The sequence below is a fragment of the Meriones unguiculatus genome, chromosome 18 (genome assembly GCF_030254825.1).
Source record: "Meriones unguiculatus strain TT.TT164.6M chromosome 18, Bangor_MerUng_6.1, whole genome shotgun sequence".
Taxonomy (NCBI): Eukaryota; Metazoa; Chordata; class Mammalia; order Rodentia; family Muridae; genus Meriones; species Meriones unguiculatus.
Window position 1 is genome coordinate 65,053,333 of NC_083365.1, and position 144,179 is coordinate 65,197,511.

Sequence of the window (144,179 nt, forward strand, 5' to 3'; positions counted from 1 at the left end):
AAATCAAAAATATAAGTGACAAAGCATGCTGGAGAAGTTTGTGGAGAATGGAAAACACTCACTCCTCCATTGCTAGTCAGAGTAAAAACTTATACAACCACTTTAGAAATCAGTCTGGTACTTTCTCTGAAAATTAATAATAGCTCTACCTCAAGACCTAGCTATACCACTCCTGGACATAGACCCAAAAGATGCTCTACCATACAACAAGAACATTTGCTCAACTATTTTTATAGCAGCTTTATTTATAATAGCCAGAATCTGGAAACAATCTAGAGGTCCCTCAACTGAAGAATGGATAAAGAAAATGTGGTGCATTTACACAATGGAATAGTACTCAACCATTAAAAACAAGGAAATCCTGAGATTTGCAGGCAAATGGATGGAACTCAAAAAGATCATCCTGAATGAGGTAACAGAGACTCAGAAAGACAGACATGGTATGTACTCACTTATAAAGCTTATTTTAGCCATATAGTACAGGATAGACATTTTATAATGCACAGACTCCACAGAGATAAGTAACAAGAAGGACCCAAGGGTGGATGCTTAATTCTCACTCTAAAGGGGAAATAGAATGGACAAAGGTAGTAGTTGAAGAGTGGCAACAAAGCAGAAGAGGTAGCACAGAGAGAAATAAGAGACCAGACCTGTGGAGAAAGGGGGCAGGAGGACAGAAGGCCTGTAGAAAAGAGAAACAGTGGGTGAGGCATCTCTGAGACAATCTGGAGACCTAAGGTCAGAATAGACCTCTGGGAGGATACAAGGGGTACTCTAGCTAAGACTCCCAGTAGCAGGGGCCATGGAGACTGAAGAGGACACCCTCTAACTAGACAAGACTCCTAGCAGAGGGAGGAAAACACCAAACCCGGCACAGAAACTTCAATCCAAAACTTGCTCTGCAGAGATAAAGATAGTACAGATAGAGCAGAAATTGAGGGAATATCCAACCAGTGGCTGGCCCAAGCCAAGACCAAGCCATGCAAGAGAGCCAACCCCTGACACTATTAACAATTCTCCGCTATGCAGCCAGAGTTGTCCTCTGAGAGGCTCCATCCATCAACAGTTCAAAACAGATGCTGAGACTCACAGTTAAACATTGGGCAAAGCATAGAGAGTTTAGTGAAAAAGTGGGGGTGGGGGAGATAAAAGGACCCAGAAGACCAACAGAGACAACTAATCAGGGCCCAGAGGGGCCTTTGGAGTTGAAGGACCAACCAAGGACCATGCATGGACTGGACGTAGGTCCCCTACATATATGCAGCCAATGGGAAGCTCAGGCTTCATGTGGATCTACTAGTAAGGGGAACAAGGGATATCTCTGATATGGACTCAGTTGCCTTCTTTTTGATCACCTCCCTTTGATGGAACTGCCTTACCAGACCACAGGGGAAGAGCATGAACTCAGTCCTCATGGCACTAGATGAGCTGAGGTGGATTAAAAAGGGGGCTCCTCAATTCTTTGGAATAGGAGAGGGGGTGATTCAGAAAGGAGGGTGGGACTGGGAAGAGAGGGGGGTCTATGATCAGGATGTAAATTGAATAAATAAGTTAATTAAATTTTAAAAAGAATAAACATTCTGAATCTGTGGAACTTCAGTTTGGATTTTACACTTTTATTATTGATTATACTTTCATGCATTTGTCCACCACAAGGGAAAAAAATGACAAGAGTTAAAACTAGAAACACAATTAGCTTTATATCATCTTTATACTTGTGGGTCTTTTTACCTGCATTCCTGTTCTTTCTAAGCATTATGTGGCTGTGCATACATTGCTTATTTATATACATGTGTACATTATAAGCTGGATCTAAATATGAGGGGAAATGCGATCACTATTTTTTTATTTCTGAGACTGTATTTCCTCCCTTAATATCCTGCATTCTAAATCCACCCATTTTCCTGCAAATTTTATGATTTCATTTTTCCTTAGGGCTGAATAGTAGTCTATTTTACATATATGCCATATTTTCATTATTTCTTCATCTATGGGCTTTAAAGGGAAACATCTCTTTTCCTTTAGAGCCCTGTTATGCTGTTTCTGATATGTTGTTCTGTACCTTTTTAATAGTCTTGAGGCCCTTTCTCCTAAAAAAGCTCATCTTTAAGGGGGAATTATATGTCAGCCCATTTCAGGACCAAGCAAGATGCTATTGTTTTTCTTTATGTAGAAATAAGGTTTTAAGTAAGTGCACAGTTTTGTGTTGGGTCACATTCAGAGACATCCTTGGCTGAAGGCTCAGTTTGGCTGCATGCACAAGTGTAACTGAGGAGAATAAAAAGAAAAAAGCTTTACTGATTTTATGTATCAAGTGTATATATATATATATATATATATATATATATATAGAGAGAGAGAGAGAGAGAGAGAGAGAGAAAGAGAGAGAGAGTACATAAACAGATGTGTAACATACTTGTGGTTTTACATTTTCACTGGGCTGGAGGACAATTAGAAGAAATACAGCCAAAGGACTTCCTGTAAAGAATAATAGTGAGAACACCGTTGAGAAGCATTGTCTAAGCTATGAGACCAGAGAGATGACTTGCTGCTCTTGGAATGGCCAGCCCCATAGAAAGCACAGAAATAAATTCACTGAGTCTCAGCAGTTTCCTCAGAAACCTCCTCATCCCCCTGAGTCCACTTGAGATAATTCTGACTCTGAATTGTATTATCAGAAGGAAGCAATTGTATTATCAGAAGGAAGCAATGAAGGGTAACCCAAGAGGTGATTTGTATCAACAACTAATAGCGCCCTGCTGCAGGAGACTCCGGCCTGGACCATTCCCACCTCAGCCACAGTACCCACAGGTCCATTCATGCCAAATCTTAGGAGAATACTAGACAGGAAAAGAGGGTCTCTGCAATCTCTTCAAGAATTGTGTGCAACCCCATCCTAACAATACCCAAGACTACTGGAATCCAAAGGTTCCAAATCAGAAAAAAACTGAAACACAAATGCAGACGCTCGATCCTGATTTGCTGAATCTTCTCCTAAAATGAGTAAAGAGAACATCATCTGCTGCAGGTAGAAAACCCAAAAAGTGGCATTTAGGGCATCTTCTAAAATTCATTACAGGGGGTTTTTTTTGGGGGGTGAGGGGGTTTTAGAGGTTTTCTTTTAATAGCATTAGGGAAGATGGCTATTTGAGGAAGACTCATGTTTTGTGTCCTAAATCATTACATCATCGTACACAGCTAGGCTACTGAATCGAGTTCCACCTCTATGGTCGTTTGAATGAGAAATGTCCCCCATAGGTTCAGGCACTTGATCTCTCAATCCCCAGTTGGTGGCACTATTGTAAGAGGTTTAGGAAGTGCTGCCTGGCTGGAGGAAGTACATCACTGGGGATTGGCTTTAAGAGTATAAAGCCAGATTCGGGACAAGATGGCGCCACCAGGAGAACACTGCGTCTGAGGAGCAGGACAACATTTTCTGTACAGCAACCAAGAGACTGAACTCTGGGCCTAAAACAACAGCGATCGTGTTTCCCAGGTGAGAGGAAACCCCCACGGCGTGGGAATCAGTCGGGTCCACGCTAAGGTCACCCTGCCAGAACCCAGAAGAGATCCCGGGTCCCGCAGGCACTAGGTCGCCAGACCAGAGCCACATGCCTGCGTGTCCTGATCACCTTCCCAGGCTGAACGGTGGACACAAAAAACACCGGAGACTGGGAGTCTCAGTCGCGAGAAAAACCCACAGGTTTTCTCCAGCATAATTGAAATTCAAGAAGATGACCTAACATCTATGATCATGAAGAGGATAACAGAGGAAACAAATAAAATGCATAAAGAAATAGAGGAAGATAAAAACAAACAGATTATGGCCATCTGTAAAGAAATACAGGAAGATGCAGCCAAACAGTTTGTGGCCTTTAGAAAGGAAATGCTTAAATCACTGAAAGAAATAAAAGAAACAGAGGACTGTTCAAACAAACAGCTGAAGGAATTGAAGGAAAATACAGTCAGACAGGTGAAGGAAATCAACAAAATGGCTCAAGATCTGAAGATAGAATTGGAAAAATTAAAGAAAACACAAATGGAGGAAATTGTGGAGAGAAAGAACTTAGGGAAGAAAACAGGAACTAAAGAGGTTAGCATAACCAATAGACTACAAGAGATGGAAGAAAGAATCTCAGGTGTGGAAGATACAATGGAAGAAATAGATATATCTGTCAAAGAAAATGTTAAATCTAAAAAATTCCTGACACAGACCATCCTAGATAGAGCAGACCAAATTAAGAATAACACAAAAGTCTGACTTAGGGGAACTTAGTGAAGCAATGGACAACTCAAAGGCAAATGCTTCACTGAAAGCCTGCCTCCGTATGGCTGATGACTCATGAAAATGATAACCCTGGAAATCGCTGCCTGACTTACAGATCAGAAAGCTTTCTTGGCTCAGCAGTCTCACTGCCTGTATTACCTCAGAAGGAAGGAACTTAATGCACCTGGTAAGTTTCAGGGACTACCTGAGACTTCATTATTGGTTATTTTCATGAATCTCGACCAGCCTCTCTTTAGAATTTTCTGAGACTTAATTAGATTCTCATTAATTAAAACATTCAGGATGGAATATTTCAATTGAGAAGAAACTGTTACACAGCAGCTGGTGAGAATACAAGTCTAGGACTCAAAATCAAATAATTCAGAGCTCCAAGGCCCCATAAAGAAATGATTCTCTGAGATCATTGGCAGAGCGCAAGAGTTTAAGCAGGTAGTCTCTTGTGCTCTGACCCTGTGCTCTCTCTATCTTTAAAAGTAAATATAAGACAAACTGCCTTGCTCAGTTAATGTGTACAAGCCAAAAAGGCCATTTTCTGAAGTGATCAGCTGCTCCCAGCGTGTAAGTACAAGCTCAGGGTTTAAAAAGGACTTCCCTGTTGTATTTCCAATACTGCAAGGAATAAGACACATTCATCATTTCTTTTCCTTCCCCCAGCATTCCTCCCTTGCCCAGACTGTGAATTGGAGAATAGAAAGAAGGATGCAGAAAAGGAAAGAAAACTGCAGTTTACCGGAGTCAAGTTACTCCCTCCCTACTTAGAAAATGTCTTTCATCAGAGCTATTTAAGGTAACTGAACACACAGCTCAGCTCTGCCAGCCCACAGCTTTGTTGCTATGGTCAAACCATCCCTCAGCAACGTGTTTGCCCATCCTGAGTGGCCTGGGAGTGAGCCCAACTTGAGATCAAGAGTTGAGGGAAGGCTAGGAAAGATAGTCCATAAAGACCTTCCTGTGTAAGATTCAGGACCCAAGTGGAGTCCTGGAAAAGTCGAGAGGCTCAATGAATGATTCCAGGTCACAAGGGTCATAGCATCATATGGGTCATTTACATAGCACCCACCTTCTCCAATATGTGTATGTCACAGGTTTTTTCTCACACATGTTCTGTCTCTTACATGAAACCCTGATAGGGACTGGTCCGCAGCCTTTCTAACAAATGGACACTTTCATATGCCAAACTTGATGCTTCTCTCTTCATCTACGCTCCAGCCACAATTGAGGGAAGAGAGGAGGAATAGGTGGACTAAGGTTCTCTTTATCTCCCTCTCTTATCTTCTGGGAAGTGAAAATAAGGACATCTCAGTGGAAAAGAAGAAAAATGAAAATGTTAATACCTAGGGTGACCATATCAGTTAGTATGAAGCCTGGGACTCTGGAGGATGCCAGGATCCCCTATTAATGATTATTTCAGAACAGGCACAGGGTGGAACTACCCTGAGCAGGACAGGATGAATGGTCTTATTATTTTTTAAAAATTTAAAACTTTCAAACAAATATGAGAATAGCAAAAGGTGTCTAGCTACTATCATTTTTAAACATTTAAGTACCTGCCTAGTTCAACTGATCATTGCATTTTCTCTTCTGTCCTTGGTGAAGGGCCTCTTCAACTCTCAAGGAAAAAAATACATTATTTTCTCCCATCAATGGTATGAATATTTTAAGTAGACAGAGTAAAAAAATATCTTTCAAGCTTCAATAAAAGAGCTACTCAACTAACCAGGCTCCCTTTGTATCCTGTTCATCATTAAAAATTAATCTACTAATATCACCTTGCAAATAATATTAGAGAAAGCACTACCCTTCTTCACAAATATATATATGGAAAGTATATATAAATATAGCAGATATTTATATTTAGCATAAAGCCTGGGCCTCTGGAGGGTGCCAGGAGACAGTATTAATGATTATTTCAGAACAGGCACAGGCTTGAACTATCTTGGGCAGGACAGAATGCCCAGGAAAAAAAAATGTGTGTGTATATATATATATATGTGTGTGTGTGTGTGCGTGTGTGTGTGTGTGTGTTTTCATATATATTTGTAAAAGCAAGATTTAATTGGACCAGGACTTCTAAATTAAAATAATATAAAGTGATAAGCCTTATTGAAATGTGTGAAATGAGCAAGTGCAAGACAAGTTAAAGTATATAAATGCAGATTTGTTTGGAGCAACTCTCAGCTGCCATGCAGAGGGCAGGGTAGAGAGAGGGGGGCAGAAAGAAAGGCCCATGTAGAGAAAGAGAGCTGAGAAGAAGAGAGAGGAAATGCAGAAAGAAGGAAGAGAAGAGAAGAGATTGAGAAAAGAGAGCAAGAGAAACCAAATGTCTGGATTACATGGTGAAGTGGGGGAAGCTCCTGTATCTGTGCTGGGGAGCTCAGGGTAGAGGTCAGAGTCTGGTCCTACATCAGGTAGGGACCAAGAGAAGCTGGGAGAACCTGGAGTCCAGATCCACATTGGTTAAAAAGGCGTTTCAGCTGCTTGTCCGGGTGTGAAGTCCAGCACTGGGAAGATAAATCAGTAGGTAAAGTACTTGCTTGCCACTCAAACATGTGAACCTAAATTCAGTTATCTGCACTTAAACGACTCCAGAATGATATGTGCTTAAAACTCCAGAGCTGGAGAAACAGAGACATGGCAATTCCTGGAGCTTGCAAACCAGACAGCCTAGCTTAATTAGCAAGCTCTTGGTCACAGGGAGAAACCTTGCCTCAAAAACAACTCTGAAAAAAAAAGGAAAAAAAAAAAGCAATTCTGAGACTGCTACTCCAACCAAGGACCATTCATGGAGAAGATAACCTAGAACCCCTGCACAGATGTAGCCCATGGCAGCTCAGCATCCAAGTGGATTCCCTAGTAATAGGAACAGGGGCTGTCTCTGACATGAACTCAGTGGCTGGCTCTTTGATCACCTCCCCCTAAGGGGGGAGCAGCCTAACCAGGCTACAGAGGAAGACTATGAAAGACAGTCCTAATAAGACCTGATAGGTGAGGGTCAGATGGAAAGGGAGGAGGACTAGGGAAGGAGCATGGAAGGAGATGAGGGAGGGAGGGCAGGATTGGGAAGGAATAAAGGTGGGGCTACAACTGGAATACAAAGTGAATAAACTATAATAAATAAAAAATTAGATAAAAAAACAAATGGGGCAGGGAGAGAAAAGGTAGATGGTGACAGGGAACAACACTTGAGATTGATTTATAGCTTTGCACAACTCCCCACACACATACATATACACAGATACATATATGTACACACAGTTTTGCTTTCTATCCAACTCAAAAAGTCTTTTATCTCTGCTTTCTTTGCACTCAAATCTCAAAATAATATAATATATATTAAGATTAAGCTATGAACTCTTATGTAAGGATTTATAATTTGCTTGTTGGGTATGATTTTTAAAATCTAAGTTCAACTCCTGCTTAGGACATATATATGTATATGTGCCTATATGTTTAGAATGCCAGTTCAATTCCATGTGTATATGTGTGTAACTTAAATGCAACTCACTTAAAGATAAGCCAACACAGAGGTTTTTAAAAACCTGCCATGTAATACCACCATCTTAAGAGGACCATGTGGTATGAGGTAACATTTATAAAACGTCTTAATCATAATTAACTCTGTTGATTGTATCATCTCCTTTTTAGGCTAACAAATCAACAGGCCTCATTTTAAATTGGTATGGTCTTTTCAGATTTAAAATATATGTCTAACCACTTATGCCTTTGCTAGTTCTTGGATGCAAAACTGAGAGTTGTTTCTTCTGCCGACAGTTACCTGTGCTCTGGGTTCACCTCTAAGTTTTCCGGCCAATGGATTTGGTATAATACAAAATCAAGTGTAATTTTAAAATTGTTTTGTACTATTCCACTGCATTGTTGACTCTGAAAATATACTATTAACTCTAGAGACATTCTATTATTTACAATGTTAGAACTTGGTTACCATGCTACCCTCACTCTCAACAAGGTTAAAATCACTGCTTTAGAAATATGTTTAGTCTTGTTTGCCGAATATGGTAATGATATTAATCTATTAATACAGCCTTAGACTTTTATAACCTGCGGATTTTTTGTAAAGTAAATCATTCAGGAAACTGTTTGGACTGTTTATGATTTTAAGGCTTCAGCTTGTCAGGGAGCAGCAGCGGCCCTTGATGGTTGTGTTTTTAAATCGCCCACCAAGCCCTCTAACAGCATGTGGCTAGCCACCATGTTGATTTGGGCATAAAAAGAGTGGAGCCGTAGCTTCACCGCCGTCTTGACTAATGGCAGTCACATGACTGGCAGCCAAAAAGTAACTAAAAGCAAATTTGTCTATTCAGATCTACTTGAGATAGACAGAGTCTCGCTGCCATCAGAGCTAAGGATAGTCCTTGAACCTCCATACACGTGTTGGTAAAAACAGTTTTTTAAAGTCTTTAAAGCCTGAGAGAATCCTTCCTGATTCAGCTACAGCAGAAAACTAGGCTTCGGGGCCAGATCTTGGCAGCTGCTCTGGGGCTATCAGCATTTCCGCAAAGAAAACAAGAAGTCTGTGATGCCCTATCCCCCATGGGTCCATCCTAAGTTGGATCCAGCCTAAGTCAACTCCCCCAGAGACCTGTTTCAAATGCAGCCAGGAACGACACTGGCCCTGTAGCTGCCTCAAGAAGCCATGCCCTGCCTGCCACCAGACTGGCCTCTGGAAGTCGAAATGATTTCACACAGGCTAGCCCTCTGTTCCCAGACACAGAGGCTTCAGTGCAAGTATCACACTTCACTTTCCATGTGATCGTGGTTTGAGCATTTCATCAGGCAACAGGCACCCCAAAAGCTTGGTGTTATTTAAAAGACAGCTTTGTAAAATACTCTGCTGTGACTGCCAGGTCTCCCTGGCCTTTCACGGTGTCCCCTGATGGCCCACTGTGGCTGTGAGCCACTGTATGGCCTCTACAATGTTAGCCCTGAAGCGAGTCACACAGCGGGGGAGGGGAGATAAGATTATGGGTAAAAGAAAAAAGTCTGAAAATAAACCCAACTTTTTTAGTAGATTTGTCTGGGTTGGGACCAAAGATTTTGTACTTTCTAAATAGAACCAAGAGTTGGCTGGAAGTTGAAGTCTGAAGAATCATGGAAGCATGGTCCCTCATCTTGCTCTCAGTAGCAGGATGAGTTAGTGTCAGGTCACAAAGACCTCAGGTGCACGGTGAATGATGAAGAACCCTGCTTTGCAGGGTTGCTGTGGTTCTTTTGAAATGTAATGTCTATGAGCGATGACTCTAAGAGAGCTCTTGCTATTATCTAGCACAGGATAATGACTAAGAAGACAAGCCGTACGGGAAAGATTGCTTAGTGGCTAAAGGAACTGGCTGCTCTTCCAGAGGACCTGGGTTTAAATCCCAGCAACCACATGGCAGCTTACAGCTGTCTGCAGCTCCAGTTCCAGGGAATCTGACATCCTCACACAGACATACATGCAGGCAAAACACCAATGCACAGAAAATAAAAATTAATGAATTAATTTAAATGGGGGAGGGGTGCTGGGGAGATGGTTCAGAGGTTAAGAGCACTGCCAGTTCATTCAAAGGTCCCCTGAGTTCAATTCCCAGCAACTACATGGGAACTTAAAACCATCTATGATGAGATCTGGTGCCCTCTTCTGGCTTGCAGGCATACATGCAGGCAGAATACTGCATGAGTAATAATTTATAAAAATATTTTTTTTAAAAAACTAGCCCCGGAGACAGATTTGGGGACTTGAATCTTACTGAGTGACTTAATGAAGCCTTTTATTCTTCTCAAATCTGAGAAATGTGGACAGTCACGGTACTTTGCTCATGGACTTGCTAGGTATGTTAGATGAGGTAATATGTAAGTCAGCCAACACAGAGACTATTATGTAGTAAACAACAGAAAAATGTTAGAGGGATGTAAGTATAGCTCAGCTGGTTGAGTACTTCCCTAAATACCACAAGACAAAAAAGTTTCAAGCCACAACATTGCATGAACTAGGTATAGTGCAACATGCATGTAATCAGGGTGGAGACAGAAGGATCAGAAGTTCAAGGTCTGGAGATGAGGGAGGGAGGGAGGGACTGGGAGGGAATGAGGGATCGGGACACGGCTGGGATACAGAGTTAATAAAATGTAACTGATAAAAAAAATAAAAAATAAAAAATAAAAATAAAAATAAAAAAGAAGTTCAAGGTCATCCTTGAGCACATGAGCTTGAGTCCAGCCTGAGCTTCATGAGAACCTGCCTCTAAAATGAAAATAAATGCTAGCTAATAACAATCTTCAATGCCTATGTATAAATTAATCTATTTGCTCTGGCCAGAGAACGATAAAATTTTAATTTGGTTATCTTCTATTTAAACTTGATTTCAGCTTCTTCTAATTGCTGCCTGCCTTCTCTCTGCTATTACTCACACTGAAGTTGATGTCAATTTCCCTTACATCAAGGACAGCAGTAGTGGATACTTCACTGTCACCCCTCTCCTCCACTTCCTGGAATGTCTGCATCCACACACACACACACACACACACAGCGAACAGGTTTTGCTTGGCTCTAACTATCACTGAGGACCTGCCCTTACTTTTGACTAGAAACTGACCATAAGAAGTTGCTGAAAAGGACAGTCTCCCCAAGCATGGTTGGCTACCATAAAAAGCTAAAATGTTACACTCAGGATGCGAGGCTAAGCACTGCACTCAGGGTCAGCCGCTTTCGACCCAGAGAAGAGCAAGTCTGATTGCATGCGGGTTGATGCCCCAGGTCCCCAGGTCTGAGAAAAAGGTATCGGACGGGTCTGATGACACCTAAATGAACATCGGTACAAAGTCCCAATTTATTTCTAATATCAGAGATCAGACCTCTACTCTTGCCTGATGCATCTAAAACAAAAAGGGGGAACTGTAGAGAGCTGCGGAATGCTATGCCTTAAAGATGGAGCTGGTTTCCGCCTTCCACCTTCCCGATGGTGAGTGCTCTCTGTCACGAACAATTCCACATTTGGCAAAGGCTGAGAATCTGGCTTGCTTCCATGTATGTGGACCTATCTGCATTGCCCACGTGGCATGCCTGGGTTGGCTACCCAGAGGCTATTTAAGCTGTGGGCTGGCTTTCCCCAGGGTCCGAGGATTGTTCAAGGTTCCTGAATAAACTGCATTGAAAAAAAAAAAAAAAGTTGCTGAAAACCTAAGCCCAGGGCACAATGAATAGAGCTGAAAGCCTGCCCCTTTCTAGTGGCTGTAATTTTGATATAATAAAAAAAGAAAGGAAAAAAAAAAAAAGAAGTGGTTAAAGATTTAATAGAAGCCTGTCTCCAGCGTGGAAAAAAGAAGAGTAAAAAGAGAGAGCTTATTGGCATTTTTACTGCCTCTCAGGAGATGCATGTCTGGCCCAAGGGAGTGAATTGGGGAATCTATCAGCACTGGAAAATGGATGGGGTTCAGATCAGCCTCTTTCCCTGGAAAGTAGAGCGGGAAGCCACCCCCTCAAGATGCTTGCAAGCGAAAGCCAGGCTTGCTCCAGGATCTACAGAGCCAATAAGGCCACAGCTGGGCTGGCACTTGATTGAAAATCTATAAAAAGCACAAGCTTTTTATAGTCCACCCTTTCAGATATGGTCAGCTTTGTGGACTTGAGGGCAAGCATCCCTCCCACAGGGTGAATGGCAGCTACTCAGCAGATTGTCAAAAAGAGCAGGACAGAAAAGATGCTTCCTCCATCATCAAACAATAGTTGTTTGAGTTCTCTTCAGGCTGTCCACTTTCCAATTTTTTTTAAACTTTAAATATGGTGAAAGTGATAACTAAAAAGAAATTATATCAGACATGATTGGCATGGGATCAAATGGCTTCTTCATCCACCTTAGGGTGAATGAAAAGTGTGTGCTCAGGCTGAGGAGCTGGATTTACAAAAACACTTGATTCTCAAGAATGAGAACCTGAGTTTGAACCCCCATAACCCATGTAAAGTAGCGTTTGGTAGCACATATCCATAATTCCAGGGTTCCTTCCATGAGATGGGAGAAAAGACAAGAAAATCCCAAAAGCTCATGGGACAGCTAAGCTGCTGTGCAGCAGCAAACAGCAAAGAGACTGTTTCAAAAAATGTAAAAAGTAAGAAATGACATCCAAACTTGTCCTCTGACTTCTATACACCATGTCATCATGTACATGTCCACACACATATATATGAATGTTTGCACACACAAACACACACATACATCCAAATATATCATAAACACAGACAATAAAAGCTTTTTAATTAAAAACTGATTTTGAAGAAGAGATTCGGTATTAAATAGATTGGAGAGATGGTCAGAGTCCATGCTCCCACCTACAATGTCAAGTTGTGGCTGAGGGGTCAGACAGAGACTACATTTCCCAGCCTTCCTTGCTTTTGGGTAGCGTTCTGCATTTTGCCAGCAGAATGTGGGTAAAGGTGGTATATACTGCTTCTACTTTCACACGGTAAATTATTAGGTGCATGCACACACACACACACACACACACACACACACACACACACTGTCCCCACCTCCCTCTGGTTGGCACGACATTGATCTTGTATAACAAGCTGGCACTGCCATGGGATGAAAGCCTCCTGGGAAACTTGGAAGAGAACTTCCTCAAGGGGTGTGGACTGGGAGGGCAAATCTGGAGGTCGTTGTGCAGCAACTGTGTCCCTCTCCAAGGAGAAGTCACTGATCTGCAATGTGTTGTCCCAGCTGTAAAGAGTAAGGGCTCGAGTCAAAAATTCTCAGACTGGGGCTTGGGGAGGTGGTTCAGTAAAATGCTTCCTTTACTAAAACAAGGAGCAATTTGTTTGTTTGTTTGTTTGTTTGATCCCCAGAACCCACCATGTCAAAAGCCAGGTCATGGTGGTGCACACTTGTAATCTCAGCAGTGGTGAGGCCGGAGGATTCCACGGGCTTAAAGCCCACCCAGTCTAATTAGCAAGCTCCAAGCCAATGAGAGATCTAGTCTCAAAGAAGGTGAGCAGCATTCCTGAGGATGACACCCAAGGTTGTCCTGCAGCGCCCACATGTATGTATACACGTGTGTATCACCATCATGGAGAAATGGAACCCCCATTCTCCTCCTGGAAGCCGAACTCCAGAACCCCAGCCAGAATCCAACCCCCTGCAAATGGAGAATGACAGACCTCAATATCAACACATGCTCAAACACATCAGCCTGGGGCAGGGGGACAGGATTTCTCATGTAAACCAGGACACTTTCTTTTCCTGAAGTATGTTATTTGAAGACTAATCAGCCACAATCAGTGTTGCAGCAGCAATCCATCCCTTTGTCTATCAGCATTTCCTCACGAGTTTGTAACTGCTCCTCTACAACTAGCATTTAAAATGCAGGGAACGATTCACAATGCAAGGCGCTCATACTATACTAGCTGCTCTATCCATCTCAGAAGCTAAGGCTTTAGACAGAATCACAGCACTTCTGATTCCCTAGCCATCTTGATATTCACACTATACATAACAAATTATAAGACAGCCAATGTAAACCGTGTAGACAATAAAAGAAGAAAGAGAGAAAGGAAGGAAACTCATCAAAATATATCAATGTAGGGCATAATGGCACACACACCAGAAATCAGGAGGCAGAGGCAGGGGAACTCCATGATTTACACAGGAGAGATAAGGCTACATAAGGAGACTTTGTCTCAATAAACAAACAAACAAACAACTGAGTAAAGGAAGCAGAGAGAGCATAGCTGACAAGCTTCTGAGAAGATAGTCACTGTTTCCCAGTCAGTGTGCACATGTGTGTGAGAAGACAGCCTCAGGTGCCATGCCTCAGGTGCTATCCACACATTTTTGAGGCAGAGTCTTTCAGTGACCTAGAGCTCACCAAGCAGGTTAGGCTAACTGGCCAGTGAACCCTAGAGATCCACTCTGCCTCCCATGCACTGGGAGAAGACATGCATGTCTCCAAGCCTAGATTTTGTTATTAATTAATTGATTCAATTTACATCTTGGTCACAGGTCCCTACCTCTTCCCCTCCTAGTTCCACAATCATCCTCCCTCCCCTATTTCCCCAGAATAGGGGACACCTATCCAGACACCTCAGCTTATCTATTTGTATGAGGATTGATTGAGTTTGTCTTCCACCCCTGAGGCCTGGTAGAGCAGGTGCATCAGGGGAAAGTGATCAAAAAGAGACATCCCCCACTCCTGTGATTTTTGGGTCCACATGAAGCCTAAGATTCCCAACGGGTATTTACAAGTAGAGGACATAGGTCAAGACCATGCATTGTCCTTGGTTGGTGCTTCAGACTCGAAAGGCCCCTTGGGGCCCGAGTTGATTCCAAGCCTAGATTTTTTTTCTTTCATTTTTTTATTCAAGGATAATGTTTTAACTTTAATTCTTTGAAAAATTATTTACATATTTACTTAATATAATTTATTCACTTTATATGCCACTGCAACCCCCTCTCTTGCCTCTTCCAGTCCCACTGACCCTCCCTTTTCTCCCCATATGCCCTTTCCCTCTTCCCCTGATAGAGGAGGACCTCCTCCACTTCTATATGACCTGTGCTTATCAGGTCTCATAAAGGCTGACTGCATCATCATCCTCTGTGACCTGGCAAGCCAAGCCTAGATTTTTAACATGGAAAAGAAATCTGGGTTCTCATGATTGCACAGTAAGAACTTCTGTGACGGTGCTTTCTGCCAACCATTTCTTTACTGCTGTTGGTCTTAGTTTACCTTCTGCTGCTGTGATAAAACATTGAGCAAAACAACTTGGGAAGGAAAGGGTTTATTTTACCGTCTACTGTTCATCATGAAGAGAAGTCATCGTGCAACCCAAGGCAGGTCCTGAAGCAGAGGTCATAGAGGAAGGCTAGTTACCGGCTTGCCCTTCATGATTTGCCCATTTTGTTTTCTTATACACTCTAAGACCACTTGCCCAGTGATGGCACCACCCAAAGTGAGCTGGGCCCTTCCACATCAATCATTAATTAAGAAAATGCCTCACAGGCTTGCCTATAGGCCAATCTAATGGAGGTACTTCTCAACTGAGGCCCCCTCTTCTCAGCTTATGTCAAATTGACAAAAAAATTAACCAGTGCACTTTTCCATATTCTCATAAAGAACCTCTATGCAGCTATTGACCTGAAAAAAAAGTTTTCATCTAATTAAAATCATTAGAAAATCAAAATAAATCAAAGTTTTAAAACCTGAGGCAGGCTGCTTTTCCTTGATGGGAACAACAAGACATCTTCCCTAATTTTCTAGAAAGATGTATTTTAGTGTCTGCCCTCTGCCATGCTTCAGCCCCAGGGGACACTTTCTATATCACAACCATGAAGGGTATTTGTTATTTTTTTACCCACATCAGCAGGTGAAATAGGGAAACAAGAACACATATGCCTGCACCTACATACACTCACACACACATACAGAAACTGAGAAAAGGCACTAGGCTTCTGGGTTCAACGCAAGCCTCAGGAGACAGAAGGCTGGTCAGGGTCTCTGTGGACAGTTCCTCAGGCTGCACTGGCCAAGCGTGTCACACCTAAGAGCACCATGGTTGTCAGAGGAACCACAGACTTACAACTTTATCCTGACAATTAGGAAAAGTAGAAATCAAGCTTCCTACCACAATAAGTTAGAAAATAATGAGTTTTCTAATGACTACAATGCAGGTGTCTCAAGTTTGATTTGTGTGAGAGTATCCCCCTGCACTGGTGAGGCTGGGCGTGTAGGCTGGGACAATTGGTGAGGAAGGGGCTTGAGGGTAGCTGGGCTCACAAGTGCTTTCTGGGCTCATTACTGGCACACCCTATTCTTGACTTCTGGTGCAACCCCATAAGCCTCTGCCTCTACATCACTTAGCATGGCAAGACCATGACTTTCATCAGTGCCCGAGGTTCCTTCCTCATGAGAACCCACAGATAGGAGGGAACAAGGCAAAAGAGGAATATCCTTGGCAGCTGTATTAGCTACTTTTGTTGCTATGACCAAATACCTTTGGCCAACTGTGCTCACGTACTGAGCTGTGTAGGAATTCAAGACAAAGCCAAAAGATATCCTCTTGGACCAGATAAGCTAGGATCAGATGGAAGGAGAAAAGGACCTCCCTTATCCATGGACTTGGAGAGAAGCATAGGAGGAGATGAGAGAAGGAAGGTGGGCCTGGGATGGGAGGAGAGTGGAGGCTAAAGCTGGGATACAAAGTGAATAAACTGTAATTAATATAAAAATAAAAACAAAAAGGTATCCTCTTGGCTTTCTAGGACATCTTGGCTCTGAATATCTTTCTGTCTAGATTTATAGCTGGGAGGCTGGGATTGGAGGGTGTGGTCAGCCAAGCCAAGACAGTGTGAGTGTTCTAAGGGGAGCTTGTTGAAGGATATTTGATCACATTGTGAACCGTGAGATCGTATCATTTACTGGAAATACCTGTTTTTAGTTGTGTTGTGACTCAGCCTTAACACACAACTTTAATCAAGAGCTTTCTGCTTGAATATGGTAAACATGATTAAATAAAGTCAACCATAGGTCAACAGGCAGAGCAAGCAACCAGCTGACAGGAAGTGAACATAAGATTATTAAGAAAAAACATGGAAGGGCTGGAGAGATGGCTCAGAGGTTAAGAGCACTGCTTGTTCTTCCAGAGGTCCTGAGTTCAATTCCCAGCAACCACATGGTGGCTCACAACCATCTATAACAAAATCTGATGCCCTCTTCTGGCATTCAGGTGTACAGGCAGGCAGAACACTGTATATACAAGGCTCTACCTAGCAGTGTATCAAAGCAGCTACTAAGACTCATAACCAAACCTTCGGCAGAGGGCAGGGAATCATATGAAAGAAGGGGGAGTTAGTGTGATGTGAAGAGGATAGGAGCTCCACAAGGACCAAATACATCTGGGCACATGGGTCTTATATGAGACTGTTTCTCCAACCAAGGACCATGTATGGATATAACATAGAATCTCTGGTCAGATGTAGCCTGTGGTAGCTCAGTAACCAACTGGTTTCCCATAGTAAGGGGAACAGGGACTATTTCTGACAGGAACTCAATGGCAGTCTCTTTGACCTTCCCACCCCCCAAGGGAGGAACAGCCCTGCTAGGCCACAGAGGAGGGCTTTGCAGCCAGTCCTGAAGATACCTGATAAAACAGGGTCAGATGAAAGGGGAGGAGGTCCTCCCCAATCAGTGGACTTGGAAAGGGGCAGGGAGGAGATGAGGGAGGGAGAATGGGATTGGAAAGGAATGAGGGAGCAGGTACAGCTGGGATACAGAGTTAATAAAAATGTAACTCATAATAAAAATAGTAAAAGAAAAAACATGGAGAGTGAGAAGAAGTCAGAATGATGGAAAGAGAGATGCAGAGGAATTAAAGAGGAACATTCAGTTTGAGGGAGGTTTTTTGAGACTGCGTGAGAGACTGGCATTCCTTCTGGGACATCAGCTGAGAAGGAAGGTCAGCTGGGTGCTTTCTCTGCCTCTCTGAGCTAGCAGGCTTTCACACCCCAGCACCTGCCTCCCAAGTCTTTATTGGAAAAAATCAAATAATTGAGATTTTGTTAAAAAAAAAAAAACAGGAGCTGTGTGTGTCCAGGGAGGATCTGTAGCAAACGGGTATCCTCCTTGGAGCCAACCTTCAGCTGAGCTGGGCTCCTCCTCTGGGTGGACTCACTCTCAGGCATACCCTCAGCTTTTTGTGGAAACCAACCCACCTCGGTGACTCTGATATTCCTCAGACATCTATTTCTAGCCATCAGTTAGTTTCCATGGCTTCAACCCAAGTCCAGTGGGATCGCAGGTCAAGAGAAAAGGTCACCTTAGTGATATCTTACAAAGTTTGCGTTCTTGCAAAGTTTGGGCCCAGTTTTGCTTTGGTCTCTTATCTCTGACAATAGGCAGGTTCTGTATCTGGCTCTCACTCATCTCCAAACGGGTAAAGCATTGCCTACATAGAACTGCTTCTTTGTGTGTTTATTTACAGATGAAATCCCAGAATAAAAGGTCAGGCAGTGGGAGAAAATGAAGAAAACCCCTATGGGAGGGGTATGACCCCAAATAGTTCTTAAATGACCCGTTGCTCAAGAGTCACTTGATAAAATCTGAGGGGAACATTTGCAGTATTTTCCATTGGGTTAATAATTTATTGATGTTTAATATTTCACAAGAGTAAAACAGAACATCAGATGAAATTTTCATACAGCTATTATAAGCAAAATGGAATGTGAGACAGGTTGGGCATTACTGGGTACCAGAGGCTACCCCACACATCCCAGATCAGGAGGCAAAACCAAACTTTTCTGTCTGTCAGTTCCCCCTAGACTCCTTGAGCTCTGGAGAGGAGAAGCCAGGGGTGGTATGAGTTTGGTTGGCCAGCAAGACTTGCTGATGGAGCGATCTAGCCAAGGCCATGCATCTCTGTCCTCTAGACTCTTTCATTTATGGATGCCTGAAATGTTGTCATTAAAACAGGTTGTGTTCTCTGCTGGAGAACCTGTGGCTCTTAGATAGCAATAGCAAATTTGATTCAAGGTTCTTCTCCTCTGTCCCTGTCCCTGTCCCTGTCTCTGTCTCTGTCTCTGTCTCTGCATTATGTGTGTGCAGGCATGTGTGTGCTTGGGTATGTGGAAGCCAGAGTCTGACACTGGGTGTCTTTCTTCGGGTATCACCTTATCCACCAGTTTCGGGAACAGTCAGTGCCTCTCACTGGCCTGGAACCAGGTAAATAGGTCAAGCTGACTGGCCAGTGAGCCCAGTGATCTGCTCCTCTGCCTCCAGCAATTAGATTGCATGTATGCACCGCCATGCCCAGCTTTTTTCTTTTAGCGGGGGTTCTAGGGGATGTAACTCAAGTCGCCATGCTTGAAAGGCAAGCACTTTACCAAATGAACTTTCTTCCCAGCTTTATGCTGTACAAATGTATTCTATACACAATTCACTAATGTCTCACAACAACCAATGAGGGGGGAGTGCTTTTCAATTTTTATTTATTTATTTATCACTGAGTGTAAGTGCACATGCATACAAAATGTGAGCGTGTATGGTAGGTGTGTGTGCATGGTATGTGTGTTTGTGTGTTTGTGTATGCAGATGCACATGCACTGATACATGTGTGGAGATGGAGTCAAGTCTCTCATTCCATCTTTACATGGGGTCCAGGGTTCTAACTCAAGTCTCCAGGCTTGCTTAGCAGGCACCTCACACTGAGACATTTGCTAGCTCTGTTTAACTCGAGGTTACATGTGGGAAACTCACAGAGATCAGACATAATCATTGGAGGGTCATGTAGGAGCAGTGAGCAGCCTTTGAGTTTGAGTAGCACTGCTCTAGATGGAGCCCAAGACTGTGCCCACACACTGTGTTCGTTCCCTCTAAACCAGTACAGTTTATTTCATCCCACCATAGGTAGATCTTGGGCTAACCACCACATGAGAACACCCGCTTGAATTCTTCCAAGGACAGTTCTTCTCAACAATGAGCTTTTCCAATGATCACACTTGAAAGCCTAGTTTTCTAGCGTTCATATTTTTTTTATTATTTGCAAGGCTTATGGAGTTGCACCAGGAGCCAAGAATAGAGTGTGCCGGTAATGAGCCCAGAAAGCACTGTGAGCCCAGAAAGCACTTGTGAGCCCAGCTACCCTCAAGCTCCTTCTTCACCAATTGTCCCAGCCTACATGCCTAGCCTCACCAGTGCAGGAGGATAATCTCACACAAATCAAACTTGAGACACCTGCATTGTATTCATTAGAAAACTCATCATTTTCTAACTTATTGTGATAAGAAACTTGATTTCTACTTTTCATGATTGTCAGAATAAAGTTTTAAGTCTGTGGTTCCTCTGACAACTATAGTGTGACATCCTTGAGCATTGCAGCCTGAGTAACTGTCCACAGAGACCCTGCCCAGCCTCTGTCTCCTAAGCCTTGTTGCACCCAGAATCCTAGTGTCTTTTCTCAGTTTCCATGTGTGCATGCAGGTGGAGATCAGAGATCAAACTCAGATGTCACTCCTCAGGAGTCATCCTCCCAACAGGCTGGACAAACTAACCAGAAAGCCTCAGAGACCCTCCTGTCTCTGCCACCCCAGAACTAGGTTAAAGGTGTTTTTCTAATCATTGCAAGAGTAGAGAGGGAGGGAGGAATGGATGGAGAAAGAGAGGGAGAGGAAGAGAGAGAGAGAGAGAGAGAGAGAGAGAGAGAGAGAGCTGAATTCCAGAGACATTTACTTAGCTAACCAGCCCCAGAAGCTCAGGATTACACCAAGTCTGCCAAAGCTGACCCTGAAATAGATAGCTTGTCAGATAACAAAAATGCTTGTCTTGCCATGTGTGCAATTGGCGTAGCACACAGTGAACCCACAACAGGAGAAGAAAAGTCACAAATAAGATTTTTCTTTTCCAATGCATAGGGAGCCAAAGGTGCATGAAAGGATCTCAGTCCTGGGGACTATTTTAAACATGGTGGTATTTGGAGAGAGATCTCTGGTTCTCTGTGTCTTTTATGGACCGCTTTGCTAAGGAAAGTGACTCAGTTTATCAGCACCCCCTACTGAGCAGGGCTTGCATCTGTCCAGGTTTTGTTATTCCTCTTGGCTCTGTCTACAAGGATTAAGGAAAGCATCTTTCTTCCCTAGGGAGCAGAAGCTAATGGATGTCTAATTCAATACCTCTCACATTGTAAAGTGCTGGCTAATAAAAAGCAATTATAGAAGATTCAGTGGAAACCCTTCCATCCACACTCCCCTCATAAAAGCTCAATCCATCCCAAATGCTACACACTCACGTGGGTCTATGGGTCTGTGGGTCAGAGTGGCACGCTGGGCTCTGTTCCAGAATCAGTACCCAGAGCACCCACAGTCCATCAACTGTCGTTCCGCAAGCACCAGTCTGGCTGGTTTCTTCCTCTCAAGCCCTTGACCTTAAGCCATCCACCATGTCCTGGCACACCCTCAATGGCAGACACTGCATGTTGCATTTTGTTTCTGGTCTCTGTTCAGGGCATATCCCTGCTGCTTCAGGTCAGGCTGTGCTTAGACCTGCGTAGTCAAGTACACAGCTTATCTGTAATGGCTAATCTTGACCACCCACATGACAGGATGTAGAAGCAGCTAGGAGATAAACCTCTGGGCAAGTCAGGAAAGGGGCTTCTAGAGTGGGTGAATTGAGGTAGGGGCACAACCTAAATGCAGATAGCATGATCCCACAGGCTGGGGTTCTGAGCTGAACTAAAAGCAGTAAGAAAAGCATCAGTCTTCATGTCCCTCTACTTCCTACTTTGGATGCAGCATGACCAGCCGATTCATGTTCCTGTTGCCATGAAATCCCACCATGATGAATAGAAACACGGAACTGTGAGCCAAAGTAAGCAAGCTGCTCTTGTCAGGTATTTGTTACAGTAACGATAAGCATAACTAAGACAATAAGTTATTCAGTATTCTGCTTCATCTTGTGGGGTGATTTCTATTGCCCTAATCTGAACTAAAGCTTTTGTTGCTAAGACGACCTGTCCAAAATTCCACAGATCCCGGCTTCAAAGTCTGTGCCTGAACAATGTTATTATTTCCAATGTGTGATCTGTTCTGACTTAGTCACTTGCCTCAGCTCTATCTCCTTCAAGGCAGTCACACCCCAACACCCTCTGCTTACCCATCACACAGAAGTTTAACAGAGTCCATCCAATTATTTCCCCAACACTTAGCACTGAGATGCCCAAGCCAAAGCACCTTGAGTCCCATTCTAGATCACCTGGCAAAAGAAAGTACTTTGGTTGCATGTCCCTCAGAGAGCCCCCGCAGCCTTAGGACACTCCAGGAATGCACAGGGTGGCATGTCAGCCACTTTCAGACTCATCCAGGAGCAGGATAGACCACTATCCACTCCATCACTCAAGCCTCCACTTCTGCCCTAGACACCCAAGATGGAGAGCAGTCACCTTCCCAAGCTCCCAGAAAGAGCTCAGCACCAGGGAAGCAGACCTGGAGGAAGAGTTGGGGGAGAAAAATCAGAAAATTGTGGTTCAAAGGCTGGTTTTGATTTTCCTAAAGCTTCAGAATTACTGTGGACAGATTTCCCCAGTTGGTTATTATTTTTCTTAGCACTTCAAGCAAATACCTGGCAAGGAGCAAGAACAACCCAGAGGAAGAAAGGCTTACTTTAGATCATAGAGAGTCAGGTGTAGCAGTTTGTCAATTTGCCATCACCTGTGGAGATCTCAATTGAGGAACTGTCAAGATCAGGTTAGCCCATGCCCTGTCTATTGGGTAATTAATAATAGTCTTATTACTTGCGATTAGAATGTGGGCACCACCATTCATGGATGGGACTCTGGTTGTATAAGAGTGAAGAGAGCCAGCTGAGCAGCAAGCGAGCAAGGATCCACACACACATTTCTTCCCTTTCTGCTCTTGGCTGTGAGTGCGTGGCCTGAGTTCCTGCTTTGACTTCCCCTCAGTCGTGGACTGTAACTGGAAGATGAATGAGCCCTTTCTCCCCGGAGGTGGCTTTTGCCGAGGTGTTTCCTCACAGTAACAAATGAAACTAAGACAGCAAGGAAGGCAAAGCAAGAGCACAGCAGATCAGTTCTTCTTGGGAAGATCAGGAAGCAGAGAGCGGCACAAGAAGTAGGACCCAGCTATGAACCTCCAGGACAGGGTCCTGGTGGTGCCTCTGTGCCTCTTTATCTAACCTCAGTGTTGTGTTTAAAGTTTACTGCTGGTTGAATGAAGTACCTTCCAGCACATGGCAGGCCCTTGTTTCTTCGTAGTTAAATGACTCAGGGAGGGAAGATCCATGTTTCTTTCTATGGTTTCATGTTGTCACATGTAGATGGGTGTTTGGAAGCCCCTCGAGCTGCACTTGGGGTTTGTCTGTATTGTCCCAATTGTATCTGTGGATACCTAACCCACAGCATGATGGTTGCAGGGGTTGAGGCCTGTGGGATATGATGAGGCAGCAGATAGGACCTTCTCTTCCTCTCCTCTCCTCTCCTCCGCCTCCAATTCTTCTCTCTCCTCATCCCCCTCTCATTCTCTCTCCTCTCCTCTTCCTTTCTTTTCTTCTCTTTTCTTCTCCTCTCTATTTTTTTCCTCCCTTCTTCTTCCTCTCTCTCCTCCTCCTCTGTCTATACCTTCTCATTTTCTCTGGGCTCCCTCTCCCCATCAGCTCGTGGAAGGTCTGGGAGGCATATGTCTCTGAGGCGTTTGTAAGCTTGCAGCCTGGCTCCCCTCAGGCTCTGTGGATGAAGGCCTCTACAGGGTTTGATTTTTGATTAGATGAAGCCAGCGAGGTGAAGACAAGCCTTGCCTCTTCCAATAAGCCCCTCAGAGGCATTGCCTTCAGCAAACAACCTAGGTGAAGTAACTTTGTTTGTGTTTAATCCACGCTGGAAAGGCCTTGTCTGAATCTGTCTTATCCAATTAAGAAGAAGCGCTTTGTGGCAATGTTTTCCAGCCAGGCTCTCAGGAGGCAGATGGGACACCAGCTTTGTGTGAAGAAAAGTTGATGGTGCTGACATTTCAATTAGCTTAGTTTTACTTGGGGGAATTTATATCTTTCTGTGGTCACATAATTACATCCTCAGTTGAGCTTGTCTTGTCCCTCAAGTCCTCTGGCCCTTGAAAGTCACTCGCTGGCCTTACTCCCTCCTACACTGGCAGGCTTGTCCAATCCACAGCATGCAAGCCACATTGAGGATAGAGAGCTGGAAGTGCAGCCCTCAATAGCACTGTAAAGTTGCGATGCAGAATTTTAATATCAGATGAGCACCTCTGGGCTGCCTTCCCCAGGCTCCTCATCCAGCATCTCCAAGGAATCCTCTCTCCACTTCATGTGTTTTTCTTATGGAAACCACCTTTGGGAGCCTCTGGGGCAAAGCAGCTCTCTACTCATGTTTCACATGGAGCTTTGGGCAGAAGCAGTCCAAGCACCTGTCTGCAGTGTACAGGGAAAGGTCTCAAAGGCAGCAGGACATCACCTCAGAGCAGACAATGATGGTTTCCACCACGGCAGCCTCAGCTCAGACTTCCCATCCCCATCGAGAGGAAGACGGTTCAGGAGTGAACTTGTGGCCCTGCACCTTGTTACCTATCCACCTCACCACATTAGCCAGCCCGAGAGTAGTAAGTAAAGTGAGGCTGACCACCGCCTCGAGACCCAGCCCCTTCCTATGAGAAAGTATCTCTGTGAGAAACTGAATGAATTCTTTCACCCCAAAACCATAACAACTCAGCCCCCCTCATCAGAGCTCCACATGCAATCTTTAGACAAGGGCACTATTTGGATATCACTTTTTCTTTGAAATAAAAAGGAAACAAATGACATTCATAACTATGTTAATGCAACATTGAGATGAAAACTAAATTATTCATAAGCATAAAAATAACATGAAGGTGCTAATGCTTTAATCACAGGCAATAGTGCTTCCTTTTGCATTGATGAAACATCTGTGGGGGACTTAAAATGCCAGAGAAGGAGCCTAGTGCAGCTATGCAAATATTTCTTCTTGGGAGAAGGAATACAGTCTCTGGGCTCCAAAGCCCCATCTGTAGTTGCTGAGTGAGAGTCCAGCAGTTTGCTTTTTCTTCCTTGGCTGCGCACTGGTCTCCTGAGGTTTTCTTAACTACAAGTGCCCAAATGCCATCCTGGAAGGTTCTGTTGCCCATCTCCTTCTCTTCATCCTCTGAAAACCTCTAATGCTCCTTCCCCATTTCTCTTACTAGCCAGTTCCCACCATTCTTCCTTTTCTGCTTCCTCTATGCCTCACATTCCCTTGACTGCCACTTATGCAATGGGAGATGTTGCCATTAAAATTTATGTTAAGGTTAAAACAATGAGGGCGTGGGGCCTGGAGAGATGGCTCAGAGGTTAAAAGTTCCTATTTCTCTTACAGAAAGCTCAGCCTCCATGATGGTTGGACCTGGAGCAACTCCAGCTCCAGGGGATAGGATGCCACCTTCTGGCCTCCAAGGGCACCTGTGTGCTCATGAATACACACACACACACACACACACACACACACACACACACACATTAAAATATAAAAGATTTTTTAAGTGAGGTTGGGAACACCGGGGAAGATAAACATGAGGGCTCCAAGCTGACTAGAGGGAACGTGGGATTGTGAGAAAACAACAAAGCAACCTCCGTCTGGCTCCCTGAGCCCCATTGCTCCTATTCAATCTCGTGGGAAGTTTCACGTTTATACACATTTCTGCATCTAATATTCTTATACACATTCATGCATCGACATGTGACAGGCTGAATTGTGAGTAAGGACAGTTTCTGTCTATTCAAGGAAGAACACACCAGGGGTTTAAAGAAGAGGAGAAACAGTAGACCAAAATTTGTAAGTCCAGATACTAGAGGCAGCCCCTTGCATGGCTGCTCTTCTGGGTCCACACTGCACTCGGTACAGTGTACTTTCCACTTCACTGTCTTCTCTCTGCTGAAAACTAATCCTGGCTGCTTGCTCACTCTGCCTGAGCCCTGGTGTGAACTGTTCTCCTTCAGAAGCAAAGGAAACCGATACCTTTTCTTTTTTTTTTGGGGGGGGGGGAGGAAATCAGAGGAAACTTAAGGGGAGATACAACCCATCCATCACAGGAGAGAGCTGGAGAACTACACTAAAGAAAGAACGGGGTTAAGGAGAGAATCACCTCCCTGGGGTCCCACAGCCGGCCGTGAGCAAGCTGACAGAATGGCCCAGTGATGAAGTGCGTTTCTTGAATACAGGCATTACACAGCTCCATATTCTGGCCCAGTCCTATGCTACACAGAGAGACAGTGCTATCAAGGAAGAAAGACCATTCAACAGAGGAATCTCAAATGGCCGCGAAGCACTTAAAGAAATGCTCAACTTCCTTAGTCATCAAGGAAACGTGAATCAAAACAACTCTGAGATTCCATCTCACATGTGTCAAGGGACAGTGCATGTTGGCAAGGATGTAGAGAAAAGGGGAACACTCCTTCCATTGCTGGTGGGAGTGCAAACTTGTACAATTGCTTTGGAAACCTACCTGGCACTTTCTCAGAAAATTGGGAATAGCTTTACCTCAAGACTAAGCTATACCATTCCTGGGTATATACCCAAAAGATGTTCCACCATACAACAAAGACACTTGTTCAACTAAGTTCATAGCAGCTTTTTTCATAATAGCTAAAATCTAGAAACAACCCAGATGTCCCTCAACTGAAGAATGGATAAAGAAACTGTGGTACACTTACACAATGGAATACTACTCAGCTATTTTATTTTTTTATATTAATCACAGGCTATTTACTTTGTAGCCCAGCCATAGCCCCCTCCCTCAGTCCCTCCCAATCTCACTCTCCCTCCCTCATCTCCTCGCTGCCCCTTTCCAAGTCCACTGACACAGGAGGACCTCCTACCCTTCCATCTGACCCTAGCTTATCAGGTCTCTTCAGGACTGGCTGCAATGTCCTCTTCTGTGTCCTAGCAAGGCTTCTCCTCCCTCAGGAGACAGGGGGAGGTTGAAGAGCTCACCATTGAGTTCATGTCAGAATAGTCCCTGTTCCCCTTACTAGAGAACCCACTTGGATACTGAACTACCATGGGCTATATCCAAGCAGGGGTTCTAGGTTATATCCATACATGGTCCTTGTTTGGAGAAACAGCCTCATGAAAGACCCCTGTGCCCTGATATATTTGGTCCTTGTGGAGCTCTGTCCTCTCCAGGTACTCAGCTATTAAAAACAAGGACATCATAAAATTTGCAGGCAAATAGATGAAACTAGAAAGATCATCCTGAGTGAGGTCACCCAGACCCAGAAAGACATACATGGTATGTACTCACTTATAAGGGAATTTTAGCTATATAGTACAGGATAAGCATACTACGAGGCACAGACCCAAAGAAGATAAATAAAAAGGATCCAAGGGAGGATGCATAAATCTCACTTGGAAGGGGAGATAGAATAGACAGAGGTAGTGGCTAAAGAAAGGAAACAAGGCAGAAGAGGGGGCACAGAGAACTAAGAGGGTGGAGAACAGACCTGGGAAGAGCAAGGGTGAAAGGACAGAAGGCCTGTAGGAAAAGAAAGAAAGAAAGAAAGAAAGAAAGAAAGAAAGAAAGAAAGAAAGAAAGAAAGAAAGAAAGAAAGAAAGAAAGGAGGCTGGAGAGATGGCTCAGTGGTTAAGAGCACTGTCTGCTCTTTCAAAAGACCTGGGTTCTATTCCCAGCACCCATATGGCAGCACACAACCGTTTGTAATGCCAATTCCAAGCATCCAACACCTTAACACTAATGCACACAAAAAAAATTAAATGAATTCTAGAAAAAAAAAGAAAAAACTAAATGAAGGGTAGCGTTATCTCTGTAACAAGCTGGAGATTTAAGTCAGGGTAGGCCCCTGGGAGGAAGTGCGGGAGATTCAAGCAGTGATTCCTAGTAGCAGAGGCCATAGAGACTGAAGAGGATACCCATTAACTAGACTAGCTTCCTAGTAGAGGGAGAGGACCTCCAAACTACCCACAAAAACATCAACCCCAAATGTACTGTGCCTACAAGATGTGCAGGAATAAAGATAGAGCAGAGACTGAGGGAATGCCCAACCAATGCCTGGCCCAACCTATGGGAGATGCCAACCCCTGATACTTTGAACGATACTCTGCTAAGCTTGCAGACAGGAGCCTGACAGAGTTGTCCCTGAGAGACTCTACCCAGAAGTTCCTCAAAACAGATACTGAAACTCACAGCCAAACATTAAGCAATGCTTAGGGAGTCATGTAGAAAAATGGGAGGAAATAGAAAAGGACCTGGAGGTAACAGGAGCTCCACAAGAAGACCAACAGGGCCAACTAACCAGGGCCCAGAAGAGCTTAGTGACAGTGAAGTATCAACCAAGGACCATGCATGAACTAGACCTAGGCCTCCTACAAAGATGGAGCAGATGGGCAGCTTAGGCCTTCACGTGGGTCCTCTAGTCAGGGATGTGGGGACTGCTTTGGACAAGGACTCACTTGCCAGCTTTTCGATCACTTCCCCCTGGCAGGATTGCCTTACTGGGCCACAGGGAAGAGGACATGCTCAGTCCTGATGCAACTTGATGAGCTGGGCTGGAAGGGAAAGGAAGCTCCCCTTTTCTGAGGAATAGGCAAGGGGGGAGAGGAAGTGAAGGAAGGTAGGGCAGGAGGGGAGGAGGGATGGAGCTACAACCAGGATGTAAAGTTTTTTAAAAGAGAAATTAAGGAAGAAAGAAAGAAGGACCAGCTCCACTAGTGGCTGTGCCTGTGGCCATTTCTCCCCATAGACTGTACAAAAACTGCTGGAGCACAGAGAGGGCATGTGCCTCTCAGGCGTGTCAAATATACTACTAATAATAAGGGAAACAGCTTTCTGAAAACGCGCCTACCTGAGTGCTGCCTTGTGGATCTGTCTGTCCCTGGCTCTGTGTCTGTATATCTGAGTGTGTCGCTAACAAAAGGCTTTGTTCTCTGTTTTACTAAACAGTACAGAAAGCATCAAATGGGGAAGAAATAAGAGATAGCTTACAGAAATCTTTAACAGAGTTTTACAAGGAATGAAATCACTGACTCCAACTGACCCAGATAACAAACAAACCAATGCTACCAAGCAAACGTTCCATGTTTCATCCAACATTTATGGTGGATATTCATTACAAAGAGTAGACTTCCAGACGACTATCATAACACACACACTAACACACATTTGTTACACTTAGGTCAGGGGCATGGGAAATGTACATAACTTAAGATCCCAGCACACATTAGCTTAGGTTAATAAAAGCTGATTGCATGGGAAAGCCAACGCAAGTAAGGTTGGTTGTTACACTGTTCTCCCAAAAGCAGATTAAACAGCAGGGTGAGGGCACAGAAGGATCGCAGTCTTCAGTTTTAAGTGGCCCCAGGCTATGTTGCCAGTTCTTCCTGTGCGACCCCGCAGATACTCCAGTCTCTTAGTGTGCAGTGTGTCACTGCCTTGGTGCTTCTCTGCAGCATCTCAATTCTGACGCCAAGGGTTCAGGGTGGAAACAGCTTTGCCGCGTGAGCCAGAAATTACAAGCCAGGACTCTTCTAAAGTCCAGCTTGCTCTCTGTGCATACCTGTTCTAAGTGTGAAAGTGAAGAAAGTATGCAAACTTGGAAATCACACACACTGTGATTTCATATCCATCATGAAATAATTTTTTTAGGAAATCCCTTTGAAAAAGAACCTCTTATTGTGTCTTGAGGTTCCATGTTTCCAAGATTTTACTTACTTGTCAAAATAAAAGCCAGGAAGGTGAAGAATCTGAAAATTAAATAAATAAATTAAAACAGTAAATATTTAAGAAGTTAAATAGTAAAGTGAAAATAGAAGCAGATGTGTATAAACATACAAAGGCAGAAAATTCTAAGTGCAGAAAAGAAAACTATCACAGCCTCCTGAAAATGAACTGTGGTAAATATGAAGTATGTACAGCTAAGTGCTTAAATCTAAAATTGATAGAACCTGATAAAAATACCAGAAATATTGGAGCAGTGTGGAAAGGAGAATTATAATCAATGCATTTAGGAAAGTATTTAACTCTGCTGAAAGTGAAATAATTACAAATTAAACAGAAAGAGAACACATATGTTTAGCTTCAGTATTAGAAGACTGTGGATCTTTTATGACCATAATTTTTTAATTCCTCACTTTTTTACTTTTCAAACTCTTTTTCTTCTTTTTATCAATTACAGTTTATTCACTTTGTATCCCCCCTGTGGCTCCCTCCCTCCTTCTCTTCCAACCTCACTCTCCCTCCCTCTTCTCCACCCATACCCCTCCCACAGTCCACTGTTAGGGGAGGTCCTCCTCCCCTTCCATCTGATCCTAGTCTGTTAGGTCTCATCAGGAGTGGCTGCATTGTCTTCCTCTGTGGCCTGGTAAGGCTGCACCCCCCTGAGGGGGAGGTGATCAAAGATCAGGCCAATCAGTTTATGTCAGAGACAGTCTCTGTTCCCATTACTATGGAACCCACTTGGACACTGAACTGCCATGGGCTACCTCTGTGTAGGGATTCTAGGTTATCTCCATGCATGGTACTTGGTTGGAGTATTAGTCTCAGAAAAGACTCCAGTGTCCAGATTTTTTTGGTTCTGTTGCTCTCCTTGTGGGGCTCCTGTCCTCTCCAGGTCTTACTATTTCCCATTTCTTTCATAAGATTTCCTGTACTCTGCTCAAAGTTTGGCTATGAGTCAGTGTATGTCTTGATACCCTGCTGGGTATCTTTCAGAGGCCCTCTGTGGCAGGCTCCTGTCCTGTTCCCTATTTTCTCCCTCTTCTGATGTCCATCCTCTTTGCCTTTCTAAATGAGGATTGAACATCTTACCCAGGGTCCTTCTTCTTGCTTAGCTTCCTTAGGTGTACAGATTGTAGTATGTTTATCCTATATTATATGTCTAATATCCAAAACACTGTATTCATAATAAACAAATCTAAAAAATAAAATGAAATATTCTTAATTAGAAAAAAAAATCCTCACTTTTTAAAGATAGGAAGACGTCATTCAAGAAAAGACTGCTGCAGTTTCTCTATGGGGAGGAAGACCTGGGCTCCCCTGCAAACACGGTAAGAGCAAACAGGGATTTGCAGTAGCTAGCGGGGCAGGGGCTGTGGCACAGCACCACGAAGAGGAAATGTCGGGGCAGCAGGAACTCTGGCCAAAGCAACTGCAAGAATTCCTGCTGAAGACAAGCTAGAGAGGTCAGATAGCCATGGTAGAGGCTTCTCAAATAACGCCTCCAGCAATGTCCTTGCTAAAACCTGACTAGGCAGGCCAAGGACAAAGGCCAGTGTCAGGGCTAGTTGAAACAGGATCCTAACTGAAAGTTAGTCAAGGAGAGTCTTTATCTAAGCACATATAATAACTCTATGCTGCACAAATACATCCACACCATACATACAGGTCTATATAATAACTATGGTATAAAAATAAGAACATATACAGGTCTATATAATAACTCTATGCTGCACACTTACATGATGCATAGCATACATATAGGCCTACATAATTCCTCTATGCTCCATACATATCTTCACAACATATATACAAATTTATATAATAACTCTATACTTCACACATACGTGCATAGCACACATACAGGTCTACGTAATAACTATGACACACATGTATATCTACAGCATACATACAGATCTACATAATAACTAAACACATACATCCACAGCACATATACGGGTCAATATAATAACTCTATGCCTCACATCTACATCTACATCGTATACACAGGTCTGTATAACAACCTTATGTGTACACACACATACAAGTCTCTATAAAAACTCTGCTGCACACATATGTACATATATACCTATTCTTGCTGTGTTCATCACTTTTCTCACTGCTATGATCAAATACCTTACAATAACAATATAAGGTCTATTTTGGCTGAAGGGTCAGGGGTGCAGTGTATCACAGTGTAATCATGGAGGCAGGCGCTGAGGGCATTGGGTCACATGGCACCTACAGTCAGTAAAGGGTCTCTGCAGGTGTCATATAGGGAAGCGAACCATGCAAAGATATAAGAGTGAAAACCCAGTGCAGATTGACTTTGGGACATCTAGTAACAGTCAGTTACTAGATGTATTTTAAGCTCAGTACAATTTGGAGGGGGAAAAAAGTTTTCTGGTGTAACACAATCCCAAGTGAGCAAAGAAGCATAATTACATTGAAACTCAACTCAGGGTTCATGTCATTTCTTCTAGCTGTACTAGCTTAAGGGCCTACAGTTCTGGCATGGTCTGGGTCAAACAGACAGCAAAGAGGTCATTTGGGCTATTAGCCACCTCTGGTCATGGTTGTGGAAGCTTGATATGGCCTGGCTCAAAAGATAACACATGTCACCAAGCAGTTAATCGTTTCCAATTCATAGCCAGAGGCTGTGGCTATAAGGGTCATTTAGGTTACTAGCCACCTCTGGTCCTGGTTGTAGCAGCTTGATATGGCCTGGCTCAAAAGATAACACATGTCACCAAGCAGTTAATTGTTTCCAATTCTCAGCTTTCTGTGTGGAAAAATGGGTTTTTCATCTTTTCCATTGGAAAGACAATCCTGTGTAACCAACATTTCTAGTTTCTCTAGAGATCTGTGGGCACAAGGACTCTCATGCTATGTTCCCATCAAGTCAGAAAGTAGAAACAGACAAATGCTGTTTCTCAACATATTTTCATTCAGCCTGGGACCCCAGCCCACAGAATGGTGCTATGGACAGTTAAAGTGTGTCTTTCCACTGCAGTTAGACACACCCAGAGGCTTGTCCTCCAGTGACTCTAGGTCCTTCCATACTGAAAACGACTATTAGCCATCACACCTGCATATATGTGTATATGAATGTGTGTACCAGTGTCACTATAATATGTAATTGTATTGTATGTTATTATAACATATGATACACTATGTTAAATGACTTCACCATGTATAAAATACAGATAGATGTACCATAGAGTGAGAGATTTACCAAAGACAAGAGCTTCTCCTCCACACTGATTCACCGACATCTCACCTCAGTGACGTTTCACATGACAGAGGAAGAAAGAGCAGCTGCCTGGTCTTCTACCCTCTGTTTCTCTGGCCAAATCTGAAGGTGACTCTTCACCTCACACTTTGGGAGCCTGCACCAGAATCAGCTGAAACACTGGTCCAGACACATCTGTAAGCCCTGACTCCAGAGTTCCTGCTTGGACAGGTCTGCACTTAGTGAATGTTCCTGGGGAGATGTGAACAAATGTGTTTTCAAACGAAGCAAGGCACCAACAACAGACTAAAGAAACAATTCTACCCAAGTCTAGCTTAACGAGCCGATGTTTGCCAGGGACACAGGACTACAGCAAGGGGTTACATACAAGAGCATGGGCATCTCAAAGGCAGCTGCATCAGTGAACAGCCCAGCCTAGCATGGATGACAACTCACAAGAGCTGCATCCCTGGAGCTCCCTGCACCACTTACAGGCAGCTCAGCTGGACAGAACATCTCTTTGCTCTAGCAACTGCTACTTCTTAGATAGCCATGTGAATCCTCTTTTGGGGGCTTTCTGAGATTTTCAGTTTTACAGATTTCCTGAGCTTTGTAAGTTTCATTTACTTCCTGAGTCTTAAATGACCTCCTTCCACAAGTGTGAGAAAGTGTATGTATGTATGAATGTATGTATGTATATGTCTGAATGTACTTTGTATTTATTTAACAGCCTTAAGCTGTTAAGATCTCCCTGTGTGCCAGCCATTCACTAAAGTGTTTGAAACTTGGTCTTTCGGAGGTTCATAAACACTAAGATGCTATTATAAACTACATATTTGCTGAGAATCACAGTGATTCTTCATCTTGCAGTGATAACTAGATTCATGGTAATGATAATGGACTGAGACCTAGTGAGGGACTCCTTGATACCTGTGACTCTGAAGACAGAAGTAAGGCTGTCCCTCAGGCTAGATGGCAGCAGATAGCATGGTTACCAGGATCTGAAGATGTGATATTCAAGCATGAAGTGGTTGTGTGATTCTTTTTTATTGGGTTTTTAAATTGACACATAAAGTAATACATAGGTGTCTTTGTTAGGGTTTGCTGTGATAAAACACCATGACCAAAATAACTTGGAGAGGAGAGAATTCACTTCATTTTACAATTCTCAGGTCACACTCCATGTCTGAGGAAGCCAGAGGCAGGAGCTCAAGGCAGGAACCTGAAGGCAGGAGCTGGTGCAGAGGCCATTGAGGGGTGCTGCTTACAGGCCTGCTCCTCGTGGCTTGCTTGGCTTGCTTTCTTAAAGAACTCAGGATTACCAGGCCAGGGGTGACACTGTCTATAGTGAGCTAGGCCCTCCTGCATTAATCTTCAATCAAGAAAAGGCACCATAGGCTTGTCTAAATGCCCATCTGATGGGAGCATTTTTTCAATTGAGGCTTCCTCTTCCAAAATGGCTGTAGCTGTGTCAAGTTGACATAAAACTAGCCAGTATAACATGTATACACTGTATTGCACTGATTTTTCTTGGGTAACAAGACCAAGTATCTGTTTATCCCAGATAAGGCACTGATGACAGACCTAAGTAACCATTTCACCAAAATCCAGCTTGCAAATTTCATTACCCCAGGACCTGCATATTGGGCCAACTTCTAGAAATTTCTATGTAAAGGTCTCTGTAGCACAGGCCCTCTTAAGTGCAGCATGGCTAGACCCAGTGGAGAAAGTGAGGAGTAGACCAGGAAAGAAGATAATGTCTCAGTGGTTCTCATCCCTGACTGTGCATCAGAATCCTCCAAGTCAGTGTGTGTGTGTGTGTGTGTGTGTGTGTGTGTGTGTGTGTGTTGTATGCATGTGTACATATTTATGTTCATGTGTGTTTGCAGGTACATATGTACATATTCATGTTTATAAGTGTGTGTTTGTGTATGTGTGTACATGTGTGTGTTCATGTATTTGTGTATATGCATGTGAATATATCATGTTTATAAGCATGTGTACATGTGTACATATTTGTGTTCATGGGTGTGAGGATGCACATGCATGTGGAAAACAAAGGTCAATTTTAAGTCTCCCCCAGCTCTCTTCACTTTGTTTTTTAATAGAGTTTCACTGAACCTGGCACCATCCAAGCTCTTTAAAAGAGCTCTAGGTATCTTCAGAGAAAGTTATGCCTAGAATACAAATGTGTCTGAATCTCATCAACTTGGAAAACTCCCTGGTGATTCTAATGTAGGCAAGGTTTGCGTCCCGCTGAGACTGAACAGAAAAAGCTCCACACCTTTCAGATAACATCATGGAAGCAGGCACCTCCTTTTCCCAGGCCTGGTTGCTCACTTCAGCTTTCCATCAAGCCCAGAGTCTCAGCTGGCAGCAAGCTGGCCAGAATGCAAGCTTTAAACCCTTCAAATGGTAGGCAAAGCTGCCAGTATGGCCAGTAAAGCAGAACTGATATAATCAGCTTCAAATGAATTCAAAACCTTAAGACAAGAAAATCCAAACACTGAACACTTCCACATAATTTTCTTTTGCTGTTTGGGTTTTGGTTGGAAATGTATTTTTCCTTTTCCAAATACACCCATTCCTGTGAAGACAAAGACAGTGCCACCTACTCTGAGAAAATCAATAAAGTTCCTTAAACTCTACTGGCTCAGACTTTTTCTTATCCAAAAATCCTAAGCCACTTGTATCTAATTGACGCTTCCAATGAATCCTCTTGGGCATTTACAGTGGCCCAGGTCGTCCTGTCCTGAGGAGAACAGATGGAGGAATAAACAGCAAACATTTCCCTGTTGGCCTCGAAAGCATTCAGTCAGTAAATTGCTTACATTGCAAGCACAGGCACTGAGTCCAAACCCTAAAAATCGTATTAAAAAGCCAGGCGTAGTGATGCCTTCCTGTGGCAGCATTCTCTGACCGGGACCCTGGGCTGTGTGAGCAGAGAAGGGTCTATGCAGCAATACCATCTCTGTTCCTGGTTGTGGATACAATGTGATCAGCTGCTACAAACACCTACTGCTTTGACTTCTCCCACCATGATAGGCTATACCTTGAACTGAGAAAAACAAAACAAAAAAAAAAACAGAAAAGAAAAAAAATTGTCTGTCCTAAGTCTGGATATTTTTATCACAGCTACACCACAGGATAAAGATATCACCACAGGATGAAGTAGGTTGTGGAGGACAAGTGGTGAAAGCCTTAGGAAAAGTGACAGCCTAGACTGCGAGATCCCAATTGGAAGAATCTGGATGCCAATCAAAGACTCTGAGAAAGAATAAAAAGATGAGTGTGATCACACAGCTCAAGGTAAGAAGGAATCTGGAGGGAGTGAAGTGCCCACTTTAACATTCCAAATATTCAAGCAGTGGGGGTGGCTCAGCTGGTAGATTGCTTGGCTCGCAAGCATTAGCACTATGTTCAATCCCCAGCACCCACATAAAAACATGGGCATAGCGGCAAGCATCTGTGACCCCAGCTCTGGAGAGACAGAAACAGGAGGATTCCTGGGGCTTCTTGGCCAGCCAAATCAGTGATTTCCAGGTTCAGAGAGAAACCTGTCTCAAAAAATAGGGTAGAGCGTGCTAGACAAGACACCCAATATGTCCAACTATGTCCCCCACACATATACATACAAATGTGTACATACACACTTTCTCTCACCTACATACACACACACACTCATACACTCGCATACACACTCTCTCACACATTCACACACACACACACACACACACACACACACATTCTTCCCTGAAAGAGGGAAGACCACTGTCTTGCAGACAAAACATTTTCACAAGGAAGGGTTTGCATGTCAGAAGTCAGAGGTGAATGCCTTCACCAGGGAGACTAAAGGAGAGGCTAAGCTGGGAAATGACAGAAGCAAACAGATGGACAAATAAAGCAGCAGAACTGGCTATTAGGTACAAATTGCATCAGCAGGAATCCTTTGCAGGGATTATGCTACACTTGTTCACAAGAACTGTCTTAATAAGCCACTCAGGATAGAAGCTGTGAGCTGTAGCAAATTGGCCAAAACTTGATTCTGAAAAAGTTAATTCTCCAAAACACAAATTGTGGAATGTTTAATTCACTGAATAACCAATTCACCCAAAACTCTCAGACAAATCCTATAAAACTTGTTCTTCAAAGTTTAGGACAGATATTTCGTAACAACCTACCAAAGTTAAGTGTCAGGAGTGGCCTTGTTCTGACCCTCGTGCAGGAGAACTTCTTGCCACACATACAAATGTTGTGTGATGTTTGTGCCTAGGTGGTTCCTGTCTCCTGGAAGATGGTGTATTTTCACTCTCTCCATTGCCTATTCTCTACCACCAAGGAAGTGTTGAGAGAAACATCAAGCTGGGGTTGGCAGCTCGTGCCTGCAATCCCGGCATCTGGGAGGGAAAGGCAAGACAACAGCCTCTAGTTCACACTCAGCTTGGACCACAGGGTGAGTTCCACAGCCTGGGTTATAGAATGAGACCTTGTCTGAAAAGTTAAGTGCATAAAAAGAGTAACAGAAAGAGGAGGAGGAGAAAGGACAAGCAAGAAAGAGGGCAGGAGGAAAGGGGTGGGAAAGAAGAAGAGGAGGAGAAAGCAGAGGGCAAAGGGAAGTTGAGGATGAGGAGGAGAAGAAAACACCTTAGAGCTACATAAATGACATTTTATTTGTCTGGGAGACAAGCATCTGTGCAGAGGCACAGGACACGTGAGAGTCAGTTCTCTCCTCTTTGGGTGTGTCACAAACTCAGTGTGTCTACCACGTGCACTGTCTGAACCATCTCAACCAATATTATTATAACAACTCACTCTTACAAGAACTGGCTCTAATAGAAGAGAAAGCGCAAATAGTCTTGAAGTTGTTGGCACAGGAAAAGACTTTCTGAACACAATATCATAAGCACAGGAACTAAAGTCAATAATTAATAAATAGGACTTCGTGAAATTGAAAAGCTTCTGCAAGGCAAACACTATCAATAGGACAAAATGGCAGCCTACAAAATGGGTTTTGTAGGATTTTTACCAACTACATATTTTATATAGGGCTAATATCTGAAATATATTAAGAATTCAAAAACTAGACATCAAGAAATTAATTAAAGAGTTCGAGGACAGTCTGGTCTACAAAGTGCGTCTAGGACAGTCAAGACTACACAGAAAACCCTGTCTCAAAAAAAAAAAAGAAAAAGAAAGAAAGAAAGAAGAAATCAATTAAAAATAAGGTACAGACCCAAACAAAGAGTTATAAAAGAGTGAATGAATTATAATAAATTTTAAATTTTTTAATGTAAAAAGAAAAGATGAAAAGCAAATTACTGAAAAATACAAAAATGCTCCACTTCCTTATCATCAGAGAAATGCAAATCAAAACTACTTTGAGATTTCATCTAGCACCAGTCAGAATGGCCAAGATCAATAAAAACAAATGACGACTCGTGCTGGAGAGAGTAGGTAGAATAAGGGAACACTCCTCCATCGCTGGTGGGCCTGTAACTTATACAGCCACTGTAGAGCTCAGTGAGGTGCTCCTCAGGAAGCTGGGAATAGATCTATATCTAGATCAGCTTTACTGCTCTTGAACATATATCCAAAAGATATTTCATCCTACTACAAAAACATTTGCTCAACCATGTTCATTAATGCTCTATTCGTAATAGCCAGAAATTGAAAACAGACCAGATGGCCATCAATGGGTGAATGGATCAAGAAAATGTGGTACATTTATACTCAACCATTTAAAAAATGAAATCATGAAATTCCCAGGTAAATGGATGGAGCTAGAAAAAAAACATCTATCTGGGGAGATAACCCAAACCCAAAAAGACAAATATGGTATGTATTTGCATATATTTATGGTTAGCTGCTAAGTCTTCTATGAAAGTACAATCCATACAACCACCAGTGGTTAGATAAAGAGTAGGAGACTGGAGGGGAGAAGGGGAGATGCCTCTCCCTAGGAAGGGGAAATAGAATAGATAGTTATGGATGGATTGGAGGGGATGGGGCTGTAAGGTGAATATCAAATGGGAGGGTAGAAAGGAGTGAGGGAGGGACAGGTAAAACTAAGGGCCATTTGAGGGGTCGTATGAAAACCTAATACAATAGAAACTTTCTGAAATATACATATCTGAAGGTTAAGTGTAATAACCAAATAACAGGGAAGACAGAGCCCTAACTGGACATCTCTCATCACTAAATGAAGCCTCCTGGTCCAGAAAAGGGTCACATAAATTAACTTAATTAAGACAGTTCTGCACAAATACACCCACAGGCCAACCTAATAGTGGCAATTTTTCTTTGAGACTGTCTTTCCAGGTGATCGTAGGTTGTGTCAAGACTGCAATTAAAGCTAACCATCCTAGTATATTAGGACAGAAAGAAGCCAATGTGGCTGGAAAGGGAGCAGGAGCAAGAAGACATGCAGAAGAAATCAAGTATCAATACAGATTGTATACAAGTATGAAATTTTGTATGAGAATAAAAAGACAATAATTTTTGTTTGTTTGTTGAGACAGGATTTCTCTGTATAGCCTTGGTTGTCCTGGACTCACTTTGTAGACCAGGCTGGCCTCACAGAGATCTGCCTGCCTCTGCTTCCCTAAGTGCTGGGATTCTAGACATGCGCCATCACACACACTGACAATAAAAAAAAAAAAATTAAAAGAAAGACCAGGACAGACAGAAGTTAATGCCTATATGTTTCTTTCCTCAGAAGTATGGAGAACAGTACAAAAAGAACATAGAAAATGGTGGTCAGAGAGAAATAATTGTAGTATTCAAAATTCTCTAGATGAATTGAACCAATAGGATGAATATGTATTATAAAAGGGGATCTATTAGATTGGCTTGCGTGATACAGGCTAGGTAACCCAATGCTCAGCTTCCCCAGAGTGCAAGACAGTAAGCTCAGAAGTTGCTCTGTCCTTGGGGCTAATACCAAGGGCCTGGAGAATTCCTGAAGAGTTTGGGGTCATGGACCCACTGGAGGATTTCTAGAATCAATGGTCATCGGTCCACTGGGGGATTCCTGAAGAATCAGTGGTCATAGGTCCACATTGGAACACTGAAGAAGTTGGGTTTGAGTAGTAGTAAAACATGATGGCCAGAGCAGAAATGATGGCTAGATGTACTCACTACAAGAAGCCAAGGCAGGCAGAGAGCACTGCTTTCTCCTTGGACTTTCTTTCCCCTGGGCCACCAGATGGTGCTTCCTTCTCTGGAAGCATATCTCCCCCACAGTTAATTACTCCTGACAGTGTCCTCAGGAGTGTGCCCAGTGTTGTGTCTCGTAGTTGATTCCCTATCCAGCCAGGCTAACAATGAAGGTTAACCATTAATAAGGATCTCCTCCCCTGTCCTTGAGTGCTCCATTTCTAGTGCTCCCCACAGTCCTTGGATCACAGAGCCACTGCTGAGAAGACAGGGTGTTTCAAATTCAAGCCCCTTTGGGATGTTTAGAGGGTCCTTTGCCACACTGCATCATGTCCTTTTGGGGGCCACAGTGTTGTTCCTTTTTCACTTCAGAGATGGCCTGCTTTTGCTGTCATTTACCAAAGACAAAGGAAATTGCCAGGAAGTAAAAGCAGAGAGTCTCTGCTATCACCTCCCTCACCTGCCTTTCTCTGCTCACTGGCCTGTCCTGGACCAGCGTTCTGGGAGATGTGATAAATGAGCCCATTTTCTTTGGAGGAAATGGATATTCTTTTTTCTTTAAGATTTATTTATTTATTACATATAGAGTGTTCTGCCTGCAGCCCAGAAGAGGACACTAGGTATCATTATGGATGGTTGTGAGCCACCATGTGGTTGCTGAGAACTGAACACAAGACCTCTGGAAGAACAACCAGTGCTCTTAACCTGTGAGCCATCTCTCCAGCCTGACACTGGATTTTCTTAATCAGTAAATTTTCAAGATGTTAACACCCCTGGTGGCTAGTTCTGCCCCACTTAATCATATTAGCTTGAAGGCAGAGAGAGCATGAGAAAGTTGGGCAAAGATTTTGTTTGGGTTTTTTGCTTTGTTTTGTTTTGTTCTTCTCTCTACATGGCCCTGGCTATCCTGGAACTCACTACAGAAGAGGCTGGTCTCAAACATAGAGAGATCCAACTGCCTCTGCCTCCTAAGTGCTGGGATTAATGATAGCATTACCATGCCTAGCTAGGGAAAGACCTTAGGCTTTTGTTTTGTTTTGTTTGTTTTTGTTTGTTTGTTTCAATTGAACTCATGCAGATGCTGACACAAAAATGAAGCTCTCAACTCAAAGAGGTTAAGAGATATTTTATTCTGGAGTCAAACTGAGGGGCCATAGCCTGGGAACACAGATTTAGCTTACCCTAAACACCACGTCCCAACAAGATAACAGTTTCATGAAGTTTCATGCTATGGGAACAAGGAGACATAAGTGGAGGAACTTTTCAAACATGATGAAAAGGAGGGAACCTCTGCTATTGGTTTCAGATGTTAGTTGGTGATATTGGTGGAAGCCAATGGTTTGTTAAGGTTTCATCTGTTAATTACAATGATGTTAGATCAGACACAGGAGTGGACAAGGAGTGGCTATGAAGGGGGCTAAGAATAGCCAAGATGAACTGTATAATTTGTCTCTGGACATACAACACCCCAACCTCTCCACTATCATTGAGGTTCTAACTAGTTATCAATCTTGCTGAAAGTTTCGAGGAAAGAGGCATTCTTTCCAGGGACTTTCATTCACACTGACCAGTAATAGAAAGAAACTAACCAACTGTGTAAAGGCAAAGAAAACACAAGCTCCCTTCAAAACCTTCTTCCCTCTGTCTCATCATTGCCCAGAGTCAAATGCTTGCTGGGACATTTCAGATCCTTCTGACAGGCACCTTCTGAAAAAGCCAGAAGCCTCAGACTGTGACAGGAGAACAGGGCATAAAGGGAAAGGCCTCAGTATTAACGTATGAAAAAAATCCAGTTGACAGGAAGACTAGAGAGCTCCCTCCACCAAGTCTATGTGTAAGAAAATAAAGCATGCTCAAACCTACCTGGCATTCTGGGGAAAGGAGTCAGAGCTACATGAATGCCCTGTACAGGATTCTGGGCTACAATCACCCAAGGTTTTGAGCCCAGTTCTCCATCCGCTTTCACTCTGAGGAGACCTTTTCTCTTTCTCAATAAACTGTCTCTGTTTCTATGTGTCTGTCTCTGTGTGTCTCTGAGCCAGTCATTCCAGGACACAAAAGTCTGCAAATCTCGGCAGTCCCTCTTCAGAAAAAAAGCTAAGGAATGTGAGCACAATCTGGCTGTGATGACTGTCACCCCTTGATAGGGCTGATTCTGCTGATCTGGCTGAGTAGGCAAGTGTCTCCTTCTTCCTTCCCTAGGCTGTGTGCACCCTCCAGAAGCTGCATGCTATGTCATATGTCATAGAAGGTGACTTTCCCCAGTGAGTAGCGATGTCCCTGCTAAAACCTTCAGACAAGCTCCCAAGGGAATAGAGCACCATGGAGCCCTATGCTGTATGGCTCCTTGACTGGCAGGTGGGAAGGTGATCTGCTGGGAAGCATTTGTTGCCCTGAATGAAGGACTCTGTTGCATTCATTTCCTCAAAGCTGAGGGTGGCACTGGAGCCTAAGGAGAAATTGATTCTGTGGGCAGTTAAGAACTCAGATTATTCACAAAGTAGCCACAAGCCCAGAGGAGAGAAGACACTTCCATTCACTTTCAAGCTTGTGAACAGATCAGCAGAGGCTCTCCAGAAGCCCCTTAATTTAAGTTTGGTCTTCATGAACCCAACATTCAGGATTTCCTTGCTGGTGTATCTCCTACTTTCAACTATATATATATTTATTATGGTTATATAATTTTTTAATCTTCATTTTTGTTTTTTTATTTTATTTTTTATTATTAGTTATATTTTATTAACTCTGTATCCCAGCTGTATCCTGCTCCTTCATTTCCTCCCAATCCCACCCTCCTTCCCTCAGCTCCTCCCTGCCCCTTTTCAAGTCCACTGATTGGGAAGGACCTCTGCCCCTTTCATCTGACCCTGTTTTATCAGGCTGCAAAGTCTGTTTTATCAGGACTGGCTGCAAAGTTCTTCTCTGTGGCCTAGCAGGACTGCTCCTCCCTTGGGGGGTGGGGAGGTCAAAGAGCCTGCCATTGAGTTCCTGTCAGAAATAGTCCCTGTTCCCCTTACTATGGGAAACTAATTGATTACTGAGCTACCACGGGCTACATCCAAACAGAGGTTCTAGGTTATATCCATACATGGTCCTTGGTGGAGTGTCAGTCTCAGAAAGGACCCCTGTGCCCAGATATATTTGTTCCTTGTGGAGCTCCTATCCTTTCCACGTCATACTAACTCCCCTTCTTTCATATGATTTCCTGCACTCTGCTGAAGGTTTGGTTATGAGTCTCAGAGGTTGTGGAGAAAGGGGAACCCTCCTCCATTGCTGGTACAACCACTTTGGAAGTCAATCTGGAGCTTTCTCAGACAATTAGGAATAGTGCTTCCTCAAGACCCAGCTATACCACTGCTAGGTATATACCCAAAATATGCTCAAGTACACAGCAAGGACATTTTCTCAACCATGTTTGTAGCAGCTTTATTTGTAATAGCTAGAACCTGGAAACAACCCAGATGTCCATCAACAGAGGAATGGATACAGAAATTGTGGTGTTTTTACACAATGGAATACTACTCAGCAATCAAAAACAAGGAAATCATGAAATTTGCAGGCAAATGGTGAGATCTAGAAAAGATCATTCTGAGTGAAGTATCTCAGAAGGAGAAAGACAAACATGGTATATATACTAGCTTATAAAGACCTATAAGATATGATAAACATAATGACATCTATACATCTAAAGAAGATAAACAAGAAATCAGACATGGGATAAGATGATCAATCCTCACTTAGAAAGATAAATGGGATGTGCATTGGACTTAGGACAGGAGCCTACCACAGAGGGCTCTGAAAGGCTCTACTTAGCAGTGTATCAAAGCAGATACTGAGACTCATAACCAAACCTTAATCTTCATTTTTGAAAGTCACTTTCTAATATGTAACTGTAATTGCAAGTTCCAATCTCTTTAGCTTCTAAACACTTTTTCCCATTAATACAATTATTTTTATAGTGAAGCAGGTCCGTGACCTATTTTCACAGGGATGCTGTAAGAAAAGAGGGAGAACATAGGAAAGTGCAGAGCACACACTAGGTAAATGTTAGTTCTCTTCCCTCCACATGTCCCTGACCTTTTCTGAAAAGTAGCAAATCGTTCTAAGGACGAGTTTATGCCAACAGGATCTTCTTGGCAAGCACCTGCTGGGATTCTTCAGTATTTAGTGGATAAAATAAAGACTTCAGGGACAACCAGTCTCCACAAAGCCTTGACTCTTGTTTTCACTAGCAGTAGGACTCTGAGCGAGGTAGTATATCATACATACCTTAGCTACGGTTTCTATTGCTGTGAAGAGACACCATAAAGGAAAATATTTAATTATGTCTGGTTTAAAGTTTCTCAGGTTTAGTCCATTATTGTCATGGCAGGAAATGTGTTGGTGAACAGGCAGATATGGTGCTAGAGAAGGAACCAAGAGTTCTACATCTGGATAGGCAGGCAACAGCAAGAGAGAGGGACACTGGGCCTGGCTTGAGCATTTGAAACCTCAAAGCCCACCCCCAATGATGTACTTCCTCCAACAAGGCAACCCATATCTCTTAATAGTGTCACTCCCTAGTGAACAAGTGTTCAAATTTATAAGCCTAGAGGGGCATTCCTATTCAAACCTCCACAATACTGAACCAGTTTCCTCATGAGCAAAAGGGGAGGAGTAATTATACATTGAAGAATTTAGTTAACATGGGGCCACATAGAAGAGTGTGTGTGCATGTGTTTATGTGTGTACATGTATGTGTGTGTGTAGGCTTAGTTTTTCACCAAATGTACTTTATTTAGGGTTCTTAAACACCTTTACATCCATTCTAACCCCCTGACCTTAGGTAGGAGATTAGTAGGGAAAGGGGGCTATAGACCACTTTTCTCTACTTCCTGCTGATTAGAGTCGATGGGTCTTTAGGGGATTACCAAACTCAGTCATCAGGATACCAGAAGTCCAGTCCAAAAACCAACACCAAGCAGCAACATGAAGTCAGCAAAAGCCACAAGACTCAGTTGGATTGCCCTCAGAAGTTCTCGGGAACATTTCTATTTTCAAAGTCAAGTGTTGAAGCACAAAGATCAGCTCAGTAATGTCGATCCAAAAAGTAGTTTCTCACTCTGCGTAGGCCTCTATATATCTCCTCTCCTCAGAGTCCTCCCAAAGATGTTCTCAGCTAGCCAAAGTAGCTCACAGTAAAACGTCACATGCTCTCTCAAAAGCCAGCCTCCAGCAAAACACCACATGTCCAGCTAGCAGCAAAACATCATATGACAAAACTGAGCCTTCAAGGAAACCAGTGTATTTTTTTTCCTTTGGCTTTGGTTTTTGAGACAGGGTTTTTCTGTGTAGCCTTGGCTGTCCTGGACTCACTTTGTAGACCAGGAAGGCCTCAAACTCACAGCGGTATGCCTGCCTCTACCTCCCAGAGTCCTGGAATTACAGGTATGCACCAATTGGAGCCAGTTGGAGCCAGTGGGGTCCTTCCCTGTCTCCCCATGTCCTCTATAAATGGATGTTCCTGACCCCTCGAGCAGAATGAGGGTTGCATTTTCAGTACCCTGAGTTCACAACACCATTCCTTCCAGCAAGCTGTGTCTGGGGGAAGTCTGACTCTGTAGACACTAGGACATCAGAATGTAGAATGTCTATCCCAAGGGTCATTTGGCTGGAGATCCCTGCCACAAAGGAGCACAAAACAAAGACATTGCTGCCATGGCCCTTTTGAATTTAGCCCTTTTGAATTTAGCCCTTTGAGTACACCTAGCCCTACTTCCAGAATTAGAGAGAATTTTTTAAAAAAGCATGACAAATCCAAATCCTCTCCTCTCTGAAAAGCCTGATTCCCAGGCAGCAGCTCTCTGTTCCTCTGGTCCTGTCATAATCAATAAGCACTGCTGAGACTGAAAGGATTTCCCTGCAGAGGGTACCCCACCCCACCTTCCCAATTAACATGGGTTCCCTGCATCTAGCTGTGAGTTAATTCTGCCTGGCTGAGCGGTAGGTCATTCAACCTCTTTGATTAAGTTCCATTCAAAAAGTCCTGCCTCTAAAAGGAACAATGGAGGCCTCTCCAAATTATATTCATTTTATAAAATCATCTATTTAGCAAAGAGTAGACTTTAAGGCCCATTCAGTTGGAAAGTGATCCTTAGAATAGTGCTGCCACTTTGGAAAGCAGTTTGACAGCCCCATCAAAAATTCAGTATATGACCTAGCAATTCCACTCCTGGGCATGACTACAAAGAAAATGAAGGGGCTGGAGAGATGGCTCAAAGGTTAAGAACATTCACTGTTCTTCCAAAGGTCCTGAGTTCAATTCCCAGCAACTACACGGTGGCTCAAAACCATCTATAGTAAGATCTGGTGTGAATGCAGAATGTTGTATAAATAATAAATAAATCTTAAAAAAAATGTATTTTTTTAAGAAAATGAAAACAGGTGTTCGAATAGAAGTCTGTAACACGACTAGAGAGATGGACTCATTAGTAAACTGCTTGCTTTGCAAGCATGAGACCCTGAATTTGATCCTCGGGAAGGGAGGAAGAAAACAAAAGAGGAAAAGGAAAAAAAAAGAAAGAGAGAGAGAGAGAAAGAAAGAAAGAGAAAGAAAGAAAGAAAGAAAGAAAGAAAGAAAGAAAGAAAGAAAGAAAGAAAGAAAGAAAGAAAGAAAGAAAGAAAGAAGAGAGAGTGAGTGAGAAAATAATCTGGGCATAGTGGTACACATCTTTAATCCCATCTCTGGAAAGACAGAAATATATGAATTCCTGAGCCTCCCTGGCCAGCTGCTCTAGCTTCATTGAGACCTTGTCTCAAAAGAGAAAAGAAAAGACAAGATCTAAGTTGTCAGTGCCAATAGCACATAGTATCTGATCAGCAGGACAGCAGTGAGAGCAGAATGACGACTGACAGGCTGTTCTTTGGACCCCAAAACCCCAACACTGGTGTTTCCCAGGTGAGAGGAGATCCCGAGATGAGGGAAACAAGCAGGTCCAACATTAGGCCACCCAGCTAATCCCCAGAAAAGTTCCCAGACTCCCACCAATGCGAGAGGCCTCACAACACCCACCGAATCCCACCATCTGTGGATACATTCTGGGTACTGGCAGCTCCTGGCTCCAACCTTGGTAGCCCATTCTTTACGATCCCATGGGATGAATACCTTCTGGTACCAGGGGTACAAGGTTCCAACATTGGGCCTCCTGATCCTCAGGACCCATGGAAGACAGCTGCCGCTGCAAAGCAAAACATAAGTAGATGTGCAAGGTCTCTAAACTCACAGGCTCTCGAAACTGGCTGTAGCTGGTGAGTACAGTGTCTGGACTCATTAATCTAGGAGCAAGAAAGCCAGTAGTGGGGTGGCTGACCCCAGGACTTCCCTCGGCGAAAGAAGGGTTCCTGAGCTCTTGAGAAGACCAGTTGGTCCCCAGGATCATATATCTGAGGAGAGATACGGGAAAGTCCCTGAGAACTACCCCCCAATCTGAGACCATTCTCACCAATCTGAGGAGGGCTCCTGAAGTAACATCCAGCTTCCTGCCCAGGGCTCTTCCCAAATGCATGAGAATTCCAGCAGGCAACAGGAGCAAACAGCCAAAGCCAGAGACAACCAGATGGCTAAAGGCCAGTGTAAAAACACCATCAACAAAAAGGCAGAGGAATAGAGCAGCCCCAGAACCCAAATATCCTACGGCAAGCAACTCTAGATACTCTAACATGCCTGAAACAAAAGAAAAGAAATAAAGAAATAAAGAAATGAAAGAAAGAAAGAAAGAAAGAAAGAAAGAAAGAAAGAAAGAAAGAAAGGAAGGAAGAAAGAAAGAGAGAAAGAGAGAGAGAGGAGGGAAGGAAGGAAGGAAGGAAGAAAAGAAAGAAAGAAAGAGAGAGAGAAAGAGAGAGAGGAGGGAAGGAAGGAAGGAAGAAAGAAAGAAAGAAAGAAAGAAAGAAAGAAAGAAAGAAAGAAAGAAGAAAGAAAGAATATTTGCTTAGGATTAGGAGGGAATGAGGGAGGGGGCTACAGCTTACATACAAAGTAAATAAACTATAATTAATATAAAAAATAAAAAGGTTTAAATATAAAAAATTTAAAAAAACAAGGAAATCATGAAATTTGCAGGCAAATGAAAAGATCATCCTGAGGTAATCCAGAAGCATAAAGACCCACATGGTATATACTCACTTATAAGTGGATGTTAGTCATATAATATAGGATAATCATACTAAAATCTATAGTCCTAAAGAAGCTAAACAACAAGGAGGACTCTAGGGAAAAGGCTTAATCCTCATTCAAAAGGGCAAACAGGACACCAAGGTGGTAGAAGAGAGGGAACAGGACAGAAGCTTACCACAGATGTCCTCTAAAAGACTCCACCTACCAGAGAATTGAAGCAGATGCAGACTCAGCCAAACTTTGGGCAGAGCACAGGGAATCGCATTGAAGAAGGGAGAAATAGAAAAACAGGAAGAGAACAACAGCTCCACAAAGAGACCAACAAAGCCAAAAAGACTGGGCCCAGAGGGTCCTGCATAGACTGATGCTTCAACCAAGGATGCATGGAGACTGATGCATGGAGATAACCTAGAACCTCTGCACAGATGTAGCCCAAGGGCAGCTCAGTCTTCATGTAGGTTCCTAGTAAGGGGAGCAGGGGTAGTCTCTGACATGAACTCGGTTGCCTGTTCTTTGATCAGTTCCCTCAGGCAGGGCAACCTAGCCAGCCCACAGAAGAAGATCCAGGCAGTCCTGATGAGGCCTGTTAGGCCAGGGCCAGATAGTAGAGGAGGAGGACTTCCCCTATCAGTGGAGGGGGGGGGCGGGGAATATGGGACAAGGAAGAGATGAGAAAAGGGACTGCAACTGGGATTCAAAGTCAATAAGTTGTAAATTATTATTATTATTAAATACATGAATGAATGAATGAATGAATGAATGAATGAATGAATGAATAGAAACTCTTCCCTCAGAACATTTTATCATAACAGGAAAATAACTAAGATATGCATATTTCATTTTGGCTGATTTCCTCACCCCCACTTCCACTCTCCCCTCTTTTCCCTACCTTTGTTTTTCCCAACATACCCTTTAGCCCCCCCCAGCATTTCCCCTTCTTCTACATCCCTAATTTCATCTGTTTTCCTAAAATTTTCATAATTTCAATTTTTTTCTTTACCGCTGAATCTTTATTGTACACACCACATTTTCATTATCAATTCACCTGCCGATGAACATCTGTGCTAACTCTATTTCCTCACTATTACAAATGAACACAGATGTGCAAGTACCTCTGTGGTTGGCTATGGCATCCTTTGGGCACATGCTGAGTCATGGTATTTAGAGTTTCATTCTTTTGAAATGCCTCCAAAGTTCAAGGGTGGGCTAGAGAGATGGTTCAGCTATGAAGTAGACTTGCAGCTCTTGGAGTGAATCTGGGTTCAATTTCCAGCACACTGTTGGCTGCTTGAAACCATCTCTAGCTCTAGTTCCAGGGGATCTGACACCCTCTTCTGGCCTCTGCAGGTAATGCACCCATGTGCACCTACACTGTTTTACAAAGTTGTTTACCATAGTTTCACTCTCACCATCATTATATAGGTCTCTTTCCCCACATACTCACCACTATTTGTCATTTTTATTTATTTTTTGCTGTTTTAATTATCTGAATGTGGAGGTGTGGTTTGTACACATGAGCACAGGTACATGTGGAGACCAGAAGATGGTGACAGGTCCCCAGGAGCTGGAACTAAAGGCACCTGTGAGCCATCTGACATGGGTGCTGGGGCACAAGCTCAGAGCAAAAAAGTCCTTTTAACTGCTGAGTCTTCTCTCCAGCCCTATCCTTTATTTTCTTGATAATAGCTATTCTGACAAGGGTAATATAAAATCTCAGAGCAGTTTTACTTTGCATTTTTCTGATGGCTGAAGATGTTGGGCACTTTACGGCCATTTGTGTTTCTCCTTTCAAGAACTATGTTTGGCTCATTGGCCCACTTATTAGTTGGCATTTTGGGGTTGGGAGAGTGTTGTGCAGTTGTGAATATGTGTATGTGTGTGTTTAATTTTTGCTGCTTTTTGTATATTCTAGATATTAACCACTTATCTGAGGTATAGCTGGTGTCAACATTTCTTACCATAGGAGACCTGCCACTGTTGTGTTTGTCCTTAGCAACATCATTCATTCCTCACACATCAATGACAACCTCAAGTCTTTTCTTCCTGAGCCTCTTTTTGGCTGAAAGAAAACAACCACACAACAAGGACCTCTTGTAGGTCATTTTTCACTGACCACCTCTATAGGCCAGGGCATGAAGCAGGGAGATGAATCAGAAACAGTAGTCCTTGCCTTTGAGGATCTCCCAGTCTAGGAGAAAGGACAGAAGGAGCACCTTTAATATTTCATTTTTCTCACTGCTTCATTCTCTGTCTTCCCCCACTGACTGCAAGCTTCATAAGAAAGTAGGCCTGTCATTCACATTATGCGCCAGGTTAAAAATATTCAGATGCCAAGTGATCACCTCCTCCATTTAGAGCCAAACAAGATCCACAACCTCCTATAGATTACATAATTACAAAAGTAATGTAGCTGGGCCCAATGGCACATCTCAGCACCCAGGAGGCCGAAGCAGGAGAGTGGCTACCAGTCTGAGGCTTAGGTTGGCTGCATAGTGGGTCCCAGAAAAGCCTGGGCTACAAATGGAGACCCTGTCTCAAGTAATAAATATGCAGACATACACACATGCAAGCAAGCCAGGCAAAGGTGCCTGGGAGAAAAATTAGGCAGGTAGACTAGATGAGGCCACAATAGTTCCTTCCCAGGATCAACCTGTCACTCATCTTTCCCAAGCCCTCTCTTTAGGCTCACCACAAGCTATCTGAGCTCCACTTCATCCTTCTCTGTCCCTGTGACATAGAAATTGGATGAGACCCACCTGGACATACATAGTGCTAAAATAATTGATGCTAGTTTATGCCAAGTTTGAGAACAGAGTTCCAAAACCATAAATTATCTCCTATCTATTTTTTTGTTATTCACAACAAACACATATAATTCTTCCCAGTTAGGGAAATGACCTTTTTTTCTTCTCTTTTCTCTCATTTAAAATCCCAACTATTTCCTGCTGGATGGTGCCCATCCTGGGCAGACCCCATATCTGGTGATGTCTTCCCCCAATGTCCATGGCCTCCTAACACAGAAGCTGCTTCGTGCTAGCAACCTGAATTCAGCCCACAGGCTAAGACTCTCTTCCTCCCCACCACTTCATTCTGTAGGCTGGATTTTAGAGACATTTTTGATACAGAAATGAAGGCTGCAGTCTGACTCAGTACATCTTCGTCTTTTGTGATCCCAGATCAGCCAAAGCAGCCCATGGGCCAGCTAAGAAGGCCCTGCACTGGACATAGAATTAGGAGTCAATATTAACTAGGTGGTCTGCAAACCCCAGAAGCAAGGATAATAAACGCTGCAGTGCCTCCCTTTTCTTTCAATCTTGCACTTGTTCTATCTTCCTGCCATAATTAGATCACTGGAGACCTGGCCAATAAAATCAAGATTGATTCAGGTTTCCTTAGCCTCCCCAGCTGCTCCTCAGGACTGAGGCTAGCTACTGCATCTTAAATAAGGGCTCCACTCTGGGCTGGCAGAAGAAGGCAGGACCATGAGTTATTTCCTTCCAATGGGAGTTTACCTTGTGAAAGGGAGCCTTTTAGTTTTAAAGGAAAAAGTAACTGGTTTTGATTATTTTTTTTAATCCTGTTGTTGGGACTTGGCTGAATCCCAGTGTAAAGTTGCTTACCAAGCATGCCTGAAGCCTGGATTCCATCCTCAGCACCACATAAACTAGGCATGATGTTGCATACCTGTAATCCCAGCACTCTGGAAGGAGAAAGAGAAACATCAAAAATTCAAGGGTGGGGCTAGAGAGATGGTTCAGCTGTGAAGCAGACTTGCAGCTCTTGCAGTGTATTTGGGTTCAATTTCCAGCACACTGTTGGCTGCTTGAAACCATCTCTAGCCCTAGTTCCAGGGGATCTGGCACCTTCTTCTGGCCTCTGCAGGTAATGCACTCACATGCATCTACACAGATAAACACATATACTTACAAATAAATGTAAAATCTTTTTTAAAGAATGTTTTTCCAGGTGGAAATATGATTGGGAATCAGAATACAGAGAGTAATGAAAGTCAGGTAGATACTGAGAGTCACTGGCAGGCTAACTGCAAAAGTCAACACTCACTTAAAAAGCTGGGGCTGGGACTGTCTCTGACATGAACTGATTGGCCTGCTCTTTGATCACTTCCCCCTGAGTGGGGAGCAGCCTTACAAGACACAGAGGAAGACAATGCAGCCACTCCTGATGAGACCTGATAGGCTAGGATCAGAAGAAGGGGAGGAAAACCTCCCCTATCAGTGGACTGGGGGAGGGGCATGGGTGGAGAAGGGGGAGGGGAAGAGGGAGGGAGCTACAGAGGAGATACAAAGTGAATAAATTGTAATTAATAAAAAAAGAAATGGATATTGAGAACCTATAGGAGAAATAATTAATTAGAGAAAAAGTCTTACAAACATCGGGTTATGAAGACAATCTACAGAATGCAAATCATATATAAGTAGGGTCCAGTGCTCAGAACACCTAAAGAACTCTTAAAACAGCAAGTGAAAATGGGCATTCATGCTAACGGGGGTACACATCACTTGCTTATGTACTTACTAATGAAAAGACTATTAATTCCTTTCAATAAAGCTAATTAACTTGAAAAAAAAAAGCTGGAGCTGGTGGGGTTAACCCAAAAGCTGTGATATCTCTGGAAGATTTGAAAGAGGAGGCAACTCTTCCATGAGTTTGACCTTTGCATCATATTTATACATGCACATATGCATGTGTTCATGTGCTCACACACGTACACATGAATTACTGCTTTCCCTGAAAGCAGAATACTATAAATATGAGAAATATTTCCCAAAGGGAAAGTACAGGGAGGAGCAACAGCCTATGGACCTCCCAGCAGCCCCTGCCTTATCCAGCACACAAGCTGGCCTGGGAGAAGGGCAAGTGGAGGCCAGAGGACCAGCTTTTGCATAACACCAAAATGAACCTGAGTCACAGAGGGAAGGCCTTCATTAGCCCTCTGCTTCTCAGCTCTTGGTTCTCCTCATTTTTACTCCCAGTGTTCTGTAAAGAAGGAGTCAGAATACTCTCTTCCCATGAATAATGCTTAGTAACAAACCAGTTGCATTTTAATTGGGCAATACCCACCCCTCAGGTCCCTTCCAGTTAAACCCCTTCCCTCCCCCACCATGCATTTCTCCCTACCCTTGGTAAAATTATTTTACCACGTCAAGAAGTTACTTTAAAATACAGGTACTTTGACCTCTTTATAGAAAAAGAAGAAGAGGAAGAAGAAGGAAAAGGTTTTCCAGTCATAGAAAAATTCATATTTATAAAGGAAGCAGAAGCTATCCCCAATATTACATGGGTTTTTTGCTGAATGCCTCTAAATGAGATTCACCAGCCAAGAAAATAAAAATCACTATTTCCAAAGAATGGTGTTTCAAATAGAGTACATTTTCTTTTTTTGTCTTTTTGGTTGAATAGTCTCACTATGTAGCCCAGGCTGGCCTCACATTTAAAAACTAACAATCTTCCTGTCTGAGCTGCATGGGCCTTGGGTGTTCATTACAACAAGAATATATTTCTGGCAGATTTTTTTAGATGGTGGTTGCTCGCTCACTGCAGGTACCTTAACAAAGACCATGGTTATCATGATGTTCCTTTCATGCATGTACTCCCTCTTTAGGGTGAAGTGTGCTTGGGTTTGAAGACACTCTGGCTGTACTCTGGCCACTTTTTGGAATGCTTCCTTGTGGGTCTTAGGACATTGCCTCTTGCACCAGCTGATGGGAGCCATCTGGACACCTGATCCACCGTGGGATATCCCCACCACTAACTCGTTTTTAGCTGTGCTCAGCAGGTAATTGGGCTGTGCATTACCTAGGAAGGTAACTTTTTCCAAAACTATGTCACCTGGGTTGAAACGCTTGCGAATTTCAATCTTGTCTTTTTCAGTTGGTCAGATATCTCCCTTGTAGATAGTTCCTTGAAAAGCATTTTTAAGTGGTGTGGATCCCACATACAGGATGTCTACTTTGGCAAAACATGAATTGACCCTACAGACCTTACAGGTGCAAACACCTCCCACATCTGGAAGGACCTGGGACTCAGATACCACGACAAGCACACCATTCTTGCTGGTCTTTGTCAGGCAACCCGCCAGCAATGAAAAGATGCAGCCATGTTGGGTGTAGGTGCTGCTGCCAGGGCTACCTTCCTCCAAGTTACACAGATGTCTGTGGGAGTGCAGCATCTCACATGCTTGCCACTCTAACATCTTTTTTTTTTTTTTCAAGGAAAAACTAAAAACTGGCTATATGCCCAATTTTTGTTTCTTTTTTAAATCAGAAACATATCTTCTGGAGGTGTTTTTTTTAATTAATTATAATTTATTCACTTTGTATCCCAGCTGTAGCCCCTTACCTTGTCCCCTTCCAATCCTGTCCACTCCAGGTCTTTCATCACCCCTTCTTTCATAAGATTCTCTGCACTCTGCCCAAAGTTTGGCTATGAGTCTCAGCATCTGCTTTGATACCCTGCTGGGTAGAGTCTTTCAGGGGCCCTCTGTGGTAGGCTCCTGTCCTGTTACCTGTTTTCTCCCTCTTTCAATATCCATCCCACTTGCCTTTCTAAATGATTGTTGATCTTACCTAGGGTCCTCCTTCTTGCCCAGCTTCCTTAGGTGTACAGATTTTAGTATGTTTATCCTATATTATGTCTAATATCCACTTATAAGTGAATATATACCATGTATGTCTTTCAGCTTCTGGAATACTGGAGGTGATTTTTTTTAATGAAATTGTTTGGCCACCTTTAAAAAGACTCCAGAAGTGAAAATTTCCCCCATTTATTTGTAGGTCATGGGAGGTGAAAGAGAAGAACAAAGAGGGAGAGGTTCTAACCCAGATTGGTCATGGAAAAGATGTTTGATATTATAACCATTGTATTGTGTATGTATAATTATTTTATTTCTCAGTATTATCCCTATAGTTGGTAATGCTAAGCACTTTTTGAATGTCTATTCTTTCTAGATGTTCTGCAGTGCCTGGCATATTTTAGAAGTAGAGGTAGTACTAGCAGTGTATCAAAGCAGATGCTGAGACTCATAACCAAACCTTTGGCAGAGTGCAAGGAATCATATGAAAGAAGGGGGAGTTAGTAAGACCTGGAGAGGACAGGAGGTCCACAAGGACGAAATATATCTGAGCACAGGGATCTTTTCTGAGACCGATTCTCCAACCAAGGACCATGTATGGATATTACCTAGAACCCCTGCTTGAATGTAGCCCATGGCAGCTCAGTATCCAAGTGGGTTCCCTAGTAGGGGGAACAGGGACTCTCTCTGACATGAACTCAGTGGCTGGCTCTTTGACCACCACCACCACCACCACCACCACCACCACCACCACCACCACCCCGAGGGAGGAGCAGCCTTGCCAGGCCACAGAGGAGGACATTGCAGCTAGTCCTGATGAGACTTGATAAGCTAGGGTCAGATGGAAAGGGAGGAGGATCTCCCCTATCAGTGGACTTAGAGAGGGGCATGGGAGGAGTTGAAGGAGACAGGGTGGGACTGGGAGGGAATGAGGAAGGGGCTACAGCTAGGATACAAAGCGAATAAAATGTAATTAATGTAAAAAATAAAACTTTAATTTAAAAAAGTAGACGTAGTAAAAATAATATTAGCTGCCTTTTGTTATTTTTTTTTCATATGAACTGTTATTTTGGTGGGAATGGCCAAACCCCTCTTCAAATGGCCCAAATTGTTTGTGCCGGGTCTGAAGGAAAAGGAAATGCAAAGAGTACTAAGCCAATGTGCTCACAGTGAGGGAGAGGAACCAGGTTGTTGTTTTTAATTTTTGTGTATATAGAGGACAAAGGAGGCATAACTTACAGTATCTGCTCCCCCTACATGTTAGAGAAGTCATCAGATTAAATAATCCATGCTGGAGGCCTATTTATTCATGCATGTGTGTGAGTATATGTGCACATGAACTGAGCAACTATACTGGAGAGAACTGAGACTCTCCAGTGTGCAGACCACCATTGTTGAATGACCTAGGCCACAGCATGTAAGCCATTTTAGTGAGATAGATAGATAGATAGATGATAGATAGATAGATAGATAGATAGATAGATAGATAGATAGATAGATAGATAGATAGACAGACAGATAGTAACAGTTTTTTACAAACTTAGGTCTTCAGGTTTTCAAGGCAAGCTTGTGGCCAAATGAGACACCTCCCCAACCCAATACTGAAATAAATGTTTTTAATCTTCTTTCTGTACTAAGTCTTCCAGATCTGGATTCTATTTTACATATGTGACTCTTCTCACTTTGGATGCTACTTTTCACTGGCAGTGCTTGATCTGTACTTGGATTTTATAAAACTTGCTCTTCAAAAGCATAATCACATACACAGTCACAAGCTGTCCCAAACACACAGAAAAGTTTTCCAAAACAGAACCAAGTAACCAAAAAAAAAAAAAAATTATTTTCTTCAACAAATGCAGTCAAGTGAAAACAGGCTTCTCATTTCAGGAGGATTTACTTTGAAGCAAACAGTCGGCAGTTCTACAGCTTTATCACTTCAACTTAATTAGCTCATATGCTCATCTTTTTATTTCTCCTTCCTTCCTTTCTTCCTGTCTACCTTCCCTCCCTCCTTCCTAACAAGGTCTCACTACTGAGACCAGGCTGGCCTACAACATATGATCCTCCTGCCTCAGCCTCCCCAAACCTCCTCCACATACTCATCTTCACCTCTTTTTAAAGAATATCTATTATTATGTCAGCCCAACTCCCCACACTCTGAGCTGTTTCTGCCCCTCCTGCCACCCTAATGTGGAGATAAGTGATGGGCCCACATCCCATCCTCAGATCACACACCCTTCCCAGCAGGGGCTTCAGCTCACACTGACAATCAAAAACCAGAAAGGAAGGGAGAAGAAGAAAAGGATGTAAAAGTGCTGGTGGCAGGTGACACTCAGAGAGAAAGGATGGTGGAGTTTAGTGAGCTAGGGACCTGAGTCCCAGAAGATGGCAGCAAGTGAGCTGAGTCTGAGCAAGCTGAGAAGGTGAGCAGAGGTCAATGGGGATGCTCACAAGTCTGTGAGGACCAGTAAGGACAAACGTCCACCTCAGAGCATCTCCCACTGCTGAGACCAACACAGGTGCTGGTGTCACATAACCTGATGGGCAGCTTTGCAACACAACGCAAGCTTCTTTAAAATATCTTCATGCTTTGGCCCCGCAATCTCAGTTTCAAGCATTTGCCCAGATACGTAATGCAAGCAAATGCACTATGGAGGCCCTGGTTAACTCCTCCCGCAAATAAACCAGTTGGAAAGGCATTTATGAGATGTTTGCTGGGTTTTAATAATGTTCAGAAATTACTAACAAGATTTTTTCTTTTTTATGTGTGTGTGTCTACCATGTGAAAGTGTGCTCCTGTGTGTGAGAGAGAGGCACACATGCATATATGCATAAGATTGGATACCAATATCTTAGAGAGACATACTAAAATATTTATTAGAAAAACTGGTGTCTTATTTTTACATATAATCCAGTAAGATGGAAGAATACAAAATTAGGTAGCAGGCAAATGGGAGTTCACCAGCATGGTTTCCACTGTTAGATATGGTTTAATTTTTTTATTATTATTTTAAAAGAGTTACAAATAGATCCTAGTAATAGATCCAAAGAGCATATTCATAGTAAAATGAGAAACAAGCTAAACATATAATAATGAGAATTTGTGAAATTATGATATATTTGTATTACAAGATATTTGATGTAGCCTTCCAAAAATGATAAATGTTGCAGGAAAAGATAATTTAATGTTATGTACAATATTAGAAAGAAAGCTACAAAATGGGCCAAGAGATGGAAGGCTCAAAAGTTAAGAAAACTTGCTGCCCTTCCAGAGGACCTGAGTTCAGTTCCCAGGTGGTTCACTCCTGTCTGCAACTCCATCCCAGAGGATCTGACACTCTCTTCTGGCACACATGCAAACAGTCATGCACACACACACACACACACGTGTGTGCAAATAAAATACTTTTAATTAAAAACTAACACATAAGAGCTATTGATATGGCTCAAGTTAAGAGCACTTACTGCCCAATCATAAGGACAGAGTTTGGCTACCAGCACCACCGAACTAGCATGACACCCCCACACACCCGTAACATCAGCTCCAAGGAAGACTACGGGGGCTTGATGGCTTTCCGCCCAGTCAAGAAAATGTGATCCCCAAGTCCAGGAATGAGAGCCTGTTTCAAAGGGATAGGTGGAGCCTAACAGAAGACCCACAACAGACGCACCCTGCTGGCCTCCGTACACATACATGCACATCTACTCACACAGACAAACACAGATAGATAGATAAATAAATTTAAAAACCCGAACAGAAGGAAATGGCCAAAATACCAGATATTTTACAGTAGTGGGATCAAATATAATATTTTTCCACTGGTACTTTCTCTAAATTATCTTTTAAAAAAAAATGTGTTTGGAGCTGGAGAGTTGCCTCAGTGCTTAAGAGCGCTTGTTGCTCTTGAAGTGGAACAATGATGGTTCAATTCCCAACACCCACACAGCAGCTTATAACTGTTTGTAACTCCAGAGGATCTGAAAACCTCTCATGACCTTTGAGGGCACCAGGCACACATGTGGTGCACATGCATACATGCAGGAAAAGTACTAATACACATAAAAATATTTTAAAGACTTTATTTTATTCTTATTTGTGTCTGTGCGTGCATGTTTCTAAGAGGGCAAGTGCACAAGATGGCCAGACACAAGTGCTGTTTCCCCCTTGTCTGCCTCCCAGAGGTGAGGATGCCTGGAACCAAATCAACGTCCTTGGAGAATCAGCAAGCATTCTTAGTTGCTGGGCCATCTCTCCAGCCCCACTTTCAACGTTTTCTACAAAGAATATGAATTATTCATTCACTGAAGAAAACATTTTACTACACACTTGTGTGTGTGTGTGTGTGTGTGTGTGTGTGTGTGTGTGTGTGTGTGTATGCGTGTGTGTACATTCACTGGGTACCTGCACACATACACGCATGGAGATCAGAGGACAACTTGCAGGGGTTGTTTTTTGTTCTGGTTTGTTTTGTTTTGTTTTCCTTCTACCATATAGGTTTTGAGAATTGTGTTTGAAAGGCACCTTTCTCTACTGAGCCATATGGTCTACCCTGAAAAATATTTTTTAAGAGTGTATTACCTGCTGCATTCATGGCCTGAATTGGTTTGAATAGGAATGGCCCCCATAGACACAAATGTTTAAATACTTGGCCCATAGGGAGTGGCACCATTAGAAGGTGTGGCAGAGAAGGCATTGTTAGAGAAGGTGTGTTACCAGGGGGTGGGCTTTGAGGCTTCAGACACTCAAACCAGGCCCCGTGGCTCACTGTCTCTTCCTGCTGCCTGCATCAGACTTGGTCTGCCTGCCTGCGGCCGTGTTTCCTGCCACCCTGATAACGAACTAAACCTCTGAAAGTGTAAGGTAAGCAGCCCCAATTAAATTATTTTTTCTTATAAGAGTTGCTGTGGTCATGGCGTCTCTTCACAGCAATAGAAACCCTAACTAATCATAGCCCCTTGCTCATTACTCTACCTCCCTTTCTATATACATATATGTCCCTGGGTAAGTGCATGTATGTCTGTGTGTATCTGAGTATGTGCCTCTCTAGTCTCCGTATATTGGTCTATCTGTCTGGGTGAGTACATGTATATGTGAAGGTTCCTTAAATGAGTAGCACGTACTAAATGTCAAAAACCAGGAGATAGTGTTTAGAATAACTACATTCTTAATGTAAAGGATTATTCCTTTACCCATAACAAATTTTACTAGTACTGTCAGTAAGTGATGACAATACTCCTGAGGTGGCAGGACAACCATCCTCCGTCTGCAAATCTATGCCGCCCCAGCTGGCTTAATAATTACATGACCAGTCAGTTCATGTCAGAGACAGTCCCTGTCCCCATCACTATGGAGGCCACTTGGACACTGAACTGCCATAGGTTACCTCCATGCAGGGGTTCCAGGCCATCTCCATGAGTGGTCCTTGGCTGGAGTATCAGTTTCAGAAAAGACTTTTTGGATCTGTTGCTGTCCTTGTGGAGCTCCTGTCCTTTAATCACCTCCCCCTGAGGGGGGAGAAGCCCTTACCAGGCCATAGAAGAAGACAATGCAGCCACTCCTGATGAGACCTGACAGACTAGGATCAGAGGGAAGGGGAGCAGGACATCCCGTATCAGTGGACTGGGAGAGGGACACGAATGGGAAGAGGGAGGGTGAGATTGGGATGGGAGGAGGGAGGGAGACACAGGGGGAAAGTGATACAAAGTGAATAAACTGTAATTAATAAAATAAAGATAATTAAATAAAAATAATAATTACATGACAATCACTTTTTAAAATAAATGCTTAGGTAAATGTAAGCGATCCTGATTTAATCATTACACAGTACATGCATATATTAATAGACTATACCTCATAGATCTTGGCAATTAAATTGATGCTTCTAGTGGAGCAGGATTTCAGGACACAGTGAGCCTTGGCTGTCCTGGAACTCACTCTGTAGACCAGGCTCACTTTGAACTCAAAGATCCGCCTGCCTCTGCCTCCCATTTGTAGGGATCAAAGGTGTGGGTCATGACCACCTGGCTAAATTGATACCTTTATTAAAAGCTTTCAGTTCAGGGAGCTCACAGGCAGTTAAATTTCCAGAACCTACATGGTGGAAGGAAAGGACCAACTCCCACAAGTTATCCTCTGACCTTTACACATGCACCATGGCATAAGTGCACCTGCACAAAAATAGATAATGTTCCCCAAATTTTTAGGTATTTAATTTATTTTGGGGTGCCCACCTGGCATTGGATAGTTATAAACTGAATGCTGGCAAAACTCATTTGCTGTCAGAAGTGGAGCTGTTCCGTTTTGTGTGCCTCGAGAAAGGACTCCTTGGGACTCCTCGATGGTCTTCCAACACATGTGCTCTTGAGCCATGGTAAGTGAGAGAAAGCTACCTACTAGTATGGTGGGGGCCAGAGCACGTGTCACACCTGACCCGATGGTACCAGGCCCCAAAGTGTTAGTCAAGGCTCCTCGCCTCTGGGCCTCGTGTGAACAGTAAGGAATTGAGAATTATAATCCCCACGACCTCTCCACATCTAAAATGTACTAGTTCCAGTCTGGGGTTTCATAAGACTTGGAACTCAGGTCATTGTTAATAACACCCTTCACTGCTATTGTATGTGGTGAGTTTGTCTATACACCCTGACTGAAGGGAGAAAGAAAACTGCATTCAATCGATTTATGGTAAAAATCAATTCTAGAAAAAAATTACTAACAGCTTTTAAAGCTGTATAAACTTTCTAAAGACCTGGATCCAACCAGGGCATTTCTTCTTCAAACTAGGCACTGAATCTCCAGTAGGTTTTCTCAATTCCAGGACAGTGCCTCTTGTTTGCTATTCACACATTTCCACAATCCCAAACTGGATGTTTACTTGCCAGTGCCTCTTCCGTGGGTCCATTTGCCTCCCAGCTAAGAATCATTTGTGATTACATGAGGACACCACTGGCCTCTCCATCCTCCATCATTAATAAACTGGTTTAAGAAAGTGCGATTCCACACTGCACAGGGAGGATGTATGACTGTAGGTCTTCACCCTCGGCCTCTATCTCTCTCAGTTACTAAACTACACTCTCCTCCTGCTGCTGGAGCCCGTGGAAACCATCACTTCCCAAGGAATCTTCACCTCCCAGCAGCACCTGCTTCCTCCCCTCATCTGTTTTCACTAGAATTTCCATTTCATGTTCTCATATCTCTCTAACATGTTTTCTCTAACATACTTACGTGTGCAAACACATGTGAGACTCTGGGCAGGGGGCGATCACGCACACACATCTGGAGGCCAGAGCTTGATGCTGGGTGTCTTCCTCAATTGCTATCCACCTTATTTTTTGAGTCAGGGTCTCTCACTGACTTGAGGCTTGCCAATTCAACTCTCCTGGAACATAAACATACAGATCACTGTTGCTGGCTGCCAGTCTTGCCAATTAACTTGGAGTCTAGCAAACTCCAAGTTCCGTGACAGACTCTGTCCTAAGCAAATAAGACAGAATGTGATAGAGAATGAAACCTGCTCTTCTCTCCAGACCTCTGCACATACATGCATGGGCTCAAACACTTTCAAATACATGTATATACATATACCCCATCACACACAGAAAAAGGCAGCTCAACCTATATCAATCTTTACATGAGCTGATATTGCTGACCCTCTGAGCCTCCATTTTCCCAGCTGTGAGATGGGATTGGCATACCATGCTTGCCTTGCAAGGTTGGGAGAAGGCTAAATTTATCAAAGCCTGCAAACTCAGCACCTGCCTATTCTAATTTTTCATGAGCAGTGTTTACGATTGTTACCTTAACTCCATTGTGGAATGCACACCCCTCATCTTCTATTCAACCACCCAACACAGCACAACAGTACACCATCCCCATCTTCCTGATTGGCTACCGAGAAACAAAGAGGCCTCAGACACTCTGAAGGTATGTGGGACTCAAAGCTGCTGGATTCATTAAATCAAAGTAGGATGTAAGCTGAGGCAATGGCTCAGTCAGTAAAATGCTTGCAAGGCAAGCATGAGGTTCTCAATCCTCAGAACCTTGGTTAGGTTCTTAGTTAGGGTTTTTATTCTGTGATGAGACACCAACCAAAAGCAGAGTGGGGGCAAAAGGATGTATTTCCTCTTATAGTTAAACCCATCACCCAGGGAAGTCAGGGCAGGAACCTGGAGGCAGGAACTGAAGCAGAAGCCATGGAGGAATGCTGTTTACTGGCTTGCTTGGCCTGCTTTCTTATACAACCCAGGACCACCTGCCCACAAAGGGATGAGCCTTCCTACCCATTAATCAAGAAAATGCCTGATAGACTTGCCTATAGGCCAGTCTTATGGAGGTATTTTCTCATTTGAGAGACCCTCTTCCCTCTAGCTTTTATCAAGTTGACAAAACCCTATCCAGGGTGTGGGAGAGATGGCTCAGTGGTTAATAGCACTTGTTCTTACAGAGGACCTGTGCTCAGCTCCCAGGACCCACATGGTGACTCACAACCATCTGCAACCCAATTGCATGGGATCCATCATCTTCTTATGATGTCCATGGCCACCAAGCATTTTTGCAATGTGTGTGCGTGCACACAGAGAGAGAGAGACAGACAGACAGACAGACTCCCTCACATAAAATTGAGCATTTATAAGCCAGATGTGTATGTGCTTGTAACTTTAGCACTAGGGAGATGGAGATAGGCAGATCTCTAGGGCTCACTGTCCAACCATTCTAGCATGTTTAGTGAACTCCAGATTCAGTAAGAGATCTTGTCTACAAAAAGGGGGGGGTGGTTAAGCAGCTCAGCACTTGTACTTGGTGGAAACAGAATGAACTCCTGTGCAAGTTGCTCTCTGACCTTCACAATCACTCACATAAACAATTACATAAGCAGACAGTGTTTAAGAAAGTAAAAAAAAATGGATGTTACCTGAGAAACACACACAAGGTGACCTCTGGCCTGCATGCACGTGCACACACACAAACCTGGGAGGCCCAATTGCATTTGAGTCTGCATAGGAAAAACCTGTACTAAGAAACTGTTGAATTTCAATGTAGCATGTCTCCCACCTTTGATCTGGCAGCCCCCATGGTGCGCTCTATGCAATCTGATTTGATATCTGTTGGGTCAATTATGAAGACTCCAACCTGTTCCCCATGGTGAAAGTGTTCTGATAGTCTGGCAAGAGCTTCCCCAACTTCTTTGTAGCTGGCTTGGTGAGCAAGCTAAGCACATTGGGAAAAAATATGAATCTTTCATTTCCCCAGACCTGCCACCAGCCAGCTTCACTCACAACCTTCCTCCCCATCTCCAGCTGGGAGGCTGCTCTCCTAGTGACATCACAGTTGGATCCATACTTCTGTGGTCATTTTTAGCTAATTAAAGCAATTCCATACTAGTTTTAAAGGTTTGATCCTATCCATTTTAGAACTTCAATCTAATTTTTAATTCAAAGTACAGCTCGCTCTCAGCACAGAGCAGGTTCATAAGCTTTGCAGGAAAGCAGACAAGAACTGAGTGCTATGTTCTTTTTCTGTTGCAAGGATAAAATACCATGACCAAAGTGACTCAGGAAAGAAAGATTTTATTTTGACTTATAATTCCAGATGGGAAGAGTCTATTGTGGGGGAGCTGGAGCGATGGCTCAGTGGTGGAGGGCCCTGGCTCCTCTTCCAGGGGACCCAAATTCAATTCCAGTATCAATATGGCAGCTCACAACTGTTTGTAACTCTAGTTATAAGAGATCCAATGCTGCATTCTGGCTCTGCAGGACACTGCACACACATGGTACACAGACATACATGTAGGCAAAGCACACATACATGTAAAACAGTAAGATAAAATTTTAAAAAGGAGTCTATCATGGTGGGAAGACATAACAGCACACAGCAGGCATGGTTGCAGCAGAGGGAAGCTGAGGACTCACCTCTTCAGTACCAAGCAGAAAGCAGAGGAGAACAAACTAGAAAAAGCACAAGGCTTCTAACCTCAAAGCCCCTACCGAGTGGCATGATTCCTGCAGGAAGTCCACCCTGAACTGGGCACCAAGTGTTCATCTATCTGAGCCCAGGACATTTTTCATTCAAACCAAAAGCTCTCCTGACATTCTCAGTGTTTGTCCCTCTAGGGTCGGGAAGGGAGAAAAGGGAGCTGCCACGGTGAAAAGCCTTTCCCGGCCTCATGTTCTAGGATGAATTAGTTGGTACATGTTTATCACACAAATATGAGGGCCTGGGTTTGCTTGCCCAGACTCACATCAAAAGTCTGGGCACAGTGAAACACCTGTGTAATTCCAGTGCTGGGGGTGGGATACAGACAGGAGAATTCCCTCGTGCTTAATGGCAAACCAGTCTAGAAAAAACATTCCAGGCTCAGTGAAGCCCCATCTCAAAAAGAAGGTGGAGGGGCCAGCAGGACAGCTCAGGGAGTAAGTGCTGCGGCAGCATCACAACCTGAGTGCAAATCCAAGAATCAACAGTAGAAGAAGAGTCAAGTCCCCAGAATTGTCTCTGACCTCTTTGTACATCATGGCATGCAAGTACCTGCACGCACATACACTAATAATAAGAAGAAGTAAAAATTTTAAATTAAATAATAATAAGATAGAGATTGAGTAACCTGACATCAGCCTTTAGCCTCTAATGTGTATGTCCACACACACATCATCACACAAACACACATACACACACCAAAACAAAACACAATGAGATATAAATGATGAAGAGTCTTTGACCCAGTTTTGAATTTAAGTAAAATATTTTGGTGGTCGTTTTGGAGATGTTGCTATGAACTCATGTTGGCTACAGTAAATAATGTGTTGGAGATGTGTGCTTAATTATTTAGAGTAGAAATGTCACAATGATTGTAATTTACTCTAAATGCTTCAATAAAGCAGATGAGGCAAACACAAAAGAATGCTAATGATCATTAAGTTGAGGTGATGGATCTCTTCCTACAGTCATTATCGTGTGTGGAAAAATCTACAAATTAATCTAAAATTAATGTTCATCTTTAATTTTTTTAACTTCTGCAGCTAACCCGTCCTCTAAGTCACATCTGTCTTACTCTCTGAATTGCTTGCCCAATCTCCCTTTTCCATTACTACTGACACAGCTTTAGCCAAGCCCTCATCACAGATCTCACAGCCAGAGAGATCAGATTCTAAAGATACTTTATTTTTAATTGCGCTTGCATACATGACTACAGGTGCCCGCCAGGACCCCAAACCTCTGATGTGGGGAAGTTAGTCCCGCCGGCATACTGGAATTTAGAATCACAGCAGAAACACGTTTCTGCGCATGTCTGTGATGGAGTTTCGATTCTGGGTTAACTGAAATGGGAAAACCCACTGTAAATGTAAGTAGTAGCATTCCATAGGCTGGGGCCCTGGACTGAACAAAAAGGAGAGTATATGCCCCCTGGCAAAGCGCAAAGAGACACTTCAGTGGTGGTGTTCGCATATCAGTCAGGGGCAGAGCAGATGGCAGCCCTTTGTTCATCCTAGCTTGATGGCTGGCTTAGCGGCCAAAGCTGTTTAATACCTTGGACACATAAAAATCAAATCAAATCAAATCCAGGCAGTGCAGTGCAGGAGGAAGAAGACAAGAGACCTGCTTTCTGCCTTGCTACGTGGTGCAGCAGGAAAAGACTGCCCTCCCCTCCACGGCACAGACAGACCACGGACATACAGAGCAGACAGGTAGCTGCCACCACACAGCACAGCACAGCAAGGGAGGAGGAACACAAAGAGGCGTGCAGACCGCCATAGTACCCACAGACCTGCCCTCCCACTCACAGCATAGGCGGACAGAGACGCCTCCATGCCCCATGCCATGTAGCACAGCGCAGCTCGGGCAGAGGATGTCAGGCAGAGGATTTCACCGAGGGCCCACCAGCCTGCAGCAGGAGCCGCCACAGTGTGCAAGTATGTGGTGGACAGATGGGAAAGACAAGTGAAGCAGCTTGAGCATTATGAAGAAAGATGGATCTGGAGACCATCGAGTGGCCAGACACACCACCTGGGCCCATGGTGAGGTTCCAGGCTGAGCTGCTGCTGACGGCTGCTCTGGGGTCTGTGGCTATGAAGTGGCAAGGGTCAGTGTCGATGTCCGTGGCTCATGTTACCACTAGAGAACATGGGGACATTTCTGGTCAGGGCAGTCACTGGTGACCATGTGGTTGTCCAAGGGCTGTGCAGAGTACTCAGGGCCTGCACCTGACCAAAGCAGCACAGGTGAGCCAGCCCTGAGGGTGAGAGCACAGGAGAGCTGGCCCCACCATTCATCTGCCTTAAGGTGGCATGGGTGCAGGCGTGATGCCAGACCCCAACCCCTTACCCCCATTACCTTTGGCAGTTAGGACAGCTGGCCTGGGATCATGGGAGTGGGTGAACTGGCCCTGTCCCTTGCCAGCTGCAGTACTCAGGATAGCAGGCCCTGCATCTCTCCTGGGCAGCAGAGTAGAGCTGGATCTGATGGGGAAAGTGCAGGTGATCCAACCCCAAGAGTGTGAGAGTAGGAGAGCTAACCCAGCCCCTCACAGGCTACAGCACTTGGAAGAGTGGGCCTGCGCTTTGACTGGGTAGCACAGTGGAGCTGGCCCTGCCTCCTGCCAATGGCAATGACAGCATTGGGTGGCCTAACTGGAGCAGTGCTGGAGAACTCATCCTGGTGCTGAGGATAAGGGAGAGCTGTTGCACTGACCAGCTCAGCTACGGTTCAGGCCCAGATCCAGGGCTCTGCATTGGCCCACCCCAAAATCTATATCATCTGTGAATGGTTGGTTTGAGAAAGAGCCAGTTCTGGTGATCCAAAGCTGCACTATCACCATGACACAAGGCAACAACAGAATAACCAAGAGGAGTTATGGTGAGGATCCAATACTGATGGAGTCACAAGAGCCAGAGACCTCAAACAAGACCAATAACTCATTGCAATTTTGCAAGTGAAGATGTGTGAGTAGAGGGAAATATTGTGGGACACACTGTGACATACCACAGCTTCCACAATGAAATTATTTTTCTATGCTTTGTGGGTTTTTTGTGTGTTGGTGGGTGTGTGTGTGTGTGTGTGTGTGTGTGTGTGTGTGTTTTATTTTGGGGGAAGGTTGCAAGAGCAAAGGGTGGTATGAGGGGACAGGGAGATGAGCAGGGCTGGAGTACAAGATGTGAAACACACAAAGAGTCAATAAAAAATTGAAGTGACTGAGCACCAATGCTTATCTCTCTCTCTCTGCTTCCTGACTGCAGGCACACATGAGCAGCTGCTTCATGCTGCTGCTACCATGATTCCCTATCGTGAATGCTCAAACTGTGAGCCAAAACAAACCCTTCCCTCAACTATTATGTGATACTGGTTACTTAGGTACAGAACCCCAGAATGAGAAAAGCTGATAATGGGCCACTCAACTATTGCAGGTTAGTCTGGTGCTGCTGTGTATTCAAATCCTAACTATTGGCCCTCAAGATCTGGTTGCTGTCCAGACAAGTACATTCTCATGTACACAGAATGATGTGTAAACTCGGTTCCCTTATTCTCACTGATTAGCTAATATAGAAAGGCTGGCATCTGTAGCTAGGCAGAATAGAGGTAGGTGGGGCCTCTGTTCCCAGGCTTGGGGTCAGAGGCAGGGACTACAAGGAGGAGGAAGGAGCAGAGGAGAGAGAGAAGGAAGAAGATGGAGAAAGAGGAATTGGCTGAGGGAACAGATCTAGTCCAGACAGGATGACTTGTTGGCAAGTAACCTGAGAAAAACATCTGGGAGTTAGCCAGACTAGCTTAGAAAATTAGCTTAAATCACACCTGCCTAGTTATTATGCTAAATCTGCTTTAATAAATCAATAGGTCTCTGTCTCAATTGTTTTGGGAGCTAGCAAGCTGATAGAACAGTTCTTTGGAGTTAAATAAATATTCAACAACACTCAATCAAGTATTCACAAAGATGACACTGAGACGTTTGTTCATATCTACAAGGGACACCAACACACTATCTCCTTAGGAGAGAGATGAACAGCTTAATTTATATGTGACCACTTTCCTTTTTTATTTTGTCTTAATTAAACTGATATATTAGCCAGTATGATGGCCACTCCTGTAGTGAGAAAGCAACACGCTTCCCAGAGCATCAGGGTCATCCAGACAATCTGGAGGTATGGGAGGTTGGTTGGGAGTGGATTATAGGTGGTCCCAAAGTGAATGAGGGCATCCAACATGGCAAGAACAGGGCACGGAGGTGGTGGAAGTGGTGAGCCATTGAATGTTAGGCCTGGCTTTCCTAATCCCAGTCCTAACCCTGACATCAGGAGTGGTGGAAGGAGATCTAGAGGAAGTCTGGCTTTCATTTTCATTTTCCTGAGCACTCGGTTCTGTATTGGTAGCTACTTCACAGGGTGGGGAAAGTAGATCAGACAGATTTTGCTCTGTTCTGTTTCCATATCCAGTATAAACTACAACACAGGTTCCTCTCTCAAAGTCAACTGAAGCAGTGGTTGGTGGGTAAATACAGCTGCCTTCTGACCAAACAGCAGAACATATATCACCAACTTTCCACTATTTTCCAGATAGTTATGGCATTCTTCTCTGGGTTTTTAGTCTTCTTAGCAAGTTTTCTTATAGCTGTGCCTTTCAGTTTATTTGGTTTCACAAATGTCACCATTCTTTCAAGAAGTCTTAAAGAAAGCCACACCTTTTTTTTGTCTTGTTTTGTTTGTTTTTGTTGTTTTGTTTTGTTTTTCAAGACAAGGTTTCTCTGTGTAGCCCTGGCTGTCCTGGACTTGCTTTGTAGACCAGGCTGGCCTTAGACTCACATAAGTCTGCCTGTCTCTGCCTCCTGAGTGCTGAAATTAAAGGCACTTCCAGGCCCAGGAAGCCATAGCTTTGTCATAATCTTTTATCAATGTTGTATCACCCCAAATTTCAGCATCATCTTTCTGGCTGGTGATAAGCTGCAACAGCACCACGTATTCCTGTTAGAAGACCATGGTGCTATTGCCCATCTCCATGGCTCTTAAGTTGCTTCTTGTCAAGTATTTTGTCACAAAAACAAAAAAAAGTGACTAAGAAGAAACTGCTGCTAGTCACTCTTAGTCAGTTCATGGCCATGCCCCTGAGTCAAAGACCTAGATTTTTATCAGCCACTCAAACAATCCATAATCCCCTTGTTTTTAATTGCTGAGTAGTATTCCATTGTGTAAATGTACCACAATTTCTGTATGCATTCCTCAGTTGATGGACATCTGGGTTGATGCCAGATGCTGGCTATTACAAATAAAGCTGCTATGAACACGGTTGAGCAAATCTCCTTGTTGCATACTTGTGCATATTTTGGATATATGCCTAGGAATGGTGTTATGCCAGGATCACAGGACCCTCAGAGACCACCAGGAGACAACTTGATGCAAAAACAAGGGAGCTTTATTACGAGAATGATTAAACTCGGGACCTAAGTCTCACTGATGCAGTAGTAGAGAAGTGGGACCCCGAGCCCTGGGTAAGCAGGATTTTTAAAGGAAAAAACCTCAAGTAGGAGGTTTCCATGACAACAAGCAGGGAGATTTATGCCTTGGCATTACAGGATTGGGTAAAAGTCATAGGGGCGAGGTGACCCTCTACCTGAGGCACATAATCATAATTGCCATTCTTCTAAACTACATCTGGAATGTTGAAGAGAATTTTCCCAACTGTTTTTCATTGATTGCTGCCAAGGAGATTGTCTCTGTTTTCTACCAAGTATTATTCTGTGATATTTCCTGGAGGCTGTTGCTAGGAGAATTAACTTTTTTTTCTGAAAAGTGCACATTCTGTGATATTTCCTGGTACCTGAGTTCAGCTCCTGGTCAAGATGGCTTCTTGACTGTCTCTGACATGAAGTCAGTGGCAGGCTCTTTGACCTTCCCTTCCCCCCACCAAGGGGGGAGTAAAAAAAAAAAAAAAATATATATATATATATATACATTATATAAATACAATATATAAAGTAAATATATATACTTTATATATTGCTAGGCCACAGAGGAGGACATTGCAGCCAGTCCTGATGAGACATGATAAACTAGGGTCAGATGGAAGGGGAGGAGGACCTCCCCTATCGGTGGACTTAGAGAGGGGCAGGAAGATGAGGGAGGGAAGGTAGAATTGGGAGGGAATGAGGGAGGGGGCTACAAGTGGGATACAAAGTAAATAACATGTAATAAATATAAAAAAATTAAAATTATATATAAAAAAGATGGCTTCTCATTTCAAAATGGAGTCACTCTTCAGTGGTATAGATGGATCTTGAGGTAGCACTATTCCTAATTTTCTAAGAAAGTGCCAGATTGATTTCCAAAGTTGTTGTACAAGTTTACATTCCCACCAGCAATGAAGAAGGGTTCCCCTTTCTCCACATCCTCTCCAGTTTTTTATCTTAGCCATTCTTATGGGTCTAAGGTGAAACCTCAGGGTCGTTTCGATTTGCATTTCCCTGATGAGTAATGATGTTGAGCATTTCTTTAAGTGTTTCTCTGCCATTCGATATTTCTCTATTAAGAATTCTCTGATTAGCTCTGTACCCCATTTTTTAATTGGATTACTTGATTTGTTGATGTTTAACTTTTTGAGTACTTTATATATTCCAAATATTAGCCTTCTGTCAGATATGGGGTTAGTGAAGTTCCTTTCCCAATCTGTAAGCTGTTGTTTTGTTCTGATGATAGTGTCCTTTGCTAAGACTCATAGCCAAACTTTGGGCAGAGTGCAGGGAATCTTATGAAAGAAGGGGGATATAGAGAGACCTGGAGGGGACAGGAGCTCCACAAGGAGACCAACAGAACCAAAAAATCTGGGCACAGGGGTCTTTGCAAAGACGGTACTCCAACCAAGGACCATGCATGTCAATAAACTAGACCCCTTGCTCAGATGTAGCCCATGGCAGCTAAGTCTCCACATGGGTTCCCTAGTAAGGGGAGCAGTGGCTGGCTCTTTGATTACTTCCCTCTGAAGGGGGTGCAGCTGTACCAAGCCACAGAAGAAGACAATGCAGCTAGTCCTGATGAGACCTGATAGACTAGGGTCAGATGGATGGGGAGGAGGACCTCCCCTATCAGTGGACTGGAGGAGGGGCATGGGAGTAGATAAGAAAGGGAGGGCAGGATTGGGAGGGGATGAGGGAAGGGACTATAGCTGGGATACAAAGTGAATAAATTGAGATAGATAGATAGATAGATAGATAGATAGATAGATAGATAGATAGATAGATAGATAGATATAGATGGGGGGAAAATAATTCCTGCACAAGACTGGGCCTATTATCAACAGCCAATCATGCATCAAGGAGGAGTTCATGGGGCCCTACCCCTCCCTACTGAACTATTAACAACTGATAGACACTGGTAGAGACAATCATTGCCTCCAGTTAGCCAAACGCTGAGCCCAGCAGGCTCTACTGCGCAGTGCCAAGCCCATGGCCATACAGACCATCCTGGTTAAAATCTGTGGGTCAAAAAACAAAATAAAAAAGCATGAATGCGGAAAGGGAGAAGGATGTATGACACAAGTAGAGGAAGATAAGATAGGGTAGAATGAAAGTAAACAGAATGCACTGTTTTCATGCATGAAATCATTAAAGGACAAATGTGAGCTCAGGAAGGCAGTCAGTTTGGGATCTAAACCACATTGTCCAGGGGAAGCTTGCTTCGTATTTAAAGGATGAAACCGCATTTAGCTCACATGGGGCGGAGGGTACGGGGGGCAGAGTGGAACAGGGTAGTCATCTCTGACTTGTTATTTTTGCTGTCTAGACAAGCAGTTCTAACTGACCTTTTATTTGATTGGTTCCAAGTAAAGTTTGGGGCCAGCTGCTTTTATGGTTGGGGAAGAAAGCAAAAAATTAACTAAATTACAAAATGCCAAGGTAGCCGAGTAGAAGTAGAAGAAAAACAAACACATTCCTCTACACTTCAAAAGTGACCACGGGGCAGCAAAGGGACCCAGCAGGGCACAGAGGCCTAGGCTGACAGCACAGAAAGAACACAGCCTACTGGCAACTGTGCCCCTACCTCCCTAGCCAATGAGATTTATCCCCTTATTTCAGGGAAAAATTAAGCAGGGACATCCTAGAAGATTCAGTCACCACAAACTTAATGTCACTCACCCAATCCTAGACACTAGGCTGCTAGAGCACAGTGATATCCTGAAAAAGTGTTGGAAACAGGACTGCCCCAGAGGACAGCCTTTGCATGTCCTGTCCCTGGAACACAGATATCCCACTACACTATCAAAACCCCCAATTAGGTACTAGGGAGGTGGCCCAGTCTATTCAATTCTTGCTATGCAAGCATGAGGACCTGAGTCAGATTCCTAATACCCATGAAGAGCCAGGTGTGATGGCACACTCCTGTAACCCCAACATTGAAGGGGCAGAAACAGGAGATCCTGGAAACTGGCTGACCAAGAAGTCTAGTCGACCAGTATGCAAATCTACATAGAGACTCCTCATAGAACTAAAAATTGAACTACCATATAATCTATTTGTACCATCGTTGTGTAAATATTTGTGATGACTAGGTTGTTTTGGTTTTGGCATTTTGGGTTGGGTTTTTTTTTTTTTTTGATTGTTGTTGTTTTGGTGTTTTGTTTCATTTTGGTTTGCTTTGTCAACTTGAAGCAAATGAAAGGCACCTGGAAAGAAGGAACTTCAACTGAGGAATTGCTTCCATCATACAAGCCTGTGGGGAATTCTCTTGATTGATGATTGATGTGGGAGGGCCCAGCCCACTATGAATGGTGCCACCCTGGGCAGGTGGTCCTGGGTGTATAAGAAAGGTAGCTAACCCAGACAGGGAAAGCAAGCCAGTAAGCAACATTCTTCTATGGTTTCTCTTTCAGTTGCTTTCCTCAGTGATGGGCTATAAAGTATAAGCTAAAATAAACCCTTTCATGCCCACATTTGTTTTGGTCAGTGTTTTTTCATGGCAACAGGAACCTAACTAGAACAATACCCGAATAAATCTAAGAAGGCAGAAATACTTACACATTTATGCTTATTGATGTATTGTTCACAAAAGCCAAGATATAGAACCAACTTAGGTGTTCATGAGTGAGAGAATGGCTGTATAAAAATAATAATAATAGTAAAATAAAAGTTAAAAAAAAAAACAAATACACACAATGGATTTGTATCCTGCCTGGAAATAATTAAAGTATATTATATGCAGAAAAATGGATGAGACTAGAAATCATCATGTTAAAAGAAATAAGCCAAACTCTGAAAATAACCATAGCATGTTTTCTCTCAGATGGGGAATGTGGATTGAAATATTAGAATATCTGGAAAGTAGAAGGGAAATTTTGCAGAGAAAGGAAGGAGTTCCAAGAGGATAAAGGGGGGAAAAGCTAGTAATGGTAAAGAAAACAGAAATCACAAGTTATCTCTCACTAACAGAAATTTAGATTTAATTAGAAGTCAGAGGGTGGCCAGTGAGATGGCTCAGCAGGCAAAGGTACTTGCTGCCAAGGCTGATGACCTAAATTAATTCCCAGATTCCAGATTTGGGAGGAGGGAACCAATTCCTGTAAGTTGTCCTCTGATCTCCACATGTTCTGAGTGTCCTCTCTCTCTCTCTCTCTCTCTCTCTCTCTCTCTCTCTCTCTCTCTTTCTCTTTCTGTCTCTCTCCTCCCCTTTCACCAATGCTCTAAGAAAAGAGCAGGAGGAGGAAGAGTGTGGATGAACATGAATAAAGTACAATAATGTGTGTATGAAAATATCAGAGCAAAACCTATTTTGGGGTACAATAAATAAAAATATAAAGACAGGGGCTAGCAACATAGCTCAAACAGTAAAGGAACTTGTCATCAAGCCTGATGACCAGAGTGAATTTAATCCCAATGACCCACATAGAGAAAGGAAAGAACTAACTCCTATATGTTATCTTCCAATTGACACACCCCTGAGAAGGCATGCGCATGCATGGGCACATATAAAGACACACACACACACACACACACACACACAAATACAAAAATGTAGTAAAAGAAATCTTAATAGATTTCAAATAAACAATACTACAGTTCAGCAAACTAAAATAATAATAATAACAATAATAATAATGAGTAACTAAAGTTACTCATTTAACTTTTACTCAAAGTTAAAATGAGTAAGCAAAATCATTAAAATGAAAGCAGAAATAAACTAGAAATAAAAGATCAATGAAACAAATAGTTGGGTTTTTCTTTTTTAAATGATGAGCATATTTGCAAATCTTTACACTAGCTAACCAAGAGAGGATGGAAGGAAAAGAAAGAGAGCACAAAAATCCAAATACATGAGTCAATTAAGGACAGTTACCAACAGATATATAGCAGCAAACTGGAAAGCCCAATTCCTGGACATGTGTGATCTACCAAAACTGAACCAAGAAAACACAAAACACTGAAACAGACCAATAGTGAGGCAACCAGATTGAATCAGTAATAAATTCTCCCAGCAAAGAACAGCTCAGGGCCAGATGGCTTCACTACAGAACTCTACAAAACATTTGAAAAAGAAACAATGCCAAGCCTTCTCCAATTGTTCCAAAATTTTCAAAGGGGGGACCTGCCAAAACTGTCTGAAAAAGCTAGTATTACTATAATCACAAAGCTAGAGCATGACATAACAAAAAGGGAAATGTGGGCCTAGAGAGCTGGCTCAGCAGTTAAGAGCACTCTGCCTTTGCAGAGGACCTGAAATCTTTCCAGCACCCATGCTGGAAAAGCTCATTATCACCTGTAACTCCAGTGACAAAGGACCTAATACCATCTTCTGGCTTTCATATGCGTCTGCACACAAACACACATTTTAAACTTAATCTTTAAAACAGAAAAGTGACCAACTAATACCCCTGATAAACATAAATGTAAAAATTCTTAACACAATATTAGCAAACTAAAGCCAGGCATAGTGGAGCACACCTCTAGTCCCAGCATTCAGGAGGCAGAGGCAAGCAGCTTTCTGTGAACATGAGGCCAGCCTGGACTACATAGTGAATTTCAGGATAGCCAGAGCTACATACTAATACCCTATCTTGGAAAATAAAAAAGAGAAAGAAAAAAAAAATATATATATATATTTAGTATTAGTATATATTAAATATAACAATATACTAGAAAGGTTATATGCCCTGGTCAAGTGATTTCTACTAGAGAGCTAAGGATGTTTTAACACACACAAGACAATAACAGCAATATGTGCGACAGGGCACACCAACAGGTTCAAAGACAAAACTGACATGGTCATCTTGTAGGAAAAAACATCTGCTAAAACTCTATGCCCTTCCATAAAAATAAAAAAATCAACAAATCAGGCACTGAAGGAATATAACCCCAAGACAAGAAAGGGTACATATGTCAAGACATTGCCAACAAGAGGCAGGAAATTTAATTAAGCATCTCCACTAAGATCCTGAACAAACACAAAGAAGTCAACTTTTACCACTCCTAGTCAACAAACACTGAACATTTTATACAGCACATTTAGACAACAGAAATAAAAGGCATTCAAATTCCAAAAGGCTAGGCACAGTGATGCATGTCTATAATCTCAGCACTCAGGGAGGAAGAGGCAGGTGGATCTCTGTGAGTTCAAGGCTAGCCTGGTCTACAAAGCAAGTCCAGGACAGCAAATCCTACACAGAAAAACCCTGTCTCAAAAAACCAGAGAGAGAGAGAAAGAGAGAGAGAGAGAGAGAGAGAGAGAGAGAGAGAGAGAGAGAAAGAGAAAGAAAGAAAGAAAGAAAGAAAGAAAGAAAGAAAGAAAGAAAGAAAGAAAGAAAGAAAGAAAGAGAAGGCTGAGGTTGACTCAGTACAGCAAGCTTGCCACGAGCACATGAGCGCCTAAGTTTAATTCTCTATCACTGTAATAAAACCCTGACAAAGAGCAGTTGAGGCTAGTTTATGTCAACTCAACACAATCATAAAGGAAAGAAACTTAACTGGAAAAAAAATGCCCCCATAAGATATGGCTGTAGGCAAGCCTATAGATATTTTTGTAGTGATTAATGGGAGAAAGCCCAGTCCATTGTGGGTGGTACTGCCCCTAGACTAGTGGTCTTGGGTCCTTTGAGAGAGAAGACTGAGCAAGGCATCAAGCAGCACTCATAACCTCTACATCAGCTCCTGTCTCCAGGTTTCTGGCCTATTTGAGTTCCTTTCCTGACTGCCTTCACTGATGAACAGTAATGTGGAAGTGTAAGCAAAATAAACCCTTTCCTCTTGTTACTTTTGGTCATGTTACTTCATCACAGCAATAGCAATCCTAACTAAGACAAAGGATTTATTTGGCTAACAGGTCCATCATCAGGGAAATCAAGGCCGGAACTCAAGACAGGAACCTGGAAACAGGAAATGAAGCAGAAACCACAGAGAAGTGCTGCTCACTGGCTCTCCCCCCCATGGCTTCCTAAGCTTTTCTACACAGCCCAGGCTCACCTGCGGAGGGCTGGTCTGGTCTACATCAGTTAGCTATCAAGATGCCTCCACAGACACACTAACAGCCAATGATAAAGGAAAGGCTTCCTCTTGCCAGGTATGTCTAGGTTTGTATCAATTTGATTTAAAAAACTTATGACATCTGTAACACAAGCACTATTACAAGGAGACTACCCAGAAGTTTGAGGGGCAGCTGGCCGAGTGTGCACGTCAGGGAACCACAAGAGACCCTGTTTCAAGGTAGAAGGTGATGGCTGCCACCCAAGGTCATCATCTTATCACAATGTACACGCTGTGGCCTGTGTGCACCTGTACTCACCGACCCTGTGTTGTACTCACACACCATGTGATGAATTCACACACCATGAGCATGTGCAGATACACACATACATACACAAATAAATAAGAATGCAAGGAGTAAATAAACAAAAAGTGAACTGACAGTGCAACCAATCAGTGTGCAACAAGTTCAAGAGAGACCCTAGCTCAGAAAAATAATGGAGCTCAATAGAGGAAGACACCCAAGGGTGATCCCTGACCTCCACACATGTAGATATTGGCAAGTGCGCGTGTGTGCGTGTGTGTGCACGCACACACACACACACACACAAAAAATGACACTCTCACACACACAATAAGTGCTGAAGATATAGCTCAATTAAACAGCACTGCTCCAGTCCCAAGCACAGTGTTAGACAGAGAGAGAGAGCATCTCACCAGTTCATTTCTCTGCTGTCCCCTAACCCATTACCATCTAGGATATCATCACTACCTGGGGGAATGCCCAACTTCCATCAGAGGTTGATCGTCTGGAGAGACACCAATCCAGTGGTATGGAGCCATGTTTCTCTTTGGTGTCACTTGCAGAGTTTAATGACAGCCAGCTGTTTCTTTTGTGCAGTAATTTCCCACCGATGGTGAGAATGGAGCAGCCTTTGGCTCTCTCCTTCACTTACAGTTACTTAAGATTCAATGTACAAGACACTGGGACCAGAAAAATATTTTCTTAATTTCCCTTAATTAGAAGTTGAAGCTCTCTAGTTGTATCAAAAAAAAAAAAAAGTATCTTAAGGACCCTGGGATTTGATGAAGGGAAGTTATTGTGTGGTTGTGGATTCATATTTATGGGCTCAGCCAACACATTAGGAGGAAGAGCATAGACATGCTTGCCTCAGAGCCAGTGTAAACTAGGATATCAGAACTCGGTGAGTGCCTGATTCCCAGAACACTGCTGAAAAACAGTCAACAAGCAAGGCTAGGAAGATGGCTCAGGCAGGAAAATGCTTGCCACACAAGCCATGGGACCCGAGTTCCATTTCCCAGCACCACATAAAAAAAGCCCAGGCACAGCCCACAAGACTGCAATTCCAGCACTGTGATGGTGAAGACAAGGCAATCCCAGGGCACACCTGCCAACCTTCTAGCAAAATCAGCAAACTCCAAGCTCGGGAAATAAAAAATAAGGTGGCAGGCTGGTGAGATGGCGAGGTGGAGGACTTGCTGCCACGCCTGAGTTTGATCCTCATAACCCGCACACATGGTAGAAGGAGAAAGCTGAGTCCCACAGTTGTTTTGACCTTCCCCATGTGTGCCATGGCATGTCCCATACACACAATAAATAAATAAATGTTTAAAAGTTTAAAATATACACAGAGGACCTGGTATCTCATTCTGTCCTGGCTGACTGTCAAATCTTGGAGACCTTCTCTTTTTCTGAAGTAAAAACAGGGAGGAGGTGAATCTGGGCAAGAAAGGAGGTGGGCAGGGAGCTGGGAGGGTAGAAGGAGGGAAAACTGCAGGCTGGATGTAGTGTATGAGAAAAGATTTTTTTTTTTTAATAAAGAAACTTTAAGTGGAAAAAAGTTTAAAATAAATAAATAAGGTGGAGATTAATTGAGGAAGACACCTGATACTGACCTCTGGCCTCCACATATACATGTGTACATCCATGAAAACACATACATATACACATATAAAAACTTTCATTATGACACTACTGTCCATTTTCTATCAAAGGAAGACTTTGTTTGTTTGTTTGTTTGTTTAACTTGGATCTCTATCACTTTGTCCCTCCAGCCAGCTGGAAGTAAATATAATCTCTCAGTTTGAAATTATGTTCAACAAGATCGTATTTAGAGACAGAGGTCACAGATGATAGTAAACATATAGGACTGACCGTAGAGCTATGGGAAAGAGGGCAAATGCCAGGCTTGGTGACATACAGGTTTGATCCCAGCACTCAGGAAGCAGAAGTGAATGGATCTCTGTAAATTCCTGGCCAGTCATGGCTACACAGTGAGATTATCACACACACACACACACACACACACACACACACACACAATTAGTGCAGGTTAATAAGGGAAGCGGGCCCACCTCTGTGAAGCCTCTCAGCTGCTGCAGCCTTCTCTCTACTCAGATCCCATGCCGGTGGTAAGGAAAGAGGCACATACCTTTAACCCAGTACTCAGATATAAGTGTATTCTTTTTTTTTTTTTTCAATGCAGTTTATTCAGGAACCTTGAACAATCCTCAGACCCTGGGGAAAGCCAGCCCACAGCTTAAATAGCCTCTGGGTAGCCAACCCAGGCATGCCACGTGGGCAATGCAGATAGGTCCACATACATGGAAGCAAGCCAGATCCTCAGCCTTAGCCAAATGTGGAATTGTTCGTGACAGAGAGCACTCACCATCGGGAAGGTGGAAGGCGGAAACCAGCTCCATCTTTAAGGCATAGCATTCCACAGCTTTCTACAGTTCCCCCTTTTTGTTTTAGACGCATCAGGCAAGAGTAGAGGTCTGATCTCTGATATTAGAAATAAATTGGGACTTTGTACCGATGTTCATTTAGGTGTCATCCACCCAAAGAGCATCAGACCCGTCCGATACCTTTTTCTCAGAGGCGGGACCTGGGGCATCAACCCGCATGCAATCAGACATGCTCTTCTCTGGGTCCAAAGCGGCTGACCCTGAGTGCAGTGCTTAGCCTCGCATCCTGAGCATAACATTTTAGCTTTTTATGGTATCCAACCATGCTTGGGGAGAATGTCCTGCTTCAATGGCTGTAAAGGCCTGAATGATCATGGCTGCATCACACTGTTGTGAGACTCTAATCTTGCATATATACCACAGGCAAACCAAGGAGACCAACACCAGAAGGCTTGCTAACGCTCCCATGCCCGCCCATTCCTTCAGATGATTCATGGCTGCAGCAATCCATGATGATAATCCTGTGGCTAGTCCTGCGTCCACTCTGGTAGAATTTATAAGTGTATTCGTTATGCATTTTATTTAGCTTCTTATATCTACCACCCTTCTCCATCCCAACCCTTCCCAACCCCCAACACTAGGTAGAAGAGAAAAACATATGAGGGGAAAGGGGACATAGAACTTTCTAAACTACTTCTTGCTGATCAGGATCATTGGGTTCCTAGGGACAAGTCTAATTTTCTTCATCAGAATATCTAGCAATCAAGCAAACCAGGAATTTAGCAACCCAGCAATAGCAAACTCAGCAACAGGAGCCAACAACAGCAGGACCAGCAGCAATGGGGGTAGCAGCAGGGGGGAGGGGAGCAGCCACCACAGAACCTCTCAAGGCTCTCTCATTTATACTCTCTCTAGAGTCCCCAGATTTAAACTATCTGCAGCTAACAAAAATCACACCCCTGCTAGTGTATGAGCCAAATCATAATCATCTGCTGTGAAGCAGTCTCCTATCCCACACCTGGGATTAAAACAAAAACATATTCCCATAACATAACTAGCTTTTTAAAGAAACCAAAACTCTCACTATATTTCCCCTTTTTAGTCCAAAAAATGGGTTTTCCTCTAATGTTACTAAACAATGTACAATGAGAACAATTATGAGAACTATCATGTAAGAATTATATTTGCAATTCCCAGTCCATAATATTTGGAAACCTTGGAGAAAGTACTCCACTATCTATCCTACCTTGATGAGTCCAAAGTTCTCTGCCTAAATCACTTATCATAACTTGCATTTATCAACCTAAAAACATCTTTTTAGACCCTAAAACATTTTCTTAGATCCTAAGCAACATAAGCTTTTATGTATTTAATGTTAATAAAAAAAATGTAAGACTATATCTAGTTTTCAACCCCCATCAAAGACCTATGAAGTATAAATACTACCTAAGTAAACAGGGAGCAAGCAGCTCCCAAAACTATAGAAATGACAAAGACTGCTGTCTGCCTGGACAGTCACCTAACATTTCTCTGTAATGCTGGGGCATCTTATCTTCAGCCTTGAGCCCCAGAATATCTGACAGACTTATATGTGAAGTAGGAATTTTGAAGGACTGGCCTACATTGTTTCAGCAAAGTGGGCAGTTGATTTCCCAGTGTTCTGCTTATCCACAGTTTGGACAGCATGTTGTCAGCAATCAAAGTAAGGTCAGTTTTGATTGGTTGGTTGGTTGGTTGGTTGGTTGGTTGGTTGGTTGGTTGGTTTGGTTTGGTTTTTTTGGTTTGGTTTTGTTGTTGTTGTTTTGGTTTTTGCCCAGTAGCCATCTTCACCAAGCAAACTCCATGTGGAGGTTCTTCAGCTCCCATCATCTTCTTTAATGTAGATTGGGGGTGCTGCCTAGGAGCAGATGTGTCTCTCTGTCAGAAGTACCTTTTATTATAAAAACATCTTTAAACACCATATTCTACATGTCTGAAGTGTTTGAAGACTGTCTATCTATAGTATATTTGAAAAGACAAATGTTGCTTGTTTCTAGCTATATACTATCTGCTTAACTTTGAAAACATATACAGGAGAATAAATAAATCTTATTTCTTTAATTAACTAAACTAGTACCTAACAAGACTACAAGTATGTATAGCTGACTAATAACTTGCATTTCTAACTATCATAAAGAGTTTGCAATAGCAGATTTCATAACCCTATATTTTTACATTGCATTCTAAATGAGTTACATTTGTTGGTTGGTAGGGGATTTGCCTAATATGCACCAAGCTCTGGGTTCTATCCCCAGTACTAAACAGCCATAGACAAAGTGGCACATTTTTGTAATCCCAGCCATTTGGGATGTGGAGGAAAGAGAAGTTCAAAGTCATCATTGGCTACATAGACAGCCTGAGGACACCCTGAGCAAGAGATCTTATAAATAGATAATCAATCAATCCAAATAAAAAAAATTTTAATTAAGTAACTATTTTTTCCCATAATTTAGATCAACTGTAACTGGAAGACCTATTCACAAGTGGTGCAGGAAAACCCCAAAAAGAGATGGGTAGCTACTCTGGAGGACTGGGACCTGGAAAATTAGATCTCTGGTCTAATGGACAGAGAGAAAACATGAAGTATATGAACAAAGGCAGGTAGGTAGGCAGGTCCTGTTCAATTCTGCCAAAATACCCACATGGTGAGGCTACTTTTAAGGGCCAATTCTAAACAGTTTGGCAGAGGCAGAAGCAGAAGCAGGTAGACTTTTGTGAGTTTGAGGCCAGCCTGGTCTACATAGAAAGTTCAGGTCAGCCAAGGATATATAGTGAGACCCTGTCTCAAAACTATTTTTATAATACTAGACCCAATGTATTTCTAACAGATCCCCAGTTTGGGAGAGCAATGGAGAGTGAATCAAAAGATCACCTGTAAACTTCCCAATCTGCTCTAGCCTATGTTCCGCCAACTGCACCTTCTCAGCCTCGCAATGGATTGTGGGTGTCATACATTCACAGTCAGTCTCCTGCCCATAGTAAAACACAGAGTCACATGGAAAGTGGAGTCTAAAGGCCTTCACACTCAAGTCTTTCCACCACTGGAAAATGCCCCGGTGAGGTCAGGGCCTGAAGAAGGGTGGATGCAAAATCAGAGAGAGAGGAATGAGTCAGGCATGGGGATCGGGAGGAGTTTTACATCCTGACTGACTGGCAGTCTGGGTGCTTCTCTATTTATATAGAACTTACTAGGCAGGAATATAGTTGTGTGTCATTCCAAAACACAGATCATATCATTTTTGTCCCCAGACACAAGTTTTAACTTCCACTTGGTCATAAGTTTGGTTATCATTGAGAAACCATGACAGAAAATAATTATCTTTTATAGTCAATTTCCCTCATCATCCCACAACCCATCTTTTAAACAATATTGCAGTGTCAAGGACCTATTTTGCCAAAGCATGACAGCCTGCTCTCAGGCTAGTAGCTCTTGCAGTTTCAAGGACACTTGATCCAGGCCAGCCTGAACAGATTGTCATGTCCCAAGTCAGAATGCTAATTGTCATTAGGCCCAAGAAAAGTCTTCAGGCCAAAGCTGCTGAAGTTATTAAATTTCTACCATAATACAATTTTTTTAGTTTATATGTTTGTAGAATTTATTTACATATCTGAACGTGGTATTCTTTTCTTCCTCGATCACACAACACCACAGTGGCCCTGTGTAAGTTTACTTTTTCTAAGAAAGGGAAGTCTTAATATGTTATTCTTTTATCATTTATCCATACCATTCTTTGTCCATCAGTAGTAGGAAGAGGCTTTTAATTTGATCCGCTGCCAATTTCTCTAGCCTACCAAATATTGTTTGCCTTTTTAAGTTTACTTTGTTCTAATTATTTTGTTCCTAAGTAAGTGAGGGGCAGATGTGCCAAGAGTATCTTTGAGTCTAAGGAGGTCTGAGGTCTCTGGCCTATTTATTTGAGTTACAACCTCCAGGGCATAAGAAAGGCCTTCAAGTAGGCTCAGATAAGGATAGCTCCCTAAAGACAAGTAGGGTAGTACAGTCAGAATATTCCTGGGAAAACTTAGAAGCAGCAATACTCCTAGGAGAAGGAATAAATGATTCACAAGAAAATTTCCATCAATCCAATATCCCCAAGTACAAATAATAAAAGATGCCTAAGCATGCGACATGTAGCTATCAAGGTCAAAAGAGTGGGAGATTGCACCACAGTGATTGCATCACTAGGCTCAGCTTTGCTGGATCTTTGTCAAGCTGGCTTTATGATTTTCATTGTTCCCATTAGATATGGATATGCCAGAAAAACAGTGACCTGAAATTGTGCCATCAAAGGCTCACTTGCTGGGCCAGTGAAATGGGTCCGTCAGTAAAATGTTTGTCTTGCAAGCATGAGGACCTGAGTGCAATCCCCCAGAACCCATATAAATAGGCCAAGTATAGTAACACACTTGTAATCAAGCAGGTAGGAAGTAGGAACAGGCAGATTTCTTGGGATCAGTGGCCAGCCTCACCAACTTGGCATCTTCCAGGCCAGCAGAGACCCTATCTCAAAAAGAAAGGTGGGAGGCAGTGAGATGGCTCAATAGGTAAAGGTGCCTGCCATTAAACCTGAAAAATGCTAGGATCCACATGATGAAAGCCAAGAACTAACTCTCAAAAACTGTCCTCTGATCTCCACACACATGTCATAGCATTCATGCATACATATACAAATAGAGTGAAAAAAAAAAAGCTTTAAGGACAATGTGTACAACTTCTGAGGAATAACACCAGAGATGAGATTACCAAATGGTTTACTGACTTACATACACATGTGCACACAGGGGCACGTGTACATGCCCGTTCATGAACCACGCACATCAAAAAGTAAAATAAAATAAAAATTTTATTCCTGGTTTTAAGCATTTAAAAGGCAAGTTCAGAACAGACATGGGGTGGGGGATGTTGACCTTCCACAGGCTTCAGGTACAAGGAAGAGGGATGTAAGAGGAGACCTGTGGCTTCTGGTGGCCTGCTCTGAGGGCTGTAGTGCTTACAGGGCACTGGGCTACAGGCACAGGTTTAAAACCCTTGAAAATGAGCCCCAGAGAAGGGTGTGGAATCAAGGCCTAGAAGTAAATCAGCAAAGGAAAAATTAAGAGGATCGATAAAAGCGCTTAATGAAACATGAACAGGTGTGGGAAGGGCATAAATAAATCCACCGTCAAGCTATAGCAGGTACTTAAGGAGCAACCCTGCCTCTTGAGGGTTGGTGATGTGTAAAACAATCATGCCCTCCTTCAGGTCATTCCCAGAGATGGTGCCAGACTGGCTTCCAGTCCCAGCAACTAGCCTCACAGCACATTCTTTTGTTAATGCGTGCATGTTGGGCAGAATGGGAGCTGGAAGGCTGTCCCAAAAACCCTGGCAAGCAACCCTTGCCAGGCTGTGGGATGCAGAGCTGGCAGCAACAGAGCCGGCAAGCAAGAAGTCCGGGCTCCACTGGGATACACGAGCAGACTGCAGTGCTGGAGGCAGACAACAGGAACATGCATTGCTCAGCTGCCCTCTCACACAGACTGAGGTCTAGGGGCTCCCACCATGCCACACGGGAGCCCAAACAACCCAGGACCCTCTTTCTGCTCCACACACCATTTGTGCTCTGATACAATCCCCCGTGTTGGTTCGGGGAAGGAAGCCCACAAAGAGGTCCACGCTAGCGAGAACATCAAAGCCAGGGCTTCAGGGCTCAAGCAATTGCATACTCGTCCTACTCCTTTCCAACTCCACTAGGGTTCCAGCACTCTCAGTCACAGAGAGGTCAGGCCCCAAATAGACAGCTGCCTGCCTCTCTGATGCTTCCTAAATGAAAGGAAAAGCTGGCCACAAGCTCTTGTCTAGTTAAAACTCTCTCCTAAACAAGGCCCATCCCTATGCCACCCACCCAGAAGACTTATCACCTGTCCATCCTGATGGAGAAGCCCTCGTTGCTTCCTGTTACTTGAGGCCACAGCATTGAAATCCATGTCCAGGACCACAGAGAAAAACTCACCAAGCACATCCACTTTCCCAGTCCTTTAGGTCATACACCTCCCTGCATGCCTCCTGCTTCCAAGAGGAGCGGAATGCCTGAGCAGAGCACTTCTCTCCCCAATTCCTAGCAATGGCAAGCTAAATCCAGTGTATCATTACTCCATGTGTTGCTAGGACAAATACCTGCTCAATTTTTCCTACCCTTCTGCAGTCAGGCTGAAGCAAGTAGCCCATGCACCCCAAAGGACTGTAGAAGGTGACTCCTTCCCTCAGCCAAAGTATGCTTCTCCATCCAGCTACAGTCATACAGCTGCATGCATCTGCTCCGGGGTTTGAACAGCAACAGCAGCTCATGGGACTTACAATTAAGAAAAGCCTATAGATCACTGTGGAATCTTCTAGGTTATCATGATGGCTAGATTTATGTCAATTCGATGCCAGCTAGAGTCATTCCAGAAGAGGGAACCTCAACTGAGAAAATTACCTCAGCCAGGCATGGTGGCGCAGCACTTGGGAGGCAGAGGCAGGTAGATCTATCTGAGTTCAAGGCTAGCCTGGTCTACAAATCGAGCTCCAGGAAAGCCAGGGCTACACATAGAGAAACCCTGTCTCAAAAAATCAAAAAAGAGAAGGAAGGAAGGAAGGAAGGAAGGAAGGAAGGAAGGAAGGAAGGAAGGAAGGAAGGAAGGAAGAAAGGAAGGAAGGAAGGAAGGAGAGAAGTAAGGAAGGAAGGAAGGAAGGCAGGCAGGCAAAGAGAATATCCCACCATCACACTAGCCTGTGGGCCAGCTGGTGGTACATTTTCTTGATTGGTGATTGGCGTGGGAAGGTCCAGGTCACGAGAGCGGAGCCATCTCTGGGCTGGTGGTCCTGGGTACTGTAAGAGAGCAAGCTGACCAAGCCATGGGGAGCAAATCACTAAACTGTCAGTACTCTTGGCATAGCCTCTGTTTCAGCTCCTGCCTAGAGTTCCTGTGCTGTCTTCCCTGGATGATGGACTGTGAGCTGTAAGTTGAAATAAACACTCCCTTTCCCAAGTTGCATTTGGTTATGGTGTTTTATCACAACAGTAGAAAACCTAAAACAATCACAGACCTCAAAGAGCCTCAGCAGTCTATTAGTCCAGGAGATAGTAGAATCCAGCTTCCAAAGTTCATGGAACTCTCAATGAAGAGATGAAGATACAAAACTTAGCACAAAAAGTGGCATTCACCATGTGGCTGTTAATTGATGGACATTTTCATTACATGGTTCCTGGCTCATCCCTCCCCTCCTCCCATTAGAGGTCCTAATAGTAGCTTCTACATTAGAAGCTACCATTATTTTGCTAAGTGATCATGTTATCAAAGTTGTCAATTTGCCCTCTAAATATGCATACCCACAGACCTGGAATGCTCTTCAGCCTTGGTGAGTGCTCAGTCAAAAACATACACACACACACACACACACACACACATAGCTGATGGCTCAGAACTTCAGGTGGAGAGGCAGAAAGAAGATGGGAAGGAGTGCTGTGAAATGCACAAGATCAAACTAACCACAATTCCGGCACAGATGGGGAAGGTATTCCCAGACTCCACCCCTTACTAAGAAGTATTGGCAAAATTATTCTCAAAAAGAAGACATGAAGTGGGATTGGAAGGACAATGTGTTGGGGTAATATGGAAGGAATTGGAAAGGGAAATGAGAATAGTAACAACAAAAAAGCAGGCACTGTGGGGCACACGGTTGATCCCAGCAGTCTGGAGGCAAAGGCAGGTGGATTCTAATGAGTTCCAGGCCAACCAGAGTTATGTAGTGAGGGTTTGTTTGTTTGTTTGTTTGTTTGTTTTAAATTAAATTTTAAAAAAATTAAAATCCCACCCAAACTTCCCATCTCTTAACAAAGCTGTGGGTGTCAGGAGTGAGGCCAGACTGTTGGAGAAACTGCGTTGCGTATGAAAGTGGACTGCTTTCTTATCCTTTTAGCTAATATCCCAGGCATCTGCAAAAAGCAAGGAAAGGATTACTTTATAGATAAGCTCTGTCCTTTCCTGCCCCTTCCTTTGCCCTGTGGAAATTTTTGGCCTTTGAAAGCTAGAATCAGTGCTGCTTGCCCATACATTTCCTCAGTACCAACTCCCTAAAGATTTCCATTTTCTTTATTGCTTTGCTCTTCTCCTCTGAAACATCATATTCCTCTCCTCTGCCCATGCTGGTCCAAAGTGAAGACTTGAGTCTTATTAACACTGCAGGCATGTCACCTTCCTCCACAGACCACCTAAGTGATGGATATCATAAGCTGAATGTCACTCAAGCCTTTGCCCTGCATCAACCGTCACTCACACAGCCCTGAGAGAGGCCAGAAACAACCTCCATGGAAGAGAATCACTAAGGATGGGGGTGCAAAGTAGTGTGTGAGCTGACAAGGAGCATGCACAGGGAGGGGTGCCCTGGGCTCCAGAATGTTCCACCAAGCCAAGACCATCTCCTAAACCTCATCCCATTCCATTCCTGCCATCCCATTTATTCCATTCCACTCATCCCATTCCACTCATCCCATTCCATTCATCCTATTAATCCTGCTCCGCTTATCCCATCCATTCATCCTATTCATCCCATTCCACTCATCCCATTCTAATTCATTCCATCCCATTCCATTCCAGCAGACAACAGGCTGCTGTGTGTGATAGCTAGTGTTGATTATCAGCTTGATGGAATCTAGAATCTCCCAGGAGATGATTCTCAGGACAAGAGGGATTACCTGAATTACTTTATTTGATGCAGGATGACTCATCTTAATTGTGATGGGACCATTCTCTGGACCAGGCATCCTGGATTGTATGATGTAGAGTCATTGAACACTAACATTGTTCTCTGTTTCTGGTGGTGGGTTCAGGTGTAAGCAGCTGCTTCAAGCTCTTGCCACCTTGACTTCAGCAACATGATGGACTGACATATAAATTATGAGCAAAAATAAACCTTTTCTCCATTGTTCTGCTTTTGTCAGGGTATTTTATCACAGAAACAGAAAAATAAACTTTAAAAAGTGTTCTGCTGTGGACATCATTTTCAAACCAGAGTTCCTGCTCAGATGCTTCCATTGAGCTGAAAAGTAAGTAACCACCCACCCTATCTCCCTCCCAACACACACACATACACACACACACACACACACACACACACACACACACACACACTTCCATTAAGAAAGCCTTAGGCTGAGGTTTTCCCAGGAGACCCATCTCTTGAAGAGAACAAAGCTTGACTCCTACCCAGCAGTGATGGCCTTGCCCGTGATCTGTAGGAAAGAGGAGCTGGGGAGAAAGAGAGAAAGAGAGAAAGAGAGAAAGAGAGAAAGAGAGAGAGAGAGAGAGAGAGAGAGAGAGAGAGAGAGAGAGAGAGAGAGAGAGAAGAAAGAAAGAAAAGAAAAGAAAAGAAAAGAAAAGAAAAGAAAAGAAAAGAAAAGAAAAGAAAAGAAAAGAAAAGAAAAGAAAAGAAAAGAAGGGAGGCTCCTGAAAATTGAAAACACTCCCAGAACTCTACAGGGGCCCCTCAAACAAGCCATGCTTGGCAGAAAAAGCCCTGAGGTCCCTGAAATGGAGGCTCCTATGCCTGGCTCTGGGCCTCCTTGGCCCTCTCAACAGCTGCCTCGCCACTTGTGCTGACCACTGGAACAGTCCCAACAGCTCTGTCCCCCTCTCTTCGCCTCATAGGAAGGATGGGGAATTTGATACACTGTAGAGTCACCAGTTTTTGCTTGTTGGGAACCACCTTGAGTAGCTGAAAGCTGAGTGGCTGAGTTTTGTTGAGAAGATGAAGCAGAAAGACCAGGGTTGAGTGTGAGGTAACAGCTAGGATAATAGAGACAGAAGACACCACAAAAAAGAAGCCATGGTCATCAGGGCCAGACTCAAGGAGGGTGTGGGACAGGCCTGTGCAGTTGATACCAGGGAGCCCCTTGACACAGTGAAAAGGATGGTGTTGTGTCCCTTCCCTAGGTATTGTTCTGCTTGTTGGCTTGCTTTCACCGTTTCCTTTCACCCATTAACATCATGTTCTACTGAGGATTAAGTGCTTCAAAAGCTTAGGAATAGGCCAGGAGGCTAAGCAGATTCGAAGTTTTGAAGTTTTCTGGAAAGCTGCCAGAGACTTGGAGCTACGTGGAATCCTTTGGGTCTAGTACCCTCTTTTGGCTATTTTGGAGAAGTGCAGGTAACCGAACTACAACTACGGCACCGGTCCTTCAAGATGAAAAACTTCACCTGTAGTCTAGGGAAAAGAAAAAGAGAGAGAGGTAGAGGGGAAGAAGGAGGGAAAGAAAGAGAAAATGGAAAGGAAGGAAGAGGAGGAGGTGGAAAGGGAAGAAAGTGGAGCGGGAAGGAGTCTTCTGAAACATCATTTCTGAAATCTTAGACCAGCAAGATGGCTAAGTAAATACGGGTGCTTTGCGTTAGACTGGCATACACCACACAGGTATCCTCAATCCATGAGGCTGCTGCCTCACCAGAAGGTTCCTACTTCAGATAATCTAATAAAAAAAAAATCGAGGGTGTGCCCCACAGTTTATCTTTTTAGTTGATTCCAGAGCCAGTCAAGTTGGCACCCAGATTTAACATACCTTTTTCCATTTCAATACAGAATTTTAGAAAAGACCATCCAAACTGTGTTCCCCAAAGGCCTGTGTTACAGTCGCAATCACCAGCCTGCAACAATGTCAGGAGATGATGGGCCTTTTAAGAGGCAGGCTACAGCAGTAAAGATGGCTCTGCAGATAGCACAGGCTGCTTTTCCACAAAACCGAGGTCCCCAGCACTCACATGACAGCTCACAACTACCCAAAACACGAGTCCCAGGGGATTCCAACACCATCTTCTGGCTTCCTCAGGCACTGTACTTAAACACCCATATATATATAAAATAAAAGGAGACAGAGAGAGAATGAGGGAGAAACAGACAGATGGAGAAAGACAGTCAGTGCCTAGTAGGTCTTTGATTTACAAGGGAATCTATGCAGTTTTCTCCCATACTTACAGTTTGATTATGAGTTTGGAAAGAACAATATGATTTAACCATGCTCCCCTCCCCCCAGGTGTCCAGGGGTGGCTAGATAAGTTAGGGTGCTCACTGCACAAATCCGGCAACCTGAATTCAACTTAAACAAAAAATTATAGCCAAATAACTAACATTCACTTGTGATTCCAATCCTGAGGAGGCAGAGAGAGGAAGCTCTCTGGGCATTCACGGGCTAGCTAGTCTAGCTGAATAGATTGAGCCTAAGGCCAGGGAGACTTTGCCTCAAAACAAAGGCAAACACACCCCACCTAAATTTTAATAAAGGTATCAAAACATACTGGGAAAAACAAATAAAACTGGCAAAACTGGACATGTACTTACAGAAGAATAATCCCAGCTCTCTGGAAGGCAGAGGCAGGTGGATCTCTGTGAGTTGGAGGCCAGCCTGGTATACAAAGTGAGTCTAGGACAGCCGGAGATACCCAGAGAAACCCTGTCTCAAAAAAAATTAGTAAACATTTTCAAATTAACTCAAAATAGATCAAAGACTTTCATGAGAGACCTGAAACTCCTAGAGGAAAACACAGGCAAAACACTTCAAGATACAAGCATAGGCGATGGCTTTCTGGCACTGACTCCAACAGCTCAGGCATTGATAGCAAGAGTGGCAAATGGGGTTGCATGACATTAAAAAGTTCTATGCAGCAAAGATCATCAACAAAGTGGACTGACAGCTACAGAAAGGGAAAGGGGGGAGGTGTGCCATCTTTACAGCTGACAGCTGATACCAATAACGAATTCAAATCATCCAATCAGTAATGAAGCAAATGAATTGGACAGTTCCCCTGACTCCTCCATCTGGAATCAGCCTTTAGGTAGACCCTGTGGTAACACCTATACAGACACATGAGAAAGCCAGGTGGGGGTGAAGTCAGGACCCAGCACCCAGGCTCTCCTGGCAGCCCTCTGCACCTCTCCTTCCCAGGCTAACTAGCCCTGAGTTCATAAAAAGTGACCCTCTGAATTCTGAGATATCATTCTGGGGGAATTTATGACATTATTAATATGGAAATATGCAATAGTACCTCTGTAATCCACTCACTCTTTTATTAATAGTGGTTATTCCCAGTCTAGGAGTCAAAGGCCTTTCTGTGTAGATGCTAATTAAAACTGGACCCATAAAGAATGGGAGGAAGGCAATGAATCTGCCATGGGTCCGGCCATCTTGAGCCAATGGGGTAGAGAAGAAGTTCATCTCCAGAGTACAGTGACAAACAGGAATGAACCTTAAGCTCTGGTCACTGAGCCATGTGCCAAGAGAGACCTTTCACCGCCATCACCTGGGTGTCTGCTACAGGGAACGAAATTCTGTGTCCCAAAACTACCCATCATCCCCAGAAGCTGCAGCCATTAGGCGTGAGGAGAAAGAATTCCCCAGCACCCACCAGATTCTGCGCTTGGCATGAGACCAGGTTCTATCCCTGAAGAACTCCTGTGTCCATAGGTGGGAGGGTAAATATGGATTGATCGACTCTTATTTCTTCAGGAAAAAAAAAAAAGGTAACTATGAAGTTCTCTTTTTTTCTTTAGCATTTGTATAGGAAAACATGACATCAGCGTGCATCACACCTGAAGAAGAGATTAACATACCAAACAGACACGAGCTGTGAGAGGCAATGGGGAAACTGGCACCCCAGAAAATGAGGTCGTCATTTGTGCAGTGCCCTGCACTGGCCCGACTGTGCAACAGAAACAACAGCAAGTCTTACTTCTCAAAAATGGAAGGTTTTAGGGTTCGGCAAGATAGTTCAACGAGTTAAGGGCCTTACTGCTGAGTATGACTAACACACACTCTCATGCACACACACGCACACACATGATAAATAAACATCTTGCGTAGAAAATGTCAAAGGTATTGCTGTGGGCAGTGTGTGCAAGCAAGCTTCAGCATTGGTGTGCATAGACTAAGCACAGAGCATGACCCTCATACTTACAAAATGCTATAGAAACGATGCCTAAAGCAGAGGCGCAGGACCTTAGCAAAACTTCAACCCTTCCACGTAAGGACCCTGTAAAAGCCCTCAACCCACAGTACATCCCATTCCTGGTCTCCAGCTCCTACACATGGCTACAACTTCCTCTAACATCAGGGCCCTGTGTTACTAGCTGCTGAGATTCACAGGAAACCCCTGCTTGCCGAGGGCTTCTGTGACTATAATACTAGGAGCCACTTCCTCAAGAAGTCTCACTCCATCATTTCTAGGAAGCTGGTGGTCCCTACTCCTCCTGCAGCTTCATGAGTACACGTTCTACACAGAGACGGAGGACCCAAAGTTGCAACTCTCCACTCTGGGAGGCAGAGGCTGGCGGATCTCTATGAGTTCAAGACCAGCTAGTCTACAGAGTGAGTCCAGGACAGCTAGGGCTACACATAGAAACCCTGTCTCAGAAAACAAAAGAAATAAATAAAATAAAACAAATTTAATTAAAAAAAATAAAGTTGTGACTCTCCTACTAGTCAAAAGTGACTTACAAATTAGGGTTCAGGATTAAGATGCCTCAAAAAGTAATAATAAAAATAAAGATTAAGGTGCCTCTTTTTCTTCTGCGCTCTCTCTCTCTCTTTCTCTCTCTCTCTCTCTTTCTCTCTGGTTTTTCAAGACAGGGTTTTTCTATGTAGCCTTGGCGTTCCTGGAACTCACTCTGTAGACCACACTGGTCTCTAACTCAGAAATCCGCCCGCCTCTGCCTCCCACGTGCTGGGATTAAAGGTGTGCGCCACCACTGCTTGGCATTGTGCTGTCTCTCTTACCATTTTTTTTAAAAATCACTCTTTTGGCTGGGCATGGTGGTACATGCCTTTAATCTTAGTACTCCAGAGGCAGAGGAATCTCTGAAAGTTCAAGGCCAGCCTGGTTCTATGTGGTGTGTTCCAAGACACTGTAGGAACCTATATTAAAAAAAAACTCACATTTTTTGTTTATTAACTTATCTGTGTTTATATGCATCAACAATTAAGTGTGTACAGAGCTCAGAAAACAACTTCAAGAGTCTTTTCTTCCCTTAGCCATGTGGGTCCCTGGGATCCAACTCAGGCTGCAAAGCTTGGAGACAAGTGCTTTTACCCATTGAGCCCAAGCCAGCCTTGAATCTAAGCATAATTTTGAACATCTGATTCTCCGGCGGGTATATAATCCTCAGCACATATAATCCCAAATGCTGAGATTAGACATACACCAGAACACTCAGCTTATTAGCATTTCTACCATAGACAGAATGCTGCCTAAAATGGGCAACCTTGGATGCAGGCCAAGTCGGCTGCCTAGCTCTGCCAAGACAGAGTAAGAAAGTCCTTCATAGTTCTTACGTCACAATTATGTCTGTCAGATCTACTGGGCCAGAGGGCTGAAGACGATGCGCCAACATTATAGAGAGATTTTGGATGACTGTCCAAGCAGCAAACTGTCTCTGTCATTTTTTTTTTCTTTTTTGGAAGCTGCTTGCCTGCACTTCCTCAGGTAATAATTTTATTCCTTCTCAAGTCTCTGATGAGGTTGAAGACTAGATAGTTAGAGTTTTACAATTAAGCTTAGTTGCTTAGGTGTTAAGAAAATATTTTAAGGTCTAGAGAGATGCTTTTAGGTTCTATAGATACAAGATAAGTTAGAGAATAATTTGGATACAAAACTTTAGACTCACGAAGATAAATACTTTCTTCAAGGTTGCTAAATACATATAGTCTAGACATTACATATGTAAGTTTTACCTATTAGGTTTTTATAATTATTTTATAGTTGTTCTTACTGTTTATAGTTTTTAATGACCTTTTAATTAGACAGAAAGGGGGAGATGTATACAGGTGTTAATGGCTTGACCCCCCAAGAGTCTTACTGTTAAATGAACAGTCCCTCACATATACCAAAATGATTCTGTGTAACCTTGCCTCCAAAATTATCCATGAATGACTAAATAAAGTTGTCTATACACCTGGGCAGGACAGAGTAGCTTAGGAAGTTTATATCTGTCCAGGCCCATTTCTCCGTGTGGTTACATTAGGGTTAAATTTCAAATATGAACTACAGAGCATCACATTAACATCACAGAGGTGGGGGTGGGTTGAAAAGACTGAGGGAAAGGGGTAAAGGAAAGACTGCCCTCACAGGGTGCTCCAGGAGGAGACCAGAGTGAGTGGAGATAGCAGGTTCGAGAATTGAATTCATCTTATCACAAGTAGACTGTAAGCCCAGCCCCGCTTAAGTTCTGAAAACAGCACGTCTGTCTTCCTCTTCTGTCCTTAGCAGGAGAGTGTGCCTGGCAGGCAGAGGCTCTGAGTTCCATTCCCAGCATGAGAGGAAGGGAGGGAGAAGAGACGGAGGCAAGAACTTCATTCTACTTATGTGGTGTCATTGCTGGTCTCTGCCCCACTCGTCTGCCAAATCTCCAGGAAACACAGCCGGTACTGAGACACTCGCATTGGTTTTTTTGTTTTGGTTTGGTTTTTTCTGTGTATATGTACGTTCATGTGTGGCATTCATGTGGGTGTACAGGTGTATAAGTATGTCATTCCTCAGTCTCCTTCTACCTTTCATTCAGACTAGGTCTCTCCTTGGCCTGAAATGTCTCCAAATTGGTCAGTCTGGCTAGTTCCAGCCAACATGTTACTGTGTACCATCTCATCACTGGGAATACCAGAAAGAGCCACTGTGGCTTTTTTACTTGGGTGTGGAAGATCAAAATTGGGTTCTTTTGCTTGTGAGAAAAGCACTGCTACCACCTAAGCCATCTCCCCAGCTCAAGGCCTTCTCTTAAAAAAAAAAAAAAAAGTTATTTCAGGGTGAGGGGAAAGGGGCCTACAGGCCATACCATGCATGTGGAGATCAGAGGACAATTTCTTATGAGCCGGTTTTCTCCCCCACCACTGAGTGAGGTCCAGGGACCAAGCTCAGGTTGTCAGGCTTGGCAGCAAGCACCCACTGCCCCAACCCCACACCTCAGACTGATTTTTATGTTACGTGTGTGGATGTGTTGGCTGTGGATCATGGCAATGCTTGCAGTGCATACAGAAGCCAGAAGAGAACAGAAGTTAAAACAGTTGTCACCATGCGCTGGGGCTCAAACCCAGTATCTGGAAGAGCAGCTCTTAATGGCTGAGCCATCACTGCAGCCCTATCAAACCACCACAGGGCAAACATGAGGACCAGAGTTTGAATCCCTGGTACCCGTACTTAATTAAGTTGGGCTGTCTTAGTTTGGGTTACAATTGCTATGATTGAACACCATAACCAAAGCAACTGGGAAGAAAACGGTTTCTTTGGCTTATGCTTCCACATCAATCAAAGTCCATCACTGAAGAAAGTCGAACCAGAACTCAAACAGCGCAGGAACCTGGAGGTTGGAGCTGATGCAGAGGCCATGGAGGGGTGCTGCTTTCTGGCTTGTTTCTCCTGGCTCACTTAGGCTACTTTCTTACAGACCCCAGGATCACCAGGCCCAGGAATGGCGGCACCACAATGGGCTGGGCCCTCCCCTTTCAATCACTAGTCAAGAAAATGCTCTCTGGGCTTGCCTCCCAGTCAGCCTTCTGGAGGCATTTTTTCAGCTGGGCTCCCTCCTCTCAGAGGACCCTAGCTGTGTCAGCTTTACGTGAAAATAGCCAGCACCAGTACATCTGAGTAGCACTCATATTTCAGCTGCATACTGAATCTCTTGCCCATTTACATATTGTTTCAGCACCCCTAACATCTTTGTGGGGTATTGATAACATGTATGCAGGTACATTTACATGTGTAGAAGTCAATATGTTTCTTAGACGCCATCTCCTATTTCATTTCTGAGGGAAAGATGTGGTCTCCTACAAACCTGTAATTCTCGAGGTAGACCAGGCTGGTTAGCCGGTCAGTGAGCTCTGGGACACCACTTTCAGTCTCCCTGGCATTGGTATTGTAAGTACACACTGCCAAGCCCAGGTTTATTGAAAGTGCACACTGCCAAGCTCAGGCTTTTTAAATCTGTTGAGACTGCGTCCTCAAGTTTGCCAAGGGTGCTAATTAATGTTAGTTGTCAACTTGGCAGACTCTAGACTCTCCTAGAAGATGGGCCTCTGGGAATGCTTCTAGGGGTTATCTTGATTGGGATGAGGAGGGAAGAGCCAGCCATTTTGGATTCCAGGCAGCTGAGTACTAGCATGGATTCATTCTGCCCCCTGCTGGTGAAGGAGATGTGAGCAGCTGCCTCCTGTGACTCTGACTTTCCCACTGTGATACATGTATCCTTGATGTTAGAGCCAAAAGAAACCCATTCTTTGTGGGTTGTTCTTCTCACGGTATTTATCACAGAGAACAAGAAACATAAGACACAAAGTCTTAGAGGAAAGCCAAATCTTCCTCTTATTTTCATATTAATTTTAAAGATGTTATACCCATTTCGCGAGCCCCCAAAAGATCTCCAGGAATCGACTCCGTTGCAAAACACATGAGGGTCTCTTTATTGAAAATTACAAGCTGCAGCTTGGGCTACACAGCCCCACCGCCAAAGTGGTGGGAGCTGAGCACGCCGTGCCCAGGTTAGTTGGGTGATATATAGATTCTGGTTCCTCCCAGCATGCCCAAGGCAGGGGCGATTCCTGCCTGGCAAGCATCTATTGGTCAAAATGCTACATTTTGAATTGATTGGCTATAGGAAGGTCCCCAGACCATAATGACCTGGTGTCCCTCCCTAGGGGGATGGGCCAGTTTCCTAGCAACTGTTATCTCTAGTAAGTGGGGAAAGAATGCAGTAAGGCAGTCCTTCCCCTCAGGGCATCAACAGACTTCTCCACCCACATAGTTTAGCCCTTAATAATAGCTGCTAATTTTTAATCTTTTTGGTCTCTCATTGACAACTACACCCAGCTCAGAGTTACATTTATGTTGGGAGATCACAGCTGTTTTTGGATTTCCTCTTGCCCTTTTTGGGCTAGGGAATAAAAGCACAGATAATCCGTGGAGAAAGTACCGGAACACCAAAGCTAAGGTTAAACCAGGCAGGCACCAGGCACAGCAGCACATGCCTGTAGTCCAGGCTGGAAGGCTCCAGCTGAAGGATCACTTGAGCCCAGGAGTACAAGGCCAGACCTGGCAATCCACCAAGATTCCCCCTTAAATCATAGGAATTCAAATTTTAAAGGGTTTTGTTAGGATTTTGGAACCAAACCTGCTTCTGGGTTGCCTAGTAACCTATGATGTCATCGTGTCGTCCTCCAGTTGGCCACACCTGGAAGGCATGGTTACCTTGCCCCTTAAAGGGACAACCCAACACGTGGTCTCTCTCTTGGCCGCTCTTGGTCTCTCCTCTCTTGGTCCCTTCTCTCTTGCTCCCCTTCTCGGCTTCTCTTGGCCCTCTCCCCTTTCTCTGTCGGGTACCCCTCTCTCTTTCTCCCCATCATGTCCTGCTCTCCTCACTCTCTCTCTCCACCTTCACCTAATAAGCCACTTTCATAAAAGATCTGTTGTAATCATCATTATGATTTAATTCATCCCCTTACAGGTTTGCTTCTCAGCTTAAAACTTAGGAACTTAAGGAAAGTTCTTCTCCAAGACAGGAAACACATACAGCTCACTGAACGTTGGCTGGGGTGCACCCCAATGGGCTACCATGCACACTCCCTGGGTTTCAATCCCAGCACTGAATAAACCAGGTGCGGTGGTGAAAGCCTGGAATCCCAGAGCTAGGGAGGTGGAGGCAGTGTTAGGAGTTAGAAAACATGTGGAGACCACCTGAACTCTAACGAGCTGCAGTTAGCTGAATTTTTATTTAAGCTGGCTACAGCTGTCCTCCATCCTGTGGTTGGGTTTGGAATTGAGAGGCCCAGCTAAAAGGGGAGGGTGGCTCTTAAAGCCAAAGGCCACAATTTACTCCTGCAGGTGGGGGAGCACATGCTGGGTCTTTGCACTCCTGGAATTCCTGGCATTGTCTTAATAGCATTGGAGTCCCCAGTGACTTCATTCCCTATTGGCTCTGGCTCCTATGAATCGAATCCTTGATTCTCATTTATTTAAGTTAAAGGCTGACATCTAACCATGTTGACCCTCCTTTTTATATGTAAGTAGCCAGTTTATGATGCACATGTGTGTATATGTGTATACATATATAATGAGGAAGGACATAGACCAAGAAGACAATAGGGCTTCCCTCATGGAGTTCCAGTTCAAGGGTCTTAGCAGGCAGTTTTCCTTACCTATCACAGCAGGAAGATCAAGTAGTTCAAAGTCATCCTTGGCAAAATAAGTTGAAGAACAGCACTGGATATATGAGGCCTTTTCTCAAAAATAAAGTTACATACAAACCCAACACGAATGCTAGCTCAATTGCCATCTATCTCTGTAAGAGAGTGCCTACAGATCCACCTCTTCATCACAGGCAATCGGCCCTGGGACTGAAGCCCACTGACACTTACGTGTGACCAAAAGCACACTGAATAATTATTCCTCCTACCTTCAGGATATATTTGACTCACCAGCTTCTGCCTCCCATCCTACACCACAATGTCACTTCCTGGCTTTTTATAGTTCAACAAGGCCATGAGTCTAGTCCACGGGAGCTGACCCTGAAGGTGATGTGTCATTTCCAAACCAAAGCATGTGTGGGTGCAAGAACTTCCACAGCTTTTTGGCTCCCCTTGTGACCAGCTATTGTCAGGTTTGTAGCTGTGAGGCTAGGGAACAATGGAAGCAGATCCCCCGCCAACCTGCACTGCACGGGGTCATGAGTCAGAATGAAACTACAGGCAATGCCTACAGATTCTGGCAGCCCACCTAACCTACCCTAAGAGACAAAAGTCACATGGTTCTCGGGCTGTGAAATGCCATATTATAAGTCTCTCAATCTGAGTTTGATCCCCAGAATATACTAGTGGAGAAAACTGGCGCCTGCAAATTGTCCTCCACTGCAGCAAACAAGTACTGGGAAGAGGACAGAAACAGATTTGTGAAGTGCTACCCTGTGCATGACTGAGCCCTGATCCCACAGCAGCCGCTGCTGCCTACAGTGGGCCTGCATAAGACAATCTATCAACAGTCAGTAATAGTAAGCCCATGTGTCAACCCCTTCCTGGCAAAACTGTAAGCTACTGATGGACTGGATTCAAGATATGCTGGCTAGTTTTATACCACCGTAACACAAGAGTCAGCTGAGAGTAGGCAGCCTCAGCTGAGAAAATGCCTCCATAAGATTGGCTGTAGGCAAGCCTGTAGGACATATTGGTGATTGATGGGGGAGGGCACAGCCCATTGTGGGTGAGGCCACCTCTAGGCTGGTGGTCTGTAAGTAGGCTGAACAAGCCATAAAGAGCATGCCAGTAAACAGCACTCCTCCACAGCCTCTGTATCCATTTCTGCTTCCAGATTCCTCCTCCACAGCCTCTGTATCAGTTTCTGCTTCCAGGTTTCTGCCCTATTTGAGTTCCTGCCCTAACTTCCTTCAGTGATGGACTATGATGTAAACCAGTAAGCCATATAAACCCTTTCCTCCCTAGTCTGCTTCTGGTCATGGTGTTTCATCATAGCAATAGTAAGGTAAGGGAGGCGCCCCCTCAGAGTCAGTATAGGACACACCCAGACAAAGGAGACTCATTACCCTAGAGGGGCAAGTGATGAGGAAGGCTGCAAAGGCAGACAACAGCAGCAGGACAAGCAGCTGTGTTTTTGCAGGAGTGGGTTATTAAGGAGAAAAAGGGGAGTCTGTGCTACAAGGAGTTGGTAAATCCTGATTGGACATGTTAGCCAAATAATTAAATTTGCTTGTTGGGCCTTGATGTTTTGTCCCAGGAATGGGTCAGTTGCCAAATAAGGGAGTGGACATTGGGAACTGGCTTTAGGAATGTCAGCTAAAGGTTTTTAACGAGGGAGGGGAAAAGGAGCCAAAACTTTCAGTGCCATGTTTGCAATGCTCAGGCCTGCTAGAGACCTTCAAGTAACCCTAACACACTAGGGGAGGGACAGATGTGAATTACAAAACAAAGCAGACACAAACCTGGGAAAGGGACTTGTGGGGATGTGGCTGGGGTGGGAGGGAGACAAGGTGAGACAGAAATCAGAATGCACTACATACATGCAAAAAACTGTCAGAACAAGTTTAATTGTTAAGTAAAATGTAACTCTTACCCCAAAAGCTCCCAAGACCGAATCTTTTACTGGTTTCTGTGACAACCACTCCCACTTTTCTGCCAAACTCTCTGCCTAATGGGCTTGTTTATTGTTTTTTTTTGTTCAGGGGGTGGTATACGGCATCTGCTTACTGTGTCCCAGTATGTGTACCTGTGTACAGGTGGAGGCTGGAGGAGAACGTAAGTGTCCTGCTCTGTCACACTCACCTTCCAGGCAGGGTCTCCCACTGCACCTGGAGTTGGCTGCCAGGCAATTCTCCCATCTCTCCCCAACGTCACTACAGCAACAGGCATACACAGCCACACCCAGTTGGTTTTTCGTTTTTGTTTTTTCTTGGTATGAGGATCTGAATTCAGGTCCCCAAGCTTGGGCAATTATCTACTGAGCTGTGTCCCCAGCCTCATGAGACCACGCCCTCAGCTGGGCTCTCTGCCCTCGGCCTGTGTTTGTTCACCATCACATTTCTCCATGCAGCTCGCCCACTTCTGACCAACCAGCTTAGCCACTACACCGCATCATCCCGAAACACTGAGGGTTAACTGCCAGTGAGTGGACCCTGCAGACCACATTCCCTCCCCACTCCCCAGCCAAATTAACTTAGCCTAAGTGACCCAGCCCATCCTCATTCAACCACGAGGTACTAGCAGTTTACACAGCTCCAACAGCGTGCTTGCAGAGTACAGGTTACTCTCTGGTGAGGACATTGTTTTTATTTATGCAGTGCTTACTACAGTGGCCTTGACAGTTACTCGAGTCAATGTGATTGGATCTGGGATCAATTAAAAGACACATCTCTAGTTGGGTCCCCAAGAGTATTTAGAGTACTTAGTCCCCAGGGAGGACAAGGGGGTTGAACAGTTTTAGGCACCTCTGGCAGCAGCCCTGCCAGCCTTTGTTCCCTGTTGGTGAATGCCTCTCTCTGCTGCTGCCATCAGCAGTCAACCTTCACTGGAGACAGACCCCAGTGTCCTCAGCCTTCCACTGCCCACTGACTACCAGCAGCTCTCCAGGAATCCTCCAGGCCTTTCTCTGCTGAAGCATCCAGACTTGGGGCACTTGTCTCAGACTCTGCAGGGTATAGGCAGCCACAGGTGAACTAAGCAGTCTGTATTATACAAGTAAGCCAATCTAATAACTTACTCATTCCAAGAATCCTGTACCTCTAGAGAACCTGAATACAACTGGATACTAAAAAATAAAAACTATTTCAAGCTTTGGAAAATCCCTCATGTCAGGAGTGGCTAGGAAGCTCCAGTTGAAAGAAAATCAGTTCACTCCAGATAAAGAAAGCTTCAGAAAAAAACCCAGCCAGGCAGCTCTTCTTCAAACAACCCAGGAGCTAGGATATGTCTTTCTGGGTGCCTTCCTCTAAAAAAACCAAACCAAAAACCTTGTATTACAGCTTTTTCATTGTATGTGTGCACATTAATGTGTATAGGGGGAGTCTATTCTCTTCTTACACCATGTGGGGTCCTGATAATTAAACTCAGCTCATACGGCAAGGTGGCACGTGTCTTCCCCTGAACCATCTCAAGGGGCCCTATGGTTTTCTTTTTCAGTTATTTTGTTTTTTAAGATTTGTACTGTGTATGCATGTATATCTATGTACGAGTATATGAACATGAGTGCAGATGCCCAAAAAAGCCAGAAGAGAGCATCAAATTTCCTAGAGCTGTAGTTACAGGTATTTGACCCACAGACTGACCTGGTGCTGGAAACTCAGGTCCTCTGAAAAAGCCATAGACTCTTAATTGCTGAACCACCTCTGCAGCTGCCCTCTCTGGTTTTCTAAAGTTTGAAAGCAGTTCTGAAGCTGGGACTGTAGATCAATTGGTAGAATGTTTGCCTAACATGCACAAAGCCCTGGACTTGATCCCCAGCGTGACATAAATCAAGTATTGTGGAACACACCTGTAAACCAGGCCCTCCAGAGGTAGAGGCAGGAGGACCAGAAGTACAAAGTCAACTCAACTACACAGCAAGTTGAAGGCCATTGTGGGCTACAGGAGACCCTGTCTCAAAAACTAAGTGAGTAAATCTGAGAGCTAATGTATCTCAATGGCAGAATGCACATTCTGCATATATGAGGACCTGGACTTAATCCACAGGTCATCCAAACAAAAAGGTATACTAAAGCCAGAGGCAAGGTGTCTTAACATCTTCAATTCAAATACCTTTAATTCCCTGGCAGAGGTGGATCACAGGCATCACCTGCACTTTCTGGTGCAGCTAATGTCTTGGCTAGTGGTATGCACATGCTTACAACTCCAGGCTTCTTCAGCCTCAGAGGAACATGAATAATTGATTCTCCACAGAGAAGAGTTTAAACAGCGGCGTACTACATTACAAAGAGACTAAGAACAGTTTTATTGCTTTACAAGCCAGCAACGAACACAACTAATTATCAACACGACATTTCTGAACTCTCATATGGAATCACAACACCAGAACGTACTTCTTCACTCCTGCAATTTCATTGCAGGTGCTAAAACTGAAGTTCAACAGTTAGGTACAGTGGCAGTGACCTAGAGCCCCAGCTCCTTGGCAGGCTGAGGCAAGAGGAGGGCTGGAGCCCAGGAGGTTGAGACCAGCCTAGACAACCCTGCAGGCGGGACACCACACCCTCTGTCTCTAAAGGGAAAATCTGAAACTTTTGGCAAGAGCTTTAATGCTGTCCAGCAGAACTCACACTTAAGCAACAAAGCAAGGACCTGTGGAACCTCCAGTCCCTGACTGACTGTGTAGCTGGAAAGCCTTCTATTCAGTCCAGGCTGTGTTATCACTAGCATTTTAAACAACCTTCTTAGACACTCAAGAGCCTATACCTGTACTCAGAAATGGAAACAAGGTGTGAGTTCCAGGCCAGCCTGGGCTATTAGCAAAATCCTGTCTCAAAGGCAAACTAACAAAAATAGTCTAATACCTTATTCTAATCCTGCAAAAAGATTAGAAAGCTGTCTACATGTCCAAGAATATATAGCAATCACAGCTCCTCCTTACTTCTTCCATCATGATTGGAAACTAAGAGTCTGCCTCACCCCATCCTGCTGCAGAATGAGGGGTTGAACCCAAGGCCTCAAACATGCTAGGAAAACAGTCACTGAAACCTAAGGCTAGCCTTTTGGGTTGGTTTTTGCCACAGGGTCTCATTCTGCCAGGGTACCCTCAAAACCTTGAACTTGCCATCCATCCTCCTGCCTCAGCCTCCCTGAGTACCTGGGAGTACAGGCCTGCACTTTCAGGCCCCACTTTCCAGTCAGTCTTTGGCCATGGCCTGATAAAAGCCAATGTCAAATATACCACTGGACAAACACAAAGCCCAAATTGCTATCGAGCAAAAGAGGGTGACACTTCTAAATACTTCCTATTAAACGGGAAATGCCAGTAGCTTCTTTTCTCGAGGGTGCAAAAACTGAGCTATTTTTTGTTTGTTGGCCTTTTGCAGTTTTTTTGAACTCCTAAGGATGGAATCAGTGCATCACACCTGCCAAACAAATCTACCACTGAGCTACATCACCAGCTGTGACTTTAATAATTTCAGTTCTGCCCCAAGAATGGCCAGATATCCACTCTTATGCTATCTGCACAGAAGAGGGATGGAGGAGCCCACAAAGTGTACACTGACTACCCTGAACTATACATTTAAAATGTACTGATAGCATCAAAACCTGACTTTCTTTCTTTTTTTTTTTTTTGAGACAGAGTTTTTCTGCGTGTAGCCTTGGCTGTCCTGGACTTGCTTTGTAGACTAGGCTGGCCTGAAATTCACAAGAGATCTGCCTGCCTTCACCTCCCAAGTGCTGGAATTAAAGGTGTGTACCACCACCACCTGGCTACATGGATTTCTTTTTTTAAAGCCAAGTTTTACTTTCTTCTACACCAAACAGCACTGTTAAGAACACTCTCCTCAGGTACCAATAATGAATGAAAGCATGAAGATGAGATCTAACTGACGGCTAGGAACTGGTGTTCTAATTTGTGAATACAGCACATGGGTGTTAGACCAAGTCAGGTGTGAGGACTCTAACTGCAACAGCAGGCAAGATATAAGGCAACCCCCAAAAAAAAGGTGCTCTACCTCGACAGAAGACATCACTATTACCGTAACAGAAGAGCTTTCTAGCCTGACCTTGCTGGTTCAGGCTGTACACTTTCATCTGCTATATTTTGATGGCAGTGAGAGAGTCAGAGCCTCTAAGTTTCTTGGCCAAAAAAAAAAAAAAAACAACTAATTTACAAGGCTTAAAATAAAAAGGGGAAAATAAAGTCCCCTTGCTTGTCAACCATTCTCCTTAAGTTCTATTCTCATACAGTATCCAGGCTACATCTGGGAATGGAGGATTAATTTGGACCTAGAAAACATCATGGCTCACTTCTGGGAGAATCACAAACAAGACAACAAACCTGTCAATCAATACATGAACAGTCAGGTAAGCAAAAAGGACTTTTACCAAGAGACCAACATTTACACTGTTGACAAATCAGTAATACAATGAAGTACACGGCAATTTCACTGAAACTTCAACAAAGAAAAAATTCCATCCATGGAAAGGTTTTTTTTTAAGATCCAAAAAGTTATTTCAATTCTGATACACCATACAGCTGGTTAGGAAAATAAAGCGCAGTGTTTAGCAACTGGTGTGCTAACTACAGGAAGAGGCACTGTGCTAGCCCTCCCTGGCAACTGCCAAGCCAGCAAGGCCAGCTGCAGGGAGAAGCTCCTATTTTTCACCACAAGCCGCTGCTGTCTCCTTATTGAAGCCGCGGATAGAAAGATCATAGACCACCTCCTCTACTTTCTTCACGTCGTACTTCAAGCCATCGTAGCGCTTCCTCAAGGAGTCGTTTTTCAGATTGAGAAGGCGGAAACCTGAATCCAGCTCATTGATGAAAGTGGAGATGTGAAGGGGCCGCGAGTAGTCTCCAGCAGTCACGCTGTTGACCGACAGCCTCGACTACACAAAGAGAAAGAAACTGACATGTCACTATGTGGCTTCTCCCTCGGCACCTCCCCCACTCACGGCTAGACCCTCATATCTAGACACCTACACTAATCTCCTGTACTCAAGGTACTAGCGAACCCCGCTAGAACTGAGACCATGTCTGTTACAAGTGCTAGATGTAATTAGCATCTTCTAAAATCTCTAATGCCTTTAGCTGGTATTGTGTTACGTTCAAGTAAGCAAATGTCATCTTCACAGCTCAGCAGCTACTGTACAGAACAGAAAAATGTCATGACAATTACAGAGACTGTTATCTTTTCAAAACTAGGCCAAATGACCACCTATCTATAAGCCACTACTGAGGGCCCATTTGGTCACCTACAATTAGTAACACAAACACAAGCCAAAATTAAATCCGTTCAATCACCTTGAAGGACAGGTACAATTTCAAACCCAACTGGATATCTCCATCCCCATGAAGCCTATCTACTCTCTCTGTCAGGCTTTCCTGAGCCAACGTTCAGTACATTCCAACACACACAGTACATTCCATTCACCCCAGCCACTAACCGTGCTGCAGCGCTTGTATTAAAGCTTGCTGATCAGCTGCCTCCAACAAGTCTGAGTTGGTGATAGAAGTTTTCAATGGGCTTCAGTATCACCTCTCCCTGTTTCCATATTGAGAATGTCTCAAATTTTCACTGACCCATTCTAGATACACCCTGAGAGATACCAAAACTGGCCCTATGCTAACAGCCACAACAAAGGCTGCTTTGTTTCGTACATTTTTACAATGCTGTGAATGGAACCTAGGCATTCTATATGTTAGGCAACTATTTGACCACAAAGCCACACCCCAGCTCCCAGAGAATGCTAAACAGAAACCGATGAAAATGTAGCTCAGTGGCTATATATAATGCTAGTGCCCAGCACGCAGGAAGCCCTGGGTTCCATCCCTGGCACCATATGAACCAAGTATGGTGGCTAATGCCTGCAATCACAGCTCTTGGGACGTGGACCAGGAATTCCTTGGCTACAAAGGAAGTCTGAGATCCACCTGGGTATATGAGACCCCGTCTCAAAAGTTATTATATACAGTACTTCAAACATACATCCTTGGATGGGCATGGTAGTGCCTACCCTTAATACCAGTATTCAGGAGGCAGAGGCAGGCATGAATTCTATGATCTAAACAGTGAGTTCAAAGACAGTGAGATAGTCTTAAACAAAAAAAAAAAAAAACAAAAACCCTTAACAGGAGTGGTTCACCTTTCCTCTCTATTCCTCCTTCTACTGTTTGTAACAACCATGAATTGCCAGACCTAAGACCTGAAAGATAGAAGGATCCAAGCCAAAGCTCAAATGAATCATCAAACCAGCCATCTGCTCCTTTTCCAACTCTGGGGACATGAAACAGTCTCACTCTGTAGTCCAAGCTGGCCTCCAACACCCAAAAATCACTCTAAATGATCCTTCCAAGTCCTAGGATTACAAGCCTAGCTTGGGGTAGTTTCTCAAAAACCCATAAAGTGGGACTAATGAGACAGCTCAGTGAGCATAGTCAAGTGCCACGAAAGCCTAGTAACCCGAGTTCCATCCCAAGAATCCATGCAGACAGAAGAGACTCCGCCAAGCTATCCTCCATCTCAACACAATGCCATGCACTCAACACACCTACACTCATATCTACATTACACACAAACACAGTGACAGCAAATCAAGAACAATGGGCTAGAGAGATGGGTCAGCAGTTAAGAGCCATCTGCTTTCAGGAGGACCTGAGTTCAATTCCCAGCACCCACATGATAGGTCAGAACTGTCTATAACTTCAGTTCCAGGGGATATGACAACTTTTCCTAGCCTTTTGGCATGCAGTGCACAAATATCCATGCAGGCAATACACCTATACATATAAAATAAGACACATTTAAAAATATTTCTAACTCTGGAGGCTATGCAGGCTCTGTCAAGTCTGCTCTTGACATATTTGTTTTGTCTACAAAATTATTTTTAAAGAAGAATTTAGAGAATAAGGATAAAATTATGCATTTAGCAGCTGAAGTGATAGTATACTCTTGGAATCCTGTATCCAGGAGGCTAAGGAGAATCACAAGTTCCAGGGTAGCCGGAGCTACAAAGACCCAGTCTTAAAAAAAAATCAAAGTAACCCAGTCACTGCTGTCTCACAAGAACAAGTTAGGCCCTACCGGACAGCTCAGTAGGCAAAAGTGGCTGCCACCAAGGCTAATGACCTAAGTTCCGTATCTCCAGGACCCACAAGGAGGAACAAGAAAACCTACAAGTTGTACTATGATCTCCACGTACACTCATGGCACATGAAACCACATGTGCATGCGCACATGTACACACACATACTAAATACAACTTTTTCATCCAAAATAAGATGGCCAGCACAAGGAATAATTAGGAGATTGTCCTCTGGCCTCCAGATGTACACCCGCTCCCAAGACTACCCCAGATACACACACACTCCTTACCAGCTCACTGGCAAGAATTAAAACTCCTGAGAGATAATCTTCCACATCCAGATGAAATCCTTTCTCCCGATCTGGTTCAACTAAAAAATAAATAAATAAATCAGAATAAAGGACAGTCATGATATGAAGGCAATTTAAGCTAAAGAATACACACAAATGCACGCGTGCACACAAATGAAAAACCTTTTCTAACTTACCAGGGTGTTCCCAACCTTAACTCCTCTACAGATGGCACTAACATTCTTCATGCTTGCCGCCAAGCCCGACAACCTCAGTGCAATGCTGGCAACTGACTGACATGATGGAAGGGACCCAACACCCAAGCTGTCCTCTAACCTCCACAGGGGCGTCACTCATCCCATGCACCCACACAAATAAGTAAAAGCAGACAGTGCCTTAAGGAAGAAAACTCAGAGTTGTCTCTCTGAACACACACACACACACACACACACACACCAGCATGAACACATATTCACAAACAAATAAAACATCCCCCATACACCAAAAACTAAGCTCATGTTCATGATCGTTCAGATCACACTGAGACACTTACTACCGAGAATCTCTGTAACCGCCTCTCGAGTCACCAGGGTCTCTGTTTCCAAATACACTACGAAGGCCGCCAGGAAGACCAGGCGCTGGAGCACAAACCGCCAGTGCTCATGAAACCTGCAGCAAAGGTCAGCAGGTGCCCGGTTAAGGACTGCTGTAAGGACACACTCAGTATGGCTCATCAGCTCAGAAATGGGGGAGGAGAGCAGAGAGAACAAACTACAAATGACAAGGGCAAGTGTCCTTATGAAATTTAATCACCTACCTCTGTTAAAAATTAATCTTCCCCCTACACTGAAGATTGAACACAACTGCAACTGTGTATCAACCTCAACATACAACTTTTTTTTTTTTTTTTGAGACAAGTTTCTCTGTGTAACAGTCCTGACTGTCCTGGAATTCACTTTGTAGACCAGGCTGGCCTTGAACTCACAAAGATACACCTGCCTCTGCTTCCCACATGCTGGGATTTAGGGTCATAAGCCACCACCACCTGGCTACAATTTATTCCTATACCTAATCCTAAATCACTAAATTATCACACAACCAAAAAGGAGTTTGTGTGCATGTGTGGTGGCACAAATGTAATCCCAGCATTGAGGAGGCCTCAAATCACTGTAGTCCAGAGGTTCAAAACCAGTTAGCAACACAGCAAGACCTGCCTTACAAAATCCCTCAACCTTGATTACTTGTACCATGCCTCCTGATTTTGTTTCTTCAAGGGGCTAAAGGAGGGGGTCTTTTGTTTTTCAAAATGTGATATCACTACATAGCCTTGGTAATCCTCCCACCTCTGCCTCTAAAGTAGTGAGATTATTGGCATGTGCCACCATGGATGGCTTCTGATTTTCCAATATGGCAAGCCAATTCAAATTATATTCCTCATTGGACATGGTAGCACACACCTGGGATGCCAGCACTCAGGAGGCTAAGGCAGGAGGCTCTCATGTCGAGGATGGTCCAGACTACATTGCAAAACTCTTGATTCAACAGATATTCATACAGACAGACAGAGCTGATCATTGTTGCACACACTTGTAATCTCAGTACTTGAGTGACCAAGGCTGAAAAATCACTAATAATTCAAAGCCAGCTCCTGGTCTACACAGCAAATTCCAGACAGAAGTACCTTGTCTTTTAAAAAAAAGTTTCTCAATAGAAGGACAAGGGTCAAGAAAACTAGCCGCAGGACAGATTGTAAGTGACCTCCAGATACAGAGAGTCTAACAGTCCTGCCGGCTCTACGGCTCTGGACTTTTTGCTCATTACCTTACCATGGTAATCAGCAACAGCTTGTTTTTTTGTGCTTGTTCTGAGACAGGATCTCACCTAGCTGGCCTAGAATTCACTGATACAGCCAAGAATGTCCTTAAACTCCTGATCCTCCTGCAAATGCTGGGATTAGAAGATGAGTCACTACACCCATCCTAAGCATTGTTTTTACATTTAAAGGGTTGCTAAGAATAAAACCCAAATAAGACTACGTGACAGAATATAACCTGCAGAATCTAAAATGTAGGCTAGCATATGGGATTCAAAAACAAATAAATTAATCCTTTACTCTCACCAGTGGCTTCCCAATCCACATCCTATACACATACCCATCCTACTTATTAACTATATACATCTTTTAAAAAAAATCTTTGGGGGCTGGAGAGATGGTTAGTGGTTAAGAGCACTAACTGCCTTCCAAAGGAGCCAGGTTTAAATCCCAGCACCCACACAACTATCTGTAACTTCAAGAATGGACACCCACATACAGATATACAAGTAGGAAAAACATCAATGTACATAAAATAAAAATAAATAAGTAAAATTTTTAAAAATCTTAATAAAAAAGAAAATCAGATATTTCTTAATTCTTATGTATCATAGTTCACAAACACAGAAACATAGTTGTTCTCAGTTTTGTTTTTTGTGGGTTTTTTTTGTTTGTTTTTAAGACAGGGTTTCTCTGTGTAGCCTTGGTTGTCCTGGACTCACCTTGTAGACCACATTGGCCTTGAACTCAGAGATCTGCCTACCTGAGTACTGGGACTAAAGGCATGCACCACCACAACTAGCTGGTTGTTCTCAGTTTAATGTCTAAAAGAATCAAAATCATTTTCCAAACTACATTTTATAATCACAATTAATAATATTTCTTCCCTACTGGTATACAAATAGTATAATCTTAAAATTAAGGACATTGTACATTCAACAATATATAACAATTTTGCTCACTATGAGGAAAGTGTAACGGACGTTTCATACAATAAAATGACATAGATATATTAGGTGTCTGTTTAAAAACGTTCAAAATCAAAGCAAAGATCTGGCTGTGTAGAAAACAAGTGCCCTTTCAATAGGGTCAAGTATACATATGCATGCAATTAGTGAAAGAAGAGGCCATGAATTTGAAGAAGAGGGGTTTATGATGGCTTGGAGGAAAGAAAATGAAAGGAAAAATGTTACAATCTCAAAAACAGTTTCTTTAAGTAACAGTTTCCAGCTGTGCACAGTGGCACATGCCTGTAATCCCAGTACTCAGGGAGGCAGAGGCCAGCCTGGTCTACAAAGCAAGTCCAGGACAGCCAGGGCTACACAGAGAAACCCTGTCTCAAACCGCTCCCAAACACTGTTCAAAAGTAAACAGAAATATTAAGATACTAGTTTCACTGCCCCCTTTATCAGTGTGATTTTTTTTTGTTCCTTCTACAGAGACTTTTACCCACTCATAAGTGATCATTCAATTCCTATTTTTCTCCTGCATTTCTTTAAACAAAAGCATAATTTCATGAGATAGTGCTGTTTTTCTGCACAAACCTGTAATACTGTTCAGCAGGAAACTTGGTCTTCAGGGACGTTAGATGTGTTTTTACCGTACCGAAATGTTCACGAGCTTTCAAGCACCTCTTTGGAACTGGTCATAAAGACAGCAAAATTTAATAATGAAAAACTTACCATACTGCAAACACAGTTCTTGCTTAATAACCCATGTAGTCTACTTGAACTTAACAATCAGAGACTAGTATTCCTCAGCTGTTATTCCTATCAGTCCTCAGACCCCTAGATTGCTTCTAGACCTCTTCTAGACGGTTTCTACCTCCCATGTGATCAACAAAGTGCTTTTACCGACTCTTCTCAGCTTGATAAAGTCCATATCATTACATAAACGACTTGGCTCAGATATCTATAAAGCTGTGTTAAGACTGCATCAAAAAACAACTTCAGCTCTTAGCTATGCTGACTGCATCTTACAACAAAGGTTTCCATGTCTAACTTAACATAGTAGAATCTCAACAAAGGGCTGCCTATGAACATGAATTTTAGAATGTTTTATACCTGTCACCTCATACCTACAGGTGTATATTAAAAGGTCCTCATCATTAGAAGTGTACATTAAAGCACAAACACAAAGACACATGTGCCAGCTACAAAGATACTCATTGAAGTCTGAGGTTCAGATGAGAGGTACACAACTGAGCCCCAACCTAAGCAACAAAGACTCACATCACAAACACACATACACCATACACACACCCCACACTTGCAGACTTACCCCATATATATTATATATGTATACTGGTAGTACAACTGCCTAAAATCCTCTTGATATATTTGTTTATATATATACACATGCACACACCATACACACACACACATCAAATAAAAGCTCTTTTACAAGAGGGAGTTAGAGAGATGGCTCATAGGTTAAGAGCACTGGCTGCTTTCCTGAAAGTCCTGAGTTCAATTCCCAGCAACCACATGGTGGCTCACGACAATGAGGTCTGGTGCCCTCTTCTGGCCAGCAGGAATACATGCAGGAAGAACACTGTATAAATAAATAAAATCTTTATACTAGAGGATTTTAGGCAGTTGTACTGCCAGTAGACTATCACAGGAACACAACATCCCTATTTAAACCACACTGTGCACAAGTGGAAAAGCAACCAAAATATCAGAATATTGAAAATGTCATAAAATTATCAAACCACTATTCTCTGATTTTCACTCACAAGAAAGAGAGCATAATGGACATTTCACACAGTAAAATGACAGATGTATTCTTTATGTCTTCTTAATGTAAAGTGACTTAGAGATTGACAGACTGAACAAAAACCTTCAAAATCAAAGCAAAGAACTTACTGTCCTGAAACCCAGTGCCCTGATGGACCCCTTGAAGCAGGGTCAAAATCTCTCGAGCAGTTTGTTCTAAGCTCTGCACAACTTTTCGTATTTCCTAGAGAGAATTAAAAATAAAGATCAGATAAACCAAGGTAATCATTACCACAGACTCCTACAAACATGCTACCACACCCTTACTCTAGTCACAACACTCAGGACCTTCGAAAGAAGGTTCTTCAGGTCTGCAACCACACTCTGTTCCAATGATTTCTTCTTCCAGTCACAACTAAAGGAGTCTCTAAAAAACCTTAGATTCCTCAGGTAGCCATGAAAGACCACCTGCTCAAGTACCCAACTGAGACACTATAAAAATGTACAGTTGGCAATGTAAACGTTTTCTATAGAACAAACACTTTAAGTTACAAGTGTTAACTGGTTTTCATTCATTTTACATTCTCTGAGCACATTTAGTGATGGGCATTACACAAACATCAGAGAAGCAATCCCTTCTAGGAGTTTAATAAGACAGGTAAACATTTGCTTAATTTTTCAGGATTTTAAAAGCTAACAGAAAACAGAATAGCAATCCTTTCCGCTGTTAGGTCAAGGTGAGGACTTTAAATTGCGCTCATGAAATCTCAGCATTGAAGACTACAGATTTAACTTCGAGGCCATTCAGGGCTATACACAGAGATCCTGTCTCAGGTACAAAAAGAAAAGAGTCGGCGAGAGCAGGAAATAAACTAATTCTAGCAAAAACAAACAGTAAATCCAAGAGTCCTCAGGGAAGACAATATCTGGAGCACTAAAGGAATGAAAAGGTAAATTCCAAAACACACACACACACACACACACACACATTAACAAGTGTAAAAGGGGATCAGGGAAAGAAACCGTGAGAGCCATACAATCATAGAATCTAGATTTTTTTTTTTTTTTTTTTTTTTTTGCATTTTATGTGGGATGGGGAAGCTACAGGAGAGTTTTTGTTTGTTTGTTTATGGAAAAGCCGCGAGGGCTTTAAAAAAGGAAAGGAAAGAAGCAGAAAAAGAGAGAGAAAGGAAAGAGGGAAGGAAGAAAACGGAAAGAAAGAGCGAGCAACCAATGCAGAAAAGGTGTGCTGGATAGCCCCCGGCATTAACGGAGTCTGAGACTGGAAATGCTGAAATAGAAAAAGTGACATTCAAAGAGGCAAATGATGCAAAGAAGCAGGAAAACAGTCGAATCCAGAACGGAGAGGCGGCCTAACCTGAACCCATCGGGCCCGAAAACGCGAGACCGAACAGGGCCGGAACAAGTGGCCCAGCCTGACTAGGGAAAGAAAAGGAGATGGGGAAGAAGGGGGCTCGCCTCTCGGATGTCCTGCTCGGCAGCCAAAAAGCCTTGCAGCTCCACGAAGATCTCGCTCACAGACATGGCGCCGGCCGCCCGACAATCAGCCAGCGCCCGAGCACCGTCGAAAAAGCACGACCCACAGACAAGCAGCGCACTCGCTCGCGACGCCCAGAGCTGTCTACCGCCGCGTCCACCGGCTCTGCGCCACCGCCGGCGCCGGGGTCTTCCCACGCCCGCGGCGCACCGGAGCCCGGGCTGCCCGCCGCAATGCCTGAGGCGCCGCGCGCAGAGCCCCGCGCCGCGCGCGTGTCCCGAGGCCCGGCACAGGACTAAGGGCGGAGCCTCGCCCGCCGCCCTCAGCTAGGCATCTCCGGAAACAGCCCCGCAGAGGGGCGGCGGCGGCACGTGGCCATAGGCCGGCTGATTGGCAGCTCCAATAGAGGAGGCGGGGCCGAGGGCGGGGACTCGAAGATAGGCATCTAGGGAAACAGCGAGGTTGGGGGGGCGCCCTCGCAGCACGTGGCTCGAAAAGGGCGGGGCCGGTGAGTGGCGCTGTTTGCCTGTGCATGTGCTGTATGTATACTTTCTTTATGTACTTCGAATGCTTCGCGTTCTTCTCAACAAAGAGCATGCATAAACTGAGTGTGAAAGGATACCTTGAGGGAATGCCATCCGATAAATAAAAATAAATAAGCCTATAATCTAAATAAATATTAATAGATAAAAATGTTATCTCCAAAAATGTCTGTTAATATAACCTGCAATTGATAAAAATACTTGCGCTCTGAAAGTGCTTCGGGGCTTTGAGGTCCTTGCACATGATCCGCCCCAACACTGCCCTGTCCTCCCAATGACTATCTTAAAGATCCATCTGGTCTTGAGCAATCTTAAACCGCCCAGAATTCACCTTCTATTTCCTGCAGCTGCTTCTCCACCTCCTTAGCAGTCCGTTTGCTCTCTGAACGAGCTTGGGTGGAATTCTGTGAATTATTTCTTTGAAAGGGCATTTTCTGGGGTGGAGTGGATGGCTCTTAATCATTGGAAGGCTTTAGCAGTTAAGGGCTTGTCACCAAGCCTGACAGTCTTAATGGAAAAAAAGAACCAACAAGTTGTCCTCTGGCCTCTTCAAGCGCGCGCGCACACACACACGCGCACACACACACACACACACACACACACACAGCGACTATATGTTTAATCTGTGGAGGTCACTCTCAAACTCTGCTCCCAACCCACAAAACCTATCTTAAACTCAAAAGAATCATTCTTCTTTGAAGAAGCAGGAATTAGCAAGATGCCACTGCCTGCTTGTACCCAAACTGTTTTTCTTCATGTGATGGACCCAGATGCCTCCTAACTTAGACGGGAAGGAATATTCCAAGTGCCATTTACCCTCAATATGTACCTTTCTTTGGAGGCTCTGACCGGGACTTCGATCGATACCTTGCTAGAGCATGGGAGCAGGCTGGCTCTTTTGGTCTGAAGGCTTCTCTATTCCAGCAATCAGTTTTGAGTTCCTCTGTTTTGTTAAGGTAGGTGTTACATCTCAAAAACACCTGGGACAAGTCTCAGCACCTGCGGCTTGGCTCCCCCGTACTTCTCATCCTTGCCTACCCTAAACCTCCCCTTCCCAGGAGCAGGGCTTCTACTCCCCACCCTCAGCCCCCAGTAGATCTTCCCTATATAACTCAGCCATAGTTGCGACACCTTTTCTTAAGGCTCCTGGCTTGGCCTTGGGCTGTGACTCCTCTCTTGGTCCACTTGCTTCCGCACACCCTCTCTGTTCCTCTCTCACTCTCCCCACCTCTCTCTCCTCTCATGGCCCGGTTCAGTGTGGACTCTTCCAGATGTCCCTGGAAGCTTTCTCTTTCATATCTAGAATAAACCTCCTCAACCATACCTTGGAGCAGTCACATCCTCATTTTTCATTCATCAGGGTCTTAAATGGGCTGGTGCTGAACTCATTATGTAGCTAAGGATGGCCATGAACCTCCTGCTCTTCCTGCCTCTACCTCCCTAGTGCTGGAGTGTCTACCATGGTCCACCATGCCCATCCTAAGTCACCACTTGATCAAATTCCCATGTCTGCTATTTTATTCAAGTACCTTTGGGGAAAGTTTCCAGAAATCCAAGTTCAGGGACATGGCAGACATGAGGACAGTGGCTCTACCAACAACAGTTGGTTGGAGTAACTTGTGGATGGTAGGAGGATAAGGGCTTCGTTCTCTGCTGAGTCCTTTAGCCCAACAAGTAGACCAAACTGGTGATCTGGTACCAATATCCACTGGCTTCCTAGCTGGACCACACCAAGTGGCGGTAACTGTATGCAAGCCCAGGAGCTGGAGAATACAGGCAAAGGGTTGAAACCTGCTGGGACCTGGGACCTCCCCTCAGGCAGTAAGGGCAGCAACTGGAAGTGTGTCTTGAGATAACTTTCTTTTCCCCTGAGGGCATGGCTTCTCTTATCAAATCACCAATTACTACTGCTTATCTCTAACGGTGAAATCTAGATCTCAGAAACGTGCTCTGGAAAGGTTTCCCACTGTCATCCCGGCCACCATGGGCTGAAGCAGAAGGGTCCCTGGAATGAAAGACCAACCCGAGAGCACTGGGTGGTATCTCAGAGGGCGGTTTTAGCAGAGTAGCATTGCAAGACCCCTTTCTAGAGGGGTGCAGAGAGGGTAGGTAGGCCAGGTGTGGTAATGTATACCTGTAAAACCAGCACTTTTGACATCAGGGCAAGAGGATGAAAAGGTAACGGACTGTCTGAGCTAATAGTGAGACTAGGTAAAACAAAACAAAACAAAACAAAAACGGGGTGAGGGTACCAAAAGTGCGTGCCAAACAACTTTCTGCCTTATGAATCTGACTGTTCTAGATATCTCATGAAGTGTAACTTTAGGGGATATGGATGCAGCTCAGTTCCAAAGAGGCCCCCCCAAAATGACAGTACTGATGACAATATCCTAAACAATAGGATTTTGACCTGAGTTGAGTTTGTATTTACCAGGAACCTCTCTTAATTCACCTACCTTAGGCAAGGGCAGCAAGTTCCTGATCAGTCAGAAGAGCATAGGTTCCAGGATCACATAAACTGGGGGGAAAGGGGGTGTTACACCTGTGTTCTCAGCACCCAGGAGACAGAGGCAGAGGCAGGTAGACCATCCTCAGCTACATAGTGAATTTCAGGTAAAGAAGAACAACGTGAAAATATTTGGTTTTTCTGTGTCTGGCTTTGTCTTAGTTAGGGTTTCCATTGCTGTAATAGAATATCATGACCAAGACAACTTGGGGAGGAAAGGGGTTATTCAGCTTACACTTTCAGGTCCATCATTGGAGGAAGTCAGGACAGGAACTCAAGCTGGACCGGAATCTGGAGGCAGAAGCTGATGCAGAGGCCATGGAAGGGGGCTGCTAACTAGCTTAATCCTCGTGGCTTGCTCATCCTGCTTATAGAACCCAGGACCACCAGCCCAGGGAATGGTACCATCTAATGGAAGTATTTTCTGAGTCGAGTTTCCTCCTCTCAAATTACTTTAGTTTGTGTCATGCTGACATAAAACTATCCAGCACAGGCTTATTTTACATTATTTTACAAGGTCCTCAAGGTTCATCCTTGAACTGGGATGAACGTGTAACAGCACGTACCCAAATTTAAAAGTCCTTGTAACACTGAATGGAGCCAAATTTTCTCAATTATCTGATGACCAGCATTTAAGTTATATCCAGCTTATGACTGGTTTGTATTTAGCAGTAGTGTGTGTTGTTAGATTTCTGAGGAAGCGTAAAGAGACGGAAGGCAGAAAAAAGACAGGAATCTGACCTCTACAGACTGAGCTGTTTATTTCAAACATGGAAGGACAGACATTCCTTCTGTCTGGAGGGGGCAGGGGGATGGTCTGTGGGGAAACAGGCTGAGAAATGAGGAAATTGCATCCTTAGGAGGCTAGGACGGCTTCACAGTCTCTTTTCCCTTGAGTTGTCTGCTTCAGGCAAGACAGATTACTGTGGGAGATAGGTTATCTCTGCAAACATTCCTTTCTAAGAGAGCAAGGTCATTTGTAGGAATCCTGACCTTTTCACCTAGGAACCCTATCATCAGGGGACAACTTTTTATGCCAGCCCCAGCTCCAGAATAAAGACACGTACTTTTTATTTATTATTACCTTATGGCACTAAGCTGGGCAGATTCTGGGTTATTTTTAACCTGGTGATACTGGCCTGGCCACATGGCCTGTTACTGTCCTCCCTACTCTTGTCCAGGCACCGGCTTCTTAACTTGCGTCCTGCTGGGGTCCTTGGCCTTGCTTCTTGTTCTGCCCCTGGGAACCTCCTCCCCTCCCCCGGCCCTGACCGGAAGTCCCGCCTCCTAATCCTGCCTCAGCTTATTGGCCATCAGATTTTTATTAAAACCAATCAGAAGGTGATGGAGAACAATGTTTACAATATATAGAGGCAGGAATTGCTTTATAAAAATAACAATGCTGCCGGGTGTAGTGGCTCAAGCCTTTAATGTCAGCTTTCGGGAGGCAGAGGCAGGCGGATCTCTGTGAGTTCAAGGCCAGCCTGGTCTACAAAGCAAATCCAGCCAGGGCTGCACAGAGAAACCCTATCTCGAAAAAGTTAAAAAATAATAATAAAAATAAAAAATAAAAACAATGCCAAAGTCCGGCCTGTAATCAGACCTGCACCAGCACAGAAATCAGCATTTGAATAATACAAGGATAATCTTTACACAGTGCACAAAAACATCACTCCAACACAACGTCCACTTTTGTATAAGTTCCAGGGGTTCTGGGGATGAAACTCAGCTCTTCATGTTTCGAGGCAAGCATTCTACCAAATGAGATGCCTCTCTTCTGTTTGTTTCTGTAAAGTCAGAGCTGGGTGTAGAGCCCATTGGTACAGTGCTTGCCCAGCATGCACAGAGCCCAAGTTCAGAGTCTAGACCAGAGGGAAAGCACCTTTCTATCACCTAGGGCAGAAAGTCAGAGGGAGAGAAGTGTGTGCCAACCCTGTGGAACAGCCGCTTCCCTACTTCCCACAGCTACCCAGACCAAGACCCTCTGCTTGTCACACTTAAAACAATTTACTGCTCTTAAAGGTATATATAGCTAACTAATTTATTTTTAAGTCAGGGGGTGGGGAGAAGTCTTGTCTTCAAAGGTTGAACGTAGTGTCTGAAGAGGCCAGAAAGGACATCAGATCCCCAGGGAGGAGTTGGAGTTACAGGTGTTTATGAGTGTATGCAAGGAGTGTAGTAAAGAAACGGCTGACACCAGGCACGGTGGTGGTGCATGCTTTTAATCCTAGAACTTGGGAGGCAGAAGCCAGCCTGGTCTACAAATCCAGTCCAGGACAGCCAGAGAAACCCTGTCTTGAAAAAAAAGAAGGAAGAGGAGGAAAAGAAGAAGAAACTGGACATGACTGCTCCATTAGGCAGAAGGTTTTTCTTGTACATAAAAGAGGGAAAAGATTCTGAGGTATCTGGAATAGTCCAGAGCAGAGAGAAAAGAAAAGATACAGCATAGCCAGAGGTAAGGAGGCAGGAGAGTTGGGAAGAGGTGAAGATACCAAGGGAAGGAGCTTATGGAAGAATAACGAGCTGGCCCAGAGAAAAGCAAGACAGATGGAGAGAGTGCAAGGTGGACAAATCCTGTGGATTATAAGAGGGACACTTAGCTGCAGGGAAGGACGCCTTTGAGAGATGGAAAAACTGGTTTCACAAGTTTCTGAGTAATGCTGTCTTTTATCTAACTGCCAAAAATCCTGTAGTCTAGCTTGAGCTCATTTCTAGGCCTATAAGGGTCCTGCGACCTTGATCCATCTCTCCAGACCCTAAATTAAGTTTGTTTACTTTGTATGATTGGAGGATGGAGGTGTAACGTGTGCCGAGGTCAGACCGCACCACATGGACCCCGGGATCAAACTCAGGGCCAGACTCTGTGGCGGGTGTTTTTACCTTCTGAGCCAGATCAGTGGCCCTGACTTACTGCTATTTGTGTATACACTTGTCTTTCAGTCATCATCTCCTTGTGAGAGTTGCTGTGCCACAGAAATCTTATAAGTAAATGTATATGCTTTTTAAAAAACATTTATTGTATTTTTAAATTAAGTGTATGTGTGTTCCCGTGCATGTGTGTGTAACTGGAAGTGCAATTGCCTTTGGAGACTTACAAGGGCAGTGTCACCCTGGAGCTGGAGTAAAGACAGTTGTGAGCTACCAGTAATCAGTGATAGGAACCAAACTTGGGTTCTTTGGAAGAGCAGCAAGCACTCTTAACAGCTGAGCCATTGCTCCAGGCCCAATTTCTATTTTTCTGGTCTTTGTAATATTAATTTAATTCTCAGGTCCAAGGTGGGGGGGAGGGACAAAAAAGTTAGAGGTAAAATTTTGCCTCCTCTGTTGGTCTCAGAGAAACCCAGGACAAATGGCTAACTAGGGTACCTATTAACTCCATATCAAGGTGGAGTTGGTGACTCTTCCAGCATCACTCAGTACCTGTGACTTCCCAGAACTTCTCACTCCACTCCCTACTCTGAGCTTCTCTAGCTCTGGGAGCTGGTCTTCTGCTTTCCTTCCCCAAACTTCTCTTTCCCATATAACCACAGCCATTGGCTCCTCTCTTGGTCCTCTTGCACGCCCCCTCACCACCCCACTCCCCATTGCCCCCTTCAGTCTGGACCCTTCCAGATGCCTCTGCCTGTGTGTGCTCCCTCATAACCACAATAAACCTTCTTCATACCTAGGAGCAGTCATGTCCTCATTTTTCATTCATCTGGTGTGAAAATCCAGGAGTAGGATATGTAACTTCCCTTCCAAGGGACTCGGACTGTGAACCAAGCTACTGATTTGACTCTCCTAAGGTATAAACATCTAGATCATTTGTTTCTCCTGGCTTCTGCCACCCAACATACTTGACTATAAACTCTATAGCCCATCTCTTCAGATGTTTTTCCCCCTCTACCTGTTCTAACCATCTAACTATCTATCTCTCCTTGCCTACTCCCTAAGTGTCCTCTCGGGTTCCTGGAGTCTACTACACCCTCGTAGCACATCTGTCACTCTGGCCTGCTCTGCCCAGGTGTACATCTCTATTTTTAAAAATGCTTACTCTTCTCCCTCTATCGGAACTGTTAATCCTGAGGTGCCAGAGAAACACCAATTCCACCATTTTGGGCAAAATTTGAAGCAAGCTTTATTAAATATTAATACTGACGAATTAATGGACTTTGGTCAGGATCACTCCCAGGAATTTCCCAGCCGAGTGGTCCTGAGACAGGTGTTGCAGGTGCTTTTATGAACAAAACTCATAGGTCACCGTACTTTCCCATGAGGTTTTGTTATTTTCCAAGAACTACAACTCCCAGGATTCCAAGAAATTGCATGGTCTTTGGGTAGGTAGGGTTTACATGTTAATTTGGGGTATTACAGCGCCTTCCATTTTTCTAAAAGCCTCTCCCAGTCCACCTCTTCAGCTGCTTTCTCCTCTCCTCCTCTACTGGATAAGTACCACCCCAGAGCTGTGTGCTCTTGTTACTACCACAACAGTTTGTCAGGACAGTCTGTCTCCCTACTGGACCCCTATCATGTGGACAGTTATATCTCTCCTACTGTGATTTGAGACATCTCTCTCTCTGAAAATTCTATTCAGTCTGCTTGGGGATGCCCACATTAAAATTCTTGTCACCAGGACACTTACCCCGCCTGCTCCCTCTCAGTTCCTTCCTGTAGCCCTGCAGCCTCTCTCTGCCCTCCTGGACCTGCAACTCTTTCCCTGCCTCCCCCTTGTCAGACCTACCTTCTCTCAGCTCTTTCTGGAGATCCCTTGCCCCCCTCTAGGAGATGCAGTCCTTCAGCCTCCTTAAGCCCTCCTGGGCTTTTATTGGAATCCTCCCAGGGGTAGAGTTTGCTTCTGGATCATTTGTTTCTCCTGGCTTCTTATACTTTGTGACCCTGTTCACTCTCTGCTCTCTCCTTTAGCCCTATAGTTTCTTTATGCCCTTCTGAGACTTTTGTTCACCTCCCCTGTGGAGCTGCCTGCTCTGCCTCTTCCTTATGCCCTCCTGGGCCTCTAGCTTCTTTACATCCCCCTAGGCTTTTCATGACCCTTTCTCTTTTCCTCCTTGGACTCAGAGATTTTATTTTATTTTTGTTTTGGATTTTTTTTTTGAGGGGGGGTTTGGGTTTTTGAGACAGGGTTTTTCTGTGTAGCCTTGACTGTTCTGGACTCATATTGTAGACAGGCGTGACTTGGAACTCACAGAGATCCGCCTGCCTCTGCCTCCCCAAGTGCTGGGATTACAGGTGTGTGCCACCTTGCCTCGCTCCCAGAGATTGTATTAAAGCCTCACTGTCTTCTACTCCAAATGGTTTGGCCTCAGTTCAGATCAATCAATGGCCAAAAATTGGCACACTTGATTTTCAAATTCTCTATGGTAACAAACTCTACCACTGCACTAACAACATCCCCAAATCTCTTCTCTCTAAACTTGCTGTGCTCTACACGCCCTAAGGCCTCTCATCTCTAAGGTTTTTCTACTTCCCACTCTTAAAAATCTATCATGTGATTCTCCTCATCTTCCTAGGTGCAGGATTCCAGGAGTATGCTACCACTTTAGCTCCTGGATGCAACACATTAGACCCAGGGGTTCCTTCGGAACCTGCATCCCAGAAGGCTCCAAGCAGCCGGACCTCAGTGGTCCCTCAGAACCTGGAGAGTGAGTGAAACAAATGTCCCAGCCTGCACTCCTCTCTCCCTTCCTGGCCTTTGGCCATCATTCTAGTCTTCCTGGGCACCAACAATGATGCCCCAATTTCAGCAAGAAGTAGTAATAGAAGAGATTATGTTGCCCTTTGTCAGCAAAAGGCTAGAATATTAGATCTCAAAGAAACCAGGGACAAATGGCTAACTGAGGTGATTATTAACATATCAAAGTGAATTTTTCTCCACAAAACGTTCTCAGTTTTATTTGATAATTATTTTAAAAAGATAGTTCATATAAAATCCCAAGCATAGCCTGGAGATATAGATAGTAGAGTGCTTGGTAGATATACAGTAGAGTGTTGTCTAGTGTGCATGAAGCCCTGGGTTTGATCCCCAAGAATGCAGAAAATGGGGCATGGTGGCACATGACCATAATCCAAGCCTAACAATCCAAGTTCCATCCCCAGGTTCTACACAGTGGAAAGAGAGAATCAATTCTCAAAAGTTCTTCTCTGACTGGCAAATAAAAATAAATAATGTTTTTAAATTAACTTTTTATTCATAACTTCTCAGTTATGCTTATTTATAGATAATTGTGTTGTGTTGTGTTGTGTTGTGCTGGAGACAGAGTCTCACTATGCAGCCATGAGTGACTTGCAACTCACAGAACTCACTCCTACCTCCTGAGTGCGGCACTTAAAGGCATGTACCACCATGACTAGCAATAAAAATAAATCCAAAGGGGAGTAGAGAGATGACTCTAGGTGACCTGAGATTTGAGCCCAGCACCTATGTTAAATGGCTCATAACTTGTAATTTCAACTTCAAATAATCTGAAGTCCTCTCTCTGAGGGCCTCTATATACAAACAGATAGATGATAGATAGATAGATAGATAGATAGATAGATAGATGAAATACATATTTTCAATTTTCATAAATCATTATCAATTCCAATATCATGGACATTCCTCCCTCACCTTCCTCTGAGATTTTGGTAGTTTCAAGTCTTATATTTAGCATTGTGTTGTAATCATGAGCAAAGACAAAGGAGTTGAATAAAGATTTCTTTTTAAGGATTTATTTAGTTTTAGCCAGGTGTGGTGGTGCATGCCTTTAATCCCAGCACTAAGGAGGCAGAGGCAGGCAAATCTCTGTAAGTTCAAGGCCAGCCTGGTCTATATAGCGTATTCCAGGACAACCAAGCTACATAGTTTGTATCCTGTCTCAAACAAACAAAGAAAAAGATTTATTTGTTTTTAATTTCGTGTGTGTGGGTGTATGCATAGGAGTGAAGGCACAGTCCAAGGCTATTGGAGTTACAGGCCGTTAGTTGTAAGCCACCTGATTTGGGTACCAGGCATCAAATTCTGGCCTCTGAAAGAGCAGTACACTATCTTAACTTCTCTCCACTCCCTTGAATAGACGTTTCTCAAAAAACATACAGACAGCCCCTACACGTGTGAGAAATCTGAATAATATCCCTAACCACCATAGAAATGCAACCCAAGCCACCAGAAACCACTTTACTCCCATCGTGAGCCCACACACATACACACATACACAAAGGAAAGTGCTACCGGATGCCACTTCACACCCACTGGGATGGTCAGTGTGAACACACCCCCCCCACACACACACACAGACACAAACACAAAAAGAAATGCAATCCCAACTACCAGACAGCACATTTCGCTCACTGTGATAGAGACTGTGAACATCCCCACACGGAGACATACACTCACACACAAACACACACACACATCAGAGACACACAGAGAGAGAGACTTGATGAAAATGTGGAGAAATAGGAATGCTTGTACAGGGGTGGTGAGAAAAAAAAAAACAGGTTGCTGTGAAAAATAGCATAGAGGCTCATGAAAAACTTAAGTAAAGGGGCCATTGAGATGACTCACCAGGTAAAAGTAACTGCCACCAAGCCCGACAACCTGATTTATTTCTCAGAGCCTACATGGTGGAAGGAAAGAACTGACCCCAGTAAGTTGTCCTCTGACTTCTACACGAGCACTGTGGCACACACCACTTCCCCACAATAAGTAAGTGAATGTAACGCAGAATTTAAAAACAAACTTAAGACACACACACATACACTCACACACATACAATTGGAAGGTGAGCTAGCTGGGAAGAGGAAGGGGATCGGCAGGAGTGGGAGGGGAAAGAAAAGATAATGGGCGTGAATATGATCAAATGCATATGTACATGTATGTAAGTGTCATAATAAAGCCCATTATGATAACTTTATATCTGCTATTAAAAACATAAACAGTGAGCCAGGCAAGGTGGGTGCACTCCTTTAATCCCAGCAATCAGAGAGAGTCAGAAGCGGATCTCTGTGAGTTTGAGACCAGCCTGGTATACAAATCTACACAGAGAAACCCTGTCCCAAAAACAGCAACAAAACAAACAAACAAAAACCATGAACAGTGGTGCTGTAGAGAGCATTTGCTGCTCCTCCAGAGGGCTGGAATTCTACTTTCAGCCCAGGACTGAAGCATTGACATACTTAAACATATTTAAGTGTGACAAGCTGAGGGGCTTGGACTACAGAGCTATGGGAAGTAGGGCCTGGTCCACAGGGTCAGCACATGCTTCCTTCCCTCGGACTTTCTGTCCTTGGTTTTAGAAAGGTGGTTGGTTTCCTGCTTATAGAAAAGCGCAGGAAGCCTCTCCTCTCTCTCTCTCTCTCTCTCTCTCTCTCTCTCCCTCCCTCTCTCTCCCCAAATGCAGCAGGCAGCATTGGCTCTAACTTTTCAGAAAGAAAGAGAAAGGAGGCAGCTCTCAGTACAGGATACCTGAGCTGGAAGCCGGACATAGTATCACTTTCCCAGTGCTGGTGGAGGAGGACAGGCAGCTCGCTGAAACAAAGTGACCAGCCAGTGGAGCCAACCCAGGAAGTTCCTAGCCAGACCTGTCTCAAGAAAACAAGTTGGGTGACAGAGAAACAGAAACCAAGGCTGACACTGTCCTCTGGCCTCTACACAAGCATGCATAGGCACCTACACACACGAAAACAGAAGGGCAGGAGGAAGGAGATGGTTAAGGGCAAAGTGACATCTGTATGAAAATGCCATAAAGAAACCCATTACTTTGTAATGCTGACTTTAAAGATTTGATTTTTCCTCGGTGCATATATATGTGTGTGGGTATATGTGTAGATATGTGTGTGTCAGAAGGAAGAAAGTGTCAAATTGCCTGTGAGCTGCCATGTGGGTGCTGGGAATTGAACTCAGGACTTCTGGAAGAACAGCCAGTGCTCTTAGCCACTGAACCATCTCTCCAGATGTATACTAACTTTAAAAGGAAACAGGAGAGAGGTCAGAATGGCCTTGCACTTGCTGTTTTTTCAGGTACCCTTAAGTTAAAACAGCAGCCTCAGTGGGCATGGTGACGCATGCTCCTAATCCCAGCACTTGGGAGGCAGAGGTAGGTGGATCTCTGAGTTCAAGGCCAGTCTGGTCTGCAGAGTGAGTTACAGGACAGCCAAGGCTACACAGAGAAACCCTGTCTCAATATAATAATTCCCCTGAATCTCTTTGAGCCACTACTTAACACGTTGGCACTACTTAACATATGTGGTGCTAGCTAATCAGAGGCCAAGGCAAGAGGCTCTCTTGATCTCAGGAGTTGGAGCCCAGGCTGGCCAATATGGTGAGACTCTGTCTCAAGTTAAATAAAACAGAAGGATGGCAAAGAAAAAAAAACACAGATGAGTTGGGGTTAGGCCCCTGCAGGAAGGAACAGTTAGCAATACAGCAAGGGCACTGTAAGTATTGCAGCTCTGAAGGGAAAGGCACCCTGGCAGTCAGGGACCCAGGAAAACCACAGAACCACACAGCACACACACACACACACACACACACACACAAACCTCACCACACAGCACACACACATACACAAAAACCTCACCACACAGCACACACACACACACACAAAAACCTCACACACCAGATTGGGAGGGAAAATTCCAGAAGGGTGGCTGCCTCTGCTCCGGTGAGAAACAGCAAACAACTGGGGGTGGAACTGGGAACTGGGTGGGGAGGGGGGCAGGTTTATAGGATCTTTTGAGGGGTGAAGATTTCCATGGTGCGTGAGGATTGATGGGATTTCAAGTCCTAAGCTTGGGGGAGCTTAGGGACTGGTGGGATTTCTTTTTATTATTATTATTATTATCATTTGCTACAGTTTATTCAATTTGTATCTCTGCTGTAGCCCCCTCCCTTGTCTCCTCCTAACCCCTCCCTCTCCCTCCCTCCCTCTTCTCCCCCTATGACCCTCCCTTAGTCCACTGATAGAGGAGGTCATCCTCCCTTCTATTTGACCCTAGCCTATCAGGTCTCATCAGGACTGGTTGCACTGTCTTCCTCTGTGGCCTGGCAAGGCTGCACCCCTCCCCCCCGGGGGGCGGGGGAGGTGATCAGAGAGCCTGCCACTGAGTTCATGACAGAGAAAGTCCCTGCTCCCCTTACTAGGGACCCCACTTGGAGACTGAGTCTATGGGCTACATCTGAGCTGGAGTTTTAGGACCTCTTCATGCATTGTTCTTGGTTGAGGTATCATTCTCTTCAGACCCCAGGGCTCAGTTTTTATGGCTCTGTTGGTTTCCTTTTGGCGCTCCCGTCCCCTCCAGGTCTTTCTGTCTCCCCCTTCTTTCATAAGATTCCCTGCACTCTGGCCAAAATTTGGCTATGAATCTCAGCCTCAGAAAATTAGGAATAATGCTACCTTCAGATCCAGCTATACCACTCCTAGGCATATATCCAAAATATGTTCAACTATACAACAAGGACACTTGCTCAACTATGTTTGTAGCAGCTTTATTCGTAATAACCAGAGGCTGGAAACATCCTAGATGTCCCTCAATGAAAGAATATGGACTACTTCTCAGCTATTAAAAACAAGGAAATCATGAAATTTGCAGGCAAATGGTGGGAACTAGAAAAGATCATCTTGAGAAAGGTAAACCAGAAGCAGAAAGACACACATGGTATATACTCACTGATAAGTGGATATTAGCCATATAATATAGGATAAACATACTAAACTCTAAACTCCTAAAGAAGCTAAACAAGAAATACCCTAGGGAAGATGCTCAATTTTCATTCACAAGTACAAACGCAATAGACATCGGAAGCAGGAGAAGACAGGGAACAGGACAGGAGCCTACCACAGAAGACCTCTGAAAGACTCTACTGATCGAGGTATCAAAGCCGGGAATTTGTTTTCTCTTAGGGTGGGACTGTTCCACTCTCCCACCTAGAGGCTGGGAATGAACATTACAACCCTTAGAAAATGATGCTTACTTTGGGGCTGGAGAGATGGCTCAGAAGTTAAGAGTATTGGCTGTTCTTCCTAGAGGTCCTGAGTTCAATTCCCAGCAACAATGTGGTTACTCATAATCATCTATAATGAGATCTGGTGCCCGCATGCAGGTGGAACACTGTATGAATAATAACTCTTAAAGATACTAAAAAGAAAACGGTTATTAGGGTTAGGGAGGTCTTGGGAGGCGGGTGGGCACTGTCCAGTGGAGTACCTCAGGTGGGGGTCTGGCTAATTTCCTGCTGTGAGGGCTTACAAAGTATATACAAAGTTTACAAAACTCTTAAATTGCTGTGAATAGCCAATAGGGAGGTGTAATATTTGGGACTGCGTTTGGTTTTGAGCCACGCTGTCTTCGAACTCACTATGTATATGGGAATCGCTTTGAACTCCTGATCCTCCTGCCTCACCTGCACCTTCCAAGTGTTGGGATTACAGTGGGGCTCCAAGTCACGGTTTATGCGGTGTAGGGTTTCAAACCCAGGACTTCGTGCAAGTTGAGCAAGCACTTCATGAGCTAAATCGGCTCTAGGGTTTATTTTCATTCCACTGTAGAAAGTTTTTTTCAGCTTCTTGCCAGTTGGTGGCGCTCGAGCATCAACACCTGATACTCTGGTCGCCTGTTTTGCTACGCTTTTTCCATTGTCTACTTCCGCTTCCGCGAGGCGATGGCAGCATCACTTCCGGGAGCTCCGCGTGGACTACCTTGTGCGGCGTTCTCCAGCATGGCGGCTTTCGCCGGCCCCGCGAAGCCGAGTCTGGCGCTAAACCCGCTGGATGACTTAAAATTTCAAAAGACTCTGACGCAGGTGCAACAGCGCGCGAAAAAGGTGAGCGGCGGGGTGGCCGGGCGGAACCGGGAGCCGACCTCTCCCGGGCTTGGAGACTGTGGTTCAAGTCCGGAAGGAGACGGAGGCAGGTCAGGAATCGGTGTGAGAGTTGGCCCTTTAGGCCCTCAGGACTCACGTGAAAAGGAGAGTTACCACGTGTGAGAGCACGGCACCTCCAAATCTCAGACTATGTTAAAACTGCCACCCTTCCGCTTCCACCCGCAAAAATGAGGAGCCATGGCCTACCGCAGCATTCGGAATGTATGTCCCCTTACATCGGAGTGCTTTGAAGACGGATCCGAAAACCCAGCACCTGGAAGGGGGAAGCAGGAGAACTGAGACTCAGAAAATAGCTTGGACTAAGTATTCAGAGATCAGCCAAAGAAAATACAGACATTACCTGTCAAGCTATTTGCCGACAGTGGCCTTTATACTCCTTTGGGTTTTTGTTTTTAGAGACAGAGTTTCTCTGTGTAGCCTTGGCTGTCCTGGACTCGCTTTGTAGACCAGGCTGGCCTCCAACTCACCAGTGATCCACCTGTGTCTTCCTCCACTAGTGCTGGGATTACAGACAGGCGCCACCTCGCCCGGCTTCCCGTTGGCTTTTAACATGAAGTACATTGAGGAGAACCGAAGGATTCTTTGTTTTGTTGTTGTTGTTGTTGTTGTGGGCGTCTTTTGGGAGGGTTGTTTTGGGTTTGGCTTTTTAGTGGCAGTACTGAGTCTATTGTAGCCCAAGTTAGCCTCAAACTTGATATGCAGCCCAGACCTTGAACCCCTGTATCTATTTCATGAATGCTGGTATCACCTGCATAGTTCCCCCTACTGATATAGCAACATATTTTTGTATGGACTGAGTGTTGTGACAGAGAAGTACAGTCTGTATACAACTACAAATAGTATGATTGGATGTGAATAAACTACATTCAGAGTTGAAGGTCTCGGGTTCAAAGTGACAATGGCAGGCCTTTCCTTGCTTGTCCATTGATTCAGAATACAGCCAGCTCTTGGAACACATGCTGTGCAGAGGGGATACACAGGTGGGGACATGTGTGCATGTGTAGGTCAGAGAACCACTCTGGGAGTCTCTCTTGCAGAGTCAGTCTATTTTCAAAGTTCTGTTGCAAGCCAGTCGAGGTCATGTCTACCTTCAATCCCGGTGCAGAGACAGGCAGAGTTCTGCCTATCTAAAAAGACTTTAGAAAGCTGGGTGGTGATGTTGAGTGACTTTAATCTCAGGAAGAAGCAGGTAGATCTCTTGAGTTCAAGGCCAGCCTGGTCCTCAGAGCTGGGGACAGCTAGGGCTACACAAAATTTTTTGTTTGTCTCAAAACAAAGAAAGAAAAAGGACTTTAGAATTAATATTCTCTGAAGTTACTGAATGGTAGCATACTGAAAAGTGGAGACCCTTGCAGAGCGTTGTGATACAGCCTGTTGATCCTCACATTCAGGAATTAGAGGACAGCCTCATCTACATAGTGAGTTACAGGCCAGCCAGAGCACCTTAGTAAGACCCTGCTCAGAAAAGTGTAGACACATACACAAGTTTTGGTACAGTATGCGTTTGCATTTTTAAAATGTTTATTTGTTGTTTTTGTCCTCAGCGAAAGAAGGAAGACAGACTTAATCCTGGAGTAATTTTTCTGGGCCACCTACCAGGAACACTTTCTGAAAGCCATATCTATGACTACTTTACCCAGTTTGGCACTATTACCAGATTCAGATTGTCCAGAAGTAAACGGGTAAGATTCTATATCTGAATTCAACTATGTATATTTTGTTTTTTTATTTGTTTGTTTTTTTGGTTATATGCCATCCTTTGTAATCATAGCCACACAATATTGTTACCTACAAATTTCTCAGGAACTTTTCACAAGCCAGGTGTGGTGGGGCATGATTTTAATCCCAGCATTGAGGATGCAGAGGCAGGCAGTTCTTTTATGAAGCCAGCATGGTATACATCATCAGTTCTAGGACAGCCATAGCTACATAGAGAGAGCCTGTCTCTAGGTAAATAAGTATAAATAAGTTAACTTTTGCAGGTTGCAGTGGAGTCAAAAGAAAATAAGCCTGGTTTAGTGGTATACACCTTTAGTCCTGGCACTTGGGCAACAGACAGGCAGACCTCTGAGTTTGAGGCCAGCCACGGCTGCATAGTGTGGGATTGTGTCTCAATAAAAAGAAAGGGAAGAAGTCGTGAGGCTGGAAGTTGGGTAGCTTAGTCTGTAACTGTCAGTCTATGGAACGCAGCTCAAAATCCAAGTATGGTCATATACACTTGTAATCCCAGTGCTAGGGAGGTGGGGAAGGGGGATCGCCGAGACTGGCTAATCAGCTCCAGGCCAGTGAGAAACTTGTTTCAAAATTCAAGGTTGTTAGGGGCTAAAGAAATGGCTTAATGGTAAGAGCTGTAAGCATGATTTAGAACACACACACCTTTACCTCAAGCACGGAATAAAAAGCCAGTCATAACTGTATCTGTAGCCCCAGTATTGGGAGCCAGAGGCAGTGATTACAGAGCTTGCTGTCAGCTAGTTAAGCCAAAACAGTAGGTCGAGATAATAAGGTATGGAGCCATACATAAAAGAAGACATTGCATCCTTCCGCCTCTGCTTGTTCACAAACAGAACAAGGTAGTCAGGCATCTTGAGGAACAGCATCCAAGGGTGACCTCCAGGTGGTGTGCACACTTGCACTAAAGTTTCATATTTTAAGTCAGTTTATGGTTTGTTAGAAGGCATTCCTACCTATCAGGGAGCTCATAAGTACATGGGTTGGATGGGGTTTACAGGGCGTGATCACACATTGCTTATAAGCCTTCACTCAGGAAAAGCCGATAATAAGGAATGGAATTTAAGACAACCTAACCCTAGAGCAGAATCAGTGTTATAAATGTTCATTTAACTGAGGTAGTTGTATCCAGTCTTCAGATTACATGGGCACGTAGGCCATGTTTATTTTGTCACTGCTGATTCTGTGGTTAATGAACTTCAATTTGGTTTATGTAAGAAGAAAAGATAGGCTTCTCCTCTGGTAGATGCCCTAAAACCATGGGGCCTGGTTTTTGTTGTTTGGTGTGGTGTGGTGTGGTGTGTGTGTATGTAAATTTGCTTTTACTGAGGTTTAAGTCATGGGTTGGGAACTGTCTCTCTTGTGACATATTCCTCCCTACAGGGAATGTCTGTTCTTGGCCCTGCTCTTGGTACCACCAGCCTATTGCCAACTGATTCCTCCCAGAAGAGGATTTCCTCCTTTTGGGACCCTTCCTCCTGGCTGACTTTCCTGATTCCCTGAGCACTTCTTCCTCTTTCATCTCTGCAAGGTTACTAACCAGCTCCTTGAAAGAAAAGCATTCTTTTGTTTGGGTGTAGGGAAGGAGAAGGTGAGACTTCAATTTTCATGAAGAGGCTCCTGGCTTTGGCTTTCTTTGTGGCTTTGTTGAGTCTGGTGTAGGTCCCACTTGCTGCACGGCCAGTGGCCTCTTTTTCTTTGTCAAATGTTTCTGTTATAGTTCCACCAGCTTCCTGCTAATCTCAGCAGTCACTTCCTCTGTCTGAGTCTTCGCCTCCTTCATGGCATCTAAATTTTATAGACTCTATAGTCTCGTAGCATAGCTGCTCCTCACTTGATCTTGAAGCGCCCCCCCCCCCCATTACATCTTTGGGTCCCTCAAAGAAATAATTCATTTCTGATGCATGACTGCGTTTGTTTGTCAGCTACCAGGAGATACAGTGTTTGTTCTGGGCACCGTTCAGCCAGTGAAGGTACAGTGGGAAATGAGTCCATAGTTCGTTCCAGAGCTTAAAACATTAAAGTGTTTGGTTTTCATTTGATTGGTTTAAGACAGAGATTTACTATGTAGCTCTGGCTTTCTTTCCCAGACTTGCTCCATAGACCAGGCTAACCCTGGACTTGTTGCTATCCTGCCTCTGCTTCCCAAATACTAAGATGATAGGCATGTAGCACCATGCCCAGCTTAAAGAGAGTTTTATTTTATTATTTGTGTGTATGGGTGTCTTGCCTGCCTGTGCCTGAGCACCATATGCATGCTTACAGAATTCAGAAGGGAGAGGCATCAGAGCTCCTGAAACTAGAATTTCGAATGATTGTGAGCTGCCATGTGAGTGCTGGGAATTGAACCCATGTCCAGTGCGCTTAACCACTTAACCACTGAACAATCTCTCCAGCCCCTAGAGCAGTGGTTCTCAACCTTCCTAATGCTGTAACCCTTATATACAGTTCTTCATGTTGTGGTGGCCCCAACCATAAAATTATTTTGTTGCCACTTCATAACTGTGATTTTGCCTGGTTTATGTGGTGCTGTGACTTGAACTCAAGTCTTTGTGTTAGGCAAGCACTCTTATCAACTGAAGTACATCCCCAGCCCTTGGCTTTTTGCTTGCTTCCCCCCCCCCTTCCTTTCTTAATTTTATTGATTTGAATGAGGCAGGGGTGAATGTAGAAATCAGGTAGTTTGTTTGCTTCTTCCACCATGTAGCTCCTAGAGTTCAACTCGGGTCATTAGATTTGGTAGTTGGTGCCTTTGTCTGGTGAGTAAGTTACTTCACTGGCCCCTGCTTCTTGTTTTGGTATGGTGTGTCTTTTCAAATTATTTTTCAGAGGATTTGTTAGTTTACAGTGTATAGAGGAATGTTAGTTAAGAACATGGCTGTTCTGGCAAGAGATCACATCCAAAGACCTTCTAGGTCTGTGTGATCCAGCTGGAATACAGACACAGGCCTTTAATCCCAGGAAACAGGCAAGCAGATCTCTGAGCTCAAGACCAACCTGGTATAGAGCAAGTTTCAGGTGAAGAAAAGCTTAGATCCAGGCATGGTGGTACTTGCTTTTAATCCCAAGCAATAAAAGTAAAGTTAGTTTGTAGAAGGAAGCATCCATGTTTGAAAGTGATGTCTACTTTAATGGCAGAAAAGATGATGAATCAGGGAAAGGTTCGACAGAATAGGATGTGCCCAACTCTCATTAGAAGAGAGGAAAGGGAAGCTACTTAAGGGACAATACAGAAACGGGTTACAGAGAGAACTCACATAAAGATTGAATGAGCCAGAGGAGGAGATTAGAAAAGATTGTTAGAGTTAGTTTGAGGCCAAGCAGAGCATTTCAGATGCCAAGAGAAAGGCCAGATTGAATAAGTCAGCTGGGAGAGGAGTTTGAGCCAGAACAGTTGAGTTGAACCAGCCAGCTCAGAAAGAACAAGAAAGGGTGATCTTACTAAGTCTCAGAGGCTGAAAATGTACTAGGCCTAGGTTAGATTGTACAGAAGCCTCCAGGACTAGGCCTAGGTTAGCAGATACAGCAGTTGAAACAGGCAAATAAAAAAAGTGGTGGTCTCTTGGGTTGTAGGTCCATCCCTCTTCCCCTCCACCATCTTGGAGTGGAAGTACTTTTGGGTTAGGAGTACTGATAGTATATGTTTGCTGGCTTACGCTCAGGCTGGCCTTACTCTGTGTAGCTGAAATTCACTTTAAATTGCTGGTGTTTATTTTGAAAAGAAAGCCAAATGGCAATAATGTTGAGTTTTTTGTATCTTTTGAGCTTTGTGGGTTATTGGTATTTTCATAGCAACCTGATGAGAGGTTATTTTATCATCCTCATTCCATAGAATGACACCTGAGGCTTACATGTTAATTAAAGTCAAGTGACATCACCAGGATCAAAGCATAGGCATTTGAACTCCAGAACCTGTAGTACATGTAAGACTAATGTGGTAAGGAAATGTACTTGTGAGCTGGTCCAGGGATTAGGAACTCAAGGCCCGGCATGTTCCTTTGACTAGGCTACAGAAATCAGTGTCAGTTTCTTGGTGAGCATCATGGCACTGAAGAATTGGTTGTTTTCACCACGTGAGATGAGGTTGAACTGCCCACATTTCCCTACTACTAGGGACTGAACCCGAGGCATAACTGGTAAGCACTGGGATACAGTCCTATTTTACTGAGACAAGGTCCAGGCTGGCCTCATTAGATTCATAAGATCCAACAGATCCTTCTGCCTCAGCCTCCTGTGTAACTGGGATTACACCTGTGCCCAGATTGACGTGTTTTAATGGGGGTGGGGAGGAATGTCCTTACTGGTGTGTGATCTGCCTCCATGACAAATAGAACTGTTGTGATATGACAAATGAGTAGACAAGTCCAAGGCTGTGGGAGCCCAAAAAATAGCTTACCGCCAGACCGTGCAATTGAATTCATTGTGGCCAGAGTACTCACATGTGTCATGCAAGTTGAATTTAAGGGATACCAGAAGATCTGTATATTCCAAGCTGTGACTATCTTGTTGGTTTAACAGTTGCAGAGTGTGTGGAGTGGTGAGAGTTGTGACTGGCATCTCCTAATCATCCACAGGGGCTTATGGAGCTTGTTGATGTGTTAGATTTAACTGTGTGTTTCCTGTTGCAGACTGGACACAGCAGAGGCTATGCCTTTTTGGAGTTTGAGTCTGAAGATGTTGCCAAGATAGTTGCAGAAACAATGGATAACTACCTTTTTGGTGAAAGACTTCTATCATGTAAGTACTCTGACCTTCTAGCAAGAGGACTGTTTCTTCTCTGTAATGAGATTAAGGAGTTACTTGTGGGGTTTGTACTCAGGAAGGGGAGCTAACCCATCTTTAATAGGTGATTAAAAGAGACTTTGCTGAAAGCCAGGCCTGGTCGTGCACACCTTTGATCCCAGCATCCTAGAGGCACAGGCAGGTAGTAGAGTGCCCTGCCCTGAGACCAGTTGACAGCATCACAGGACTTCCTGGCAACATTTTCTGCCAGTTCCCGTCACCAAGAGAAACATTCCTGGTGGCGTGGGCTGGTGGGTGTTCCCATGTTCAGTTGAAAGCATGGCTCCTGCTAGGAGAAAGTAGCTGGGCAGGAACCTGGGAGAATTGGTGCTTAGCTCTCACTGGTTTGAGGAAAATAGTAGAAAGGGCTCTGGATTCTACAAAGGTTTTGTTTGTTTGTTTGTTTACTGTTGCTACAAAGCATTAGCCCATCGGGATAGGATGGGAGTATCTGGGCCTGGGAGTGTAGCTTAGCTGGTAGAGTGCTGGCCTGACATGCACATGGCTGTGGATTCCATCCCTAGGGACACATACACTGCATCTGATGGCACAGGCCTTTAGTTACTATATGGGGGAGGTGGAAGTTGGAGGATCAAAAATTCAAGATCATTCTAGCCAACACAGAGTTTGTGGTGCCAGCTTAGGCTACATGAAACCCTGTATTTAAGTCAGAGGGCAGAGCGTAGCTCACCAGGTAAAGGTGCTTGCTGTGAAAGTACGACAGCCTGAGTTCAATTCCCAGAACCCACATAACTGTGGAGAGAGACAACTTCACAAGGCTGTCCTCTGGCCTCCACAGGCATCAGGGCATGTGAGCCCACACACATGCCCTGTTTGAGTTTTAAAAAGTCATTTCTCACAGGGCACAGTGGCTCAAGCCTGTGATCTTAGCATTCAGGGAGGCAGAAGCAGGTGAATCTCTGTGAGTTCGAGACTAGCCTGGTCCATAGACTAGTCCAGGACAGACAGCCAGGGCTACACAGAAACACTGTCTCGAAAAACAAAAACAAACAAAGAAGTGTTTGTCATGTACTTAGTTTATACCATACAAGAAATGCCCTTCTGGAAATATTAAAATTAAGATCCTTTACTTTCTGTTTTTGTGTTTTTATATATATAGGTAAATTTATACCACCAGAAAAAGTTCATAAAGAACTTTTTAAACAGTGGAATGTTCCATTTCGTCAGCCATCATTTCCAGCAGTGAAGCGCTACAATCAGAAACGGGGACGTTTCCAAATGTTAAAGATGGAATATAGGTTTAAGAGGAAGGAAAATTTACTCCGGAAGAGGCTAGCTAAGAAGGGGATTGATTATACTTTCCCTTCATTGGTAAATATCCTTTTCTGATTTTCTTGGTGTCTGCTCAGTAGTTCTAGCATGTGTCTGTATTATAAAGGTTATTCCAGTGTTCCTCACATGTGAGGTTTTTGGTTTGGTTTGTGCTTGTGTTCTTTTGGTTGCTTGGTGGCCAGGCTAGAGCCTGCACGTGCTAGGCAAGTGGTGATCTATTGCTGAGTACTTGCATGTTCTAGTTCTCTATAAAGTTTTCACTCAAACTTGGAAACACTGCAGTGCGTGTGTGTGTGTGTGTGTGTGTGTGTGTGTGTGTGTGTGTGTTTCTGTGAGGATGGAACCCAGGGTACTGAACATGCATCATTCATTCCTCCAACCCCCACGCACAGTTCCCCTTTAGAGAGATCTACTGAGTTGTGTGGTCTGGTTTGAACACAGTCTGTAACCGCTCAGTCAAGCTTTTATTATGGATCCTCCTGCCTCTGCCTTAAGTTCTTGAGTAGACAGATAGGCTTATAGCCCAATATAAGTGGTTGCTACTGTTATTGATGTTGGTAAGACTGGGTGTTGTTCAAAGCTGAAGTCAAACTTTTATGCAGCTGAGAATGACATAGAATTTCTGGTCTTCTGCCTCTGCTTCCAGAGTGCTGGGATTGCGAGTATAGGTAATGATTCCAGGTTTGTGCAGTACTGGAAGTATAGCCCAGGGCTTTAGGTGTGCTGCTTTATATGAACAACATCCCCATCCCCCTGCCACCTCCTTCCCCTGTATAATTTCCTGTTTGTGCACCAGGTGTCCAGCAGTGGACACCAGTTGCCCTTGGAGGCCAGAGGAGGACATTAGAGCTTCTAAAACTAAAGTTGACATAAAGTTGTAAGCTACCATTTGGGTGCTGGTAATTGAACCTGGTTCTTAAGAAAGAACAGCCAGTGCTTTTAATTATTGAGCTATCTCTCTAGTCTCCAGTTTTGGTTGGGGGTTTGTTTGTGATACGGTTTTTCTCTGTCGCAGCCCTGGCTGTCTTAGAACTTTCTTTGTAGACCAGGCTGGCCTTAAAAAGATAGGCATTCAGCTGCAGCTATTCATATAGCTGACAAATTTGCACATTGTTAACTTCTTAATGCTTACTTACTTACAGGTCTTACCTAAGCCGAAGAAAGAGATTTCAGAAGACATTCCTGACACTCCTGAGGATCCTGAGGACTCAGAGCTTAACCAGGTAAGATGATCTCAATAATGGCCACCAGTAACTATAGAAACTTTTTCCATAGTGTTGGCAAGATGGCTTAGAATGAAACAGTTGCCACTAAGCATGGCTACCTAGTTCAATCCCTGGGTTCTACATGGTTGAAGGAAAGAGCTGACTTCTAAAAGTTACCCTCTGACCTCCACACATATACATGCACACATATATGCATACACATAGAGTAATCCAAAAACAATTTTTAAGGCAGATTATTTGAAAAAAATAATTTCTGCTACTTCATGTTTTTGTTAAAGATTTCATTTGGTAGGGGTAGGTGTTTGGGGGTTCATTAGATTTTTTTTTTTTTTTTTTTTTTTGAGACCTAGTGTCCCCCACCACCACTTGGAGACAGGGTTTCTCTGTGTAGTCCTGGCTGTCCTGGAACTTACTCTGTAGACCAGGCTGGTCTCAAACTCAGAGATCCTCCTGCCTCTGCCTCCCACGTGCTGGGATTAAAGGCATGTATCATCACTGTGGGGCTGAGACCTAGTGATTTTAATGTAGCCCAAGTGTTGTAGAATACTATTAATATTTACTATTAATACATGGAACTATTATGGTGTTTTATTATTTAACCTGCTATTATAAAAGTAAATGACACAGAAATCTGTTAGATTTTTAATATGCCTGTATACTAGAACTGGCCTGAAACTAACCCCCTAAGCTAATTTTTCTAATCTCAGCCAAAATCCCATAAATACTTATACATGTTCCAAATGGGGCTGTTCCTCAGGCAGAGCAAGCTCCTCCTGGCCACATGCTGCTAGTTAATGCTTAACCTGTGGTGACTCCACGCTCACCTCTTCTTCCCCCAGTGATCCTTCTGTCTCCAAAATGGAGAGCTAAGTCCTCCTACCTTTCTTCTCCCAACCCAAGTAGGCATTTTTATTGGCCAGTCAGGGATAATTTTGGAGGCAAGGTTGCACAGTGTCAGTTGATGTACTAAGCACTTGCTGGCAGAACAGGAAAGGTCTCTGGGGACAAGCAGTTAGCAGTAACCCCAGACCATGCTACAGCACTCGAGTGAGCCTCCATTTTACATACTAAGCCCAGACTTACTGTTTTCTGAAGACTCTCATCCTCCTGCCTTCCACATCCTTGGTGCTGGGGCTGTAATAGCTGGGCCCTTGCACTGCTGGTTTTTAAAAGCTTAAAACCGGGTAGAGAGCTGGGCCAGTGAGAAAGAACACTTGCTGTGCAAATATAAGGACCTGAGTTCAGATCTTATTGCCCACATGCCAGGACTGATGTATGTTCATGTTCATGCCTTCCACTCTGGGAAGAGGAGGGACATGGACATGTGACAGTTGCTGGCCACCAACCTAGCTTCATGTTTGAGAGACTGTCGTAGGGAAATAAAACTTGGATGAAGTAGGGCACCCAGTGCCCCTCTGACCTCGGCAGGCTTGAATACACAGACAGTTGTTAGCTGTGTGGGTGCCGGAAATTGAACCTAGGTCCTCAACCAGTACTGAGCTTGTCTCCAGCCTCTTGATCTTCATTATTTTGTCATTTTAGTTAAGATTTTGCTTCATATTCTTTTAAACAAATATTTCATTTGTAAAAATAAATGTCAGCGTGAGTCAGGTGAGCAGTTCTGTGATTATGGGTGTGTGTACATTAGACTATAGCAACCCTAGGAACAAGAAGTGAATTGGCAGAGGCATTTCTCCAGTGCTAAGTCCCTTGCTAGTCAGGAAATGAGATAAGGAAGCCTTGCTGGACTTTCCCCTCTGCTACAGTAAGGAATTCGAGGTGTCTTTCACTATAAAACAAGAATATAGGGGTTGCTGAAGGTCTTACCTCTTCCTTGGCTGAATCTTGAGAATATTTATCTTCCATAGAACCTGTCAGCATTTTTCCAAAACACTAATCAGTTAGTGAGAGATGGCATCTATTTCCAGGCTTATTAGATCTTCCTCAGACTTTGGCTATCTTTTAACCTCTTTGCCCAATCTTTTTTTGATAATTTATTTGTGTTTTATATATATTGGTGTTCTCTCTGCATGCATGTATGTATGTAAGTGTGAAGGTGTCCAATCCCCTGGAACTGGAATTACAGACAGTTGTGAGCTGCCATGTGTGTGCTGGGAATTGAACCTGGGTCCTTTGGAAGAACAGACAGTGCTATTAACCACTGAATCATCTCCCCAGTCCCTCAGTCCCAATCTTGTTTTGTTTTTCAAGATACGGTTTCTCTGAGTAGCGTTGGCTGTTCTAGAACCTGATCTATAGATCGGACTTGCCTCCAACTCACAGAGCTCTCCTGCCTCTGCCTCCTGAGTGCTGGTATTAAAGGCATGAGCCACCATGGCCCAGCACTCACTCCCAATTTTAACAGTCACAGGAGCGCTGAGTCAAGACTTGAGGTCAGGGTGTGTTGTAATCCTGGCTGAGCTAATGGCATGCACCATAATGTCTTAGTTAGAGCAAAGCCTTACCCTGCTAACGGGAGCTATTTGGCAATTTAAAAGATAGGCAGACAACTATACGTGTAGAAATATGCAGACTGTTAAGTTTCTGGCCTTTATTTTCAGGTTTTACCTACCCCAAGAGAAAGGCTTTCAGGGTTATCTAGGAGAAAGGAGAAGAAGATTATGAGAGCGTTGAAGAAAAAAATTACCAAACAAATTCCGAAGAAACGTAAAAGGAATAGGGAGAAGAAGTCTGTGGACAGCCAGGTGAGCTTGTTCTTGTGTTCTGGGAGCCAGTGCTGGAGGTATAATTTGAAGGAGGAAAAGCAGTCTCTGCTCCTCCATTCAGTGGGGCTGGGTGAATTTTTGAGGTTTTCAGGTTTTGATTCTTTGACACAGGATTTCAGGTAGTCCAGGTTGACCTCCATGGCCAGGCTAACCTAACATCTGATCTTCCTCCCTCTGCCTCTGCTCCTGAAAGCTGAGGTTACAAACATAAACCATTAATTCGGCTATATACTAGATTGAATGTTGTGACATTTTGGTAGATCCCTAACTAGTGACTTAAAATTTTTTTATCTACTATCTTACCATAATAAAGCATCTCTAGTCAGTGAATTTTGCATAGTTTGCTAAGCTTCTAAACTCTTCATGTTTTCACTTAGGTCACCAGGAGTTAAAAACAGGCTGAAAATATATCACGTGGTACAACTTAAACTAGGAGGGTAGTGATGTTCAGTGGTCATTCCTGATAAAGCTGGGAGAGTAATGATGTTGGTGGTAGTTCCTAATGCCTGTGCTCAATCCTGGACTGTAATTTGGTTTCAGGGTCCCACACCAGTTTGTACACCAACATTTTTGGAAAGACGACAATCACAGGTGGCCGAAGTCAATGACGATAAGGATGATGAAATCGTTTTCAAACAGCCTGTGCCCACAGTGAAAGAAGAGGGGCAAAAGACTCCAACACCTGCAAGTTCTGAGAAAAAACGACGGAGAAAAAGAAGAGCAACCAGTGATCCCTGAAGCACCTATGTGCATGTTTTCTAGGCAGGTGTGATTTTGTTGCAAAGGCCTGCTATATTTTACTAGTGACCTGCAAGCTGTGACGAGACTATTGGAGGAAAAACACATGTTTGTTCATGCCAGTGAGGACAGCCACCAGGAACTTGTCTCCTTTGACCTGAATTTGTATTCAGGCGTTATAGCTCCCTTAGTTTACTCTGTCTATGTGAAACTACAGGCTTAGATACCAGCAGCAGTCTTTGACTGTCTGTGTGGTGGTGTGCACATAAAACTCAAAGGACTATTTCAGGCTTCAGCCTCAGGCATTTGAAACCGGAAGTTAAATACAGAGAAGGCAGTCAGGTGTGAATAGAGAGTATACAGCTTTTTACATGCGTTCAAGTGCTGATGAGACCAGATGACTTGTTTTCACCCATAGTTAATTGCAGGTAAGCTAGTGTATAGGCTTAACAAATCAGCTGCAGCAGTTGTCTTCAAGATTCACATAGTGACCAGACTTTTCTGGTTTTAAGTTTCTGTGCCCTTTCTATGCTTTTGTATTGCTAATTCAGGTTTATTGAATATACCTATCAATCACGAGTAAGCATTCTTTTCATCCTGTTGTGGGGTGGAGTGTACATGGTTGGCGCGTGTGTGTTAAGGGGAGATAAAGTGTCTTCTGTCATTCATTTGAAATAGGCCTCTTTTTTTTTAAAGTTTTTCAAAACATGGTTTCTCTGTGTAGCCCTGACTATCCTGGAACTAACTCTGTAGACCAGGCTGCCTTCAAACTGATGTAGAGATCCACCTGCCACTGCCTCCCACCTACTGATTTTAAAGGTGTGACTCTCAGTGAATCTGATTTCAGATCACAGCACATAGCACCTTGATGGCCTGGCAGTGAGTTCAGGACCCAGGTGAACATTTCTCAGTGTGAGAGCCTTCCCATTCACCAGCAGACACTTGAGACTTTAGAGCTTAGCTTTACCTACAGACTCGTCTGAGCTAATGAATATGACTTAGAGTCAAGTCAGAATGTCACAGCTTAAATGCCTGTGCCATTATATATATGTGTGTAAGCCAGACTTTCTTCAGTCACTTTAACTTATGTGTGTATGTCTGTGATGTTAGGGGAGGAAGAAGCACACAGGCCATGGCACATATATAGAACAACCATTTGAGACAGAACTGGCCAGCAAGCCCCTGAGATCTCTCTTCTCTGTTGAGGGGCGCACCACCAAGCCTGGTTCTTTACATGGGTTCTAAAGATCAGACTTAGGTCCTCATGCTTGTGAGATAGGTACTTTACTGTATCTTCTTCCCAGCCCCATTTTTAGTTTGTTGGGACAGTCTTGTGTACTCCAGACCCACTGATAATTACCTGACCCTCCTGCACCTGCCTCTGGGTATGAACCACCCTGCCTGGCATCTCTGCCCCCTTACTGGGGACTGAACCTAAGCCCTGTGTGAAAAAGTATGATAAGCAATTTTTCATCCAGCCCTCAGTTGTATTTTTTGAGCTTGTTTTTGTGAACCTGGAGCTCACCATTAGATAGACTGGCTGCCAGTGAGTCCCCAGTCTTGGCTTTTCGAGACAGGGTTTCTTTGTGTAGCCTTGGCTGTCCCACTGTCCCAGACTATAGACCAGGCTGGCCTTGAACTCAAAGAGATCAGCCTGCCTCTGCCTCCCCAAGTGCTGGGATTGCCATACCCTGCTCAACCCCTATCTTTTTATGTGAGTTCTGGCAGTCTTGTACTCATTTTTATTTTTGCAAAGCGGAACACTTTCCCGCCAAACCATCTTCTCAGGGCCTAACTGGTTTAATGAGAACTATTATATGAAGCAAATGTTACTATTCTTATTCAAGAAAGGAAATTGAGCACTGAATGAATGGTTCCCAATTAAACTGGCGCAAGGCCTTGTTTCAGTGGGGCAAACTCCTGCTGTATTATTTTTATATACAATTTGTCCAGAGGTAACACCATCCACAGTCATTAATAATATATCAGTCCAGTTATTAATAAAGTGCCTCACATAGAGACACTCTTTTTTAAGATTTATTTATTTGTTTTATGTATATGAGTGCTCTATCTGCATGTACACTGCATGCCAGGAGAGGGCATCAGCTCCCAGCATAGATGGTTGTGAGCCACCATATGGCTGCTGGGAATTGAACTCAGGACCTCTGGAAGAGCAGACAGTGCTCTTAACCACTGAGCCATCTCTCCAGCCCCTGTTATATTATTCTTAGCAATGGAAAGGAAAGACACACAAGCCTTGCGGATGAGAACTGATTACTCTGAAGTTGGCATGGAAATGGGGTTTGGGACAGTTACCCCAAAAGTTGGCCAAGATTTCTTATTCAGATTTGTGCTGGCTAGTTTTATATATATTCGACACAAACTACAGTCAG

The 144,179-nt window shown here is 43.8% G+C and overlaps 2 protein-coding genes, 1 non-coding gene and 2 pseudogenes across 4 annotated transcripts; 2 read left to right on the forward strand and 3 right to left on the reverse strand.

Annotated features, from left to right (window-relative positions):
• Positions 1-53,499: 53,499 nt before the first annotated feature.
• On the reverse strand, positions 53,500-54,237 carry LOC110546419 (exosome complex component CSL4-like; annotated as a pseudogene).
• An 11,794-nt stretch (positions 54,238-66,031) lies between these two features.
• Positions 66,032-66,173, forward strand: LOC132649138 (small nucleolar RNA SNORA48). The gene has a single exon (XR_009587567.1). It is a non-coding gene; the product is annotated as a small nucleolar RNA SNORA48 (small nucleolar RNA).
• Positions 66,174-68,631: 2,458 nt separating this feature from the next.
• On the reverse strand, positions 68,632-101,178 carry LOC110546420 (survival motor neuron protein-like; annotated as a pseudogene).
• A 2,077-nt stretch (positions 101,179-103,255) lies between these two features.
• Positions 103,256-114,707, reverse strand: Tsn (translin). 2 transcript variants are annotated; one of them, XM_021633253.2, is made up of 6 exons: positions 114,367-114,698; positions 113,038-113,131; positions 111,715-111,811; positions 108,911-109,026; positions 108,358-108,437; positions 103,256-105,871 (listed from the first exon to the last, which is right to left on the reverse strand). In XM_021633253.2, the coding sequence occupies exons 1-6, from the start codon at positions 114,430-114,432 to the stop codon at positions 105,638-105,640; spliced, it is 687 nt and encodes a 228-aa protein (XP_021488928.1). In that variant the 5' UTR covers positions 114,433-114,698; the 3' UTR covers positions 103,256-105,637. The 2 variants fall into 2 exon arrangements, with proteins under 2 accessions (XP_021488928.1, XP_021488929.1); XM_021633254.2 differs by lacking the exon at positions 108,358-108,437 and having other exon boundaries at positions 105,798-105,871; positions 114,367-114,707.
• Positions 114,708-129,069: 14,362 nt separating this feature from the next.
• On the forward strand, positions 129,070-142,461 carry Nifk (nucleolar protein interacting with the FHA domain of MKI67). Its single transcript, XM_021633218.2, has 7 exons — positions 129,070-129,230; positions 130,835-130,972; positions 135,650-135,758; positions 136,924-137,135; positions 138,239-138,319; positions 140,884-141,027; positions 141,589-142,461. The coding sequence occupies exons 1-7, from the start codon at positions 129,126-129,128 to the stop codon at positions 141,784-141,786; spliced, it is 987 nt and encodes a 328-aa protein (XP_021488893.1). The 5' UTR covers positions 129,070-129,125; the 3' UTR covers positions 141,787-142,461.
• The last annotated feature ends 1,718 nt before the right edge of the window (positions 142,462-144,179 follow it).

What these genes read in the sequence shown, in the direction of transcription:
- Tsn (XM_021633253.2), bottom strand. Translation starts at nt 114,432, where the DNA reads ATGTCTGTGAGCGAGATCTTCGTGGAGCTGCAAGGCTTTTTGGCTGCC. An exon ending in GGGCACTGGGTTTCAGGACA is followed by an intron (nt 111,812 to 113,037) that starts GTAAGTTCTTTG and finishes CTTTATGACCAG; the next exon opens with TTCCAAAGAGGTGCTTGAAA. An exon ending in GGTTACAGAGATTCTCGGTA is followed by an intron (nt 108,438 to 108,910) that starts GTAAGTGTCTCA and finishes TTTATTTTTTAG; the next exon opens with TTGAACCAGATCGGGAGAAA.
- Nifk (XM_021633218.2), top strand. Translation starts at nt 129,126, where the DNA reads ATGGCGGCTTTCGCCGGCCCCGCGAAGCCGAGTCTGGCGCTAAACCCG. An exon ending in GATTGTCCAGAAGTAAACGG is followed by an intron (nt 130,973 to 135,649) that starts GTAAGATTCTAT and finishes TTCCTGTTGCAG; the next exon opens with ACTGGACACAGCAGAGGCTA. An exon ending in ATTATACTTTCCCTTCATTG is followed by an intron (nt 137,136 to 138,238) that starts GTAAATATCCTT and finishes ACTTACTTACAG; the next exon opens with GTCTTACCTAAGCCGAAGAA.